This window comes from Anas acuta, chromosome 9 (assembly GCF_963932015.1).
Source record: "Anas acuta chromosome 9, bAnaAcu1.1, whole genome shotgun sequence".
NCBI lineage: Eukaryota > Metazoa > Chordata > Aves > Anseriformes > Anatidae > Anas > Anas acuta.
This window is the reverse complement of record NC_088987.1, coordinates 16,865,075-16,986,970: the sequence shown is the minus strand read 5'-3', so window position 1 is coordinate 16,986,970 and position 121,896 is coordinate 16,865,075. Positions and strand designations below refer to the sequence as shown.

The following is a 121,896-nucleotide window of genomic DNA, read 5'->3' as shown; positions in this document are numbered from 1 at the left end:
AGTGATCTGCTCTCCTGCAGTAACCCAGGGTCACCTGGCCTCTTGGTAGGTGCCTTTTGAGAAGGGCTTTCTGCCACAGCAATGGGCGGAAGGGAAAAGCACTGTCTGCAGAAATGCCTGGGGATAGTGTTTTGTCTCTCCTTTTTGTTGTAGTTCTCACTTCCAAGAGCTGGCCACAAGGCTTCTTTTTCTTATCAAAAGGAGCGTGGTCAGCGAGAGCTCATGGGTGTATCTGGATGTTCGTATGTTAACAACAGTAGTTGAAGGCTTTCCCTCACTGCTCTGAATTAGGAGCAGAGCATTATTCAACAAGGGGTTTTGTGTTCTCCAAAGCATGCGACTCCTATCACAGGATTAAAAATTTAAGAAGGTAGCAGTCAAAGCACCACAGTTTAAATAGCCTATTTTCAGAAGTGTCTGAAATACAAATAATTTCTGCAATTCAGCAACACATCCAAAACACCCAACAATACCTCAACCTTTCAAGGACAGCGGCACTTGTTTAATGTGACGGGACTTCCTTCAGTCTCAAGACAACATTCCTGAGACAGGGCAAAACAAGGTTGTATCTGCTGGATGTCCAGCTTGAAGCTAAGAGCATTATCCTCTTTCCCCCTTTACACCAAATCCCACAATGCGGCTGAACCCAAGCCTATGTTTCATCAGGAAAGCAGCACAGAGACATTTCTGTTCCCACCCTTTGCTCATTCAGAACATCTCACACACAAACACACACACAAATGAATCAGAGCATTGTGGGGTTTTTAAAAGCAGAACACAGGTTTATTTACAATCAAGTTCTTATGGGCAGCTGAATAAATAAAAAGTTTGCCCTGTGTACTCCAATTCCCCTCGACAGAAGGTGCCTAAGCAAAAGGCTAGGTTAGTGAGATGCCTGTTACAGCAGCTGCCCACTCACCCAGCCCCTCCACAGAACACGCTTCCTCAGTAAAACACAATCAGGAGAGAAGAAAATAAAGTGCAAATAAAAAGGCAATAAAACGCTGGTGGCTTGTCTTGAGGCCCAAACGATGTGGATAGATTTGGCTGGATAAAGTCACCAGGTAGCTCGCACCCAGCCACATTGTGGTTTTGGATGCTTTAACAGGGACAGCGCCAGGACGCTGCTCCATAGCGGAGAGAAGACTCCAGCGCAGACGGGAATATTGCACATGTGCTCAAGAAGGGGAAAAGAGGCCTGGAATTGCCAGCACCAAAACAATGGATTTGAGATTTAAACCCGCTGCTCCCCTGTGTTCTACTGACAGCCTCCAGGACAGGACGGATGAACAGAAGAAGGGACCAAACATCTATGTTCTGGTACTGAAGTCACAGTATGACTACATTCCTTCGCACAGCAGCACAGCAGAAGTTCAACTTCTCTCGTCACACCCACTAACCCAACTGCCTGTGGAGTAAAAGGACTTAAAATCTCCTATTTTGTGGTACCCCAGCTGTTGAGGAGCATTTTAACAAAAGGGTGCACAAGTCCTGAAGAACAGACGGTTTCCTTAAAATCAGATAAAACTGATAGGAGTTTGCATGACAGCACTGGAGAACCTGTGTCAGAATCAGAGCAGCTCTGAATTGAGCTGATAACTCCAAGGCAGAGCTGCCAGAGCTACTGGAGACTCTACAAAAGCTTTTCCAACACTTCAGCCTGCCTAGGACCCATCCACATTTCAGGATCTTCTCACCCCACACCTAAACTAGGCCACAAGAATGGAACACAGGAGACAGGACATGTATTAAGCCAGCATACAGAGTAACTTCTTTCCCACATTTCCAACTCAGAAGTGCTGCAGGTACATTTGTGTGATAGAGTATTTGGCACAGCTGTCTGGTGAGGAACCCCACTAGGATCTTCAGCTCCACTTGGTGCATAGCTACTGCACGTAAAGGCATGACTAAGTAGCATTCTCCATCCAGAACAGCTAATCCCTTGCTGAGTCCGAGTGCCACAGCGTGGTTACAGCCATAAGAAGTCTCTGACTCAGGCTCCTTCTCCACTGCTTTGGAACTTTCCTCTGGAAAGTGAAGCCCATGCACTTGTCAATATCCCCGCTCCGGATGGATCTGGGCTCGGGTCTCCATTCTGCTTGGCCACGGACCAGCAGCGCCATACCCAGAGCTGGACGCTCTGCCCTCCACCCTCCGTCCAGTCAAAATTCAGCCCACAGGACAGCCTTGTTTCCTTTGTCCACACTGACCACATGGGCACCTGCTGGCGACCACGCGACTGCATTGATAGAAGAACTGAAAGGGAAGCCAGGTATAAGTTTAAAACAAACAAACCAAAAGTTAATTCCACAACAGCACTTAACAAGGGAATGAAATATTCTAGCACCCTGACTACAGAAGAACAAGCACTTTTATTCTCAGCCCTCAGGATAGTCCTGCCTTTAACAGCCTAGCAGGGATACTGTTTTTTTTTTTCCAGAATATGTTAAATGTACTTTATTAGAATCATATGCCAATTTAAGAAGTTGAACAATAACAAACCTAACCTTTGGTCAATCTAGAGAATACTGACATGAATTCACAAAGAATCTGAATTAAAATTCTTGCACACCAACATGAACAGTAAAGCTGTGTGACTACACCTCTTTCATCACTCATCAAGGTTCACAACCTAGGTCCCTGCTTCAGATTAAATGGCCAGCTTCCCCTCACCTGTGATGCTTTGCAAGAGTCCTCTCCAATTTCCCAGTGAGCACGTTCCAAATGTAGAGGGCCCCATCAGCTGAACCAGCAGCCACGTAGTTACCATCAGGGCTACGAGGTCAGAGGAGTAGAAGGCACAGAACATTTCCTTCAAGTCAGCAACTTATAAGCACAAATCATCATTTCACGTTCAACTACCTAAGCAAGCAACCTGGTATCGCATTCTTTAAAAAGTTGTGTTAACACCTGCTCAGAGCAAAAGCACCTATAAATCTGAAAGCCTCCAAGGAAGTTGATCAACACGTACAGATACACTGCCTTGAATAAGAGGTAGCTCAAGCAAATCACAAGTTCTGTCCAAAGTTTTTCTAGCTGTAAATGAGACAGTACAGCCAAGCATGGTGAATCACTTGCTGGGGATCAGATTTAATCAGAGGATATCTTCTGTATATCTGACCTTACCTGAACACAACTCTCGTCCAGTCAGAGCCGCATTTGAACCCTTGGGCGCTGAAAAATTAGAATCAGATAACTGTAACATCATTTATAAGAAGATGGTTCATAACCTCCAGTACCCCTTTATCACAATTCCTGTTTCTCATACACACACAAATCATATCTGAAGTAGTTCTTTCCTTTACCTTTCCCATTTACCAACTTTATAGGGAAAAATGAAAAGAAACACCATAACAGAGCTTTGCTGTTAAACTGCAGAGAACCTTGCTACCAATGTGGGATTAAAAAGAAGATAGGGGACAAAGCAGTCCATGGAGATGTTGAAAAAATCCAACACTGAGAGCAATCAGCAACCCAAAGGTTTGAAATTCCAAGTGTTCTTGAGGGGAGCACACTCACCTGAATGTTTGCTTGACAGCACCAACCCGCAGATCAATGATCTTTAGTAGATCATCACGGGAACAGGTCAGCAGCTCTGTTCGCTCGGAGTTCAGGTCCAGAGCTGTGATCCTCCCAAGCAGCTCCAGTTCTTTTACTATGCTTTCGGTCCTAAGACAAGATGGGAAGAAAAAAGAAAACAGTAAACCAGAGTCCAGAAGCCAAACCATTGCATCAAAACCTTGACTTATCTTAATGTGAAAGAGGAAGAGAAAGAATTACTGGCTTATTCTCACATTTTGAGTTTTTCCCCAGCAAGATCCCACTTTGTGGGCAACAGTACCAGCCAACAGCCAGACCCTATTTCCCTCTCAACTCCACCCTCTGAAAAACTAAGTAACATCTAGAGGCAAGTATTGACCAATGCACAATATCTGCAATGAAGTAGACGGCCTCTTCAGGAAAAAAAACAAAAGCATCCTAAAAAATCCCAACCCCCCACAAAAAAAAACACACAGTAATAAGAGCAGTAACAAATGTTTTTTTTCACTAGCTTTCTAAAACTTAGAACAGTCTCCCCAGCTTCCACACTGAGAAAGAAGAGTGGCCTAGCAGTTCACACCTGGACAATTCTAGAGCTATTGCTGCAGTGTACGCACTCTCAGGTTTTACCTGATGTCCCAGAAACGAATTTTCTTATCGAAATGTCCACTCATTACACACTGTTCGGTACATACGATGTCATTGCAGCTAGATCCTGCAAACACTGTTTTTATACCTAAAAAGGATAAATCAGATCTGATGAAAACAATCAGAAAATAATCACAATACACACACATAACATAGCACCTACACAGAGCAGTGCCCACAGAGCAGTCAAACTATCTTAGAATAATCCTGACTTAAGTCTTCAGCAACCTCTTTGCCCTTTTCAATCTCCTTTGCTGTATCTAAAATCCCTTTAAATGCTCCCAGGACAGCTGCTTTACTTCCACTTCCTATTTAGCTAGCTATAATTGCTACTGCTAAAGAATGTGAAACTGTCAACATGACCTATGTTTGGGGTATGGATTAGGATAGCCTTGAATCCTGATTCTTCTCTCATTCAAGTAAGTTTAGGAGCCATCAGGAGAAGAGCAAATTAGGAAATAAGGTGTTTCTCATGAAGGTAAGTTCTTTCTCACAAAAAAAAAATCTGAATCTGAGCCTCTCCTTCGTTTGATACACTTTGGCACATTTCCAAGAGATAATTCCATACACCTCAGGGTTAAAAAAATAAACAACTGAGTTGGCTCCAAGCTTTTTAGTGGAAGACCAAAATACCCACTCCACAGATTGACGAACAAAGAAAGCTCACAGAACACAGCTGCTCTTATTGTAATAGCATTAACAGTGCTTCCTGCATACATGATTTCTTATTCTTATTTTAGGTAACAAGCAGAAAGAATCTGATTACTGGAATAACAACAGAATATAGCATGGCTGCTGATTTTTGCTTTTTTAGACTAAGAAGATGAAATTATCTAGTTTATGGCAGACTGCCATTTGCATCCACTAGAAACAGAGAATGTGGTTGAAAAGTTAGGCATCCTTACAAACTTTGCTGCGGAGGTCCCAGAGCTTGAGGGTCCGGTCATGACTTCCCGAAACAATGCGTGCATTGTCCAGCAAGAACTTGGCTGACAGAACTTTACCGCTGTGACCTGTCAGAGTGTGCTGAGAAGAAGAGATTTACACAGTAAAAGCGCACAGTCGCTCATTTTCTCATAGCTTACCGATTCTATACAACAACATCACAACTTTAAGTCATGATTTGCATGTCTACTGCATTGCATGAAAAAAAATATCTATATATGAACAGTGATCAACACTGAGCAGGAATGTTAAGTACTGCAGAGCTCAGCCTGAAGTTTTAAGACACAGGCCACCCGTGGCTGCAATTTCTTTAGCTATCCAGGGAACCTGTGAGTTCTCCTTCACAACACCCCATTACACCCTAATTTCACGGGTAGATGGCAACTGCAACACAGCCTTGCAGGAGAAATGAGGAGAGAGCACTACTGAAAAGGGACATGGTGTTTTCAGGTTTTTATAATGAGATTCTCTCAAGGATGTGGCAGGATATCTAGTCTCAACTGCTGTTACATGCTCGAACCTGGAAGCTGAGACAACCAAAGATTTTAGAAAAAACTCCCTACAGCAGTTTCTGTAACTGCCTTTGTTTTCATCCAGTGCAGGGGAAGGCTCTCTGGGGCTAAGGGGAACATGAACTGCATTCACTTCAAATTGCTGAATATTTACATGCCAAATTGCAAAACAAACAATGAGTGACTGAAGTTAAGAACTTTGGGGAAAAAAAAAAAAAAAAAAAAAAAGAGAAATCTCTGGTATATAATCAAGTTTGTTTGTTTTTTGTTTTTTTTTACTCAAAGGACTATCAAATTACACAAAGCAATCCGGGATGGGAAATACAGAAGAACAACCCAGAGAAGAGAAAGGAATGTGAGCAAAGCTTGATAAAAAACACACAAAAACCAATTAAATCCACAACAAACTCTGAAGCAATGCATCATCCCATAAAGACCACATGGTCTCAAGAAAGGACACATTCCAGAAAGGAAGACCCGCATCTCTTTTCTGCTGTTGATGCACAGTCATTACATATACTTATTTGCATTTAAATACTGAATTTGTGGCAAAGTTTACCATGATTTCAGCTTCACTGCCTCCTGCTCACGTGCAAGGCATGACAAATCCATACCACACACTTGAAACAATGCAGTATTTTCTCTCAGCGCTAGCAAATGAGCAGTGAAAGCACGAGTCACCGAGACTACCAGAAAAACTATGGGACAATATTGTGAAGCCTGATACATGCTTGTGGGGATAACTAACTTCTTTGCAGTAAGAAATTGCTAGCCTGCTAAACTTCTACTCACAATAGTTTACAACCAATAGTAGAATTTGCAGTCAAAGAAAAGCTGCAAAAGAACCTGATGCATTCTTTACTTTCATAAACAAGGCCTGACTTCCTCAGACTGGGAACTACCCAGTGGATTACAATGCAGCTGTAGGTTATAATTCACATGTGACGTACCAGAGGATTCAAATCAAAGTAGCATCTTCCTAAAATAAAAAGTTGAGGAAAAGTGTACATAGGAATGGTAATAAACAAAGTCTTACAGAAAGCTGAAAAGAGACTTTTTTTTTTTTTATGGTCAGTCACAAGTAAACCCTTCTTTAAACATGAACTAAACTGTCAGATAACAATGCGAGTACGAAGGAGGAATCTTTCAAAAAGACATTGAGAATAAACTCAAGCACCTTTAGGCTCGCTGCCTTTAACAGCTAGGCCAAGGACTTAAGAATACTGCCTTGACTTCCACAAAAAAAACCCCTTTGCTGCAAACCCTTCCTCAGTAGTTCTCTCCTTAGACTAAAACTAAAATATTTAAGTAGCTCTTCAAGAACAAAAAGAAGCATTTACGTTTCCACAGAGAGGGATGTAAAGTTTCATATTAAGTAAATGTGTGGCTACACAGAGACCAATACTTTATGTTAGGTCTTGCTGCAAAGACTTTAGTTAAAGAGAAATAAAGATCTGTTTAACAAAAGGAATTGTTGAAAGTGTCTAAGTGTCCAGCTTTCAAAACTATACTGGTTCCCTTAGACACAAAACTAGAAATACAGGACAAAAACAGCCTGAGCTCTTTGACTTCAAGGGACTCACCCGTAATCGATTGTCATCAACCGTCCAGATTCTGCTGGCAAAGTCATTTGAAGCTGCCAGGAGGTAAGAACCCTGCGAACACAAGATTAATTTAAAACTACTACTGCTAGTCAATATGGAAATGAAAAGTATTTCCAATAAGTCATTAGAGCCATATTAGGTGCTATATTGCCACAGGGGAAAAAAAAAAAAAAAAAACGAACAAAAAGCCAGGAAGCACACACCAGCAAGGAAAGCTAGTGTGACAAGTTTCTAGAAGTCTGTAGCTTTTTCTTCTCACCAAAAAGTGACAGTGAATTGTGGAATCATGACTACAGATGAAAGGAGTTAACAGTAACCAGACCAGAAAGTACTTTCTCCTTCTTCTGCCCCCAGCTGCTGCAGTGAGGAACTGAATTCTAGTTCACCCTGATCTATTCTTTTTGCTGTCATGTTGTACAGGGAAGAACCTTCCCAATATCAGTGTTCCTCAGAGGAGAGCTGGCCCAGTTCTTGCCATTTTCATTACAACTTTAACATACTAGAGATTCCAAGAACTACATCCTTTCAAGGACAGACAGGTAGATTTGTGCGTGGCTTTAGGCTTAGGGCTCTTCCAAGTCATCCCAGATGAAAAGTGCTCACTGTGAGATTCACGCTTACACTCCTGAGAAACTCAAAGACTTCTGTGAGGCAAAAAAAAAAAAAAGTCCTTAAAGCCCATCAGCATCTCACCTCGGACAGCTCCTACCTCAATTGTGTTCATCTTAAAAAAAAAAAATAAAAATCAGAACTAATTTATCGTGCAGGTTAACCACCCCAGCAAACCTCTAAAGAGCTAGTTAACACCCAAAGGAGAGATGCTATAGACGTGTGTCAGTAAAGTTCAGCACAGAGAATCACCAAACTGATGAAATTACTTCAGCTTTGGTCTACTCTCTATACATTTTGTTACAGAGCAGCCCTGGCAGAAAAGACAGATCCTACGTCCAGAGTTAACAATCCAAGACCCTAAATTCCTTCAAGTAGGTCTGGTGGATGCTGATCACAATCCTATCTCCAATACTTTAGGTTAACAAGAACTAAGCATACCATGAGCTGTCAGCAAACACTGCCAGTCACACCAGTATTGTGGCATGACTGGTGACAAACTGCTGGGAGAAAAGGTAATGGAAGTGCAAGGCTCGAGACAATGAGACCTTCTGCTATTCATCACAGACCTCAGCAAAGCATCCGTTAAAATAAAAGCTTCACAGAAGTAAAGCCTCAGTGCTGTTTGCTGCTTTTGTGCTGTTATGTCACCTTTAGTGGGAAAAAGACTGATTTCATATGTTACACAACGCCTAATGCATTTTATCAAAGTAGCCCATAAAAGCTGATGTCTGAGCTGCCAAGTTCAGAACGACACAGACTGCAGCTCATCTCTTGTACAATTTTGGAATATTTGCAGTTAACTCTTCTAAGTCTTAACTCGTATCTTAATTAACTCCTCAAAGCATCAGAATGCTGGTAGCAGAACACAACATAAATTTCTTAACTCATACCCAATTACAGTGGATATTGCAGATACTCACAGCACTATCAAATTCTATGCTTGTAATCCCAGCATTACTACCGGAGAGGGAACCTTTGGGCTCACATCTATCTGCACAGAGAAAGATGAACAAAACTTAAGCAGTGGATTAGAACAGCAGCTGACACAAAGTGAACTATAACATGAGTTTATTGAATACCCCCACAATACCCCAAAGAGAAAACGTTTACCTCCCAAGACTTCCCAAAGCTTAACCCTTCGGTCCATGCCTCCTGTTGCTAGTAAACGGGATCCAGGGCTGAACTGCACTGCATTCACCTCCCCGTCGTGTGCATCCTGAGGAGTGGGAGGAACAGAACAACCACCCAAACTGGAGTTAGCATAGACCCAAAGCCCACGGATGCTACAGAACTTAAAGGCTATACAGAACTACAGTGGTAAATCTTCCAGCAGCACGTTGGAAATAAAGCCACAGGCTGAAACTATGGTTGATGGCGTATAAACAGAGCAAAAAGGCTGATTCTTATCTAAAGGAATCAAGAGCCTGTGAAGGAAAATACTAGCAAAGGCTTAATAGTGACAATAAACTACCAGAAACCTTACAATGCTTTGTAATTTCAGTCTTTATAAGTTACAGCTTTTATTTTCATTTTTAAAAGAAAAAAATAAGTAAGGGAGAGAAAACATTAACTGGTGACATGCCATAGAAGGAATTTAACTTTTTATTTCTTCACCTAGAGCCAGCAATGGAATACATTCCAGCCAGTTTATGCAACCACAGGACACTCAAGTCAGGCTTGAGTTTGGAAAGTCTGCTTGAAGACACAATAACAAATTAAGTGCATTCATTCACTGTATTGGAGATGCTGCAGCTTTGTACTGCAATTAAATAACAGCATGGTTGTGACTTGGAACAACATTTCTCTCACAGGGAACTTTGGTTTAAGCTGTGGCTCCTATTAACAGGCACAGCATTAAAAGCACTTTTTAAAGCTTTTGCACAGCTTGATGTTTTGAAGCTTGGGTTGGCCACTTAATAGAGATTCTTGACCTTCAAAAAAACGGTAATTTTAGTATCAAACCCCTTTTTTTACCCGACAATTTTACAGCCTTACAGTACTTACCCATTTTTTCCTTGCAATATTAATACCACGTTCTTCACTCATTTGATGTACTTCTATTTTTTATTTTGCAAAGAATTGTCAGTAAACATTCTTGTGAAATTAGTTTTCTGGAAACTTTTTTCCTCCTGGAACTTGTTGCTTCAACTTGTTCTGTCAGCTCATATTTAGTGGTCATCACAGTTCAATAATCCTGGTCTTTCTAGAAGTGCAGGAGAGCCATTCTGAACAAAATTAGTCAAAATTCTTGCTCAGAAATGACACCCCACAATGCTGGCTAAAGTGACAACCTTCTCCTCCCTTCCAAGCCTTTTCTGCTTCTCTCTCCAAATATGAGCCCTCCACACTCCCTGGAATCCAAGACTCTCAGCACCTGCCACACATCTGACAGACTCCTTCCATTCATTTTCTGGATGCTCTGCACTGCTCTGCTGGACCTAGATATGTCCTCACGTTCCACCTGGGCTCCAAAACCAGGTTCTAAAGTTTAACACAGATCATCTCCAGAAGGAACACATGGGTTGCCATGAAATGAGGAGGCAGTTTTCCCTTTCAATATCGCACTGCTAGCCAAGCATCACCTCCATCCTGCCAGTCTGACAGCCTTACCACTGTGGCAGCTTCTAATCCTGCTGCAACGACGGGGAATTAGTAAAGGGCAGCATTTGCCACGTGGCCGAGATTAAGGGTCAGTAGAGTTTACTGTGGTTTGCCCCCACACACACTGCGCTGCTCTAGAAGTTCCGATGATGTTACAGACGATCCAGAGAGAAGTACAAACAGCCTCTCACATGGTTCTTGAACACCTCATACGCATATGACAAAATTACTTAGTATTTCCATTTATTCATCAGCTCCACTTTCTGTACATAGCCAGAGGAGGAGAGCGGCTTTATCACATACCATAGCCAGGAACACCTCCTGTGAAGCTCCCTACTCAAGCCAGCTCCACGCTGTCACTTAGGTTATGGTTCTATCCTCACCATCAGGTAACACAGCTACTACTCCCTGCACTGCACAACTTCCACTAGAGAAGGTAACAGAGCAGGCCAGGAGCACGCAAGTCTCCATGCTGCTGTGAGCTCTACCTATGTGGCCACTCTGTTTTTCTGAATGAAAATAAAAATCAAGTCCTTTCATATCTATGGTAGCATAGGAAAAAGCTTTTGATGGATTGCCTGCGGAAACTTGAGAGGAATGTCCAAACAATTATTTTACATGACAATTCACCACAATATCTTGCATTTCATTCCAAAAACACTCATCATGGAAATTTAAGTTTGGCCTTGTGAGGCCACAGCAATGCATAACGGAGGTCTCAGCTTGAAAACTTTAGATCACACACAACCAATGAAGACACCCCACTACCACGAGCTCCTCTTAATCACGTCTGTTGGATGACATTCAGTGCCACAACCCCTTCACTGTGGAGAACTGGAACTGAATTAATCCCAAACTGTCAGCACTCCTCTTCCTCAGTCATAGCTCGACTATGGCATGACAGAACAAGGACTGCTGGGAGCCAAGATGGTAATGGGGTGTAACTCCCCTGTGCCATCAGACCTTTTACTAGTCATCATCGACCTCAGCAAAACAGACATCAGGGACACGTGGAACAGAACCACGCCTGGGAATGCAAGGGTTCTGAGAAGCTTTTGGGCTAAAAATTCAATAGGCTGAACTATGCTACAAAATTAAGAATTCCTTCTTGTTTGCCAATGTCACCGGAATCGGTTTCAGGAGGCAAATAGGATTCACTTTCTCCAAAGACAGTAAAAGGGATGGTAGCAATGGGAATTCCTTCTGTACTTACAAAGACACATATTGCAGTAGTGGGCACTCTCACTTCTTTACTGGCACCCGGATGTGGCTCTGCACTATCCTGGGGAGCAGGGAACGAGGACAAGGAACGTCTCCTGAGATGAAACAAAGAAATATTTCACAAACAAACTTAATTAACGTGGTTTCTCCTGAGTTCATCCAGATCTGTACCTGTCACTTAGCTACACTGTACAGTGATTAAAAAGGGGGGTGGAGTTTTTCCTTTCTTTTATCCAGTCTTTCAAAAAGATTTATCATTATAGCACTACATCCACTTGCGGCTTTAGATATTTCACAGTATGCCAGAGAAGTTACCAGAACTGATTGCTGACCTCATCTTGAAGCAGACATCTTTTTTTCTAATAGGAAAGAAACATGGGAGTGATTGCAGCTGAGTTTAGCTGGAGAGACTGCAGCTCTGTCATTGTGTCTAGGGAGACTGAACATGACTGCAGCACTACATTCCAGGCAGCAAAATGCTCCAGTCAAAAGCTCAGGCTGCACCACTTAAGCAAAGACCATCCACCTAATGGAGAGCTTGACTTCGAAGGTCTGGCTCCACTCTAGACACTAAGCACAGAACCCAAAGACTTATTTTTAAAATAACCCTATTAGAGGAGCTAAGTGCAGTGGCAATTAAGAGCAAATCCCACGTATTCTCTCCGCAAAGAGGGGCTCATTGCATCTCTAACTGCAGACAATTTCTAGCCAGGGATATCAATATCTGAAAAATAATCAGGATAATGGGTTGGTTCCATGTCAATTCAACAGAATACATTTACATGCTAGACTAAGAGCGGATAATGTTTTTCACCTGGCAGCATCAGAAGATTGATGTCCCAAAAGGGGAGACTCAGACAGACTGGAGGGAAAGGTCAGAGGTCAGCACACGGCAAGATGGAAGAAACAGGAAGTTGAGGAGAACAAAAAAGAAAAAAAGAAAGGCAGAAGCTAGAAGAAAGGCTGAAATTGTTTGTATTCCCTGCATCACCAAGATTTTGGTGTACATTGAAACCAATACATAAAACAAGGAGGTGAAAGTGTTCTAACCTACCCAAAGATATTAGTGATAGAGTCCAGAAGGCCTCCAGCTGGCTGGGAGAGTCGCTTACTGAAGGAGGGGAGGACAGGTTTAAACCTTGTGAATAGCTTCTCCAAATAAAGATCAAGACAAACACAGTTCATAGCACCAAGTCTCTGGAAAGATTCCCTCCCCCACAGACCCAATCCCAAGTCAGAAAACACCAAAGGCAGGCATCAGTATACAAGTCACCAAACTACGACTCAGAGCACAGCTGTGAGTGGAGTTTCTCCAACTGCCCTCAGCATCCACTCCATGAATTACCGATTTTAGATATAACAATTTGCCAAGTATTAAGTTTCAATCAAATTAATCCAGGCTCTAATTCCCTCTTACTTTCCACTCATGATTTTAGGAAAGAATGAATTTAATCTAGGTGAAGATAGTTTTGGTATTTCAATAGAATCCCAAAGCCCAGCTATTTGCAAAGCCACGTTGATACCTTGCTCGTGAACAGATATAACAGAATAGGCACTGTGGTATCCATTTCATTGCCCATTTTAGTTTTAAACCTTTGTTATTACCATTACAGATTTTCAGACGCTAGTTTTGCTTGGTTAAAACAGCAAAGGGAAAACACAGCAGATCTAGAGCACAGTAACAGAAAACACAGCCTGGAGCGAGTTTCCTACTGGAAAGCAGGAAGTACCTAGGAGGTGGAAATACTGAACTGTGCTCCAGATAAAGGTGAGTAAAAACTAAGTAATATTCCCAACATCGTTCCTTTAATTGTTCTAAATCTCTTGTTCTTCCTCACTGAGTGTACAAAAATCTCTGTGCACAAACCTGGATGCTCGGCTAACAGCTCGCACTGGAGACGTCTCCTCAGCTGTGTCAGAGGTTTCATCTGCAAGCACTTCAATATCATCATCCCTGCTGAAGTAAGAGAAAACACCTCGTTTCCAACCAGCCACGCGGAGCCTCCCGTAGAGGCCGCCTGCTGATGTACAGGAACTGAATGGTTGGTACTGCTTGACCCCAGCCCACATCCAGGTTCACTCAGCGGCGGTGACACGGAGGTAGACAAAGACAAGAGATCAGAGAGATAGATCAGAGTTGTTATCGTGGCCCCAAATATAGTAATGCCCTATTTACATTTCCTTTTTTTTTTTTTTTTTTTCCCCTGTTCCAAGACCAGGCTTTATTAGGTAAGCACAAGGGCTTAAGCTTTCCCCCTTCATCCACAGCAACTAGGTCCTAATACTTTCTGTACTGCTGAACTTCAAGCACTGCTCCGCTAAGCATGAGCACATTTTGGGTCACCACATTATTTACACATCAGCGTATAACTGAACAGAACTGTGAGGTTCCAATTTATGTGCCATAAATTAATCCAGCTAAGCTGTTCAGTGAATGCCAGAAGGTTTTTCTCCCATTAATTATCACGGGCACTGACAGGCTACAACTTTTCCTTCAAGCACTGCTGATTTTGCACGACAAACTATTTTTAAACATACTGTGTCAACCTGATGGCATTTGACTGATCAGGAAGTTTCAATTCGGCATTTAAGTACGAATAAACTAATGCCTGCCATCAGATAAGACTATCTCAGCCACAATTGTGCTGAAGAAGATGAGAATATTTTTAATCTCATATTCAATAAACATAGCTGTGATTCAGTTTTTAAGATTTTGGAGGACAGCAGGTATGAGAAGGCGATGGAAAATACCTACCCTGTCTGATAGTAACAGGCTGATATTTCTGTAGAACACCAGCATGTTTCGGCGATATTTGTTTTTTAAAATCAAAATCTTAAGATATTAACATGGTATATAGCAAAAGAACTTCCCATGTTAACTTCACATTTTTGAAGTGAATTTAAACATCGCAGTGCACTTCTGCAGTTTTCCTTTTCAGTAAGCAGCATATTTATACAGTAAAAACCCTCTAAAATTATGAGATCAAAAAGAAATCAAGAACATCTGTGAGCAGAGTTTGAATAATTTATAGAAGTGTTTTTTTTTTAAATGGGCTTCTTTCCAGCTTCTTAGCATCTCAAATCAAATAATTTATGAAACACTGAGACCATCATCACCACAAGAGGAAATAAAATATTCAGGACATTGTGCCACAGCTACCTCTCAGCTCAGCTCTAGCATAGGAAAGTCTCACTTTGGATAAAGGAGAGGAAGAAGCTTAACAGGGTAAGTGGCCGCAAAGATCACACAAATTTCCTCTCTCTGTACAACCTGGTCTAGCGGGAGGTGTCCTGACTCGTGGCGGGGGGGGGGGTTAATACCCTATAACCTTATCAACCTGGTACAAAGTACATATACCACCAATTTCCCATTTCAGTCAGCTGATTAAAGATTATCCAGGAATAAACATGGCAGGGAAAATCCATATGCAGCTGGCTGCTGCAAAGAACAGTAGACTTGAGATGCTCATTGCTGGATTGCCAGGAAGAGTAACACTGCATCTTTCTATTTTTTTTTTTTCCCTACAGTATAAACCTATTCCATTATGGAAATGATCAGTATCTTTTCACCTCAACTCGCACAGCGCCTGTTCCAACAGGAAATGCAGGTCTCTCCAAAGTGTATTGCTCCATGATTACAGAACTATTTGGAAGACCAAGAGCACTACATAACAAATGTTTTCCTACCGCAATAGGAATACATATTCACTGCGTGAACTGTTCTGAGGACTTTGAGTCCAGACATCTCTTTTTTAGTCAAAACGGAGCTCCTTCTTCTGGAAATTCAACTAGAGAGAGTTACTGTACATTTCTGACTTCACACCAAAGTTTAAACACTCCTCTACATCACCAAATTTAGAAATAACAAAGATGTAATTCATCATGCATCTGCATAAAACTGAAGCAGGAAGCAATGAAGGAGAGGAACTCCATAAATCAGGACTGCTTACGGTTCAACAGGCAGGGGTTCTTTGGCAGCTTCTGCTAGCTCCTTCTGCAGCCTGGCTTGTCGTCTCCTAAGAAGAGAAAAACATGGTTGTTTGAAAAAAATCCTTAATCTCATCTCAAAGATTACTGTGCACAGTTCTGATGGGCTTCCTAAGATTTTCAAAAAAAGTCAGAATATTGCCCTATCCTGCTTTTCCAGATACTCAGAGCAAAAGAGGCAGTTTTCTTGTTGTGAACAGACACAGACAAGACCAATAGTTGAGCTAGACTGTACGGCAAAGTGCACTTACAGCATACCTTCAGCACAGCAGCCCTTTATGACTTATATAATTGCAGGTTTGCTCAGACCAAATAATTGCAAGAACTTTAAAGAAAAAAAGCTTACGTTAGTTGAAGTAATACAGATCTACCACATAGCATGATACTTGTCTTAGAGCCCTTGGTCTCCAAGTATCATTAGCTGTTGAACAAGAGGCAATGTGGAAGAAAAATTATTTGCTTTTACACACAACTTAGTCTCATGGCAACTCCTCCTTTTAGCAGGATGCCAAAAAATTGCTTAGGCTAAAAAAGGCTAAAACTAGGAGTATTATCAAGACTCAAGACAAATAAAAAGTGCAAGCCTAATACTACAAAAAAAAAAAAGCCAGCATGATTTATGATCTTTAGTCCATAGTCCATTGTTGCTCAAGAAACAAAAGAACATGTTTTATTCATTTGAAAGGCAAATATTTTCAAAAAGCATTTAACTGTACTGGCCAGAGGAAGTAACACAAAGTGCTGGACTCTCACTGCATTGTGCATAAATCCGTAGGTCTCGAAATCAAAGCTGGATTTTATTTTATGCACTCTTAACTATTCAAAAGCGTATTAGGAAGTAGTTTATCAAAAAGAGATAAATCTCACCTTGAATCCTTTTCATTTTCTGCATTCAAGCGATTGGCTTCTTGTGCTTTCTCTGCCATCCAACGTGAGACCAGCTCCTGGTTATCTTCAGTAGTTTTCCTCAGTTTCTCCTCCAAGGCATTGAAGGTGATCTGGAGAGCATCATATTCATCTTTCAGTGTCTGATTAGCTCGCTCAAGATCCTGTAGTTTGCTACGCAATTCCTGGCACTCTGTTTCCAGTTCAGAGATTTTTTGCAAATACTCCGCAATCCTGAAGGACAACAAAATGTACAAAACAATGAGGATCTCCTCTGGGACCTACACCATCACCTTTCTGCTATTTGCACAATGCGTAACAAAGGAATTTTTAGCCCATAGGTAAGACTTCTAGAAAATATCTTAACATGAATTACCCAGAGAGAAGTTTGGGTCTCAAACCAACCACACAAAAGTAACTGTTCCTACTCACTTTGCTTCATTCATCTGCATCTCTTTGTCCTTCTGCTGCATTTGGTTATTCAGATCAATTACAGACTGGGCCAACTATGGAGAGAAGAAATTTACATTACAAAAATGCAGTGTTGCCAGCTAGACAATAACTGAGCAGTTCCCACTGACAGCACAGACCAATCTATCACTAAATGCACGAAGCATATTTTTCTTCTTTCTTAGTCTTCTATACCAATTTGTTTATTGCCCCTATCGCACAGGGGATTACAATCTACTTTATAAATGATTTTCCAAAAAGTTATGGTCCTTTGGTATCTCACTCTCTTCCCCCAAGTTTCTTCAATAAAGCCACAAACAATGTATTTACAGAAAAAATAAATAGAAAAAAAATCAGAGTAACTAGAAATTGCTAAATTAGCAAATCAACAAGTAAGTACCAACAACCAAGCATCAGTCTTTCAGGTACTGATGGACAGTCATCACTGCAGGTGTGCAACACACATATGGTAAATACATGTTTCATAAACAGCTTTCCTGCAAATAAAGTTGCCAGGGGAGTCTCTGCAGAGCACAGGAAAACAGAGGGGCAGAGGTCAACACCAAGGAACTGCTGCTACCAGCTCACAGCTTCCCAGGCAGTGAGTAGCAGAAAGCCCTACAGCACACAGAGCCTCGGCTGCCTGGGAAGAAGGAAGACTATTTTGGGAAGGGGGTCTGCCTGGGTAGATGGCTCAGGATACCAGGCTGGAGGGAAAGGAATTTTCAGCGTTTTGACTAATCAGTGCATGCTTCCTGTAGAAAGCTACCTGCTCTTTGAGAAGCTCAGGATTACTGACACTAAAACTTCTCCACAATTCCAGTGAGGTGTGATCAAAGGAGCGTGACTTTGCCTGGGTCACTGCCATCTCCCTATAAAGGTCTGAGTAGCATCCAGTTACTATGTCCTCAATTTATGCTCTCCACTGCTGTGGTTTTTACACACCCAACTCTGTTGGTGGAAACTCAGCATTTTCCCATCCAAAAAATGCAACTCGGTACAATTAAGGCCATGTTTGTAAAGGGCCACGTTTGAAATCAGGGCAACCATACACAACCCCACAGGACTTTCTAACCTCGCCACGTTTCTTATGTAGTTCTGTCAGCTCCTCTTGATGCTTTATCTTCAGCTGTGCCAGTTCCTGCAACTGAGCATCATTCCATGTGCCATCATGTCCAGGACTGCAGTTTGAGAGAGAGAAAGAAGAGATGTCAACTAGAATCCGATTGCTTCCATACCTTTGACAGTTGGTTTCAGGATACTATCTCCCTTGGATTTTCTACACTGCCGAGATACAGTTCATCCATAACAAACTAAAACACAGCTGAAGTTCACAGAATTAAACTCTCACTAACCAAAATGCCTTTATACGGTATTGTAAAATTAAATTTGCTGAGGACTTCATTCACCTTTTTTTGTACATTCCTAAAATAGACTTGAAACTTGAATGAAAGATAACTAGTCTTTGCTTAAATTTGCACCAAGGCAAGTAACTTTTAAAAGTAAACTCTCCAAATGCTGAAAGAAATAAAAGTGTTTTACCAAATCAGATTTGTTTCTGAGGGTGCTGGTGGACCTTGAAGATGCTCAGTATCTGGAGACAGCATGCCATAGTGGACTAAGCCTCCAGCTAGGGAGCCAGTCCCTTGGGGGTTTACAGTACGAGGTGTTGCAAATCACTTCTCTATTGTCACAACTGTGTTCTAGCCCCTTGTGGGATGAAGTTTTTTAAATTATTATTATTGTGTTTGAATACATGCCAATTCCCTCCTCCCCCCCCCCAAGAGCTATGATTGTAAACGTTATCACTCACATCTTTGAGAACAGAGACAGAAGTTAGCTTTTTAAAAGCACATGCACACACCTATCACACATGCACAGAGACTGAGCGGGTGCATTTTAAATCACAGTTTTTCAATAAAATAATTTTATTCTTATCATTGCAAGCAAATGGCAAGCATCTGTTTCCGCAGTCATTCTATGTGACAGCAACCCAGAGGGTAGCAGATGATGATTCAGAAGCTGAAAGATCCCACAGTGGTATCATTAACTTAGTGGCCTTCTCAAAACAAATAAAAAACACCTCACTGAACCCTGAACCAATGCTGCACTAGAAGACACTGCATTTCTAGAAAGTCTTTGTCTGAACAGGTAATAGGATAACTCCTGTGGTGATATCCAACAGGACCCATAGTTCTGACCATGCATAAATCTACAGCCAGAACTAGATATCCCTTCTTTCTGTTATGGTAATTAAAAGCATTTTTTCTTCAACTATTTAGTATTAGGAAACTCATTCCGTTTGAACAAACGGTTGTATTCCAAGGACAGTATCAGAATTCTGATTAATATTTAGTTTGAAGATGCTGTTCATTTCTTCTCATCCTCTTCTACTCTCAGTCTCATCTTTTGGAATAGGAGTTCAATCAGAATCTGATTCTCATGAACTACAGTTGGTTCCAGACAACTACAGTCATCAGAAAGCTCCTGAGAACGGTCACATAGGTATTAACTCCAGCTTGCTGGCCACACACTGAAGTTCTGCCCACAATTCCTGGAGAATCAATTCTTTTTTCCTTACCAGTGGTAGTAGTACACAACAGGCATATTTATTTGCTTTTCATCCCAATGAGACACACATACAGTATTGTGTCATACAGCAACAATAACTTCAGAGGCAGCAATTCTTATGGAAGCAAGTAACTTTGAGCTAACCAATGTTTTTTTCTTCACCAAGAAGAGAACCCAGTAGTCCTTACCTGCTGGAATCTGCATGCTCTCCAGACAACAGAGATGCTGCTAGCATACTGGTTTGCAGTGGATTCAAGTGCCAACAGAATAAGCAGCATGACTGCTGCCTGCAGCACTAGTGTTATTCCCACATTAGAAAGGAAGTTGACCGATAAAACCCTGCTAAAAGCAGGCCGATCCTGTGTTTTCTATTTTTAAGTGTAAGACGCTTGCTTAGGACTGACATTTCACAATCACGCATTTCTCCACTGCCCACTCTACACAGTAACACAGCCTCCAGACTGAAACTAAGACAACAGTCTCTCTCTGCAATGCTTTTAAGATTGGACAGTTTCAAGAGTCAGGTCATATTCATTAGGTATTAACACTAGGCAAACCCAGGAGAAATAAAAGCTCAATCTGGTCCGTTTCCATACTTGGAATTCACGATAAATTACTTCCTGTCTAAAACATGAGCAGATCTTTCTCCACCACATAATGTAAAAGTACTGCAACTTTATCACGTTTAGAGTTTTAGTTTATTTTTTTTTAGTTCAACGTATTTTTCACTTCATTTAACTCCAACTTACTGTAATAGCCTAGAAGTTGCCTGTACAATGCATCAATCAGAGGGTTACAACTCACAGGACAGACAGCTGACTGACACAGAAGAGGTTTTAAATACCTGATCTCATGCCTGCTCTGCATGTCATACTTTTCAGCTTGCAGCTTATCAGCCAGCACGGCGTGAAGGTCTGACTTCTCTAGTAGCTTGTTATCTGAAAGGACAATAAGAAAATAACCAAAGAGCAAAACCAGATTCCCACCCTGCTCTTTTCACCAGCTAAAACTTTGTATCTTTAATTATTTTGACGTGACAAAACATCACGTAAGCCTGTACCACACTAACGAGCAGCCCGCTTTGATGCCAGCAGCCTAAGGCAGTACTCAACAACAGCACCACGAACTCCCCCTTAGTTCAGAGGCTGTGAGGGACTGGATCTACAAAAGCTCGGTAGGGAGCCTGCTGTTACTTAAGCGTCTCGATATCCGATTAAACGCAAGGAGTCCAAAGTTTGAAGTCGCTATTATCACTGATTCCGCCACAAAGCGAACCGAGCAGCGCCCCGCCGCCGCTCCTCGGACAAGGCGACGAGCGGAGGCCCCCTGGCCCCCAGGCCCCTTACACTGCGCGATGATCTCCTCGAAGGCCTGGCGCTGCAGCCGGTCCCGCCGCCGCAGCTCGGCCGCGATGTGCCGCTTCCAGGGGGGGAAGCCGGCGGCGCGCAGCCCCGACGCCATCTCCGCGGAGCGCAGGGGGCGGCAGCACCGGGGAGACGCCGGGGGCTGTGTCCGGCCGGCGGCGGGACGGGAGCTCTCTCACCACCGAGGCTCCCGCGGCCGCCGCCCCACGCCCGCCATGGCGCCGCGGCCGAGCTCCGTCAGAGGCCCTCGCAGCGCCGCGGCGCGCCGCAATGGCGACAGCGGCTGCCCTCGCCGCCGCCTAGCGCCGCCCCCGCGCCGCCAGCCCTCCCCTCTGTGGTGCAGCGCTGCGGCTGCTCGGTAAGCGCGGATCCAGCCCCGCCGCCATCGCCACCGGCATCATCACCGCCGCCGGGCGGGCGGGCGCCCTGCTGAGGAGAGGGGGCCTCGCGCGCCGCCATTTTGTGCGCCCACTCCCCCGGCGGGCCGCGCGCTGCCGCCATCTTGAGAGCGGCGGGCTGCGGCGGCCGCCCCGCGCCGCCATTTGGAGGGGGCGCCCCGCGGGGGAGGCGCATGCGCACGGCCGCGGGGCGGGCCGGGAGGGGAGGGGAGGGGGTGCCCGAGCCCCGCTGAGAGTGGGCGGCTGGAGGCAGCGCCCCGGCAGGAAGGGGGGAGGGAGCTGGCGTGAGGGCGTGGGGCTTGCCTGCCTGCCTGCCCGCCTGCCCTCTGAGGCAGCCGATCTAGGAGTTCTTGTAACCTCGGAGAAGTCGCTAATAATTAATTATCACCAGACCTCTTCCAGCAGTCGGGATGCCAGGAGCGCCATGGCATCACTAGGATCTCCGATAATCCTACAGTTTAAAGGGGGGTGAAAGGACGCGGTTTCAACAAGCATGACTCACAATATACACAAAGAGCTTCCCTGAAAGAATAACCACAGCGTTTGCTATTAAGTCACATAGCAGAGCTGAGAGGAATGCGAGGCTTTGCTGTGGCCTGGTGAGCCCAGCCACCGGTGCCCGTGTGGCAGTGGGCACAAGCTGTCTGACCAGCACGCCTGGCGTTCGTGCCTTGCCTTTTATTTTTAAAGTGAGATATTAATGGCATAGAACATTGAATAGTTATTAAAAGTTATGCAGTTAACAGAAAGGTAATGTATTACATGGCCCAAAATAGAGAGGTCTACAATACAACTCTGTTTTTTCCCCAAATCTCTGCTACAAGCCAAACCTCCAGTTACAGCGGGGCACACAGAGCACCTGGTTTTAGACCTTTACTCATGCAGCTGCCCAAGGAAGGTGGTGATGAAGCGTGGTTTGGGGTTTGTTAGATGGGATTACTTTGAAAAATTATTTCAAACACAACATAAACTACAAAGGGAGCCTTCACTGCAGTGCATCCTGTCCAGTGTCATGAAGACACCACACATTCTCTGGCAAATGTAAAATTGTACAACGTCTTGCTTCATTGCTTTACTTTAAACTGCTTAATCTATTAAGTAATGTGTTAGGTAACCACATTATTGTAACTTAATTTCAAACTGGGCAGAGTTCATAAAGCTTTTTGTCTCAGACTGTGCCAAATTGTTTTGTTTTTCTTTTAAGTAAATGAATGAAGATGCAATTATTAAATTGTAACAAAATAGATGATTCACTAGATTATTACACTAAGGGAGAGAGCAGTGCTGGCTGAGTTAATAATAGTTCATGCACAGCTCTGTCTTATCAAGTACACAATACACAAGGTTATACATGTTCTCTACAAAACTAATTTGGCCAAGTGTAAGCATACAGCCTACGTTTTCCTCTGTTTATAAACCATAAACTCAAATTAGATGTTTAAAAATGTAAAATTACTTGTAATTGCATGCTTAAGTTCTAATTCTATTGATACAGTTACTGGACTGTTGACAGACAGAGCTGAAAGAAATTCATCCTTTCAAATCTTCTCTACATTTTAATCCTCTGCAGAGAAACAGGAAAGCAAACATGAAACATGAGAAGAAGAGAGAAGACTCAGTTGCTCCTTTCCTAAGGCTTTTTCTTGTCCTTAATACGTAATCAGCCCCAAAGTCATTACCTTTTAATTGCTAACCGCCTGTTTTCTTTCAGCCTCCCAACAAAAATCCTTCTGCTCATACCTGACTAGTCTTTTCTCACTAAAAGTGTGAGAGAAAATAATTGTCCACTATTGGTATAAAAAAATTGTCCTCAGGCATTACATAAATTATTGAAAACACTGTATACATTTTACTGTTTAAAATATTGGCTAGACTATTCCAAGGGAAGGATTTCAATAAATTGTCATCTGTAAACGTTTAAATCCTAGAAAAATCATAACATACTAAAAATGCTCACTTTTCATTAATCTATGATTTTCATCATGGGTAGGACATCCTGATTTTTTACAATACCTGCTAACATTGCTTTTTTCCACTTCAGTAGGAAGTTCCTCTTAAATTCAGCTTATGCTTCTGGCAGTCTTTCCAGTAACAACACATGCCTGTGCCGTATCATCATAATCTTGCTGTCCTTTTATATCAAGAAGGGTTACAAGAACACACGATAAAACAGGGTATTCAAGCTGAAAACGGCACCTTTCTCTGTTTGAAAGATCTTTCTGCTACCATAGTTACTAAAATCTGACAGTTTGTCCAAAAAATTGTTTTTTAAAAAAATTACGACATTAACAAATCTCATGATTTTCAGAAAACTCATTCTGCAGTGCAGAAATAAAAACTGTGCCTTCAATGAGGTTATGTTTCATTCTACATACATAGAGGCTGAAACTTTGCTTCCCATGCAAAGCCTACTGTGTGTTTGGTAGGTATATATCCATGCAAAGGTGAAAAAAACACAACACCTCTTCAGCAGATACTGAATAGGGTGAAACACAGGGAGGAAATTTCAGATGTTAACAGCTGTGAAAGAAAAGATATTGGCATTAGACATGTGAGATTGCTTACAGACACAGTAGAGGCTCATATCAAAATAGCTGTCAATCTATGTGTCATGAGGGCCAGTTCTTTACCAGCTGACAGGCCAGGCATGAAGTGCCTCTTGAAAAGGTTCTTAGTGGTGCTAGGCACTGTGTTAGTCCTGGTATCTGATCAAATAATAATAATAATAATAATTACTATTATTACTGGGAAAACTTCCCTCTGCACCCAGGTATCCTATGCATCGGGCCATGCCACATCTCCACCAGCCTTTGCTAATGTAAAAGCTGATGAAGTCTGTTTGTCCTAGCTGTGTTCTGAGGTTATCCCTCCTTGGGACATGGCGCCCTTTTAAAGATATAATCATAGACCAGATTACAACAGTTTCTGTGTTTAATTACTTACAAATGAACAGGAGATGGAGAAGCAGCAATATATAAAGGTAGCCCAACACTGTGTTGTCACCAGAAAGTGTCACCACGAATGAAAGCTCTGTGCTACGGTCTGCATTTAAAAAGGTTTTCACTTGGAGTCTTTGTGCTTGCCCTTTGTGCGACTGCAGCACTCCTAGAAGGTACCGTCCATTTTGTGAGATCTCTGCTGCATTTCTGAACCCGTTCCTGTTGCTGATGGCAAGCCCCTGTTTGGCATGTCGTTGCAGACTGAAGACTTCAAATATGCCAGAGAGTAGGTTTCTTGTTCAAAACTCTCCTGACAAGCAGGATGCTGTAATGCATGGTACTACCTCAGATGGGAATAATTCAGCAGACAAATACAGAAAGGGCCGTAGGGAAGGATCCAAGGTTTGTATCGGTTTACCAGCTTGAGTCAGCCACGGCGTACTATCACAAAAAAGGCAAACCTCATCTCAAAGAGATAAACAGGACTGTCATCAGCAAAATGATCCTTCCCCTTTAGTCAGCAAGAACAGGGTTTCTGGTGGAGACGTATCCAGCTTTAGCCAGCATATTTCAAGAATGATGTGGAAAATCTCGGGTGTTGAAGTAGACTAGCAGGAAAAACTGAAATACGACCCAGAGGAAAGATTTAAGCAGTTGGAATTGTTTACTCTAAAGAGGAGAAGGCTGATGGGAACCATGAGAGCAGTATACACACAAGCTGTGTCAGAAAATGAAGACAGTAACCTGATCTGATTGTTCACAGGGGAAAAACTAGACTGAAAGGGCTTAAAATACAGCAAAAAAGGCACATCAGAGATTAGGAGAGAGTAGTGAAGTTCTACAAACAGACTGCTTGAGGAAGATGAGAAACTCCCATACTGAAAGTATATAAAGGCAGTTAAAAACATTCCTCTGTGAAGAATTTTGTAGTTTACCCTTTATTGATATAGTAACTTGACTACAGGACCTTTCAGGGTCCCTTCCAGACGTAATTTTCAGGGATGATATGCTGAGATGGCTGTGTTCTGATTTCTTACCTACTCCTGACACTCAAGTGATGAAATGGATCCTTGTTAAAAGGTGAGTGGAAGAGTTTCTGATCCAAAGTTTTCCTTTAGACCCATTGCGAGGTCAGGCTAAAGCTTGCTGAGCTGACCAGTTACTTGCTGCTTTCTGACTTAGAACTTAAAATGTTTTTTTTTTTTTTTTTAAAGATGTTGGTCAGCAGTGTTTTTCCCAAGGACTAAGCTAGATTGAAAGCTCCATTTTCAAACTGGGCTTTGTTTTGGGTCTTCAAGTTCACGTTTTAAAAGAGAGACTATTTCCCAAACCCATTTGTTTTCTTCATACTTATGAACTACAATTATGAAGATGCAAATCGCTGTAAAGTATGGATTAGCCATATTTTTCATGCACACTCTTTATCCTTTCTGTTGCAAAGCTCTCATTTCTTTTCCATTTTCTTTGCTGTGTCTTTCCTTGCTCCTCTGGGTCAACTGTTACTACTGGAGACTTTTTACCCTTCTGCTGGATTCTTTTTCATTCTGCAGATTCTCTACTCACTTTTCAGCAATCTTTCTGCTTGTTGCTGGACCCTGTCTCCTACATCCACTCCTATCCATTCATTGTTTCCAGAGCACATTTAATACCTTGTTGCCTGCAATCTTTATCTTAATTACTTCTGATATAACCTAATGTTTTATGATATGCAAGATCAATTTACTCTGTATGTAATGTAGTCCAGACCTTGAAAAAAATGCAATAAAGTTTTAATAATAATCACATTGTGCAGCAGATCACCATCATTGGCACAGAATGGTTTCACTTAAACATAAGCACGGAAGCACAGCATAGCTGAGGATGGACGTTGTCTAGTCCAATGCCCAAAATCCCAGCACATGCTCATGGCTATTGTGCATGATGTCTCCTGCAAGGCAGGATCTTTGAGAATACGGTTTTGATTACAGCTCTCTGAATGCTACTGAAGAATGTCAGTTGTTTTTCACTTAAAAGGCTATGTTGAAGCCCTTCCACGTTTGCAGTCACTGAATCTCTTCATGCAAAACTTTATTTTATTCATTGCTCAAAGCTGAAATCAAATAAAGCAGAATTGTGACAAAAATAAACCACGGACTCATACCTATGACATTGTGAAGCAGGGGATAGTTCTGCAGAGCTGAATTAAACTCTGCATGTCTAATGCACCTTTTGTTTAGTTGCCTTGGGAGCTAATGCAAAGATGATCTGTAAATAAAATTAATAAAGCAGGATAATGGTAATGAACTGAGCACAGAACTTCAGAGAAATTTGGTGATGCATAATGAGACAAAACATTACTCTGATAATGCTTTATCTCATTATGCGTCACAAAAAAACATAACAAATTACAGTAGGTAAAAGGAAATCTCTTCCATCAACCTGCAATTCAACTGGGAAGGAATTTTTTGACAGACTTCAGAAGTCTTAAAACAAATCCAATCCTAGAATACTTTTTATTAAGAGCCACATTGGCAACAACACCATGCGCACTGTGGAATTAGAAAGATCTTTTTCATATTAATGTGAATAATAATCGGATGTTTGCTTATATATAGAAAGAACATCGTGTACCTCTACAGCTAACACCTCTTCTACGCTCGGGAAATTTGGCATGTTGAAATGACTACTTGCATTCTGTAGCACTTGCATAACGAGTCCCCTCCAGAAGCGCTCACAGGCAGGCACAGGTGACTGGAAGGCAGATGCGAGCAGCTATGTGAGACATAGCTCCAGCTGCACCCAGCTCTTGCTTCAGCTGTGCGTAGGAATTAGAGGAAACTACTAAATCCTCCTTTTAATATTTCAGCCTCGACAAAATGAGCATCGTGCAGATGCAGCTGGCATATATTATGGCACCAAACTGTTGTTTTTTACTGCAGCTCAAGAGCTTTCACCTTCACCTCAACTTTCCTAGTGCAGTCGACCAGTCTGCTCCTGCTGCATCTCTACTGTACGTTATAACCAAGGGATACAACAAGTAAGGATAGGGGTGGAGTCCCTTAGTCCTTTTTTTCTTCTCCTATTTTCACTCCTTCTTGAGCCATTTTCAGTATGACTCTACACCTTAAACAGAAAGTAAATAAACACCCCAGTACAGCATTTTAGGAAAAGCCTTAATAGATAGTTTTTTGACAGTTCTTTGATAGTTTTACAGTTGAAAGGACAAATAAACTCGTGTTAGATTCATCAGGTGCAGGCAGGAAGCAGGGTTTTAAACAGTCACTGTGTTCTACAACACTACAGGAACTTAAAACGTTTTTGACAGCTGTGTCACCATGGAAATAAGTACACCAAGACTGCAGCTATTATAAGAACTTAAAATAAAGGACATTGGAAGGTTGCAGATAGGTAACATCTGGGGAAGATCAGTGTGTTTTTGGACAATTCATACCCTTCGCTTCCTGTCTTCTACTTGTACTGCCTGTACATACTTATTAGACTATAACAGAGATTGCAGAAAAATGTTTCTGATTTGGCAAGAGAGAGTCCTGCACCCAGGGATATGTGAGAAAGAAGAAGTTAGTGTTTGGTCTCAACCAGTTTCATCTGGTTCAGGACATGGGTAGTAAAACCAGGAGAGATCGTCTTAAAGGCTTTGACAGAAAGTATTAAAACAAACAAACAAACAAAAACTATAGGCACAAGACTTATTTTTTAAATTCAGTTCTCTAATATTCACATCTGAAAAGCTCTCACAGCTTAGGGAGTCAGTGGAAAAACACTTCCATCACAGACAAGCTGAGTCTGTTTCATTATTGAGGCGTTAAAAGCTTTTCATAGAAAACCTGTCATGTTCCCATCTCCAAACATACATGAGCACACCACAGACTTTGTAGGAGCTGATCTAACTCTTCATAGTGGATAGAAAGCTCACCTGCTCCAGGAAGGTGCTTATTTATTTTGTTTTGTTTTTGTTTGTTTGTTTTTGTTTTCTCCAGTGGCTGTACAAGTTCTTCTGGAATCTGAAATAGAAAAGCTAAGCCCTCCCCAGGGCCAGGGAAATACCAGAGCTATTGAATTGAAGGAATTATGCAGGAAAGATTCTGTTGAATAAAGCAAGAGGAATGTAAGCCGATGGACTGTCTAACTTATGAGGCAGCAAGAGAGTCAGGTGTTTCAGCAATGATGCCTTGAAAACCCAACCTATATGGTACAGAAAACTCTTTCTAAAAGGTTTGTACCTACAAATTATCACCTCCCACCCATTCTCACAAGCCTATGCTTGGCCCCTTCTACCCCAGGTAAGCTTTCAGTATATTTGCTAAACTCATAGAATTGCTAACTGTACCTGCTAGCAGGTGCTAGAATTTCTAAACCAGTTGTATCCACAAAGGGTCTGTGCACAGAGACAAATGCATCCTCAGCTGCAGTATTGAGCAGCAATGTTGCAGCTTCACAGCACACCTGGGTGCCTGTGGTGTTTCTTCTGGGCATGGGCTATGGTCACTGAGTGAGCTGATGTAACACTGAACTACAGCTGGCAGGCAGTTCTGAATTTTCAGCAAAGAATGATCAGAAAGGTGACTATTTTATTATTTTAATCGACATGGAAACAATAGCAATGATTAGGTCACAAACAGGCATAGCCTAATTGTAACCACTGCATTAATACTTAACATGAATATAACAGAAATTACAATTATGTTAACATTATTCATTCTCAGTCAATGAACAAAAGTGTACAGTAAGGTCAGCATTAATCTATTAAGAATGCTACAAAACCAGCCAGCCTGTATCCTTCAAAAGCAGAGTGCTGGCCATAAGAAAGGCTGGAACGACTGCTGCCCCTTCAGGCAGCTGTACTTCTAGGCTGCATACAGCCTGTCTATTCTTTCCCATTTCTGCACATAGTTCTGGCATTTCGCTTTGTTTGTTAGGGGTATACACTACCTGCTAGGGAAAACAAAACAAAAAAAAGAGCTACAGTGTCAAGGGCCAGCCCTCACACTCTGCATGAATGCATGTATGCAGCTTGGGAGCTCACACAAGAGGCCAAGCTGGCTCCATTGACAGTGTGTGACATTCATCAGAATCTGCTATTCAAACTCTTTTCCCACCCTCCCCTAACTCCTTGCTCCACGGATTTGACATACTTTGGAGCTGTACCGCTTTCAGAATGCTTTCTTTTACATATCACTCTTTATTAGGAATTCCCTAACACAAAATAAAAGAAAATTGCTTTTGTAAAAAGGGGGTTCTTTAAACACACCCTTTCCATCTTCTAGTCCTTATGCCGTACCTTCCTCTTTTTCCAAAACATTTACCAATGCATGTACTTAACCACCTGCCTCTTAATAGAAGTACCAAAGTGACACTACAAAAGGCTAAATTGCATTTGTTATTGTGGTCCTGGCTCCTCTTGGTCCGAGCAACATAGGCTAAACTTCTCAGCTAGAACACTTCCAAAATCGCAGAGAGGGATACACTCTCAAAAATAAAAATTCCCAGTCTTTTTAGGACCAGACCAGAGGTTATCAGTGTGAACAGAGCAGTAATCGCCATCTTTCTTCCCACCAGGACTCCTCCGAGGGTGCCACATGCCATGCTTTTTTCACTGTAGAGACAAGAGAAGACATCAGCTTGTCTATTGCCCATTTTTATGAAGAAGAAAAAAAAAAACCAAACACAAACTTACAGCTCACTCACTCTTTTTGTCCCACACCCACTTATTAAGACCTCCCCTACTCTTCATCCAGCTCGTGACCTTCTGAAAACAAAAACAGCCCAGGAAGGTAGATGCATGATTATTCCTGTAGAGGGCTCAACAATGTCTTTGGACAATGCTGCTATGAGTTGATATGTCTTCCCTTAGATGAATACTTTTAATAATTTTTCTGTTAGTTACAGCAAACCAAACCTATCAGCCTGAACTGCATTTTTGTGCTGTCAGGCCAAGTTTGGGCATTCTCAGAAACAATGCAGTACACACCAAACAAGCAATAATGAAGTAGCTGACTATTTGCATTCCTAATCTGGCCATCAAGCTTAAAGGGTTCAGGAGCAGTTAAAACTCTATGCAAAACTTAGACTACGGTTTCACAACATAACAACTGCTGCTGCTTTAAGACGTTCCCTCACATCCCCTGCTCTGCAAGCCCTGGAGGTCAGTGGGACAGTGCTCTGAGCTTGGTCAGGAAATACAGAGGGCATACATTAAACCAGTACACCTCGTAGTTTTCTGCTGTGACACCACAGCCTAATAAAACTCCCACAGCCACAAGAAACACACCGGTGTGGTTGTCCTGCTGACTGGCCCCTCTTCTGTCCGATGCTTCCCGGAGTGTGGCAGCTCTGAGCTGTCCCGATAGTCTCGGCCCTTGGAGTTCTGCATGTCCAGCACTGCCCGGCTCTTGGAGGGAAGGGGCGGCTTGTTGACCTGTCCCTGTGTGGCTGAGCTGACTTCAGACCTTGAAGGTTTGACTAATTTTTTGAGTGGTGCTGAGTTTTCTGATGACACGGCCATCTTTGTTTTGCCTTGAGTCTTTTCACTTACATTCTTTTCTTCAGATTGGCTGGAGCAGGTATAGGAGCGAAATCGATGTGTGGGGACCAGGAATGGGGGGGATGGTTGTTTGCCGGAGGTCTTGCTGCTCTCAGGCTCTTGCGGCCTTGTGAGAAGAAAGCTCTGATCGGGCACTGGCAGCTGCTCTTTTCGTGAGGCCTTGGGGTAGTCCTGTTCTTTCTTTGATGCCACCTTGCCCTTAGAGCCCATACAGCCGTACAGTGGGTTCTCAAACATCTCTGGTTTTTGCTGTCCCTCCTCCGGAAATAAAGGCTCTGCCATGTTCTTTCCTGGTTCAGGTGGCCTACAGTCATCAAAGCAGTGTAAAACAGAGAATTTTAAAGAGCAGGCAAGATAAACTGACTGATTTAAGAGAAAATGAATAGGAAATGAACATGATAAAATTAAACTGACTGCACAAATAAGTAACAGGATAAAAATTAAACTCAGGGGACAGAACAGAATTGTGTATGGCTTCTTTTGTCTAGTTTAATCTCTGAGTGCAGATAGACATGGTGCTATACAAACTCCCTGCTGGACTACAGTCTTGTCAAAGTGATGCTTGGCTTCTCTTTCGAACAGAGATAAGATACTGAGCCAAACTGTACCAAGTGCTTTGATGGCTACATGACATACACAAATCTGAATTGAAATGTTAATAAGAATCTTCAGATCTGGCAGGGAGGATTGAAGTGGCTGTCTGGACAGGTAACAGTTAAGAGCTCACATCATGCTAGATCATTATACAACTAGGTCAATCTCCTCTTGCTACCAATATCATCTGGTATTTCTATGGAATGGATAAAACTGTAGCAGGTACATTAACAGACTGAGGCAGTGTTTGCAGCTGTGACTCCTGCAAGTTCTGTCTTACAGTGTGCTGAGTACATTTACCAGCGAACGCTAGCCCAGACTCAGAAAGCAGCTGTCACTATGAAGAAGAGGCCTGGAATGAGGACACTGAACACATGCAAGCACTGGGGTAGAGTAGTCTCGTCACTTTACTAAGTTTATTTTATTTTATTTTTTAATTTTCAATTGCAGAGTTGGAATTCTGCAACAAGACTTGTGCTAGATGCAGACATCTATAGCAAGTTGGACATTTGTATAGTAGTGCAAGTAGAAACCCTACTGAGTACTGAAGTACTGCACACACGACGTGTGAAGGAGCTCTCCTTCCCATCTCAACTCCTAAAGCTCAACTCCTAATTTTTCTTCTTTGTTACTACAGCTAACTCTGTAGTCTTCTCCTTCTCTCTGGAACCCAGCTGGTAGAAAATTAAACTTGGACACATATTTTTGGCTTTCCTTTCACCAAAGTCTGAGGAACTAGTACACTAGTTTCTTTTGAGTATGTGATGCCTGCACTTGCGACCTTCCCTTACCTACTTCTAATTCTAGAGATAAAAGGCTGAAAGAATATGTTCCATCTGTTCTTACAGATAATGAAATAGCAGCCATGCAGAATAATAGAGGAGAAGGGGAATTAGTCCCAGTGTAAAAGGCAAATACTCACAGATGCTCTTGACTCCTACTGGAGATGCTTCTGTTTACTGTAACTGTAGGCTGGAGGGACGGTTTTGGAGATAGAGGTGACAAGGAGGGTGATGTGGAGGATGGCTCCCTCTGTCCCATTACAGAGGTATTCTCTTTGGGATTCTGCTCATAGTTCCAGAAAGATAGCTGGTCTGATGACGGTATCTGCTTAATCTGGCTTGTTGCAGAAGGTTGCTGAGAGAAAGCAGCCATCCCCAGGTAGTTGGGGTTGCTGATGTCTGTGGGAGTGCAGCTGCTGAAGAGAAAAAATATTGTTAGAAAGATACATGAAAAAATACATTTTTTTCTGTCTCTCTGCCAGCTACAAAGGAGTTAGTGCCCACTGACTGCTTTGATTCAATACCACCTACTGTGCCTTTTTTTTTTTTTTTTTGTCACTGTTGTTTCAGAATCAGAGACTAAGTGGGAGTCCTACTAGCACCTAGCTCCCCTGGGTCACTGGAGAGGAAGCAGCTAGGTCCAGGCCACCTCCCCCAGCCCCACATAGTTTCTCTGGCTGTGGGCAGACACTTCCATTTCCAGGCTGCAGAGCGCACTAGTGCTCAGCTTTTGCAGCCACATGCAGGGGCAAACAACAATTGTACAGGGTTTGGGGCCCAGCAGTTCAGCGGGCAGCTGCAGCAGGATGGCTGAAAGCAAGAAGCAGATCACAGCACTGGACAGCATTGCACAGTGTAGAAATATGGTGCTGGAGCAACAGGAGAGGCATTTGGCCCTCTGAGGTGTACCCGTATAGATTTGCAGGCAGAAGGCAGCACTCTCAGAAAAGAAGACAAGCAGTTTAAGCATAGCTTCCCACCTAAAATGGCAGAGGTAAGGCAGCAAGATTACCGTAACATATCCTCCTTTGCCGGATTGTCTGGAGAAGAGGAAGCACTCCCCCAGTAGCGAGCAATGGCTGCTGCCTCTTTGGCCATCAAATGAGTAGATTTTGGTTTTCTGTTGGAAATGAAAGGACCCTTCTTAAGGAGAGGTGTAAATGGAGTGCAAGTGCCCAGTTTGACTTAAATATTCTCAGCTTTCAAAGCTTTGAACTCAGAAGAATTGACCAGTGCTGACCAGAGGGCCACAAAGGCAGCATCCCAGTGCTCATCGTGCCTATTAAAACCACAGCAAGCCCAGCTTTACATTTATTGAACCAACTAGTTTTCAGTACCTGATTGACCCATTTGCCCTTTACCTGTTAGCCTGATCCCAGTCTTTATTAGTCTCTAAATTGCTGATGTTCTTTGGTTTCTGCCCAGTGATTTCATCACGTTCAACCTTGACAAAATCTGGAAGAAAGAAAAGGCATTAAGGAGTGCTTGGGCAGCTTCAGAGTCCAGTGCCCTAGGTTTTCTGCATTACTGCTTTTATTAAGGCATCTCAACGTGTATTAGAATGACAGGGAGCTGGTTCTAAACAGTTGTTGCTGTTACGTTTTCAACTGCCCACTAATTCATATCATGTTTTGGTGACATAGGAAAGCCAATGTCTATTCTGAAATACAAACAAAGGTTGCAAGCCCCCAATCAGTCATATACAGGTCATTTTAACATCAAGGATAGTAGTAAATATCCTTAGGCTACTTTTGTATTCTGAAAGAGAACAGCAGGCAGCACGGTGAAAATAAAACAGGTTTGTGATCTTTTAGCTGAGAAATTGCTCCATGAGAGCCTCACATACTGTTTGCAGATGCACCCTGGGCTGACTAGTGGAGGGACAGCTTTGGCACTTTACCATATAGCCACTGCAAGTAGAAATAAGGTATCATCATTCAATAAAACCAGTATCAGTGACAGACAGGGGGCTCTCTCAGTCTGTCAAATTTACATGAATGATGAAAAAGAAAAAAACAAATGGAACTGCTGTGAATTTCTCACAGCATGGCTATACTCCTGAGAGCTAACAATAAAAAATATATCTTCATGCAGTTAGCATCAAAAACTCTTACTATTTGGGACTAATAGCACTGCAAGGATAATTTTCAATTCCTTGATTGTTATGAGACATCTTTTAAAATGGAATACTCTACTGTGAGTGTTACAGAGATGATCTAGTTCCTTACCATACAGTTTCTCTCTCTGTTTTCCTTGTGATGTTTGCAACTTGATTTCACCTTGGAAGACCCCTGTTTTCTCACCATGGTGTGTCAGCACAGTATGGATAGGAACTAAGGATTCTGTTGCTTCTATTCGCAGGGCAATGCAGCCTTCCCCTAGAAGATGAAAAGTAATAAGCCTCGGACTAAGAAAAAAAGCACTGAATTCCCTTTGTCATGTCAGTCATCTACATCCGTGCAGACAGGGCCAAGATTACTGGAAAGAATCTGCTCCGGACCATGGTAACGACTGTCGTATTTCTTTTACACTTCCTCACACGTTTGTGAAGGACTTGGACATTCCAGACACCAGCAGGTGACTACAGGGTGCTGAGCTTCCATGACTGATAAGGAAAACGTGAGCAGGTAACTGCCATGTCAGTTAATGTGATTACAGCAGAGAGCCTTCTGCGGACAAGGACTGCAGGCTAGCTGATTAGTACTTGGAAGCAAGCAGCAGTGACAATGACTTTTCTGTAGCCAGGAGAAATGCATCAAGTAATTGCAAGTGAAACAGGATTTGCATGTGCTGAACAAACCCATTTAAACAGACTGACTCCTGGTTTAATTCCAGTAGAGTACTTTCTTTTTAAGCCACTACTCTTATGGCTTGTAAAGTTTATACAGATTGATGACTCTAGTTCATAATTCTCTCAGCATCATTACCTCATAAAATATTACCCACAATGTATTTTTGTATGTATTGAGCTCTAAATCAGAAGTCAGAGCATCATAGATGTTCAGTCTGTAAGAGTTAGTTCTGTTCTCTCCCACTCTTCCAGCGATTTGGGAAAAACTAAGTAGATTTTGACTCATCCAGAACTTTATAGCTAAGCATTTACCGTAAGATTCATCACTGTCTGATGACTTAATGCTGATCAGGATGTGTTGATCCAGTAGGTATTCTGGGTCTGAGATGATTGGAGTCAGCTGAAAGACAAATTAATGTGGTAACAGGTTCGCTACATGAACCAAGTTCTCCCTGTACCTCAATCCCAAATGAACAAAATTCAGCTGGACAGACCTGTGAGGGTATCATGTCATGCCCAGGTTCAGGCTCTTCAGTCATGTTTGGAGGTCTGTGATAGGATGTTACACTTCCTAGAGTCTCCCACTCTCACACCCCGCACAGCAGCTAGGATGCTACAAATCACTTGTGTTGGGCTCAGCTGCATTTTTTTCCTACAATGCAGGACTGAAAACTGCTCTAGGAGGAAGTGATCTGCACTCTCATTACAGGCTGTTCCCCAAAATCTGTTTGGCTCTTATTACAATTGCTTATTGTAGAATCTTTCCCCAGCCTCTGAGTGTAAGGCATCCTTTCCAAAGTCAGCAGTTCCTCTTTTGGGCTATTCAGAAACATACTGACATACGTATTTGTTCAAAATCCAACAGCTCTGATAATTATTCTAGCTCCCACCATGCCTGGAAACAGAGAACGGCTCCAATATCAAGGATAGGACTTGTCGCTGACACTGAGGTACATCTGACCACTGATGTTCTTTTTAACACAGGTAAAAAATACTTAGTTAAATTTTCACAGAAATACTAAGAAAAAACTTTTTCTGACAGGGCAAAGAAACTCTGGGGCAGAGTTACTCTTTATTCTGTTTTATCTTCCATCTAAAACAAACAAAAAAACAGACCTGTTTAAAAGACTTCTCGACACAATTGTGTTCACTGAAAAGGTGAGGAAAAAAGTCATGCTCCTGAGTGACATAATCATGCCAGCAAAATTCCTGATGCAGATGGAAGTATGCTGGCAGGCAAGTCCTTTCCTTCTTATAAACTACTTGGCTTAAGCACATCCTGCATTATTATGAACTCTTTTGGGTGTAAATAAGACCACAACAATATTCCTGAAAACAGTATTATATAAGCAAAAGACTTAATGTTGCTTATGGGATGCAAGTGGAAGGCTTCTCTTCCATATGGATATTTCCAGCTTACCTTTGGAAGAGCATCAATGAACTTTACCACAAGCTCCCCTTCGTTTCCATCCTCATTTTCTCCTTCCTGGCTCTTTACAAAACCTACAAAGTGATGAGAAAGGAGATCACCAGAAGAGAGACAGCAAGAACTTGGCAAGAATTTGGCCTTTTCAGATGCTAGATCTCCAAAAGGCCAACGTTTACTTTCCTCCTTGGACACAAGTTTTAAAAGTATTAAGAAGCTTATGGTTTGAGCTACAGGTAAACGTTTACATGGAAAATTTACAAGTGATCTTAATGGGGCATTGTTAAGTGGTTTTATTTTACAGTTCAGCTTGGCACTGAAAAGCTCAGTGCATACATGGACTGGAGGATAAGAACATGACAGCTCTTCCTACGCCACTCAAGATAGCACACTTTTGAAATTCTAATTTAAGATTCGTAATACACTGTTTCCATAGAAATTTATGCAAATTTTGATACAGCCAAAAAATAATCTTTTATGGAACTGTCTTTGACACAGCTCTCTGACATGCAATAATGTGATGAAGCGTACACCGAAGGCATGCTGTCCCACTTAGAAGAGCAGTCCTGTGATGGAGATTGCTTAAAAAAAGCACAGTAAGGGCATGTAGGCTTGCATTACATAAACAGCTGAGACTCAGCCCTGCAGCACATGGACAGAGAGTAAAATATGTAGCGCTGGTAGGTACACAGTCCCATTTACAGAGTCATCACACCATCTTTCTTTTCACTTTAAGCCGATCCTCTGATTTGTTCTTTTCAAACCAGGGGAACCATGTTATATTTATTAGACCAATGCAGATGCTTTATTTTGAAAGCACCTGATCACTTGTAGCAGGCATGATTAGAAGTTTAATCAATCGTGTGTTAGCTAAATAGATATTTTTTGTGTGTGCAGAAACAAGAACAATACACATTTCTCTTCAAGGAAGAGATGATCAGATTGCCAGACAAGATGGAAGAAATGGCAAAAGGTTACGTGTCTAAGCATGGATTACAGCTAAATGGCTGTAAGTATTGCTGACAGTAAAGGATGACTTGCAGAATGCAACAGATCTCTAGGACATTCCTTTTTCGCACTGAAACAAGTGACCTACACAGCCATTTATTTAGATCAAAGCCAAAGGAAGGGGAATTAATTCAAACAAACAGGGAACTTTAACAGAAAGAATAAAGATGTTTAAACCCATACCTTCTAAGCAGCTAGAGTGAAACTCAATGTAGAACTTGGTCTGGGACTTGGTCTTTAGAGTAGCGTAGCAGTGCAGGAACTCGATCTCCCCTTGGGAGTCTGTGTACTTGGAGTCTAGGAAAGAGGAGGGAAAATGAGAATATTTTCAGTAGGAGAACAAGAGAGGGCATTTTTGAATGGACTATTTGAGAATCAGCTTTTTCTTTCGATATACACAATATGTGGCATCTTATTTCCAAAGATACAAAGACAGATATATCCAAGACAGTACATTTGCACTCAGTCTGACTAACCATTCTTTGAAACAAACTGTGAGGTGACTCCCACTTCAAAGGTGGCAAACACGGGACTGTGGTCACTTGTCATGATGTCAGTGGTGCAGCCTGCCAACGAGAGAGGGACAATAGTTACCACCCTGCATTTCTGCCCTGCTCCAATGAGATCACTGCAATAGGAATATTATTCAGTAATTTTCCAGAAAGCATAACTGTCGCTGTGGTAACTGCTTCTAGTCAAAGGTGTTTCTACATAATCTCATATTAGTATATAGGAACGTAACTCTTCTATCAAAATACAGGAAGATTTATTTAATGGACACAACTTTACCACATCATTTTGCAAGTGACTATCAATGTTACATTTCCCCAATACTGAAAACCCTCGTGGTGGTCTTGGTTATGTCTGCAAGGTGCACAGCTACTTCAAGCTCTAATAGGGCAGGCAATCACATGGGAATACATCGTTGCCACTTCTGCACTACAGACCCACTCATGGCACAAAATTAACAGCGGAGTAAGTAATGGCTTGGCATTATCTAGGCACACAGTGAGTTCCAGATAGCCCAGTCCATTGAACAGAAGGCTGTATAGGCAGATGCCATACTCCTAGAGGTGCTTAATTTAACAACACATTCCATCATCATAGGCTTTGTGATCATGTCAGTCCAGTTTATCCAGCAAGAGACTTCTGCAGCCTTCTTCTCAATCCCATGCACAGAAAAATCATCATCATTATACCTACATGATTGGTTCTACATATAGTCAATGAAATTTCAGGAACTAGTACCTAGGTCTTTTTTAAACAGGTCTTACAGGTTTGCCCTCTTCCCTACATGCCTAGTACCTAGTCCCTAGTACCACACATCCTTCTGGAATATGAATTGGTAGAAGAGAGATATTTGCAGCTCCAGCCTCTGCAGACTGGACCATGTACGACGGGTCCATCCTGCTGGCACCAACAAGGAGCTCCTGGTGGCAACTGCATAGGAAAAGTGCAGTTGCTGTTGCCAAGAAATAACTGGTATAAAAGGCTCCTATAGTGTATCCTAAAGCTGGACAGCTGCAGCTGCCTAAGTGGTATTCTGCATATAAAAGAGTAACAGAATTAATTCCCAACTTTGTAAGGTTACAGGCAGAGAGATTTGGATCCAGTCTGCATGGTTTAACATCAGGTCCCTCTATGCTGAGTGCCTGGCAGTGCAGGGAGATTCCTACAGACTGCTCTGAATCATTTCCGTTTCAGACTGATTGCTTTGCTATCTACAATCTGTTATCTACCCACCATAGGACTGACAGACAACGTGCACCATGGGGTACGATTTCCAGAGCACTCGATCACACCAGGATGGCAAATTGTACTTCATCTGCAAACCAAAGGAGAACTGATGTCAAGAAGAAGGGAAAGGACAAGTTCACAAAAGAACAGGAAATTCGCTTTCCCAAGCACTATATTTGTGTTAAATCTTTTTGTCTGGATTGACTCCTTTCAAAATGCTATGAGCGCAGAACATGGAAAGATTTGTTTTGGTCACTTCCTTCAGTAGGTGTTACCTTCCCTGCTCTGCTATATACTCATGAAGTGAAATGATTTTTCACCTACCCCTGTAGCTTTTTGCTTGGTGTAAGCATACTTCTCCCGGGTACCTCTTTCAAAACGGTAGGTTGGAGCAAAAGTAATCTCTTCTTCCTCTAAAACAGAGAGACAGCTTGGTTACAGTTTGGCCTGCTGAGATCCTGTAGCTGGGCAAGACAGCCACTGCTCTGTGCACCCTGTCCCACATCAGCTCTGGCAGAGAAAGTTGCTGGAACTGGGAGAGGAACCTACCAAAGAACTATAATCTTACCAAACTGCAGAAACACCTTGTGGTCTTTCCTCTCTATGAGAAGCTGGTCGAAAGCCAGCAGCTCCGGATACTGCTGCTGCCTGATCTTCTGGATAATATTCTCCGCTTCCTGCCAACAGGGAAACAGCAGAGCTGCAGATGATGCAGAACCTTCTTATAAATACTCCTTCACGGATGAGGAGGCAAGTGCTTCCGACCTGTTTCACAGAGCCATACCCCTTGTCGCCTGCCCACCTTTCCACTTACTGAAAGGCCCAATCTTTGCTGTCTGGCTGAACATTTCCCTGTTTTTCAACAAAATGTTGACATATCCCCTACATGAGCATGCACACACAAAGCCCACTGAAGCCTATCCAATGTTTATTATGGCTAGCCTGTTATGAAGTCCGGTTCTGAGCCACTTGAAGCCAACCAAACAGAGCAGAAAGACAATCTCTGCATCTAGCTGTTCATAGACAGATGTCTCTTCACAGTGGGAGGGAAGTAGGGTGGTGCAGGTTTGGGGAAGCAAAGCAGGAGCAGCAAAGCATACCAGATGGCATTCCTGGTGTGCCCTGGGTCCATTAAGCCTTAGACAGGGCAAAGAGGATTTCCTTACTCTCCCTCAGCTGATGTCACATTCGTGCCTTGGGAAATCCCTTCTGCCCCCCCTCTTTCTACCACTTTTTATGCCATGTTGCCCTAGATTAGAAAAAGACAGTGCTTCTAAAGCAATACTGTAGTTTGTCTCTCCAGGGATTCATGCAGAGGCCCTAACCGTTGGGGGCTGTTCCACGCGGTAGTTCAAGTCTCCCAGCCAGAAGAGATGAGTAAAGCGATGAGTGATGTTAAATGGACTCAGTTTCTTATCTCCCAGTGTCAGGAAGCGCAGGATGTTCGTGTAGTTCTGGTTGCGTCTGTCAAGACAAGAAACATCTGCCTGACATACTAAATTGCCATGCAATTTCTAACTGCCTGGGCTGGCAGAGAGTGCCACGTTACCAGGCAGAAACCAATCTGGTTCAACACTTAAAGAGCAGAGCTGAAGATGAGAACTTGCCATCCCTCTCTCGCTCTGCACCTCAGGGGACAGGCCCAGGTAATGTGCTCAGTGTCTCCTGGTGATCCAAACTACTTCATACTACCAATAACACAGCACAGATGTAACCTGGGGAAGGAGCAGAAGCTGGTGCAGGTACACATGGGACCACACAGGCTGCTGCTCTCATGATGCAGCTTCTATCACATGTGGCCTAGGAAGCTGGGGGCCAGTGGCCATGAGGAGGGGGCAGTGGCATTTATACCAGCTCCTGAGTGCCCTACTTTGGGTGTCAGGCTGTTTCTACCTGAACTGAATGGGTCAAAACCTGTCCTAAAACCACTTATGTTACCTCCTGCAGCTGTGTTTTTCTGAGCTGCAAGTCGTAGAAACCCAGCATTAGACTGTTGCCTTCAGCTTTCATCAGGAAACACATAACTAGATTTTGGCAGCTATTCCAGGCACTGGGGAACTATTTCATAGAAGTTAACTCCATCAGTGGCAGAGACCCTGTGCAGAAATCCCACACCATCTGTTTTCTGAGTCCTGGACCAGGAAAGATGGCAAGGCAAATGACTTCATTTCAGCTCCTCTTTGCTTTCAAAACAATTACTTCCAACTGCTCCAGCTCCTCCCAGCATGGGCATGGAACTCCCACCAATGTCAGATCTTTGCCTTCCAGTGCTGTGCTGCACCCTACCTACACCTCAGAAATTAATTTCAGGGCTCAGTATAGAAAATTAGCCACCACGGAAATAATTCTTAGTATGCCTCACAGTATGTTCTGCCCAACAGAATCTTTCTCAGGTGTGCCTCAGGGTGCAGCAGAGCTCCGGTGCTCACAGCACTTCCTAGGGTGAGGCACACAGACCCCTTCAGCACAGTATTTTTGGGTGGGAATGGCCTTCCTGCAGCTCTCCATAACACTGTAAATCAGGGAACTGTTTTCCTCATGTACTGGGCTTGCATGACAGGTTACACAGGTGTTGTGCAAGATCTTTATACTTGGTGCTGAAATCATTTTGCTGTTTTCTTCACCTGCACCCATGCGGTGTGACTGTATAGCAGAAATTTCTCATTTAAAAGGTGACACTGTAAGCAAGGTGTTTAGCAGAGGTTGCTCCAAGGAGACATTTAACATGTTTAGGGTCAGGAGAACATGCCTGCAACTGTCTGGTGGGGGTTCCTTCCAAACATGGCCCAGAGAATTTCACCCTGGGTCAACATCCATTTTTGAGAGGGGGGAAGACGAATTTTACCTTTGCTTCTTTTCACTTCCTGAAGTCAAATGGCTGTTAACAAACCCAAAGGAGGTTCCATTAAACATAAATGACACCCCCACAGCTCCTTTATTACCTGGGAAAACATAAGCCAAAAAGGTCAAAAGATCAATCTACCTCCAGGCTGAGTCTAGCAAAGACAAAGAAGCAGCTAGCACATCTTAAGTGAAGTGGAGGTTGGAGAAGAGAATTAAGCTGACTTAATCATCAGAGAAAAAATTAGTACATGCTGCATGCAACGTGGTAACAAATTTTCTAAAGGATGTGAACAAAAAAATGCTGAAGCAAAAGAAGTGCAATTTCTTTGTGAAAGCCAAGAAAGAGCAATCTTTCAAATGCCCAAAGGCATTTGCTGGGAATATATATAAGCTAGAGTATACACACAGATTTCCTTCCTTACAGGGGACGATATGATCAGTGCTAGTGGGTTATAACTTCAGTAACACTAGTGTCACATAAATGTACTCAAAAGAGTCTTGTGGAGAAAACTCTTCCATTTCAAGGACAGTATCGGCACAGAGTGAATAGGTAACAGTCCTTTGGACTCGGTGGGGTCTGTTCCTTACCCAGCGTGTTTGCGATGCCCGTCTTCACGTTGTTTGTGCAGATGTGGCTGATCCGGTTCTCGTGTTCTGGCTTGGCCAGTACAACAATCCTGATGTTCCAGAGGGTATGGATGGCTATCTGCAGGAATGGGAAGGTTAGAGGTTGTAAATCTTCACAGATCTGCAAGCTGTGCTGTAGCTGTAGTCTTCCTGACTCCTTCTCTAGTGCTCTTCCTACACAATTTTTCTTCCTGTGCTCAGAATCTGCTCTCAGTCATTTTAATCAAAGGTGGGAGGAAGGACCTTGCTATTTTCTAGTGCTGTTTTCTAGGTAATTGTTGGATTGCCTTGCTTGCACAAAATACAGTTTTCCAATCACCATGAGAGTCATTAATAAAAGCTCTGCTTTCCTGTGGCCCCCCAGATATGTTTACATTTGTTTCTTGACATTACTTAGAAATGTCCATACCTGGTCTTAGCAAGGCTCAGTTTCTCTTATGATTGTACCTATGTGCAGTTACATCCTGGTTTAGAAGTGCAATAGCCTAGGGTGAGATCTAGGCTACAGCTCAAAGTTTTCATTTTCTTCTTTATGAAGGTCAAAACATCATCACCACTTGACTCAGGTGCTCAGCATCTGCCTTGCTCCCAAGCTGGCAAGCTGGGGAACCTCATGGCAGGGGCCTTGCTGTGGCAGAAGGGCAGAGGGGGCACTGCCCATAGCAATATGCCCTTCAGCCAGCTCCAGGAGAGGACTTCATGGAGTCCGCAGACAGATTAGTTTGCTCTCCCTTAGCCAAATGTGATGAAAATAAAGGGAGGGAAGGAGAGGAGGCGTAGGCAAAATGCTTTTTATTCCTCTGTCTCTTTTATTTGCACAACATGTGCTCTCCTCCTATGCCTGAGTTATGCACAATGATTGGAATAACCCCTCACCACTTTGAAGCTGATGCTGGTGATTTCCTGCAGGGATTGCCTCAGGGTCTCCAGCCATTCCTTCTCTCCTTGGGGATCCTCCTGTGTGCCAATCACATAGATGTCATGAGGAATGTAGTCAGCAGTGTCATCACGGGTCTTCCCCTGCCCCTTGGAGAGAAACCAGGAGGAGATCTTCTTTGGGGGAGGTGCAGCACCTTTTATTAACAAATCAAACACCACAATAAGTCAGTGTATGTTCAAACACAGGACACCAAAAACCCATGTATACACATGCAGGGACAGAAATAATGAGCTTTATATTTGCTTTGTCCTGTATCGGTTTGGTATCAGCCAGGGCAGACTATTTTAAGGTGACAAAAATGCTAACTCCACCTGACTCTTTGATAAGGACTGACTCTGTTTTTACCATCTTCCTTGTTTCATTAGCTTACCAAGGCCAAGGCTAGCTGAGTGTAAAGGCTGGTGGCTGTTCTGCTGGTCTGCCACTGCCTTTACCTTACCTGTGAGCTCAAACAGCAAAGCTCACAGTATTGAAACAGACTTTTCTCCCATAATGTGAAAAATAAATTCCACTGTTCTCAACTACACCCTGTCGCCTTATCTAAATATCACAGATACTCAGCTTGCTTTCCAGACTGGACACAAACAGTTCCTGGGTTCAGAAGTGTCTGACAGGCCGTTATCGGCCATGCTCTTGGCCCTTCTGCAAGACAGGTAACAGTGCAGACTGCTGCACCGTCCTCATGCCAGCCATCATTTCCTACCATCAGAGGAATCTTCCAGTACCCATCTAGGCCAGCTTTATGATCTTTCGACTAGAATCACGGAAGATGTCAAACCACACACAAGAACAATCTTAGAGATCAGCTTCCTTTCTTTCTGTCCCACTGGGATCTCTAACGTATGTATCTGCCCACGAACAAACACGGTATCTGGACTTGGCATTGCAGGTGAGCACAGGCCTTTTTTGCAAGAGTCTGAAGGAATGACCATGTCAGTAGTGAGCCCATACCCATATTCCAGGTCCCAATGAAGATGGTGATCATATCAGGCTCTGGTTGCTCGGAGTGTTTATTCTTCATTTGCTGCAGAAGTTGACAGAACCCTTCTCTCTTCTAGACAAGGAGGAGCAGAGACAATTAATTAGATGCTTAACTCCAGCAACACAACCTCTTGAAAAACTAGCTGAACCAGGAAACTCCCAGCACACTTGAAGGGCAGACTTCTCTACCATTCTGAAACCTTCAAAGAGGCTGTGTTTCCTGTGGTATTTCCTTAGGCGCTTTAGCTTGTGCATTACTTTAACAAGTGCTGAGCTGTTCAGAAAGAAGGCTAGGCTTCCTTCTTCTTTGTCTTTAGGAGCCTTATTGGAGCTATCCTCAGACTCCTCTCTCACTGCTTTCTGACTCTCTGTTCTCCTGCCTCAGTGACAGCACCTACATATGTTTGCTGTCTCCAGTATCTCTCTTTACAGTGTACTTCTGTTCATTTTTTGGGATGTTTTCAGAACAAAGGACAAAATTAATTTTTGCAAAGCCTACTGCCATCTTTCAACAGTTTCTCTTTCTGCTAAAGAATGCCTTTTGTACCTCTCCCACGCAGATACCTGATCCAGGCTGGCGAGTAGGAAATGCTGTGTATTTACCTTGGAATCAGAAAAAACATATTCCTTCCGCTGTGTTTTTTCTTTTTCTGTTTCCAGCACGATGACCAGTTTGTTAGGGACCTTCTGGGACTTGATGAGCTGCAAGACTAAACAGAGACTGAGTGTCATGAGCTACAATCACCAAAACTAGAATCCCACCAAAACTAACAGAACCCTGTTCCCATGCTCAGGACTTACACAGTCCTTTATGTCTGAGCCTTACTTTGTTCTGCCTAACTACACTTTAATGTTGCTTAATCCTGTTCCCTATAGGAATTGATCTTGACCCTGAAGGGAAGAGGACCCCCAAAATCCCTCCTGCTTGGAGTTCTTGTCCATACCAAGCCCTGCAGTCTGATGTGAAGACTTAGCTTCCTGCAGGCAATCTCTCTGTATCCTGAACCAGCTCGCATCTCCTATCAGGTCCTAGCAGCTAAAGTAATTACATACAACAGCTGGAGAAGACTGTATGTGAAAGCTAACATTATCAATCACAGCCAGCAACAGGTTGATTTTCTACAGAGGAGAGAGCCCAGGGGCATAGTTTCTCCTTAACAAATCCTTCTGTGTTTGGCAGTGGGGTTCATGGAAGATTAGTGAAAGAAAAAAATCAATAGAAATATTCCATGAGCTGTCTGTCCAGAAACATCAGAGGGACAGGAAAGTTGTTTAAATTGGGTCTTTACAGACCAACTAGTATTGCTCATCAGTAAAGATATTGATTAACATACAAAAACAAAAATCAGGGGGAAATTCACTGAACAATGCTACTGAAACTGAGTATCTGGCTTCTTACCATCAAAAATCATCACAGAAGTCAATATGTTCATGCAGACTGCTTCTTTCCAGCGACATTGCTTTTCAGCAGAAAATGGGTCTGTTGCAACTAGCTCTAAGTGGAATCTTCCACTTTGTTTAGACCAGGAGGCCAGACAGTTTACCCTTTAAAACAGTCTATGAAAGTTGGTTACCCCAGGATTGATTCCCTACCCTCTGCCAGCTGCTTTGGGGATGGACAGTCTGAACTGATGAGCCAAGCAGACATTCCTGCACTCTGGACCAAACCTTGCCCTGAGTGGGGTCAAAGGGAGACCGCCCCCCATCATCCATGGGACGAAAAATCTAGTCCAACATTTGTGACCTTAAAGTATCTTACTTTTCTTGTGGGTATAGAATTTGTCTTCTGGACCATCCTTAGCTCTCTTGATAATTAGTTTTCCCATTTCCACATCAACCTTGAGATGTATTTTTGAGAAAATTCCTAGAGAATCAGCTTTCACCTACCAGAAAACAGAGAGATTTTTCATAAGCATTCTTCTACACTTCAGTCACATGTATTACAAAATGAAACACTTGCCTGAATTCATAGACACATAGCGTCGTTATGCCAATCCCTCTAGACATCTCTTAAGCATTTGAATGGTGCTAAACAACATCCAGGAATAGCTGTGTTATCTCTGTGGCAGCACAGCAAAGATCCCAGAAACCGAGATACTGACATAAATCTGCATTACTGCCCTTCAACATTATGATTAGAATTGTTAAAGAAGAATGTTTACCTCAAAAGTGACAGGGGGTATAAGGGAGCGCCGGTGTGTTGAATCAGGACCTTCAATCAGCAATGTTTTCACCTGTAAAAGACTCTGTGTGTACTGAATTGCATTTGGTGATTCTACACTACACCGAGAGCAATACAGTCAGAGCAAAGAAATCTTACTGTTGCAGAGGATTGCACTGATGATGAACAACAGGCATAAGAGAAGCATAACTAGAAGCAAAAGATGATAAGAAGGTAACATAAAATAGCTATATATGTGTATATATATGTATATAACTACCTTTTCTTCAATGGAAGACAGCAACGAGATCAGCTGGTTAAGTTTCGATACAATATTGACTGGACTAGCTTCACCAAGCATCTGATAACCATAGCATAGAAACAAAAAGAGAGAGAGATGTGTAATTACCAAACCCACAGAGCATGGCCTGGAAGTGCAGCAGTCTCACCCCAGGAACCCCTCACATATAGGGTGAGCAGCACTGGTGCCTCTGCCACCCTCATCTGCAACAAGCAGCGCAACAGCACAGGCTGTGGCTGAACGTCTGCAAGTGTGGCAGGGTGAAAGGGCAAATTTACAAACCCTGTGTAGTTAGAGGCAGCTGGACATGCAAGTGGAATTTACAGAAGGACAAATGTGTGGTCCCAGCCCACAGCCTGAGGGAGGATAGGAAGACCGAAGCCTCCAGGCAGTTTGCTGCACTTTCCTCTGGGCAGAAAGGGAAAGCAGGCAGAGGAGACCATGGGATAAGTGAAACTGTGGGAACGTAACTCACTGTGTGCCCTCTAACTGAAACCAGAAAGAGGCTGAAGAGACCAGAAGCGGTATCTCATCACCTGAATCCCACCAGTCACTGCCGTGAACCCAGACCCCTTCCCTCCCTGGGTGACAACCACCCGTACTCCTCTGTTCTCCTTTTCCCACCTTCTGGCCGACTTACTTGTGAGCGCTGATGGATCCCGGGGTGCAGCTGCTGCTCAAACACCTTCTGGATGGACTCCAGAGAAGGGAGAGTCCGAGAGGCTTCACTGGGAACAGAGACATGGCAGAGGTCTAAGGCTGAGGGCTGGTCCCTGGGTCGGTCAGCACTTGCTCTTTGGACACGGCTGCACAATAGCCACCACAGGCCTGCATTCACACCAGGCCTGCTCGTGCCACGTGCCATGCCCTCAGCCCCTACTGCTCGCTGCCCTCCGAGCTGTGGGGACAGGAGGCGTGAGCGGTTCTCAGTGCCCCAGTGACACAGCCGTGAGGGCAGGTGAGAGCCAGGCACCCGGCCTGGCCCTGCAGCAGCTGGGTAGGGGCTGTTCTGCTGGTTTCCCTTTGGAGATGGTAACTTCCTACATCTCTCTAGAAAGACGCCCCAGCCTGGGCCAAACCAGATGACATTGTATAAAATGAGCATTAACACAACAGTGGCAACTGATAGATCAAGGCACACTCAGAAACCTCAAACCCAGCAAAGTCTGGAGCCTGTGAATGCCCCAGCAGCAGGAGGAGCTTGGTTTAGCAGAGTCCTTGCACAGCTGCTGACACTGACTCAGGATGCTGGGGACACTGGCGAAGAGGAAACTCATTTTCAGATTTTTCAGCTCACATGACAAAGAGAGGCTCTGGGCGCAGTGAGCTGGTGGAAGAGCCAGCCTTTAATCTCTTGGACGGGAACCTTTTGTGAGTTACAATGAGATTCCTTCAGCATTTCCCAATTATATTCCACAGGATGCTCATTTGTCAAACCACTGTTATATGAATTTGGCACAGAAGCCACGGTCTGATAATGACAAAACTTATCACGGAAAGAGCACGCAGGGAGTGCAGGTCAAAAGGAAGGTGATGGTGGGGAGCAGTGCTAGGATGCTTGCACTGTGCCTAGTCAACAGGGGATATTAATGATTTCCCTCACTTTCCTACGTCTGCATGGACCGGATTTTACTCCCTGTTTGTTGGGGAAAGTGCTCCAAAGTGAAAGTGTGCCTAACAGTCTGAAGATTAGATATTTGTCTAGGTGCTGAACCATGGATGATTAATTACCTAAACTAAGCACTCAAGTTTCAAATTTCAGTCTGAAAGCCTTTGCCACAGAGCACACGGAAGTACAAGGCACATTTAGGAATCTGCTGGATGCACTAAACCTAGTCCTGCAACACCAATATTCAGCTTTGGGTCAACTAGAGCCAATGTCACTGCAGACTGCTCTGGCCCCAAAGCCAAGACTCCCATTGATTTCTGCGGGCACAAAGGCATGCCCCCTGAGGCAGCAGGCAGCTGCAAGAGCACTGGGTTAAATTCGGTGTTGAAAGAACAACAGGATATTTACTGTGACCAGAAGTGTAGGACATATAGCCCATCTCTCGAAAACACAGAGCAGCAGCTGCTTGAACCAGTTCAGAGAAGATTTCTCATGGGAAAACTGCCCTCTGTTTACTTTATGGTGCAATATGTAGTGTGGCTGTCAGGATGGGGGAAGAGCATCTGCAGGCGTACAAACTCAACAAAACCACAAAGTGGTTTGATTGCACTTTTGTTTTCTTCTCTTGATAGTATAAAGGAAATATATGTAGCGATCTTTATTGAAGTGTCAGAAGCCTGTGTGTCCAGATACAATTGCACAAATGCTCATATCACAAGTGCTTGGAAAACTACCTTAAAAGCTCCATGTGGAAATTATCTAGTGAAGAGTTTCACTGGTAGGGCACTCTGAACAAAGTCCACTCACATGGGTTCTCCCCACTCTTTGCTGCACTGGTGCTGAGCTGTCTATGAATCAGCTTTCCAGCCCCTGCAGGATTCTCCCGACTAAGGAAACCCTTGTATGACAATTTATTAGCACCGAATACTTTACAAAAGTACCCATCAGCTTTACAAGTTTCTGCTTTGCTTCCCTTTTCAGTATATGAGCCACCAAAGAGAAAAGCCTCTCCCAGGAGGGTTGCCCTGCTGTCCCCTGGGCTCTGATAAGATGTGCCATGGCTGTCCTGACCCCCTGCCCACAGCTAGCCCTAGAAGCTGGGAGCAACTTCCAGCAGAGTTAAATCCAGCCTTCAGTATCTTTAATGCATACTAGGGTCTGGCCCTTGCTGAATTAATCAGGGATTAGTGGTGAGGGGGGTGAGAGGAAGAGATCACAGACAACACTTGGCCCTTCTGGTCTGCTGTGCTCGAGCTCAGAAATGAGCCCTGCACCTGCCCGTGGATTATACACAAACAGGGAAATGCACATGTAGTTCACAAGCAGTTGGTACAGTTCCTCTCCTAACCCCATGTGCACCATAAGCTGTGCTCCTCTCCTAACTCCTGAGTAGTTCTAATCTGCATCCCCACTACCTTGCTAAGGCCGGCAGTCTCTGCTTGGCCACATCCCGCTAAGAAAACTTGGAGGTGAGTCAGTCAGAGCGCACCGGGATGCTCTTTTCACAGTGATGGCAGCATCCTGGTGCCTGAGAGTAACCCAGAAGGTGGCACAGCTGGGCTCTGGGAGACTGCAAGAAGCCAGAATACAGCACGGCAAAAACCAGCTTCACAGCAAAGCAGCGTGGCTCAGGGTCAGCTCAGGCACCGTGTCTGCTTGCTCACTCTTCATCAGCAGTGCCAGGAAATGCAAAGGTGCTTAAACTCCAGTGAAAGGTCTCAAACTGTGCCATTTTTTTTTTTTTTAATTTTTATTTTTTAACCTAACCCTAAATATATTGAAAATAATGAAATAGAACATTACTGAAGGAAAAGAGGAGACAGCCTAGCAACACAGGAATTAGCTGTACCTTCAGCTGGAATCCCTGTACAGCTGAAGAAAGCTGAGGTAAATAAAAACTAAATTTAGGTAATGCCACTGATTGAATTTGAGTTCAGAAGTCTGATGAGGGAAGGAACATAAAGCCCCAGACAATCTCATAGATTCTGCACAAAACAATTCAATGTCGAAGCATGATAATTAGCTGACTTGAGCTAAACAAGCAGCTTGGCAGGATGGTACAGATTCATGGGACAACTGGAACAGCAGCAGAGAGGTCCCCCAGACAGATCTGAGACTGAAAACAGAACCCGTATTTATTAGATACTCATGAAAAAGTAAATGCTCCATCTGGCTGAAATAAGGGGCAGATAATAAGGAAGAACTGGGGAGGAGGAGAAGAATTCCACGAGTACGTAACATTTTCAGAACTACATGCAGCCACTAAAGGGGCAGAGGGCAGGCTGCTTGTCCCTTGCTGTGTCTGGGGGTGCTGTGCCCCTGTGCTCAGCAGGAAGAACTGCAGAAGAACTGACCCAGATCTGTTCGAGGATGATGCTTTGCAAAGTCCAGTCACGAAAAATCCTACAGAAAATCTGGAAAGGTAAAAGTTGTCCTGGCACTGTAGAGGACTGTGAACCTGTTGCATTTCTTTCTTTCTTGCCATCCCATGCACATTTCCAAGGGTTATGAAACCCAGAGAAGGTGAAGGAAAATAAATTGGAAATGGAGAAAGCCAGCCATCATCAGAACAGCAGTACTGGAAATATTTTAGTAGCATAAAACTTTCGCTTGTGATTTCATTAGATTTTAGTTTCCATTGATCAGATTTATTCTTAGCTGGCCACCTGGGTCTCCCCCATGTGGGCGTAGAGAAGCAAAAACTCTTACGCAGGGTGCAGAAGAAGGGCAGCTCTTTGTACACCCCATTCTCAGTCCTGCTGGGGCTCATCTGTGGGTGGCTGGCTTCTGGCAGGAGTAGCAGGGCTGCGTACGCCTCGCCCTTTGCCTGGTAAAATGTGCACTGCGCCCACCCACATCTTCAGGGGAGTAATTGTGGTCCCAGGCAGCTAAGAACGTCACTGACTCTCTGCCTTCTGTGCATGGGTTAACGCTAAGCAGATCACCAGTATCCTACCCTCAGTTTAGTTCTTTCTTCTGCCTTGGTGAGCTCTAGTAGTGGTGAGATCTAGGACCATGGCAGCAGCACTACCAGCCTCACTTCTAAATACTTTGGAGAGAAGGATATTGCAAGCCACACATAAAAACCTGGAAGTGGGCCCTCTGAAGTAAGGTGCTTTCTTTAACATCTTTGTGCCAGTGTGTGCTAACCTCCTCATTTGCTTACAAAAGCAGCAAAGAGGGGAAATCACATCTTTCCATCAGAGAAAATACAGGGAGCTCTGCAAGGTTTTAGCTCCATGTTGGAGTTTTCCTATTTGGTGCCTGGAAGGGCTACAAATGGGAAAGGCAAGATTTGCAGAGTCTTAGGCTTATTTCTCCTTTCTTTTGAGCCGGAATTTACTGACATCAGTGGAATTGCTCCAGGTTCACAATGCTTTAGTGAGAAAGAAAATCAGTGTTTAGAACATAACTATACACCAATATGTGCTTTTTTCCATAAACAATGTGTGCTTGACAATTCCGTGGGTGTCATTTATGCATTACCAAATTATTCAGTTAATCGGTTATAGTGCATATTTTGCTTTTCTTTCTAAACAAAGAAAAAAAGCCCTCTACTAAAAACGCCACTGACTGAAACCACCTACAGGTAAACTTCACTGCCAGAGCTGTGTTTTTTACTTAGATTTCACATCTTTGGGCCAGAATCACAGGTCATGAGATCCAAATACAATGTTTTTGAGGGTAAGCAGGTTTACTACGCCAGCAATGCAGGTTCTGAATGCATGCACGTGGCACTTACATTAGGCTACAGCATTACCGCATTATACTGTTATCTCTGAAAATCAGCCTGTCATTACCTGAAGAGTCCTTTGCAAAGAAGCGTAAGCAGTTTCTTCAGCTGGGGAAGATTGCTTGAGCCAGTCTGCACCATCTCAAAGTCACTGATGATGTGAACTCGCAGGTAATCCTGGATGAGCTTAAGATGCTCATCAGAAACACTGGGAGAGAAACAAACAAGTCAAAAAAGAGCTCTCTGCTCCCAAATATTAGGCAGCTTTATCATTTTTTTATTTAGTTTTTCTGAAACATCCACTGTCAGCACAGACAGATGGGGGCAGTGTGCCTTGGATTTCAGTGTAAATATGCAATTCTCAGAATTGCACTATGGATCCCTCCCCACACTGCTGATACCTTCTCCTCTCTCCCCTTCACCACCCTAAATTCTCTCCTTCCTGGCTGCTGAGCGCTCATGCCAGGGGAGGTGTTGTGATGCCTAGCTCTGCCAGAGCCACAGGCAGATCACCAGCCCTGGAAGGTGAAACCAGGCTGCTGAGAGGTAGCTAATAGTTGACAATTTGGGGATTCTGGGGAGATGAAGACCCCTTTTCATCTCATCATATCCCACTTAGAAGGTTTTATTCCAAAACAGTCTTGAGGGCTGCAGAGCCTGCAGAGCTGTATGGGAAGCACTGCCTCTGTGGTGCCTGGACTCCAGCATGACAAGAAGGGATGACCCAAGCAGGCTGTATGTGCTGTCCTGTGCTCTGACAAATGTAGAAAGTCCCAGCTGGCTGACAGCAGACGAAGTGGTGCAGGCGGCCAACCAAAACTGGGTTTCTCCCAGTGAGCCGGCTGCTACTGGCTCACCACAACAGGACCTGTGCTGCCATGCACTACCACTGTTTGCTCACCCAGCCTCCCACTGCCCTGCCCACAAGCGTGCCTTCTGATTATTATTATTATTATTTAGTTTTGCAGATCTGACCATTAAATGTCACAAAGCTTCCTCTAAGGCTTCAGTGGATGCCCAGATTTGACAAAGCTGGCATGTGGGACAACATGAGTCAGATCTGTAGCTGCAATAAATCACTTTGAGCACCTGGAAATGCACCCCAGTTTATTCTTTTTGAGGACTTGCTGATGGCTCCTGATTCAATCTGTAGTTTAGGTGCAGGGCTAGCATACCACATTCTCTCAGATATCACCAGAGTACATACAAAAACTATAACTCGGTGGAGAAAGTCTATCGTTGATTTTAATACTTCAAAAAGTATCTTTTCTAGATGACAGCTTGACCATAAGGTGTAGCCAACACACCGTAGATCTCAGTCTGTTCTCTATTCATTAGTGTAAATGAAAAGTAGTTTGGCTGAATCTTTGGGACAGCTGGGGACCTATTTGAGACTCCAGACAGTGCAGAGCTGGACTGAAGGCTAATTCTGCTGCTTGTGACTTGCCAACCTCACCTGCTCGTGTCCTGGTACTGCAGTCGCTGGAGTAGTGTCTCAGAAAGGGACAGTTTGTTGACATCTGCCACCCTGGAGTTTTCAGGGAGAGAAGACGTGTCCTTTGTCTCGCTGCTTGGCAATGCCATGAGGATGTTGCGTGGGGGCAGGATAGGAGGCGTGGGCACCATGTCTAACGAGGAGGAAGGGACAGGCACAGTCATCCCAGCACAGCAACGTGACCACATCCCCCTCTCCCCCAGGCAGGGCAGAGTTTGCACCACAGCAGCAGTCACTGCAGAAACCATCCCTTCTGAAAGGCCTGTGGTTCCACAGCTGGGAAGCTCGGGGCTCAGTCATACCCTCAGCGATGTGAGACCAACGGGCTGAGCCACCAGGCGTGGACCTCATGTGTGCTCGTGCTCTGCCTTGCAGCACGGCCTTACCCAAGCCACCCTGATTGTTCCATCTGTGGAGCAGCTATGAAGGCTAATTAGTTACTATGAACATAATGCTTAGAAAGCAGAGCTGTACCTCATCCATATCATTACTATTATGGAGATGTGCTGCAGGGGCAGAATGGATGGAGGGACATGTTAGGAGGAGCACCAGAAGCTGCTGATGGAAAGAAGTGGACAGCTGAAGTAAGCAGACATGGATGGAGAAAATGTAATGCAATACAGAGGCACTGAATACCCTGCCTTGTCCTGGAGCCATCCAGTTGGAAATGCAAAGTGTTTTCCTGCTCCCTTAAATCCGTGACATCTTGCTGCTCAGCATATTATCCTTCCCTTCTCCCTCTGGGAGAAGAGTGGACCTCTCCATTTATCCCAACCCTTGTTGCCTTTCTTTTCATACCTACTGCTCCAGCACTTTGTTACGCCTGTCCTATGGAGCTGGTTGAGTTAGAATCACAGAATATCCTGAGTTGGAAGGGACCCATAAGGATCATGGAGTCCAACTCCTGGCACCATACACCTCCCAGAAATTCAGACCATAAGTTGACCAAGAGTTGTGAGGTTTTTTTGTTTGTTTTCTTAGTTATTCCTAATGGTCAAATTTTCATTATTAAAAACACCACACCATCAAAGAACTGATCCTTTGCTCTTGGGCAGAAGCTGTGACTCACAGAGCTACCACAACCCTGAGCAACAGCATGGCTGAGCGGTGCATCTGTGGGGTATCTGGGTGCTCATCTGCAGACAGAGGCACCTCTGCGGTTCTGTGCTCTTAAGCAGGCATCTATAGGCCCTACATGGTTCCTGGATGATGGCACCAGAAGCATAACAAAATTAAATTCTGTATATAAATGGCCCCACCCACGTGCTAATATCTCTCCATCTAAAGGCTCTTAGTCTTGGCTAGAACTTCACTCCCTGCTGCTTGCCTCTCTGTGTATTATTTTTGCTGTAGTTCCCTCCCCCGCCCTGAGAGCAGGAGATTTAATGCAGCTGGCCAAAAAAACAGGAACATCTTTCCTGAGCAGCTTTGCAAAATTTTGTTCTGTTTCTTCATGATAATTGCAAAGCAAAATCTTTCAGCTCCTATTAGAGATCCATTGGATTGCACAAACGTACACAGGCATATCAATCTGCTTTAGTGCAGATGCCTGTCTGTCATGGGGAGCAAATCCTTCAAACAATTTTTATTGTAATGCACATCATTTCCGGACAGACATCAGAAAGGCCAGGAAGGATGCCTCTGTGGGCACGACCTTCCCCTGGGATTTAGGAGAACAGTGACAGATCCCAGGGATGATCTAGGAAAAAAAAAAATCCAAGGAACGAACCTAGACCAGTGAGTGTCAGGAACCCACAGTGACATTTCACATATAACATTTGGGATGATGCCAGTCACACCTCTTCAACATACATCTGCCTCTATACAAAGAGCCAGACTGTCTGCCACTGTGGGATGTGTGCCCTCTGGCTATGACGGTTAGAGACTTCCTCTAGATCAGAGCAGAAAAGGGGGGCTGAGTTTCAGAGGGTCCAAGACCCACAGCAACTGCAGGCAGATGCAGTGCAGAGAGATGTGATGGAAGTCTCTAGGGAGCACCTCTGCTGCTGGGACAGCAGTCCTACAGCTGCAGTGCAGGAAGAGCAGTGCAGAGACATGAGAGATGGCTGAACCCAGATGAAGGACAACAGATTAGTCAGCTCTGCACCCAGGACAATGTACTCTGCAGAGAGCCTCAGTGTGTTCCCTCAGGGAGCTGGTGTTGCTCCAGATGCAGTACCTCTCTGGGGCCATGGGGATGCACTGCTTCAAGGTCTTGATAGCTCAGGTCTCTGTGCCCTGCACCAGTTGTGTTGCACAACACCCTCTAATCCTCCTGCCAGCACTACTATCTCCAGTCCAGAGTAAGTGTCAAGGGTCTGCCTCATCGAGTCACGTCATAGGATTCTTACCAGCATCCTCCTCTGGCTCATCCGGAGCTTCTTCCTCTTCTCGTGGCACTGGATATTTGAGGTGCCATACCAGACCCATGTTCTCTTTCTTGTAAAATTCTATCAGTTCCTCCAAGTTCTCAAAATACTTCACGGGAACACCCTCTGATGCCTGAAACAAAACACAGAGGCTGTCATGGCCTGGGATTTCCTACCACAGAAACACTGCTCCTCACAAGGGAAAAACAAAGTCAGAGAGAGAGCAAAACCCACACTCGCTGTCCAGAGAAAGCCAGCCCAGCTCTTCCTGCCTGTCAGACCACTGGCTCTGTGCAGAACAACACTTGCAGTGCAAACAGAAACAGGTACGCACACATGTTCCAGCCACTGTCAGCAAAATGGCAGCCTCAAAGGTTCAGTGAAGCCAAATGGAAGGGCGCTCTCGCTTGATTCAGTGTGCTTGGCATCAAAGCAGAAGAAATCGTTAAAAACAAAGAATTCTCCCGGATCAATTTTTTGCATTCCCTCTTCTGCTGAGCACATATCCTGGACTATCTTGTATTTTGTGGCATCCAGGAAGAATTTTTCTGTCAAATTGCAAGATAAACGCGTCTAAATCTAGATGTTAGCATCCTATTCCTTCCAGGATTCAAAAGCTCAGAGCCACGTTCAAATGAAACAAACTGGCAAGGCACTGTCATGTGAAAAAAAAGGTGCTCAGATGAAGATTTCGGAAGCTGAGGACACAGATAGCACTGTGAATGCATCAGGCAGGCATGACACTGAGCTTGCCAGCTGAATTTTAACTATGACTAAAGCTGTTTCTAGCACAGCCCTGGCCACCAATCTCAAGAAATAGATACTTGTAAATGGCAAATAGAGGGAATAAGGTTTTAGACATTTGCAGAGGCAAAGTTTCAGAGCAATTGTATCTATATATCCGAAGTTGCTGTGAACAGTAAATCTGTTGGGTTTACCAGGCAGGAACAGCAGCCATCCCTGCAGTCCTGCTACTTTGCTCCAACCAAGGGCCCTACCCAGGGCAGAGAAATGCTTTGTCACGGCTCTGCACAGACCTCCCCGCCTACCGACCCGAAAGCGCAGTGTATTATCTCCAAAACTGCACGTAAGGATTAGGTAAACCCTTAAGAGAAGCTCTGATCACCCCTGGCGGGGTGTGCTCTTTCTGGATGAGAGGTTTTCCCAGAGAAGCCCACACAAGCGAGCCCCACCTGCACGTGCAGCAGAACATCAAGGACAGGGGCAGGACCACGTGCGGTAGCTGCTTCCAGAGCTACACCAGGAAGCGTTCACACCTGCGGACACAGCAGTAGCGGGCTACCAAAAGAAATACCAGATGATGCTCGTGGCAGGCTTGACTTGCACTATTTTACACGTATACAGCTAGATTTTGCACAGGAAACATGTTTATGGTTTAGCTGCTTAAAACTGCGCTCTGAAATAACTCGCCCAGCAGCCATACTTGAGACATTCTGGCTCGAGACAGGCAGGACACGTTCATTTCTTTTTGCTTGCAACAATTGGCTGTAAAAATTAACATACAAAAAGTTTTAACGCAAGTTTGAACAGGCTTATTTACCTGCCATTTGTTTGCCCAATCTCTTATTACCTGTGAGCCTTTTTTAAAGGCAAATTCATTAAAAACAAAAGATTAAACAGGAGAAATGCTGACATAAGCCTCCAGTGAGCAGAACAGGAAAATGTCTTCAGTGAGCCCTAGCAACAAGATTTCTTTTCAGCTTTTCCTCAAAGAGTAAAATCTCTGGCCAAAAATGAAGACAAAGCTTTCAGCGCCGAACCACATTTGAAGCCTTCAGTACCCTCAGGCCCGTCTTTCTGTTCTAACTACACCCGCATGCCTCTAAAGGCACAGCAAGAAATTTTCCTAACAAATGCATATGATGCTTGAGAGCTCTGCCTGCACAGCCTCCCATTCTGCCTCCCAGGTGTTCCAGCGTTTAGCAAGATTTATTCTTCTCACATTTTGGAAAACAGCACATTCAGCATTGAGGCAGCACTTGGGCAAACAGTGGATTATGTTTTCATTTTGCCCTGAGCTACCCTGAAGGGCACCTGGAAAAAGGCATCAGGCCCGTAAGAGTGCGCACTGAGACCCTAAAACACTTAGAGGGTAAACAGGGAGGGTCGGGGTTTGCCTTCTGGATCTTTGCAAGAGGAAGGATTTGCTGTCAGAGCTCTCCCCCACCTCTTGGATCACTGCAGCCTGCCCCCACTCCTCTTTCCAAACTTGTCTTCACACTCCTACATCACTTTCCAAAGGCCTGGCTGTTTGCCTGCTTCCCTGACCTCCCCTGAGGTGGGGGTGAGCCATCCCGCTCCTGAACAGCATCCCTCCCACCCCAACGTCCAAATGCTGCCGCATCCAGCCTTGTTTTGCCTCTCAGCTCCTGCAAGACAACAGCATGCCCTGCACAGCTCTCTTCAGGACGAATGGAGCCTTGATATAAGTGGGAGGAAAGGCTGAATTAGCACTTTTTGCTGCCAAGGAGAGTTTGGTCTCCGAAACCATCCTGGTCTCTGTGGTAACCAGAAGCAGCAGCATTTTGTAACAGGCCTCCTTCCTCTAAACTCATGGCCTTGCATTTAAGGAGTGGACCAAAGCCTGTGATCCAGCTCAAATTCCCCAGAGAGGCGATAAACCCTGGCTCATGTGCAGGGACAGACATGCAGAGAGGCCCGGGTGTTACACACCTTATTTCTGGCATCTTGGCTCAGGCATGCGGGCTTCAGCCACCTGCATGAATCCAGCCATCTCCTCTCTCATGGACAACTGGGACTTGTGGCCACCCCATCCTTCACTCACCCTGCTCCAAGCTGCACCCCTGCCATGTGGAGTAGCTGGGAATTGGATGCACCTGGATCCAGCTGCTCCTTCCCAAAGAGAGCCAGTCTCCTCCAAGTGCTCTCCTTCCACAGCACATTCAGGGCAAAAAGGACCCGTTCCCCACTGTGCACAGCCAGCATACAGGACAGCGCTCTCATGGAAGGACAGAATTCAGCAGGGAGCTGAACGCGCATCCCCAGCAGCTGCACAGGGATGGTGAGAGCTGCAGTAAGGAGGCAGGGAAGTGGTGGGGGGCAGGAGCTGCGACCAGCTGCGGCCAAGCAGCGGGAAGGATGGGGTGGCTTCAGACTTGCTCAGCTCCCTCCCGTGGTAAGGGAGCTCCAGTGTCTGCCCTGATTGCTATCCATTATGAGAATCTGAAAGCAAAGATCGCTGCATTATCCTAGCTCATTTTCTTTTGTGCCGTAATTGTTATTATTTGCAAGGGCCTCAATGGAGGAAGCATGTGGGAAGGGCTGTTTCCCTCTGGCATGAGCAGCGCTCAACAACCCTCTGTCCGTTTGCCTGTTCTGTGAAATGAGCTCCTCTTGATCCAAGGCAGCCCCCAAAACTCCTGCTCCCCCTGGGAGGGCAGGGCACGCAGCTTTGTGCTGTCTCCCTCTGCACAGAATCACAGCAACAACTATATATTGTTTGCAAGGGGAGAGAGAGAACTGTAAAAGCAAGACCACACTGCACTTGCCTCTCCTCATGGAGAAAGGATGAGAACGAACCCAGCATGACAAATGCTAGTTGTGGTATTTGGCACGCGGCTGCAAGATGTCCGGGTGCCAGTGAGCAAGGAGAGCAGCACATAGCTGGGACATGTGCTTTCTTCGCATCTGACTTTGCAGAAAAGGTTCATAGGTTAAGGAGGGAGAGCAGTGGTGGGAAGTAAAATACCAGCATTGTGCTGCTCAGCATCTTGTGGAGACCATCAGCAAAAAACAGACTGGTGCTGCACTCTGAACAAACAGCCTCCAGAAAACTGCATTGGATGACAGGAGCAAGGCAAAACAGAGCCTTAACTTCATGCAGACTTGCTCTTGTGCTTGAGACAGCGAGCAGACGTGGAACAGGGCAATGCAAACAAAAACGAGCAGGATGGGGCAGTGCAGAGCAAGCAGGAGCCACCTGAGCAGAGCCCAACAACGAAATCCACTTCCCCGCACCCTCTACATTTAGTAAGTATTTTCTCGGGGTTATCACAGGACAGATCTTGTTTTAATTGTGAAGTGAATTGTTTCAAGTCATTAAAAACGTGGATGGCAAGTGTCATCTCCAGAGCAACACACCACATTCCCAGAAACGTGCTCACACAGCTCACAGGACGGGGGAGCAGCACAGAGGGCAGGCTCTGCTTCCATGGCACCGTGCTCTGCATCGATTCCTCCAGCATCACTGCAGGCACCTCAGCTTTGCACTGGTATACACATACAGAAAGGAAACACTGAGCGAATATATGCAACACAGGGAACAACCTGTAAAACTGCAGAATTACACAAAGGAATCTGGATAACAGTGAATCAGGCTGTGCAACAATTTTACAGTGGGAAACTGCATCAGAAAAAAACTATGTCTTTGTAAGATCTATTAGTGGGACTGTCGTATGAGACCCAGAAGAAGCTGTCTTTCTGTACTCAGTGCTGCAAGGACTTATCTGGACCACTGCATCCATCCTGGCACCGTTTTTTAAGGAACAAATGAGAATACCAGAGAGTCTCCCAAGGAAAAATGACAAGGATGGCAGAACAGTTGGAAAATGTGATTTACAAGCAAAGCTTGAAATAAAAGTCTTGGTACAGTTCAGCAAAGGGGCAGCCTGGAGAGGTCACGATAGCCATCTCATAAGTTCTAAATTCTCACATAAAGATGATAATCAGCTGTGTGGTAAGTCCCCCAAGGACAGCAGATGTGGCTGGCTTGCTTTGCAACAGTGGAGATTGAGATCGGATCTCAAGGGAATTTGCCAAAGACAAATGTGCAGTCAGGCTACACAGCAAGTGTCCCTGTCTCTGGAGGTGTCATCCCCCACAGCTGGCTAGTGAGTACCCAGTCCTGCTCCAACCTGAAAAAAAAAGGGCAAACACTGGATGTGGAGATCTTACAAGGCCTCTTGCCACCCCTAACTCTGCACCTGTAGGAAGCCCCCTTCCAATCTACCCGCTGCCTCTTTGTCCAGACCTCGCTGCATCCTTAAGAAGGCTGGCAGAACTGAGTGTGAGCTTGCTGGTCACCATCACCCAGCTCTCTGAGCTGCATCCCAAACCAAACTCTCAGATCATCCCCATACCCTCCTTACTCCAGCCTGCTCAGCTAGAAACCTTTTCCCACAGGATGTCCTGGGGTCTCCTGTCCTCCAGAAACTGCAATCAGCTCTGCAAGTCCTTCCACTCATTTCTCTTGCACCTCTTTAACCTCGCTGTATGATTATTTGAAACAAGTAGCTATAGCTTGTTCCTGCTCTCACACTGAATAGGTTTCTGGGTTCTCCATTTCAGAAAACATGTGTGGCTAAAGCCCTTAATCACTGTTCTTTGGCTAAATCTTGTGATCCCTTTCCAAATTCATCTATCTGAACTTTTTGACAGGTTTTAATATGGTTGATCGTCTACTCTTCCTTTATACCTGGTGTAAAAAGGCCAGCAGGGCCCAGCCTAAGTCTGTTCTTCTTCATTACCTCCAAGCAGCGTTGCCTGGACGCCAAAACAGCTAGGCAAAATGATGCTCCTGGTGCCGGCGTGCTGAGGAGCAGCTCTGAACATACCTTCAAGAGAAGCTGCAGGTGGACTACAAAGACAAAGCAACAGCAGATTTAAACAAGGTAAAGCCCACGCTGTGGCAGGCGAGGAAGTGGTTAACATGGGGCTCATTACAGCAACGTATAAATAGATGGCACAGGAAGGCTGGGGCCCTCAGGAGGAAGAGGAAGCGTTTTCCTTTCCTGAGCCAAGGCGCAAGGAGGAACTAGGAAACTGGTCATCTGCTTGTATTGCTTAAGGGCAATCTTTTCTAACCAGGGTGCCTTAAGCCAGGTATTTAAATCCTTATATAGACATTTCAGTCAATGCGTTCTCAAAGTTAAAAAAACTCCTGTAATACCCACCGATTTCAGTGGAAGCTGAAAATCAGGTCACATCTACTTTGGTGCTAAATGCTGGAAGGAACATTTTTTCCTTTTAGATTTGAAAAAAAAAAGTCATAGCTTTCCTTCTTCGGGAAACAGTTGTCTTCAAGACTGTCTGCTAGCTAAGAAGTCTAGGTGGCATTTTTAAATTTCCTTTTGGCTCTCATGTAGGCAGGCATATATATTTCACTCAGAAGCTGAACTTAAGAGATAAGAAATTTCTGGTAAACGATTTCTAAAGCAGCCTGTTTGGGCTTCAGTTTTGTTTCACTAGAAAGCATTTCTTATTCATAGATGAAATCTTGTGCTAAGCAATATCAGGAGCATTTCACAGGAATGGGACCATGCACAGGAATCACAGCTGGGAGAAACAGCTACAGCTACTTCCCAAAATACAAGTCACCCCGAAATGTACCGTCGTGAATGCAACACCCACGGCAGGAAGAAAATGGGGCTGAGCACAGAGCACAAAGGGAGAGGAGCAAGCGAGTGGCTGAGGAAAAGAGGGATCCTGTGACAGGGAGAGTCACCAAAGGAATGGACTTTAGTAAGTGGTGGAACAGCAGCGTTCAGACACTTGATAAAGCTCAGTAACAGGGGCCCAAGCACGGGAACTGAGCAGGACAGAAGAGGCAAGGGGAGGAAACTAGAGAGCCCAGGCAAAGGATGCCAGTGGGTGGTTGGAGCTGTGCCTCCTCAACTGCAAAAAAGCGTATAAATTTTTGGGAGAACGGCGCTGCTTAAGTGTGGTTGTGAGATATGTAATCTGAGTTATGGCGGACAGAACCAAAGGTGAATAGTTCCTGTCTCCGCTGAGATGCTTTCTTGTCCCATTTTGCATATGGTTTGATCCTGATGCTCAGGTTTGCTTACTCTTGTCACTTTTGCTACAGTGGCCTTTTACACTGAGCAAAGAACATGGAAATTAGAAAAATCCTGGGACAGATGGCTTCAGAAATTCTGAAAGAGGAGATTATCGATGAAAGAAAACAAGGAATTGCAAATTATTAAGAACTAAGTATGCATTACTTCTGTGTTTTGTTCCTGACTGAAAATCAGACATCACAAACAAACAAAACACTAAAAGGAAGAAAAAAATAAAGAAAATTACTGCTTTGTCAATTCTTTAAACCCCTCTCTGTTCCTAAAATGAAACTGAAAGACACCATCGTTACATGTTGCCTCTACCATGAGCTTCATTTCTTTAAACATCATGCTGACTTAAGAGACGTTGTACATGAATTACTGTCACTGCATCAATTCCTTTCTCATAGTACATATTAAAAAATGGAATGCTAAACAATTTTCACTTCACAGTAGCACGCACAGAATATTTGTTAAAGTTCAGCACCTACTTCTTTGCTGGCTTGAAATACGTGCACAAAATACAGTCCTGTTAATGCTAGATGGAAACAAGTTAACCAGGTGCAAATAAGCATTCTTGCCTCTGTTGCTAACTGGGAAGGAGACAAATGCTGACCCCAGCTGCAGTGAAAATCTAGTTTAAAATATGAACTCTTTCCTGATCCAATTTTGGTCAAAATGACTATCTTATTATTTCCTACCCTCAATTTCACAGGAAAGGCTTGAGGAAGACAATGCATTCTGTTCATGCTGTTCTAAGAGTTTAACATGCTCTGCGTGTTAAAACTGTGGCTCACTTAAACTGTGAACGTGAGCACAGTTTAAGTGAGCCTTAAAAAGATTCTGTCCTATCTGCCAGTGCCGAACTCCTCTGGCCCTGCGAGAGTTTTGGTCTGTGTGATCCTGCTCAGGTGCATTCTGGCAGCCTGACAGTTGGCCATGTTCACAGGTAGCAAATGCTCGCATGGCAGGACTGGGACATTTGCAAATTAAAATACTCTGTTGAAGAGAAGGAAAATTGAAAGGAGTTTTTAGTAGAGTACAGCTGACTGCCAAATTTTTATCTCAATTTTTTAGTAAAAATTCTACATCCTAAAGAAAAACACATCAGAAGTTCTGGAAGGTAAAGAACCCACAGAAGTTGTTCTAACTGGCATTCTTACACACAGAGTGAAGACATAAGTCACAAAATAAATGTACCCAGGTCCTGTTTGAAGATCCCATTCCATTCTGCTCTGGCACTCCACAATTCACACAAAAAGCATGGCAATTGCCAAATATCTAACTAATATAGTTAGGTACAAGCTATTAAGAACACCGAGCAGTTATAGAAAGCACCAACACCACATACTCGAGGAGCTTGTTCGCACTAAATAGAACTTTCAAACTCTAGCCATCAGAAAAGGTTTCCCCAACAGAGCATACTATGATCCAACTCATAGCAAGAGGAACCTCCTGAGCAACCAACCTGTTTATCATTTCTGTTATAACAATAAAGATTTAAATCTACAACAAGCAAACAACAGCATGGTTCCATGACAGAACACGAGGGACTGTTGTTAAATTTAGCTATAAGGTGCAAGTCAGATGAGTTGGTGATGAATGAGGCAGGACTGCAGAGCCACGGGGATCCAAGGCAATTTTTAGCACTTCTGTAGTGCGTGGGTAGAATTTAAGCAAAACTTTTGGAGTACACTACTTCTGTCAACTTTTTTTTCCTTTTTTTATTTAAATTTTATCACAAGCCTTGTGCTTTTCGTTTTCCACTGAAAAGCTTCAGCACTTTGAGTCAAATGAAAATTTCCATTTTCAGTTCTTTGCAAAGTATTTAGGCCCTAGTGATTACCAAGACAAACCTGAAAACATAGGTCCTTGACTCAACAAAGCAACCGAAGGCAGCAAATGCAACAGTCTATTTCTGAAGGCAGTTTGTGGAGGTGACCATTCTGATTTTGGCAAAGCTCACATCTGATGGTAACTGAGATGGGAAAACTATTGCTGGTCACTGATACTTGCTCCTCCTTGGAAACTCTCAAGTCCTCTTCAGCTTTTCCCGCATTATGAGGCAATAAATAACACCCCCAGGCAACAGTGCTGGAAGTCCTACAAGAAAGGACTTTTCCCCAAGGCAGGTGAATGGGTGCCTACAGCAGCTGTGCCTGCACAGACCAGTCCCAAGCTGCATTTCAGTGGGTGGCCTCTCAGCTGTGCAGGCAGACAGGGAAGGATCCATAACCAGCTCTCTGCCTTCCCTGTCATCTTCTGGACTGAATGGACCCCAGTTTCAACTGACACCAAACACTAAAGGGGCCCAACTTAAACTTTCAGTGGAGAACCGAGACAGAAAACCCTGTCAGAAGTTATGAACTGAAGGCAGAAGTCAGACAGCAGGGCAAAGAACTGGGAACAACCAAAGGCTGCGATATGATTTCATTCTCTCAGAGGGACTACGAAATGACCTAATCTGAGCTATCTTTGCTAAAGTCTGTTTCATTTCCCCAAACCATTTTGCCATTTGCAATCAAGTCCTGTGTTCCTTGCACTTATATTTCAACCTTAAAACTAAAGGATTCCCCAAAAACTTTAAATGGAATTTGCCTCAACAACCAAAATGTTGGTTTTAAAGGTATTGGTTAAATAACTTCGTATTGGTAAAGGTAAAAGGTCAAGCAGATCAAGTTTACCTACAACAAGTGCAACTAGGACAATCCACTCAATCAGATGTTATTCAAAGGTGATTGGATCTTTCTACTTTTCACAGGTTGGCCATCAGTAATAAGCAGCAGCACACGCATAGGGTCTACTGGTCCAGTCACCTCAGGCTGCAGAACAGATCAAGTGATCAAGGTCTAACTGGACCCTAAATTTTACACGTGGCCTGCTGGGCGAGTTGCATCTCTGTATTGCAGGCACAGCCAGCAATGATGCATCTCATCAGCAAATCAAGATAAATCGCTGAAGAAAAAGGGGCATCACCCTTCCAGTAAAAGTACAGAGGGGATTATTTACAGACAGTGATATTTGCTGTAAGATTCATTGTAAGCAAAATTCAATAGCAATGTTTTCTAAGACTTGTTCCTACCTTAAATGATCTATTTGTGAAGTACAAAAGCCCCATATATCATCAACAGTATATTAGCTTCTTTCTTGGAGAAAACATCTCAAGACTTGCCTGAAAATGAGTAGTTCTCCCTGTGACCTGTCATGCCTCAAAGCACAGAAGCAATAAAACACTGCTGCATTACCACACAGTCAAAAGGGGAATGATTTGCTGTCTCCATGAATACTTCAAATTCAGTTATGAAACTTCATCAGAAATCTTTGAAAACATGAAACAAAAAAGATAAATGCTTTAAACTCTGACTATATGACTGATAATATGAAAGCTGAGATCCATCAAACTACTGAAAAATGAGAATATTTTCTTGTTGATAACATTGATTATGTAAGCTTTCAATTATTTTTCTACATCTGCCAGGTGAGTTTTAAAAATACAAGAAATCTTCATTTTGTTGATCTTGGAGATGTGGGAGGATGCCCCCCAAGTTGCTCATCTTGATTAGGATTATAACATTTTACCTCTCAAGCACAGACCGTAATAATGTGAAAAAACTGTTTAAAAACAAAACAACAACAACTAAAAACAACACCTAATAGTTCTCACTTAGCAGAGATTACTAGCCTTTCCTTTAAAATGTGCCTACAAAAGCAGCTGATTCGGGATGGAAATATCTGCAGGGGTGGGCAGAACTTCCTACAGAGTATTTGATGCTGGAGAAAGTTCCTGTGCCGTTGGAGGCTGAGGCTCCTACTACCTCCTGGCCACTCGTTCCTATCCTCCAGCCAAAGTGTTTGCCCCATTTCTGTGCCAGGAGCACAATCAAGCACTTGCGTTTGTGCATTCACATGTTCATAGTGGGAAGTGAAATATCTAGCGGGGTAGAAAAGAGCTGTTCGTGTGTGGTTGTGGGTGGTCAAAGCCTTTCAAAAAATAATAAGGTGAAACAATTATTTTTTTAGAACAATCACTGTTGAACTGATTAGTCTTTAACAGATCTAATTTTTACCTTCTGAATCTTAAAAAAATTTTGCAGCTCCTGGAAGTTACTTTTGTACATTCAGCAAGGACTGCTGATTTTCAATTTTCATTTGTTTAAGCATGATGAAGGCTTTCAAGTAACAGATTATTTATATTACTTTCAAAATCTGTTAAGATTTTTTTTTAGGTATAGTTATAAAATTAGAACAATCTGCTTGTGTGTGCAGTTTGTGACATAACACATTTATTGGAGGGCAAGCTGTAACAAAAATTGATGATATTCTTTGCCATTAAATGGAGTTAAATTTTATCTTAGACCACATCCCGATAAAAGGAAAAGAGATTTAATTTCATGGCATGTGACAGCTTCCAAATACTTGATTTCACTTTTTGATGTTTGCAAAAATGAAATAAATAAAAAACTATATATATACACAACTTTAACGTGATTTAAGCCACCTTCTCTGAACTTTTTTTTTTTTTTTTTGATATTTGCAGGAAACTGGAAACATTCAGAAAAGGTTCAAACTAGACAAAAGCTGGATATGGTTTGTTTGTATGAAGAATTTTGTATACTGAGGGATTCAGTAGCCGGAATGTGCATGTTTCAGGAAATACCTAGTGTTCTCTTATTAAATCTGCTTCTTTCAGTTTTCTAAAACCTGTGAAATGCATTATGTTTATGAGGTATGTCCTACCTCAGATTCAACAGCGGAAAGAACATTTTCCTTGTATAAACAGATCTGGATAGACTGCAGAAACAAAGTATGCAGATTCTGCTAAGCCCTGGCTGTAAATTAACTTCAGTCCTACATTTAAAGAGGGTAAAGAGTTTTACAAGTTGATTTAAAACCAACATTATACTAGAATATATTCAAATTGGAACACGTACCATTTTCAGCAATAAAATGAAGCTTAATATAAATTATATATTTGAGCATGCTAGAAATGTGTTTCCCTAACTACGTTTCAAGATATTGTTCCTAATTACCATTTAGTTGTCCTCTTGTCCCTTGTTTCCATGCAAGAAAAGTGATCACCCCAATTATAGCTGAGCCCTTCACAGTCAATGGAGTACCACAAACATGGTAAGTTTTCTGAGTAAACAGTGATTTTGCCCAAGTAATAAATAATTCAGCAAAATCAATTCTATTCTCAGCATTATTTTTTCTGAAATTTACAGTTAGGAAAAGTATAACTTCCCGGCATTCCCCACTCCCTCTGGCGACCTCCTCTCTGCTCCCTACTGAAATACTACGTCCAAGCTCCCAGTACCCCTCCATCCTTGGGGTAACACTGCTTTTCCCTGCCTTGTAGCAGTGCAGGGGCTGTTGCTCCCATCCAGCCCCCAGGAGCACCGTCACACAGCCTGGCAGCACACCAGCCCAAATACACACACCCCTGTCCATCAGGCCCTCCTGCTTGCAGGGGGTGGCTGTCCACCCGCTGTGTCCCACCCCACCTGCAGAGCTGCACATCCCTCGGGGGACACTTGGTCTCCTTCTGCCTTTCAACGCAGAGGGAGGCCAACAGCATCCAATGCCTTCAAGCTGCAAGTGAGCCACGGATGTCTTACAGCCTGAAAGTGTTTTTGGGGGCAGACCTGTGCCGGCCCCATCCTCAAAGGAGCCACAAGGTTTTGACATCAATTTGAGTAAGTACCAAGCAAGGCCTCGTTCCTGTACAGCTGGCTGGCAGAAGCCCTAAGAGGTTGCACTGTTGTGAAGGGGTTAGCATCACCCAGAGGATTATGCTTTGCATTATCTCCCACTGAAAGCATCTCAAGTGCAGTTTCCAAGTAGACAGGTTTTGATCAGATATAGGTAGATGATCAAACTCCAAAGCAAACCACAAAATCTTTACCACAAAAAAACCTTTCTTGGCCTCAGGTGCCAGAGTGGTGCAGCAATTTACAGTACAGTATCAAAGAGAAGAGACAAAAATGCCCCCAGGGTTGCCCCTCCTTGCAAGGGGCTGACAAGGGACTTGGTGTTGCATGTGCTGCACAGCCAGAAACTGCCTCTGATGCTGGTGACAGCAGCAGTGACACCAGGAACTGACCTAAACTCACGCTCTTATCAGATCGTGCTCGCAGGATGGGCAGCCGTACGTACGTCTGCACTCGGGGAGCAGGTTAGCGCGCCGGATGAAGCTTTTACAGTGAGCTCCACCCTGCAGGACTCGCAAACAGAAAGCACAGCAAATTACCCCAGAGGCTGGGACAATCCTGCTGACCCACCAACAAACTGTCAGCCCTCTCTCTGTATGTCCTGCCTGTCTCGGGACAGAAGGTTTTGGTCTTTCTGGCATATTTAGCCACACAAACAGTGCACAAACCTAGACATTTCCCCAGAAATGTGTTTCTAGAGGTGGGCTGGAGAGGGAGGGTTTCAGCAGGAAACCCTATACCGAGCATTTACCAGCTCTCCTACCTTCTGGGAGCCCATGCCGCAAGTACACTAGTAACCTACAGCTTCAATGTCAGTTGATGCAGTGAGTCACAGCTGCTGGCCTGCTTTCTAACTGCTCACATAGCACCATTTGTTTCCTGTTGCACGCAGCCTCCTATCAGGCTAGAAAAAATTACCAGAAAAAAAAAAAAAAGGCAGCTAGATGATCACTCGGTATAAAACAGTACTGTTAGGGCATCTATAATTTTTCCTGAAGTCAGCAAAATCCACAAGCAAATAGGGTCAGTATTTGTTGCAAAGGGAGGGTCCAAGTCTAAATATAAGTAATTTACAAAAAAAAACTTTGCGGCAATGGTGAATTTCAGCACAAATGCTGCAGTGCTCATGCTCACAGGAATGGTGTTCTGCCACTAGAGCTGCACAACAAATGTCTCCATGTTTACCCACAGAGCAGAGTGCAGGAAGATGCAGGCAGACCACTGCTTTCTGCCAGGGAGCTGGGAAGCTACAGCAGTTGGGAAAGTGAAGTGGAAAGAAGGATACAGACGGGAACCTTAAAAACAACGAATGCTTTCCATACTGTAATATAATAGGCTCTTATGCAGCATGAGAAGGCAACAGCTTTCCATGTTTCCTTCTCACAACAAAGTATTCCATGGAAATTGCCAAACCCTGGAGCTGGTCAAAAAGTTTTGCTCAAAGCCAAATAAATTAAAATTAAAAATAAAAATGGGGAGAGAGGGACTGGAGCATGTACTATGCAAGGAATGGTCTTCACTCAGCCTCACTTTCCCCCTACCCCTTAATTAAAAAACATACAAAAAAAAAAAAAACAGAAGTGAAAAGTTCGAAATTGCCTTTCTGGACTCTTTCAAAAAGATGGACCAATTTTCAGTCTGAAATATTTTTCTTCAACAACTGGCAACTTGTGAAAAGCCACAAAACAAAAATGAAACATTTCACCCAAATGTCTTTACATTTTCCAGTTTGCCTGAAAATGTGACATGGTTCCCACTCCTGCTCGAGGCAAGCTCTGTTTCTGCCCTCTCCCCATGCTGCAGGCAGCCACAAGGCACAAAAACAAGGCCGGAGCCTTGGTCTTCGGCAGCCCACAATGTGTGATGCAGGTACTCGACGTGAGGACAGCACTCAGCTCAGAAGCAGGAATGGGTCACATAAGAAAAAAAAAACACGTTGGTGAGGAGGAAAAGGGAGGAGCCCCCCTGCAGAAGGCAGCAGTGGTGGTTAGGAGAGGTCCATGCCCTGAGGTGTGGATGAGCGTGCACGGCTCGAGCTCTGGACTGCGAAGTGGAAATGCTGCGTGGCTGAGCTAAAGCTTGGGTTGTGCCCTTGAGGCAGCACTGCGGACACCAGGCTTTCCTAGGTCTCAGAGATCCGCACGGCACTCCAAGATACAGCACACAACTCTAAAATCTGCCCAAGGCACCGAGTTACCAAAGCCTGCTCAGCAGATGCCCCAGTTTCTTAAGGGGACTCCACCTTTAGCAAGGACCTCAAGCTGTTCCCTTAACTACTGCGTTGGCTCTCCCCCTAACCACGGCATCTTTGGTACCAGCCTATTTTTGTAACGTTGCCATCTGTCTGTCAGGGTGTATTCCCTGCTGCCTTCACACAGTGTTACGAGCTAAGTGCTTGATCCTGCAAACTTGACCTCTGATACGCTGCGAGCATAAACCCAGATGCAATCTAGCTGCCACTGAGAAATGACTGATTGCGCAGCAGCTTGATTGCTGAGCAGCCATCAGATAACGCTAGCTGTGTGCTCCTCCTCGAGATGAACCAGAAATCTAGAGGGACCAAAATCCACAGGTTTTTAGCAATGCTCCCACACTACCCTGCACCAATCCATGCTCACTGACCAGCCAACTCTGGCATCTTCTCCCTTCTCACCACCTCTTTCTGATTTTTATAAGGATCTTTTGAATTTATCCCAGTCTAGCTCTTTCCTCACTCAGGAGGCAGGTTTTACTTGTGACAATAACCTTTTAAAATTACAGTACAGAAAGGCAATACAAGGTAAAGCATTAGGCAAAGGCAGCAACTTTTCAACAGCAGCTTTTGACTTCAGTGCCCTTTCACACTGAACAATCATCTGTAATGGGAATCTCCTCCCTTATTTCGTCTTGCCAAGGGCCTGGCAGTCTAAGGGGGTTCTCCAGACTCTTTAGCCAAGAGAGAGAAAAAGGACTTGCCAAGAACAACTCTGCCCACCCAGGTCAGAAACCTGTATCTTCCTCACTGACCACAGAAGTACAAACTCGGCTTTAACTACATGTGACAGCACAACTAAAAGGAGGGGAGACAAACATTCATAGATCACAGACATCTTCTGATCCTGGGAAAGTTAGCAAGAGACTGCTAATTAAGATTATTTTGGTAGTCCTATCCTCCTTAACAGATTGGGACTCAGTTCCCTGTTTGTAAAATGGGAACAATAGCACTTCCCCTGGTTGAGATGCTAAACTCACAAGGAATTCAGATTGGGCAGCGATAAGGGCTGCAGTGACACCTCAGCTAGATGCACAAATGTGACACTTTAAGTGACGGTACAAAAAAAAATTTACCTGCTGTGAATCTGGATGGCAAGAACTGCCCACAGATACCTGACTTAGAAAGACACAGCTATGCATTTAGTTTGATCTTGTTATTTCCAATGTCTCCTTTGCTCTTCCAACACTCTTTGTATAATTGCAAATATACTCGTCCAGTTTCCAAACTTTCAACAGCTCTGCATTAAATGCACCTCCACATTTGAGCAAGGGAAACACACCTGTCTGACAGAGAAGAGAGCTGTGGCTTGCCAAAGACAGGCAGGTAGCAGCTACGCTAACTCAGGGGCAGCTGATTTCCAGCCTCATGCCTCTCCTTCTGGATCTGCATTACTCTACATCTTTTGCTCTCTTCCTATCTCAGCTTCTCAGTTCTTAGCATTTTACTACAGTGAGAGACTGCAGGCTAACAGACATATTTCGATGACTAATTGTTCTCAGGCTAAGGACAAAGATCTCTACTCACTGTAAGAGATCCTGTGTTTCAAGGGTTTTTTGTTACTCCTCCCCCCTTCCTTAGCTATGCTTTCACTGGCAGGATGCAAGTTTGATTCATTCAAGCCATAGATCCATTCAAGTCATAGATCCATTCGTCTACATTTTGAAGTCTCAGGTAAAGGCAATTCAACAGTCATAGAAAAAAAGAATGGAAAGAGGAAGGAAAAAAAGTCTATGACTGTAACTACTACAGTCTGGTATGTTTGGGGGGATTCCAGTTTGGTTGTAGATACAGCAGGAAAGAGGGGTTCCAGATCCGACCATGCTGACTGCTGTACAGCTACAGCAGATGCAGAATGCCAATGGCAGATCATGTAGCATGCCACAAAACACTGGAGGGACGTATGCAAATATTTTTTTTCTTCAGTTTGAATGCAAAAAAAGTGCACCTGTAATGCAAAAAAAACATGCACCTCCCCTACTGCCACCTGTACTAAAAAGTCAATTTAACCATGCAAACAATAACACTGTCATTCCACCAGTGCCAGGCCAGGCTCTAAGTAAAAAAAGAGAAATGAAATCTATCCACCTCCAACACTCAAAAAATGTGAAGTAACTTGCAGCTTTAAAGCTGAAAAACTCCATAGAGTGGCAGAGGGAGAGCTGTCATGTCACAAGTGCTGCGAGTGGAGCTGTGATATTACATATCTTCTGAACCTGCTGTCATCATGAGAAACGTCTGACAGACAACAGGCCAGATCTGGGCAGGAAGACGACTCTGTTAGCTTCAGGAAGGAGCACTGTGCAAGCAAAAAAGGTCACATTGCACAATTCAGGCTAACCTCAGGACTTAGTACTGCATCTTTCCTATGCCTCTCTCTCTCTCTCTTTTTTTTATTTTTATTTTTTAACCCAGAAATGAGAAGCATCTACGGATTACTGTGTTAATTTAACATCTGGTCTAATTCCACAGGATTAGTAGATTCCTTCCTTTTTAATGGATTTTTTTTTTTCAAAACGTTAAACTCCTATTTAGCAACTTGTACATCCCTGCCCAGTAGAACCATTCTTTTCAAAATGGTTCTTTGATACACATGAAGTAGTTTTTGTTTTATCCAAAATTCAACAGACAAGGAACCAAAAATGTCTGGCCCAGCTGGAGCAATGCACCAAGAAAAGCAGCCAACAACACAAGATTGTTTTGCTCCAAGCCTCAATTACAACTCTCACTGTCTCTCTGTATCTCTTGCAAGAAGCAGCCAGCCCCCTTCTTCTGCCTCTCCCACAGAACTGGAATAGTGCAACACAAAATGAGAGGTGTTGTGTCTTGAGAACTTGAGTTAACAACACACTTTATATAGACTACTCTTGATATTCAACCTACAGCTCCTGGCAACCCATGTACAAAGGTATGCCACCACATATCCTCTGCATCCCCCACAGCAGACACAAGAAATTCCTCACAATCAGACCACAAATCCCAAGAGAACTTTATACATCAGTTTGGGTAGACATCTAGCAGATTGTATTTCCTTAAGAAATCTAGTGGATTTCAAAAGGTTTCATTCAGAAACATCCAATGAAGACCTAATATTGCTGTCTGGATCCAGTGGTAGTCCTATAACCTCTCCCCAGAAATGATGAGGACATAACAAATTGCAAATAATAGCCTACAAAGAGCTGTGGGGTGATGAGGAGGCGTATGTGGTGGGGAAATCCTGAGCTGCCTGACATCAGTTTGCTTTACCTGACTTTAGAAAGGTAAAGCAGAGGAAAGGTACTTTACTTTTAGTTTTCACCGGCAGCAGAACGAAATCCCACCTTCTGCTTGTTCGTAACCTTTGATTCAGTGTTACAAGCGGCCATCGCTACAGCAGAAATACCAGTTTCTCATGGCTGCAGCGCTTTGATTTGTGGACAAAAGGAATAGGTGCACATAAAAACGAGCCCTTTGTCATGGCAGAAAGGATTACAGAGCCAGTACAAAGTGCTCTAATGAAGGGAAACGTGACTTGCATCTTCCTTGGTGGTAATTCACAGAAGTACCTGCCAAATCTGCACCATACCTTAAGCCGGTGGGTCCTGGGAGCAGCCTGTAGCCCAGCACGCTCTGGCAAGCTAACCAAACTCAGGTTTCCAACCCTCTTGTAACACCTGTGTCCTTCTATAAAAGGCTGCAGGCCAGGCTGTGTGTTCCACACCACTCACACGATGCTCCAGTAAGACAACTGGGGAACAAGGGGCCAGGGCTTGCCCAGGGTGCTGAGCCCCATGCAGAGCACGTAAGGGTACGCCTGGAGGCACTGCAGAACACGGAGCACAGCCCACATTTCTCCACCTTGTCCCAGCTGCTCTGCCCCAGAACTGCCTGCTCAGGGCGCTCCCAAGGGCATGCAGGAAGATGGGTTCCGCAGCTACTTCTGCAGACAACCTCCAGCCTTCCCTTCTTCCTCTCCCTCAGGTGAAAAGCCAATATATGATCATTTCTGTGCTTATTTCCAAACGACAAAGCAGCTGCCACCCATTCAGTTGGGGTTCCACAAGTTTGTTTCCTCACCACGGTGCCAGCGCAAAGCACAAGGACTTCATTAGTAGGGTCTGGCTGCCCCCTGGGCTCTGCCCCGGTGCTGCTGTGGGACTCGGGCAGCCGTGCCACTCCCTGGGCCTCAGGTCTCTCCCAGGCTCTTCCTGCCCGAGGTGTTTCACTTGTGAGCTACCTGGCACAGTACGGCTCTGATCTCAACAGCTGCTCTAGGTACTATAAATAATGACAAACACCGTATCACCTTCCAGGCACCTGTCTCAGCACAACAACACATCACCACACCAGCACAACATGCCAAAGCACATTGGTTAGGCCAACCAGGCTGAAATAAACCAGATGATGGAGAAACCAAGTACTACTACAAACAGCCCACAGCATACAGCACGGAGGCGTAGCAGTGTGCCAGGTCCTGCATTCCAGCAGAGTGCTGGCCCCAAGTTAGGAGGCTGCAGAGCCTGTGCACGTTCCTCTGTACAACGTTGCCTGGTGGCCTGGGAGGACGGATGAGCTTCTGTGTCATGCCATGCTGACACGTACAGACCCAGGTGCAATCTGGCATAGCGTCCTGCTGCTGGCTCCTCCTCAGAAAATGGAAGTGCTGCAGCAAGGTAGGCAGAGATGTCTGAACAGCTCTGGGGAAAGCAGCTGAGGCTGGCAAGGCCAGCTGGGACACCGTGGTGGACCGGACCTGGGCACAAAGGCCCCTGCACACAGCACCGAGAGCCTGGAATCGACTTTGGTGTCAGTACAGCTGTGTTTGAGCGGAGCTGCATCTGAAACGCAGCGAGCAATACTAAGTGCATCTTTGCGGGACCGAATGGTTCACAGCGTGGCTTACCTGGACAATTAGCTTATTCTCTTTATCGGGCAGAATTCGGTAGGTATACACACAATTCCGAAACCTGGAACAGATCAGAGGAGATGCTGTTAGACTGTGTGCAGAAGGGAATGAATTACACTGTGGCACCCCTCCTCATGAGAGAAGATATTGGAAGATCACGATAAAGATAGAGGCCTTCATGCACAAGAGTTCTAAACATTTATTTCCATTTCCCTGGAGTCTCCAAGTAACACAAACCTGAAGTGTTCCCGGTCACTGAGACACGTTTGCAGATGTCAGTGCAGAAAGTGATATCAGAATCAGCCTCAGAATGAGTTATTCAACTCTTCTTCTGGCCGGAAAGAAAGAAAACACCAAATGGCTCTGGCTGTCAGTAGAGTGGGCGTCTCAGGAAGGAGTGAAAAAGCAGAAATTCAAAAAACAGTGGGCCAAAATCAGCCCAGTATGAGACTGATTTTGAACTTACAAATGAGTAAATGACTTACAAATGAGTAAATTGAAGGGCTAGTATGTGCTCTGACTTGTATTGGGAAAAAAAAAAAAATATATATATATATATATATATATAAAAAAAACAACACATAAATATAATAGATTTCAGCTAACTCACAATAAGACAGCTGATTACTAGGCACATTGTCATGCACAAAGCCTAAGTGACAGGTCTAAATGAAAACCTACCTCACTACTGTGGTACAGATGCACACTGTATGTGTGCATCTGCTGATCAGCCATAAGTAACATTTTGTCCCAGTTCAATTCAATTAGATTTTTATTGAAGAAAGGATGGAAAAGGTTTTTGCCCAGTGGAGGGCCACATTAATGTGCAAGAGCTCAAGGGCAAGGAAGGAAAGCCTCAGCAGCGCTGTAATGTGGTAAGCATGACCTTCCTCAGCAGCTGCTGAGTTCTGTGGAGCTTGCCCAAGAAAAGTTGGCTGAAAAGTATATTTTTACTTTTTCCCAGTGAACAACAGATTGATCCAACCTTTCAAGTCACCTGTAAAGCATTCTGTAAAAACATACACTATGGCTTTAAGCCAATGAACGATGCTGGTTTCAACCCCTTCCTCTCAAAGGAAAAACTGGAATCCATTCTCAGAGCCTCCTTGCCTGTAACAGAACCACTGCATTACCCTCAGGATCATCATGAAACGTGGGCTGAGGTCAGCCCTCCAGATGGGGAGATCACTAAAACATCCTCATCTCTTTTACAATTACATTGTGAGCCTATTCATCACGTGCCTTTCAGAATCATTCCATGCAAGAGAGAGACTGCCAGGATTTTAGGTAGCCTTATACAGGGAGTCACAAAGAGCAATTGGAAATGAAATAAAATTACTCATAAATCATAGAAGAATTTTTCCAGGGTGTTTAGAGGATTTTGTCATGCATCTGTATGAACCTGTCTCTTTCTGATGGCATTAATGCCAAGGATACAGAAGAATTACAACTGCTCGCAGAGCTCAGTACCACTTCAGTAAGTGATGTGAGACCATTTCATAGGCATCTATTCATTCACACGGTGGAAGAGTTGCTACTACCAGAAAGTTGGAGTCACAGACATGATCCTGAACTAGTTTGGACCACTACAACTCTCTAATTTCACTGAGCCCATGGCAATCAATGCTAGATGAGGATATGCCCCCAGGAAGGGTATGGGTTTTGTTTTTATCTGTCAATGCAGTTCTCTTACACCATTTCCTCCTCTGATATGCAAACAGGGCTAAGCAGAACTGCTCATGCAGCTGATGAGAGAAAATTTGTGTGTGTGGAGATTATGAAACTGATAAACAACCAGCTCAATGGCTCTTGCGTCACAAGAGGACCCTCCATGAACGTACCCCATCACATGAGCCTTATAAGGCAGCTGTCATAATACTTGTAAAGAGATTTAGGCTGAGGAAAGGTAAAATTGGTGTAGAAGCCAGCAAAGAGCTGTTGCGTGAAATAGGAACAGGGAGGAGTGCTTCCTCGGATCAAAAGTAGGGGTCCTCTTTTGCAATCCCCTAGGTGCACATGGCTAGAGAAGACCGCAACTCTTACTTTGTTTCTACCCTTAGGCTTTCTCTCCTCAGCATCCTGACTGTCAGGTTACGTGGTCCATTTACTGTCACGTTCCAGGTCCTCCCTAAAAACTGGGTATGACTTCAGAACTGCCCAACCACTGCTGAGCCCAGCTACGTGGGGGGTAAATACAATAGCTGCCTGAGATTAAACATGCCTCCAAGCACTTTCACATGTCCCTGTTCTCTCTGCCAGCTGGAGGAAGAAAGGGGACAAGGCTTGTGTTTTCTTTCCTCTCCTGCTGTACATACGCTTAAGCATGGGTGACAATGTGCATATTGGGAGGGTCTGGAAATCCTAATCACAAACAGGTCTGCCATGCTGGGCCTCACCTCAGTGCACCTCCAGAGAGGTCGTTCCTCCAGGGGGCTGGAAACAGCCCCTCACAGGAACAGTCCTCTGAGAGGGACCCCAAAACCAGAGCTAGGCTTTGAGGGTCGTCTCCAGAAGCACTGTTATTCCTGCAGCCACTCGCAAAGGAGCCTCCAGCAGAAGGTCCCCTGGAGGAATGGTCCTGATTCGCCGTGTTGTGAGCGCAAAGAGGCTCTTTTTGATTTCGGGATCCAGGCATTCCCCTCCCTCCAGGTGAGTTAGCCCATTTCTTGTGAACAAACTGTGAAACCAAACAATCCAGGCTCAGAGAAAGGAGGAGGAAAATGACTTTGCTTCTTGCCTTTTATGGGGCAATGTGGCCAGCAGAGGACAGCGGTGCTGGGGGAGGAGTGTTCCCTCAGTACGCTGACTGCTTCAGCTCTCGGCCCAGCTCAGCGCTGCTGCTCCAAGTTTTAGAAAGGGAGGGGAGGCACTCTTAAAATGCCCTGCAAACACACCTCCCTTACTTGTCTGTATTTACAGAATCCTTATTTCTAAAGCAGTTGTTCAAGAAAATCACTATCTTGATCTATAATATTATAATAATAATCATCACTTTTGCTGGATTTTGACTGATCTGCCTAATAAATATTAGAACATTGTAGAATATGACACTTCTTTTTCAGAGCAAATTTTTTTGTTTGTTTGTTTTCCCTATCTATACACAGTTGACGCTTTCTCGCTTTCAACATAATTTTCTTTTTTTTTTTTTTTTTTGAAAACCTTTTGCAGTCAGGATTTCAATTCCCCTCTCTCGTGCTCTCATTTTTTGTCTCCAGCCTCTCCATTTTTTAAACAGGGGAGAAGGGGAGACTGAAGAGCTCACACTTCGAACACCTTCCAGTCAATAACACAGCTGAAACTGATGCATCTCTGAGGAAGTTTTCAGCTTCAGCAAAGTTACGCATTTTGTCAAGACAACATTGAGAGAAAGGCTTATTCACCACCTTTAACCTTTTTTCTTCACAAACTATTTGGAAACCAGCATAAGCTGAAAGCACTTTACATACTTTGACAGAAGCTTGTGGGACATTTCTCAGGCTCTAACACCAGGCTGTTGCACCACGGATCTGCCTGCTCCTGGCTGACAAAGCTGGGTGCTCCCCATTTCTTTAATGAATCCATTCATGTCGGCCACCTCAGAATGGATTTAAGAACACAACCTTTGGCTCCCGGTTCAGAAAATCCTGGTCATTATATTGTTTCTATTTCCTGATCCCATGTCTCTCAAGTCACAAAAGGCTTTCAAAGCTGGCTGCATAAACATTTACAATGGAAAAACTTATGCAAATGCATGTTAGTTGACTTTTTTTTTTTTTTACAGCACCTTCCCTTTCTACAATTCCCATCACCACTCTGTAAAATAATTGTCTTTGTGTGTGTTTGTACATACTGGCTACTAATCCAAGCAGTTGTGCCGAAGAAACTCAATGGAAGCAGCAATCTATTCCAGTAAAATGGCCCCTGAGTGGCACCTTGGGTCCTCCCGTGCTAGCATTGCCCCTCCTTCCCACTGCTTTCCCCGGCTGTTTATCTGCAGTCACCCTTCTTTCTTCGCTCCCTCCAGAAAGAACAAACTCTTCTCTTCCCCACGTCATTACAACCACCTTAACAAACAGGTACAGAGGCTCTCTGCACTCTGTGAACACCCCCATTGCCCAGCCACTGATCTCACAACCCAACACCTACGCTGTGGGGCGGCTGCCCAGCCCCACGCTTCTCTGCAGCAGATGAATCTTCCGCAGCAGCCTGTGCTGTCACCAGAAGCCTGACCTCAGAGACAAGCAGTTAGACCAGAGTTATAAAAAGCAGCACCACCTTCACAACTGCAAGAAGCACACTTTCAGAAAGAAACTACACTGAGAAACCTGCTTGCAATTTCATGGGGAGTAGGGGAGAAATTATTTTTTATTAATCGGTTGCATGATGGCAGCAACAAGGATCTGACAGGCAGAACAGGGTCCCACTGAGGCTTTCTTGGTCTCTCCTAAGCAGAGAGAGAGAGTCTTATCTCTATGTAATGCAAAGCAAAGTGCCTCAGACTTGACCTGCTGACTCAGTCTCCTCTTGCCCCTGCTCTCCTGCCCCTAGGAATAATCCTTGCCCTCACAAACCCAGGGCAGGAGATCCTGCTCTCCGGTCCAGAGCCCCAACCCAGAATGCAGGGGTCAGGGCTGCCAGCACTTCCCTCCTCTCCCTTATTTTCCACAAGATAATATTTACTCCATGAGCCACATTAGTGGGGCAGGTGGACTGCCACTGTGCCGGGGGTATCACGAACAGTTCCAGGAACTATTTCAAGCCTTCTGCTGAATTGGACACAGCACCGTACAGGTTGGTGAGTCAAACACACCAGAGCAAGAACGTGCCTCGGAGGGTACCAAGCTCGGTATTCAAGTTGTTACACATACAGAAAAACCTGACCCAAGCTACTAAGGGGCTCTGAGAGGTCAAGAGCACAGCGTGCAGCAACTCAGAGCACAGCAATTGTATCTGATTATTCTCCCCTATCGAATCGGGGGGAAGAGTAGCATGAACAGTACAACAGTAAAAGAACACGGGTTTGTTCAGCCTCATCTTGCTCCCTGTCCATCCTATCCTGTCCTATCCTATGGCCCAGAACAGGGAAACCAGCCATGCTCTGATGTGGGCTGCACCTTCCTAGTGGGTACAGAGGCTGTTTGCTTCTGCCAGAGGGGCTGAAGGGGATAACACCCTGCACGAGCAGGGACAAAAGTGTCCGCGTGAAGCGCGAGGTCGAAAGCCGTACTTACAGCACGCAGAGTGCATACGCCGAAGCAATTGACTCACTGGCCCGCACAAGGAAGCTGCCATCCTTGCCTACTTTGGAGAGCAGGTCTTCAGCTCTGGAGCGAGTGATATTGCCGTGGTACCAGCACTGATCCATTGCTGCAGCTGGAGGAAACCTGAATGCCAATACAGGAGCTACCAGAGCTGCCTCTGTGTGTGCGTTACGATCAGGCAGCTTCAGCTCACCAGCTTCCTGTTTCAATAGTACAGAGAGGGAAAGGAAACTCAGCCGCGGACAACTTCCTCAACTTAAACAGCTCAGAGAGTGAGCGTGACATGTTCCTGCAGCCCCTGCTCTCTCCTCATGCTGCAGCTGAAGTGACGAGCAAACCCACGTTCCCCGACTTTCCCTTCCCCTTCACGTCCTAATATTCTGTATCAAAAAGTCCCAGCTGGGGATCCCTTCTGCCCTCCCACTGACTCAGTCCTGCAGGCTTTGGTGGCCTGCCTTCCCATTTCTGATCTCTTGCCAGATCCTCTGGGTTTCCATCTTTTTCCTGTCTGTCAGTCCTACCCACTACAGGTCTCCATGGGGAACAAATAAATCCTAGACTGACTGAAAACAAACTGCATTTGGATCCCTTCGCACTGACTGCCCCATTCCTGCATTGTCTAGTCCTCACATCTAGGTTGGTGTCAGGAGGGGACTTGAAATAACCACAAAACATATATATATATATTTTTTTAATAATTATCCCTGTATGTTTCCATGCACAGAAGCAGGCTTAAAGGCTGATTTGTTCTGGGAATTAGTGACCAAAGCTCCCTGTCAGCTACTGTGAGATGGATTCAAAGGTCTTTCCTACTCTAAATCCCCAAAGATGGGATGGAGCAAAGTAATTTTTGGCAACCCGCGTCAGACAGGGGGAACTGGGGCTTTCACTTCCCTTTTCTTTGGCTGTACATCTGCCCCTTGTCTGGGCTCTGTGTGGCATGCTCAGCACTGCATCTCCAAGGCAGAGCAACAAGGGCACAATTGCAGCAGGAGCAGTGCTTGCACGGCAACTTCGGTTGCCTCTCCTGTACCTCCAGCTACTCTGCCTTTGCAGTCAGTGCTTCTGCACATTCACATCTGAGCTGTAATCAGAAGCAGCTCTGCTGGAACTCCACGTGGAGAGGGAGTCCCCAGGCAAGGCAGAGGCACTGCTAACCCTATGTGACCCTCGACTCCCAGAGCCAGGAGTGCTGTGGCTCCGGATCACGCAGGACGTACCAGAGTGCTGCCCCCTTCCACAGCACGGACGGCAAGGCAGGAGACAGCCGCCTAGACCAAACGGGGAGAGACCAGAACTGGTGGGTATGGGAAGGGAGACTGAGCCAGTACAGGCCAGCATCCATCCCTGTCTGCCTTCCTGGCACTGTCAGTTATCCACACATTTACTCTGCAGTGTCCAGCTTAATCTCAGTTTTTGGGATTAAACTGTGGACAACAGCAATTCAGAACTGTGCAACCCTGCTAAATGGGCAGAACTGCAACGTGCAGGGCTTCCTGTCCACGCTGAGCAAGCACTGCCTACAGACCAAAATTAGCTTAGCTGGACCTGCCCTTCGTCTTCACCCAGACCCAGCTGGAGCTTTTGGAGCCAGTCTACCATGGATTCAGGTACCTAAACAGAGTCAGATGCTGAATAGTAAGAAGTGGCTCTGCATGGACAATAACTGTGAGCTCCTGTAAGCTACAGAGTGGCTGAAAACACTGCTCTCCCTACTGAGAATAGTATCTGCATATTGCAAAGGGACTCTGCACCTCCTCTGACAGTCCTGCCTGGCCACTAGTGTGCTGCTGGCCTCACCCATACCAGCTCTTTGGGATGCCTGAGACAGCAGCCTCTCTGGAGCACGGCTGCAGCAGGAAGTAGAACGGTTCTGAATGTCAAACCACTGCTGGGCCTCACAGTGCTCTCCACGCCATGGACCTGTATGATGACACACAGCGGACAGAGCTTCTGCACTGGATGAGTATTCCTGGAATGAAACTGCATTTGCAGAGGTTCTGACCTACTGCAAGTTAACAAAGAAGTACAAGCCCTGGTCAGACAGCCGAAAGACTGGTTGGTTGGACAGTTAACACCTCATTTCTATCCATCCTTCCACTGACTTCAGCTTGTTAGGGAGCTGCTGCTGCTTCCTTCAAATGTGTACACTCCTGTCCAGCCACATACAACTTCTCAGTTTGGAGACATGAATAAGGGGATGGGATCCAAATGCATGCGATGACTGTGGCCATAAAAAGTGCAGGTTGGTTTCTGCATGTGTTTCTTGGTCCTAAAGAAAAGCACAGGACAGCTCCAGACGCTCAAAAGGTGAATCGTAAACCCCTAGCATAAACCTCTCTCTGTTCCCTAAAGGCTCATCTGCAGCATTGCCTGAAGAGGAAATGGCGTCTGACGTACTTCTCACGGCACTTACATCTGATCTCTGCAGCGCTGGAGAAAGACTGATCCTTGTGTGGTCAGTGCACGTGTGTGCACATTGCGAGCTACCTGCAGCCTGACTCCCAAAGGACAGCAATAACTTCTTGTCCCCCGCAGTCAAGAGGCTGTTCTGCAGCAGATACTTACACCATTCATTTTCTTTCCATGTGTGCCGGTGTTGGAGAAGGCTTGTGAGCAGATCTGAGGAAGAAGAGATTAGAGAAGAGGAGAGGAGCTACAGAGTTTGCCATGGAGTGGGACTGCCGGGATCAGACTGCAGCAGTTGCATGTCAGGAGATACAGGGCCCATAGTGATACTACAGGGGTAATCAGCACAGCACTAGGTTTCCACAAGAAATGGGATGTGCTTCAGATAGTCTATGCTGTCATCCCAAGTTGGGACAAAGTATCATGGAAGAGCTCCCCTTGTAAAACAAAAGAATAACGGGTACCAGGCAGACAAATGCAAGCCAGACTCAATAGGAGCTATCAGATAACCACAGCAGCAGCATCTCACTTAAACTTACTTGAGAGAGCGAGGCCACAGACAAAGAATTTGGACACATTTTGATGTTGGATAATCAGAAACTACAGTCTACGGACAAAGCAAATGCTATGTCTCCCATGTTAGGGTGTTATTCCAAGCTCTGTCTCTCAGAAAGTACAATAAATGCTTTATCTGAACTGGGTTTGCTACTGATCCACTTATTGGATCAGCTGGCTGCAAACTCAGCACCCTGCCCATGGCCAGTGGGTAAATACTGCCTGTAGCATCATTCAAATTGCACAGTGGGCACCCAAAACAGGCTATTTGGCCACAGAAGTGCATTTACACTCTGGCCTACATCTAAAGGCCACATGAGCAATACCTACAAAATACGGGTTTGCTCAGTCACTGTGCCCTTTGAGGCTGTGACCCAGCACGTCACTGACCTGCTGCTTGAGGAAGGCTCAGCAAATTACAGGTGTATTTGTGAAGGCCATGAGATCTTCGCTCCCTTTGAGCCTGCAGCCTCCAGGTACCCTGAAACAAACCTAGATGAGTGAGAAAAATCAGAAGCCCTTCTTGCAATTTCCCTGAAAGTTATAAGCAATAAAAAGCAAGGGTGTGTGTATGGGGGTAGGGAGGTGAACACTGAGCAAGCAGAGACTCAAAGACCTGAGCAGTGACAGTGCAAAGGATCCTACATGACCTGCTAGAGCTCCCCAAAGGGGGTGCATGCTGAGAACACTCTGAAAAGCAGGTATTTTTCTTCAACAATAGAGCAAACAAACATATTCTCCTTGGAGCCGTTCCACACACAGAGAATACAGCATGCAGAAAACAAGCACAGACTCGTATGTAAAGAATTTTTCCAGAGGCATGGGTAAAGCTTTTCTGACTCCTTGTGCCCTTATGTGTTGTCCTTTGTGCCTGCTCATTCCTGCTCACTCCTCTTGTCTACTCCAAGTCTAAACTTCACACGACAGCCTCAGAAAAGCCCGTCTCTCACCAAAACTCGGGGCTGTTTCTTTCCAAAACCTGCTGAAAAATGTTTACTCTGAAAAGACTTCCAGCTTGAGCACTCTCAGGCTGCTCTGGGCTTGGTCAGGTCCTCCTCCTCTGGCATTTAGGCCTATGCAATTTTCTGGAAGTGAGGCAATGTTATTTGTTTGACACACTGCCCCATATGCCAGTAATACTCCGCAATAATAACAGCCATGCTTGTGAGGCATTGGGTTGTCAGAGATAAGAGCAGTTGGATCAGAGCTAAGCACATGCGTTAGACAGACCAGCAAGTATTTCCCCTCGTGACTATAAATTGGAGCTCCCTCTGCAGACATGTCCTGATCCTGCAGTTGCAGTATGGGCAAAATGCAATTTCTGCCACTTACCCTGTCCCCAGACATGGGGCTGGGGGCTCCTGCCCGGGTCCCACTCTCCCTGCCCATGGAAAAGGAACAGCTGGAGCACACGAGGCTGTGGTTTTCTTGCACATGAGAAACTGCAACTACTTAGTGCAGTATCAGCAAAAGGGCAAATAAAGCAAGAACATGGGAAGTAAGGAGAAGGTGAACTTAGACAGAAGTCCCTGAGTAGCCTGGGAACTCAACACAGCAACCCCAAATCCAGTGCAGAAGTGGGAAATAATAAGGGCTGGGAATATTTCAAGACAATGGCATCCCATGGCCTTTCTGAACTTGTAAGACAGCAAGCCCTGAAAGGTAGAGCTGCTAGCAAGTACGACACTGACTGCAAGAAGTACACCTAATCAGGGCCCAAACAGCTTTCTGAAAATAACAGCGGATACAGGCAGAAAGGCAGTGTCCTTTCCAGTACTTCCCCCACAATTTACTAAATACAGCTCAGCACAACACTGCTACCCCCTAATCTCAGGCAGTCCCTGAGCCATCAGCAGGCATATCCCTAGGCAAGGCTGTTGGAGGCCTTAAGGCGAGAGACCCCATGCAAAAGTCATGCTTGCTTTGAGCATGTGATGTTTAAAATAGCAGCCAAAGGGAAAAGTGAGGTGGGAGAACAGGCAAGGGAAAAAAAAAAAAAAAAAAAAAAACGTTTAGTTTTAGTATGTTTAATAGACTTCGTAATCTACAAATGGTACAAGCCAATGGCAAACCAATGGTGCACAAAATACAAAAACCTTTTTGCTGAAAGATGAGAAGTGACAGTGAAAAGAAGCACCAGCAAAGGTGGTTTTCAGATGGATCCCGCTGAAAAGGCTCAAGACTCAGCACTCAGATGGGAAGGCTTGCTTCAGAGTGAACATTACAAATATTATCTCTTCACATTGCTGTTGAGTCCCATATTCAAAAAGGCAGGAGAACAAGGGTGAGCCATCTGGCCCAACCCCCATGTACTGCAGATCTGAATAAGCACATAAACCCTTGAAGAGGATGCTTGGTTTTGTCCACTGTTCTGGGTTTAAAGGGGTTTTATTGAGGTAAATTCCTAAATCTCTTCGACCCTTTGGGTCTGTAGGATGAGTGTAGAGCAACCAACTATCTTGGCACCTGGCATCACGGGGAGGTGGGAAGGCAGTAACACTTCCATGACATCCAAAGGGAGGCTCTACAAGCATTTCAACCCGTTGGCCTCCCTCAAAATCCACCCCGTGGTTGTAGCTGACGGCCTGGATTCTCGCTCCCTTGCTGCTCCTTGCGTTGCAGTAGAGCACCCTCCTGCCACAGGTGTGTACCTCAGCTACCTGGCACTCCACCGCACTCTCCTTCCCCACAAAGTTCCCCATCTCCCATGTCGTCCCATGGTCAGAGCTGATGAAGCAGAAGGCGTGAGGGGTGGGGTGCTGCTTAGGGTCAAGGATACGATAGGCATAGGCAGGAATCACAAGGCTCCGGGCCTCATTGAGCAGCTGTAATCCGTGGCCTGGCCCCACTGCGAAGGTGGCCCAGTTCTTGTACTCGGAGCTAATGGTACCCTCGGTGATATCCTGGACAGTGCTCCAGGTGCGTCCTTGGTCCATGCTAGTGATGTAGCAGAGACGCACCAGGTTGGTCTTCGTCCTGAGCTGGTGCTGCTCAGAGATCTTTCCTGGGACGGCTATGAAGAACAGGATCAGTTTCCCTGAGACCTCGTCATAAACAGGACAGGGATTCATAGAGCGGTGATCTTTCAGCTGCGCACTGACAATGGTCTCCATGCTACTCCACTGCCAGGGCCACGTGAAGGGAGACAAGAATGAAACACACTGTTACAGGTAAATCCAGGTTGCAGTGCAAGTATGCCCAGATAAAAGTTACAGAAGAGTTTGAGAACAGCACAGAATGAGCAAGTTTGAAGACAGAGCAAGAAACAGGCAGCCAACATACCAGCACCACCAAATGTAAATTAAAATAAATTAAGTTTATTTGGATGATGCAGTGCTCATGCGCTTCATCAAACAGGTGGGTTACGTCCTGTTTAAATTACAGCTCACTGAGGAGCTGATAACTCCACATCTCCATGCAGCTGGTGTCTGACTACACTGTTAAAAAAAACTACGCTAACTGAATTTTAAGGAATTCTCACAAGCATTTATATATACATATGACACAGACATATAAAATGTGGTTAAAATGTGCTTGTAGACCCTGCACTCTGTCAGTGCTTCTCAGGAAGTCATGTAAATAACTGAATCCTTTTGAAGTATACTGGATGCTGACAAACCCATTTGCATTAAGACTTCTGCTTCTCCATTTTGATCCGTGGCAGCCTGCAGTGAGACACCTTGCTGGAGCTGATCATGTGGCATTACACACCCTGGGGTGGAAATTTGGACCGAGTTGTCCAACATCACACAGAAAATAGGTTGCAGAACAAGCATGCCAACCCTCCAAGCCCCACCTTTCTTTACATGAATAGCATATAATACAACCACATTTCAAACACCAACATGGCAATTAGAAAATTATTCCTACATAGAGTTATTGGTTTGGTAAAAGAAGCAGTGTTTTCCAATAAGATTATACTAATTAGCTTTTCTACCCTGACTTGCTGATTACACTTTTTGCTTATGTCTTATCTTTGTCTATTCAACCAGTATTAACTTTTTGGGGGGAATATTTAATATTTCCATTTTAAGAAACCCTAGCATGTGAACACAAATTACTGAGCTTATGACCAACTGAGCCCTACTTAACTGAATTACAGGGGTTACACAAGGTGTTACCTGAATGGTACAACACTGCAGGTGTGCTCAGAGGCTGCTTCTGCTAGGCAGACTCCAGCTCTTAAGAGTCTATAGTCTAAGACAGTCACTGGTGAAGGATTGGAATAGAAAAATTACTTTCCCCCTCCCCCCCCCCCAAAGACATTAATGCATTTGCAAATGCAAGAAATGATTATAAATAGAGTATCCACCACCCCCAGTCACCCAGCAAGATAACTGTTAGTAATAACTGGTAGATTAATAAGGTAGCCAATTCACTGGCACAGACAAACCAGACGACACTCTTTTGCGTGGGGAGACTAGCTGTTCTCAATTGTTTTTTAAACCAGGAATTAGTTCTAAAAAGATGAATTAAAAAAATAGTCACTAATCGCTAATTCACTGCTCCCCATCCCTGTGATACTCCTCATTTCTGCCTCTTTTCCACATCTTTACTATTGCAACAGGACTTTTGCCCTTGCCCCTCTCTGCTTCTGCAGAGATGGGTCAGAGTCATCCCCAGAAAACCTACTGTACCTGCTCCACTTCAGTCCCTCAACAACTGCCCAGTCTTGGGGTTGAATCCCAGCAGTCATAAAGACACATGCATTACCAAAAGGTCGGCTTGTCTCTTACATCTGGGAGAAGTAAAACGGTTTAGCTACAGTGGAGAAAGCAGACCCATTCAACTCATTTGGGACAGGGCAGCAATATGGCTGGACAGTCTCCCCATTTCCTCCCCAGTCTGGTACCTGAACATGGTGCGTGGTTGGGTCATACATGCCTCTGCGCATCGCTATCAGCTTGGCATGTTCATCTACCACATCCTCTCGTTCTTCAGCAAATGCCAGTATGATGCTGAAACGTGGCAGGTAGAGCAGGGCTGGAATTCGGTAGCTCCATGTACTGTTCCGGAACAACGTCTCTTGCTTCAGCACAGGAATTGAAGCCATCACGCTAGGGAAAGAAGACAAAACACACTGCATTTTAACCCACACTTAGCCTATCAAAGCTTGACAGGAGCAGATTCCACTGCTTTCTGCCCTCCCTGCTCAGCGGGACCCGACATGCAGTTAAATGCAACTTCTGCTGCTTTCACTTTCGTCTTTTTCTTGTGCTCCTCTAAACAGAATCCACATGTTGCATTGTAGCTGGCCACACAGACCAGACCTACCCCAGAAACAGACTGGTTAATCTTCCTGGGGTTAAGTAGACTAATTACAGTTAATTAAAAATCTGTCTGTAGTTTGTTTTTTCTTTTTAATGAAATTCAGAAGCTGGGATTTTTGGGGGGTTGCTTTGAAATTCAGAAGATTGTTGATAATCAAACATTTTAGTATTTTGCCTCAGAAGAACATTACTATTTTTGTTGATGGTGTTTCCAATATCCAAATATGAACTTTGCCAAATATGAACTTCGAACCCCATAATGACAACATAGCAAGGCAATCCACGGCCACAGCCATGCCCCTATTTGACGATGGTAAGCACTGAGCATGAAGAAAAGAAAAAGAGAACATCCTCCCTCATAAGATGAAAGAACAGTCTGAAAGGTGTCTAAATGGTGAAACTGGAAGGTGTCAACCAACTGGATGTAAGACATCTGAGCGTACCATGAGAGGCGCAAGGCAGGAGAATTAGACTTACGTACTGGGTTCTGCAGGTTTCTCATTAGAAGGGGAAAGGCCACTGCTTGCCTGAAGCAGACATGAGGTCTTACAGGGCCATGAACATGTTCCTAAGGGCCTCAAAGAACTTGGAAATAAAGTCATCAGCAATATGGAGCTGGTAACACATCAGGTGGGACACTTGTCATCTGTACAGTGACTTAAAAGCAACATTAGGGAAGAAAGCAATCATGAGGGGACACTAGGGAAGCTGCCTCTATGGACCTGGTCTGTGCCATGTCTGCATATTGTCTCTCTTCCTCCCCTTGGATCCACTCATCTGTCTGTCCTGTTGCACCAAGCCTCTCCTGATAACTGATTTACCCTGGCAAAAACCCACTGGCTCAGGGGAATTACATCTGAGCAGAGTGGAGGGGAAAGAGGGAAGAAAAAGGACCTCTGACACAATGCAGAAGAAACTGAAGGCCTGAATATCCTCAGCTCAGCGGAGATGCTGGGGGGATGGGGAATAAAATAAAAACAAAATTCAGAAAAAAAAAAAAAAAACAGGCCTTAGATCTCTGACGCATTGAGTGGGTAGGATGGCAAGGATAAGATGACAATACACTATGAGTAAGAAATTCAAATGCCTCCTACCTCAGCTGAGGCAAGACTTGCAATGCTGTCTTGAGCGTTGAGGATTCTCCACGATTTAGATAAATAGGAAAGTGCTATAGTGGCTATTGGCTGTGTATCAGATCCTCATGTTTTTGAAGTCTGTCTTGATAATTCAGGACCAGATGGAGACAAACTGAAGGTTGCTTAAGCAGCTGCAGAAAGCACATATCTACCTGGAGATCAATTTTTGCTCTTCCATCTTAGAAGAAAAAAGAATTAGCTAGCCTAGCACAGACTTGATTAACAAATTTCTTTTACAGTGCAGATTACTGAGTTCAGACAATGCAGATAAGCAGTTTGTTCTCAGCCAGGACCATCACGTTATGCTCTATCCAGATCCACAGCTAGGCAGCGAGCATTCAATTACTCCTTGCTTTCACCTTTCAGATGCTATGAACACACATGAATTTCTTAAACTTACAGCACCGATCAGAGGGTCCTAACTGCACTCTTTTAGCTAAAGCCAGCTGTACAGACCCTAGCCAGCCCCAGCACCGTTGCTGCTCAGATGCAAAGCCACAGGGGAGAGAAGTCCATCTCCAAGGGGTAGCTGCTCCCTCCTCACTGCCACTTCCAGTGCAGCAGCCTCTGTACAGAAACATTACCACAGATTTGATCTCAGCTCTCCATGCAACGCCATGAAGAAAATAGGAAGACTGTCCTAGAACAAATAACTGTGTTGTTCGCTACAGAGCAGCATGGATCTGGCTATTTATACAGACTGCAGCCGTGGCTGTTCTCATGGTTCCTGAAACAGAAGCTCACCAGAGTACTTCCAGACTATTTAAAGGGAGATTATTTAAAGGGATATTAGTCAGCCTGTCTACTGCAGCACAGGTTCCCTAAGATTCCTGCTCATGGTGCCATCCCGATACTGAAATCCTTCTTGAGGGCAGGGCAAGGGACAATGGGGGAGAAAAGAAAAAAAAAAAAAAAGAAAATAAAAAAAAGAGAGAGATGTGGGCCACCCCCATGAACCCCTGAGGCAGAGCTGAAAGACCAGTGCCACAGAGGCTGTGCTGCAGCGTGGCAGTGGGAGCAGAACAGCCCACTGCAGCCTAGCCCCTCCTGTATGATCCTGTCCCCTACAGGCATCTCTCCCCATGCTCTTGGCCCCTCTGCAGGATGCTCAGTGTGCACGCCACAATGCTCTTCTGTTCCTCTTAGTGCTAATTGGGGAGTGAGGGAAGGTGGGATGTTCGAGGGCTGGGAACAGCTGTTGGACACAGCACCCACTGCAGCTGAGGAAAATTCTGGGACCGAGTGGCATCTGTTCAGACTAGACAGGGACGTGTGTACCCCACACACAGTGTGCATGTTATGCCTGTATGCATACACACACTGTATCCACCTGCAGAGAAACTCTTCCATCCTTTTTCAGACGCACTTAAAAGTCAGTATTCAACTTCTTCTATCTTCTTTTGCAGTGGATCCTCAAGCAGAGACTGAGTCACAGCAGCTTGAGTTTCACACAAAATAAAAAATGCAGAATCTTTAAATAGCTTAAAGCTCTTAATATTTATTTAATAATAATAATAAAAATAAAAAGGCTGCTTTAGTTATTCTCCAGCCAGTTGAAAAGAACTGATTTTTCTCTTGACCTCTACCCATTTTCAAAGGTAAAAACACTGGCTACACTATCCTAAATAAGAGAGAAGTAAAATTAGCAAATCATCAACAGAACAGCAAATCTTGAACAGAACAGCCACATGAGGAGTGTTCAAAAGCTCACACTCCAGCGCCGCAAGAATTCAAATCTGACACGCCAGCCTCTCCAGGATTAGATTGTCAAGGAACGCATGTGTCCCTGATGCTATCCTATTCCTACTGAAATAACACTGGCTGGCCTGCGAGGAAGAAGAAAGTGGTTGCACTGCAGCCAGCATTGATATAAGAACACCGTCAAGACAAAGTTTGCAGACCACAGCAGTGTCTTTTGACAGACCAAGAGCTATATCTGGAGGGGGAAAAGAAAACCACACCAGCCTTCTAGGAACAGAGGCCTGAACTACAAGCAGGAGATTGGAGAGCTGCACACAACTTGCAAGTAATTGCTCCGACTTGTATCAATTTGATTACCTTGGGAGAAAAGTTAGCTGTACTTTTGTGAGGTAAATGGGCACAGAAGGAGAAGTGGAGTTGACACAGTAATTTATTTCCTGAGAGGTCACTGATAACCTCTTTGTGGATGACAGAGAAACTAACGGGGAGAAGGCAAATTTGTCATGCAGCCATTAAACCAGTATTGCCTCCTGTTTTTTGGTATCTACTGGAGTTCTGAATTTACTTCCCAGGCTTACCCTTGAGAAACATTCTGTTCAGGGATTATTGACATTTACTTGCAATTCCTCTCCAATGCACTGGGGAAGTTGCTGCCCTGAGATCCAGTACCCTGCTTCCAAGCAGAACTGTGCAGAAAGAAAAGCATGGTGGAAGAAGGAGGAAGCTGGAAGAAGGAGCCCAAGCTGCAGTAAGGGATAGGTTCTGGCAAGCACCAAGATCAGGTATTTGTTCCTTCCACTTCTCTCCTTCAAGGCAGCTTACATGGTTTGCTGTTTAGTTTGTTTTGCTTGGTTTTTGTTGTTTTGATCTTTTTAAATACAGAAGAGGGTAATTCCTTCCATGATTATTTTAACCCTCTCCAAGAAGAGTGACTAAAAAGGATAACATTTCCACTGACCTCAGCTACTACAAAAAACTGTCGTTAACAAGTTCAAATCCACAACAAAAAGGCAGTAGGTCTTTAAAAACAAAGCAGCAGAAATAAGGTAATAAACTGAACTCCATCTCCTGATCCCCATCAGGGTGCCCTGCTGCTCTGTGCAGGAGTCAGTTTGTTCCTGGAGGAATGTAGATAGATCCCAGCCAACCAACCAAACCTAGCCAGGGAGGTTTGGGGAAGAGGGGGCAAGGAACACAAACAAAAGAACCTGAGAAAGTCAAGTTCAAAAGCCAACTAAAATTCTGCTTTTCAGTACAAGCACAGGAATCTGTCCTTCTCTGCTCAACATCAGACCTGGGCTTGCAGCATGTTCCAAGCTTATAGAAGCCAGCTGAGCACTATCCTGAAATATATATATATATATATACACACACACACACAGTGTTTCATTTAAAAAAAGATGACACTTCCATTAGAATACTGCATGGAAATGGGCCAGGAGAAGCCATGTTCCAGTTGTACAGGGCTAAGAAATAGGAGATCCAGTTTGCTTCTAAAATGCTTGCTACACAGCGTATTTCAACGTGCAAGCCTTCCCTCCTAGCTAAACAGAGTGCCTGTACCTATTTCCGCTGAAAGCCAGCGCCAGAGAGCTATTCCAGCCTTCTCAAGCCCCTAGAGCACATCCTACACTAAATCTAGATCATGGGATTCCTTAACAAGCCGGGCAGCACCAATAAATAAACCAGCCTCAGTGCAAGGTCAGAAAGTAGAGCTATCAGTGACACCTGTCAAGCAATAAACTTTAAGCACATGACTGTTTAAAACATTCAAAATTCAAAACTGAAAAGGCACAGAGCTGGAATTACTTTAATCCAGCTGCCAGCTGGATTAAACTTTTTAACTACACTAGAAGCAAAGTTTTTCTTGTGGTAAAGACTTCATACCACACCTACAAGGGGATTTTCAGCCTCCTCAGTCATTGCTTTCCTAAACAATGGGTCAAGTTCTGCTTTCAAAACCTTGTGGTTCAGCCTGGCAGAAGCTCCTGTGCTTTAAGACACAGGTTTTCTGAGCAGTACAGAGGAATTACATGAAACAGCATTATTTTTCATAGCATATGATTGGTGGAGGACTACACAGACTGTACTCCAACCTGAACCGAAAAAAAACCGTAGTATTTAGCTTTTTAGAACCGAAAAAAAGTGTAGTATTTAGCTTTTTAGCTCCCAGTAATACCCACTGATATGGAGAGGAAAAAAAAAAAAATGAAATACCTCTTTCACTCTGTGCCTCCTGGAAGTCACGTCAAAAGTAAAGGAAAAAAGCACTCTTATTGGATACGATAAAAGGGAGGTTCACCACACTCCTACCAACTAGTCTCCAACCTGCAAAATTATTTATATTGGCAGCGATGTCAGCTGTCTCGGATCCCCCAGGAAGAGCTAGCAGCTGGCATGTATACACAAGCCGATATTTAAATGGCAAACCTGTTTTGCATACAAGGGGAGGTTCCATCTGAGCTGGACAAATGCGAGGGAAAGATTTTTAAATGACTGTAGTAATTAAACGACTTATTTCTATCTGCATGGATTGACAGGACTACAAAATAGCTGTTGTTGGTAATGGTTACGCAGTTCACTCCTGCCTGTCCTTTCCTGCTCTTCTTGTCCCCTTGTGCTGAGGAGGGGTAAGTTCCTCCAGTCCCAGCACGTTGCCTCTCAGAGTGCTCTGGAGCTCCATGAAAGCTTGCCACAAGACCCCAGAAAATGGTTATAACCAGGGAGCAAGGGTGCTGTGACAAGCTGACATATCCCTCTGCTGGCTCTACCCACCTGGCATCCATCAGCGTGCTGTTTCTGGATGAAGGGATGGACTGACACAGGGGCACCCAGGCAGCAGTAGAGGAGCATGCTACTGCATACGGATGCAGCTCCCAGCAGCCAAACTTCACACCAGCAGCTGCAGTCAATGAATCAATAGGCACAGTCAAGCAGAAAAAAGGAGGGGCGAGTATGAGCATAGGGTCCCAACACGTGGTGGGAGGCTGAGGGAGAAGAGGACAGCACCAGCCCTTCTCCCAGGTGTGAGCTTAGGGGCAGCACCTGCAGCTGCTACTGCTGGGAGTAGCCAAGCAAATTGACTTCATGACTACCTTGTACTACTGATGTAATGTGGTGCTGCTGCTGTCAGGGACAGCCTTGCCTCACCTTTCCCATTCCTGGCTGTTTCTCTTCCTTTATGTTTTCTCTGCTGTGTTTCCATTGCTGCCATTAACACTTCTTGGCTCTGAGATTATTGGGAAAATAATAATAATAATCCTGCAAATAGATCTTGCTAGTAAAGAAAAAGGAGGAAGCAAAGTCTACCCACTTGACAGCAGTTGTGGTTTTGATCTGTGCAAGCCAAATAGAGAGTTGCTAAGGTGTTGATTTACGACCAAGCAATTTAATTAAATGCTTCTGTATTACCATCTTCCCTCTCTCTTAAGCAACCCTGCATCCCTTCTCGTGCCAGTACTGATGCTCATCTTACCTTGGCAAGCCATCAGAGGATGACAGTCTGACAGAAAACTAATCCAGAAAAAAAAAAAAAAAAAAAGTGAACAGCTTTCTGCTGGGTCACTGTCCTGGACTACGTCAGCAGGAGTCAGACAAGCAGCAGGGGAGGGAGGAGGAGTATGAAGCTGTTGACAGGAGACATAGATTCACCTCTCTGGCAGCTGGCCATTAGATCAAATTAGCTGTATTGTAAAACCACACCCTGTATTTATGAACCTTGCCTTAACTGGGCAAGTAAAGTATTGCCTTAACAGAGACACAAAAGAAGCCTGAGGGCATTTGTATCTTGCTGTTATATCTGGAATCACACAATAGTCAATGCAAGGAAAAACCCCTCCAGACAATGGCATTGATATCCACGAGATGTTAACTTCTACCAGTGAGTCCTGGAGAAAATCCAGAGTCAAGCTAAGCAGAAACAATTAAGAAAGGAAGAAAGACACCAAAGACGCTGCTAAGACACTGCCTGCCAGAGTGAGACATGAATGATTGCTTTGTGGATTTCTTCACCTTTTCTCTGCTCCCTGGCTAACAGCAGTGTTGCTCAGGTGGTGCTCTGAGTCACGCACAGCTTCTGCAGCCAGCCAGACCATGAATGCTTGTTTGTTTCACAGAACTCACTTTGCCTGGCCGCAGCTTAAAACTGGCTGTCCACCTCTCCTCAGGGTGGGAAGTCCAGAGCATGGCTCATAGTGAGTGTTGTGGTGCCAGTGGTTCCCTGCTCTACACTGGCAGCACGTGCATGGTAGGGTGGCTGTGCCCTTGCCACCTCCTGTCACCCAGCTCCCTGTCCCCACATGTCTTTACCCTCCCTCCCAAAGCAAGAGCCCCATCTCCCCTGGCAGAAACAGCCAGTCAGTAGCAGACATGGCTGTTCAGAGAGTAACAGCCTGGAAAGGCTAAAAACCACTCCCCAGGCAAAAAATGCAAGCTTAGTCCTGTTGTGAGATGAACCCCAGTGCCCGTGCAGGGCAACCACACAGCCAGCAGGTGGGCGCCCCGTGGTGCTTCCCTGGCACAGCCATCACCGAGTGCTTGCAGACAGCATCCAGGCCCCCAGCGCTGCTCTCAGACCCCAGCCCGCACTGCAGTCCTCTGCAAAAAGGCCACCTTCCTTCCTGACAGTGGTGCTTTCACCAAACAGCATGTTGTGTGCTGTAACTATTTTATAAAACCATTCCTTGCTGGCTACAAAACATGGATTTCTCTGTGTAGATGTGCTGGGTTTGATCCCCCTGCTTCCTGCTGGGGTAAATCAAAACCGGTGGCACAATGAAGTTTAAAATGAGTATAGGTCTAGGGAGAATCAAACTCGTCACTTCTATTATTCCCAACTTACTTCATTGCCATTACATCTGATTGTTGTAATGAAAATGTTTTAAAAAAGGTTAAAAAATGCAAATGGGGTGTGTGGGTGCATTAATAAGAGGATATAAAAATAATGCAGAAGATAATGTAATGAGAGAATACTGAACAATGGAGCATTTGCATTTGGACAACCAAGCTCAATTTCAGGTGCCACCTCGCAGGAAAGATATAGCAATAGCTGCAAAGGAAGGCTAAGAATTCATATTTCATATGCTCGTACTGGTGAGCATATGTGAAAGCAAATAAATAAGAAAACAAGAGATGCTACATTTAATGAGAGTGACACCTAGTCCATCAAAAACTATCAGTGTGTATTTCCCTTGCAAAATATTTAAACCTGAATCTATTGGTTTGTTAAACTACTAGAAAGGCAAGCCTGGCACAGGTAATTCAGTATTTATGGCTAAGCTACAGAGTGTAGCAGCTGTCATCAGTCAGCTAAAGTTAAAATCAAGATGTCTTATATGGAGCTAGGCCATATGAGAGAGCAATTACACAGCTTTGCAAATTTTTAGTTGAAATCCTATGGGCTGCCCCCCAGACATTAGGGAATATGGTATCGTTTGTGCAGAACGTAAGTCCTATGGACCTGATGGCTGAATGAATGTCTGTGCTGTCAGGAAAAACAAATCAAAATAAAACAATAAAAGGTCAAATTAATAATAACGAATGTAACTCACACAAGTGCTAATAGCAGAGAATTTTGGAAAAGAGGATTCTTTGGACAAGGGAACATCTTCCTGTTTTGTTCTGTGCTTTTTTTTCAATTCCACCTCATTACAGAAATGAGCAGTTGCGCACATTCAAAGCCACTGCCTCGCTATCCTTATCAGTTGTGAGAGCAACAGGTATGAGGAGCAGGTACTCTTTGGGTTTGCATCATTTTACTCTCCAGTGACTCCTGTTATGTTACCTTTGATTTCTATCAAGAGTAAGCAAAGGATTGTGCTCTCAGTGTTTACTTTCCCAGTAAATAATAGCCTAGCTCTTAAAAATGATTTCTGCTCCTCATGGAGAGACCTGGGTGAAAAAAAACCCTACTCTCTCTACCCAAAGGGCAACACCATCACTCTAAAATGGGCTGGGATGCCTTCTGGCACTAAACGGTGAATTCTGCATTTGTCACAGTGCAGCCTTTGTCCCCTGTGGAAGACACTGCCCCATGAACAGCCTAGCGTACATGTGATACACATTACATCACTTTTTCACCCCACCCATTCTATTCGGAATGGAAAAAATAGATATATTACTTTTGTAATAAGATGAAGATACATGGAAAGCAAAAAGAGAGGTGCTAAGATTCACATACAGAAAGGAGGCTGTAGAAACATGATTTATTTAGTCCTCAAAATAGCAAAGTTGATAAGGAGTTGCTCCAGGAGAACTGGAGGAACTTAATGACTGAAAAATGCAATAAAACTGGAATCCCTTGCCTCATGTACCCTGCCAGCTCTGGGGACACTCAGATAAACAAGTCTGAAGCACAAGGCTAGCAAGTTTCACCCTGAAGCGACTCTTGTGATAGGGGAACCCAAATTCCAGAACATCCCTCATGCCCGTGGCCCACTAGCTCACAGAGCAGGAGTGCGCAGGTCTGACAGTGACCTTGATTAATCATTACAGGATTCATTGCTGACAGCTCTCTATGCCCAGGTCAGGCCTTCAGCTGGTATAAAGGGATAGTGACACTGGTGACCATGAGGCTATGATGACTGACCACAGATGGAGCAGAGCTTTACTGAATACACGTTTGGATTTCTACAGAGTAGATTGGGCGTGGGAAAAATACAACCTATTTTAAAAGGAATGGGGTAATTCTATGACCAATTAAAACATTTGGAGATGAGGCAGTTGGTAAGTTTAGTGAACTTCAAAAAGAAAAAATCATGGGAAAGACTAGCATCAACTTCAGCAGGCACTATGGTGCTGAGTGTCATTCATTCTACAGGCTTAGTTATCCAAGGAAAATGTTTTACCCAAGTATAACACTGCATAGGTGTGCAGGTTTATCTGTATTCCTTCGAGGCATCGGGCCCTAAGCTGTTCACAGAAGGATATTCAGACAGTAGAAAGCAAGCCCACCTGAAAGAGCAGCAAATGTAAGCACAACCTGAACACAAAATCAAAATATTTCATGGGAGAAAATTATAATGCTTTTGGATGAACGGATACAAAAAGCCTTAAAATTAAACCAGGCTGGCTCTGCTATATCCATCCCAATGCCCAGGTATGTGAACATGCATGAAAATAAAAAAAAAAGGCAACCTAAAAATAGTCATAAACATTGAGGCCTTTGCATCTCATATGCCTGTAAATAATGTAAAGCAAGAGCAGTAGCTCAGCCAGTGGGCCTGAAAAGTGTAAGCAAATACCATTTACTGTTTCCACTTATTTGAGTTTGCAGATTTAGACCAAGGTTTCACCCAGCTGTTAAAGATTTATATGGGAGGTTTAACAAAGCCCTGTCATTAAACCTTTGGCACAAGTGGTGCAAAGGACATTCAGAGGGTGTTTGTACTAACTTACCTAGATAAAGGGAAAGCTGTTCCTTTAAATTGTGTTTGCTGTGACTCTGGAAACTGAGCAAACAAAGTCTGAGGGAAACTTTACTTTCAAGCAGAACTGACAGAAGGTACAAGGACTGAAGGACAGCGATCTTCAGTAGGACACACCTGATCAGGATTCAGAACTGAATTGGAACTTTCTAACAGTTTGTGGGAGTTTAGTCCGGATTTGTTGGACAGACCTAATCCTGATGGCAAATGAGGCACCGGTTCAGCCCCTGACAGTCAGGTGAGTAAAATCCTATTCTGGGGGATGCTGGAAGAGGAACAGTCCGAGGAAGAAACCTCAGACAAACCTCAAAGGCAGGAATACAGTGCCTGAGAAAGAACCAGCTTTGCTCTACCAGCAAAGTCACCCTGAAGGAGTCCTGGGCAACCCAGACAGGGCACAGCCAGGACACAGTTGAAATACTGGCTGGTGGAAAGGACAGACACCACTGGCACAGCTTGAGAGGCATAAAAACCACCACAGGGAGGAAGCCTAGCCAGGGGAGACTGAGGCTGCACAAAACAGGCATTAATGTGACAAACTAAGCGGCAAACATCCCCCAAACCAATCAACCAAACTGTGTGTCTTTTTCCAGGGGCAGGACAAGTTGTGATTTTTCCTGGCATATTTTTACGTGTGATCTTGCTTTAAAAAATAAATAAAATAAAGACAGGAAATATGAAAAACAGCCTGTTTTCCTCCTAATGCCAGGCTGATCTTTTCCCTTAGCTGATCTTTCCTTTCACTCTCAGGAGACCAATTACTGTGAGTCCACTAGAGCTGTGAACTCTATCCCAGCATTTATGTATATTTTTAAATGCACAAAGTAAACAAGGACTCAAATCTCTTAAGAACAAGCTAGCTCTTGAGATATTAACCTATTGACAGATTCAGCCGTTATAGTAGGTCTGCCAGTTCCAGACTTAGCTGAAAGTAGGAAATTGCACCAAAACAAATGAAAAAAAAAAATCTTAAAAGGTTTCACTGAACTTGCAAAAAGGACTAATTGGCTGACATTCACTTTATGAGATGGACAGAACTTTTATTCGGGTCTCACTGTACCCAAACTCCAACATGGACTGATAAATCCAATCCACTTTAAGACCAACTGTAAATATAAGAGCATGCGTGAAACAGCATAGTAATTGACAGAAAAGAAGAGCCTAGAGACAAAGAACACGTTGTCCCAGGCTTCTGTAATTTGGAGAGGATATTTGCAAGACAATGTAAAATGCTTTAACTATATAATTACCATTATCTGTGGCCAATGCCTGGGGTTTTTACTAAAACTCTACTTTTGGAAGTAGCTTGTCATATGATTTCTATAGGCAATTATATCACCATCTTTACCACAATAGTGCCTGGAGGCAACATTTTTTGTTTCCAAGTAGCACCCCATGGAAGCACCCCCATTAGATCTAAAATAAGAAAAATGGACTAGCTTCAGTGAAACCTAAAGCAATCTAGAAACCTTGGCACCTCTCTGCCTTCTCTTTCCCAGCCAAAATCATCAGATGTCTATGAAAAAACAGGTCTAGCTTACTCTGCAAAAATTGGACTTTGCTATTCCAGAAGGGGGCAATTCCTGAAACAATGACCCCTTCCTAGAATAAACTGCAGCCAGCACAACTAAAATTTAGGGAGAATCACAGTAACACTGAGGAAGTAGGAATCTAGACAAAATGTCTGCTTTTCACTTGGGGTTAAAAATATAGGAAATAGCAAATGAATAAAACAAAACAAAAAGAGAGAATACCCAAACAGGTCATCAGGTCATACCTATTATTATTATTATTATTATTATTATTATTATTATTATTATTATTATTATTATTATTATTATTATTGTTGTTGTTGTTGTTGTTGTTGTTGTTGTTGTTGTTGTTGTTATTATTATTATTATTATTACAGTATTGTCCAGAGCTCTTTTGAACCCATAAGGCTCTCTTTATTTCATTCTCTTGTACTAAACTCCTGCTCAAGTAGCTCCCAAGAAAAAAGATCATGGGAAAAATATAGGAGTACTTACATACCACAGCATACCACTCCTACTCTAGAGAAGGGGATCTAAGACCAAGGAAAATCCCTGACTTGTTCAAGATTGCTCAGGGAACTGCAGCAGAGCTGAGAAATGAAGTCTGCTCTCACAGGAGCCAATTCAGTGCCACAGGCATGAGACTTCTATCCTCATCCCAGCCTTGCTCTTTCTGTGCTTAAAAACTGGGGAGAAAGAGAAATGAAACAACTGCTGTTAGTGGGAAAGATCTGAAAGGAAAAGCTTTGCGGATCTTATACAGCACTTCCACTACCTAAACTGAGCTACATAATCATGATTGAAGAGAGTGTCACTTTGACAAAAACTGAAGAGTTCCTGCAGCCAAACAGCACTGCATGGGTGCCTGTTTTTCTGGAGTGCAATACTGTCTAGTGCTGTAGCAGGCAAAATGGAGGCAAGCATGGGGGTTTCTGGATGTGACTGCCAAAGCCCCAAACTGGTACCCCAGTCCTGGAACAGAAAGAGACTGCTCTGCAGTGGGAGCAGCAGTCCTGCAAACCTCCTTTCCCACCAGAGTTTATCCTTTGAGGCTAAAAAGAACAATTCTGGAGAAGTTTGCATTACAGATGCTGTTTGCTGCACAATTTCCAGAGTTGCCTATCAAATATTTTTCCTGAGTGCTAAAAGTTTGTAGAATCAGTGTAGCAGGCTGTAAGAATAGTATCAGTTTACATCAGGTTTGCATTTAGCTTGATGCAGTTGACAAGGATAGCCTAGGAGAGCAGCACTCCAAACTTGCCTGGCATTTCAAACCAGTAGAAACCAGGCTAACAAGATTCTGATGTCTTTACTGACTTCTGGCTTCCCTGCAGCTACGAATTTGCAAGCAGACTCACCAAACAGGCACTCCTTGGGCCCTCCACCCAATAACCACTGGGGGAGGAAAAACTGAGAGCTCTACTATTCCTTGATGAACAAACTCAGCCCTCTTCTTTCCTCGCTCTGTGGATGTTTTTGTATAAAAAAACTCCTTTGAGTTCTGACCCCTGCAGTTCAAATAACCACCCATGCTCATTTCTTCCTTAACAAGTGTCTCATACACAACCAGCAAATCTAGAAATAGAAGTGGATGTCACTATTTTTTTCCCCAAGAGCAGCACAGGTGTTCTCCGCCCCAGGGACACTGAGCTTGTCTGCTTACTAACCAGTCTGTCTTGAAAAACTTCAACCAAGGCATCTGCTAACCTCTCTTTGTGTATCCTGGTATTACTAAACCCCTCTGCTTTCAGCAAGGCATTATGCCCAGGACATTATTTCCTATACCATGTACTTGACTAAGTCATTTCATCATAGACCGAACTTCCTAAACCCGTCTTTTAATTTTTAGAGGCTGTGACATTTCTGGACAAAGTTTAAACTTTATGTTTTATATTCTTTCCATGACTAGAAGGTTTCGCATGGTCCAAACAGAAGAGAACAAACAAAAAGAAACACAGACCCACAATTCCCATGTGCAACTCTGTAAAATAGGAGAGAGCACTGGTCAGGCTGCTAAGGGTCTTCTCATGTACTTACACAGTACACTGCTATCTTCTGTTGAGGCTACGTCCTGTGATTTGCACCTAGTCCTGTGTGGGTAGTCATATACTCCCCCTCTCCTAGGAAAAGCAGTGTTTTGGTTTTAATTATTCACCTACCTTCCAAGAATAAACCTGGAAAACCACAGCTACTTAGTGACAATTTCACTTAAAACTTCTAACCAGAAATAGGGAATGGCATGGCATCAGAGGCAGCAACAGCAGGATTATTATTATAACCAGCAGGAAATAGGAAAGGGAGCTTCTCTTAGAGATAGGAGTTCTTTTTAGCATACAGAAATATGTCAATGACGTCAGAAGAGCAAAATGAGTTTTATACCTGTTACTTCTCAAGATGTTCTCAAAATCTTCAAGCAGGGATGTACTTTCACCATTGCATGTGCACTAATTTAAGGAAAAGAATAAAAATAAGGTCAGCTTTTGGTTTAATCAGTTTTAAGCACTTATAATGAAAACCAGAAGGGCTTGTAGATTTCCACTTCTATGTGCTTTAAAAATTAGGTTAACTCTCCCTATACAGATGAGAGTGTTTGTATGTGTTTATAGATCTAAATATATATGTATGTACATGTACATATATGCAGAATAGCTTCAGACAAGGAACAGTTTAACATCTTAACATCTTATAGCTCATAGCTGTATCTACTACATGAGACCTAGGGGCTGAAGCATGGAATGCAATGGGATAGGGCTGGACTACTCTGAGATACACGGACCAAACAAATATATCCATGAGCAGAGATGGAGTTATTAATGACATACAAGAAAGCACATTATTTTAATTAATTATTTTTGACTCATAAAGAATCAGTAAACAACAGAAAAGATAAATCATGCTGGCAGCAGAAAAATATGTAGCTATTTAGTGTTACTCATTAAGTGTATATTGATATATACCAGTTAATTAAGACAGAGTAGCTGCTATAAACACTCAATTTTTCATGCAGAGGGAATTGTGTGAAGACATATCTGTCTCTGTCATATGTAAGTAGCCATTTATAGGATATACTCGTTTTGTATCTGTGTTTACACACGTATACTTACTTCTACCCATAGAAGGTCCCACAATGCCAGACTTAATTCTGGAAACATTTTTATATCTCACAAAGCCATTTGAGTCATTTTTAGCTGTTTTAAATATACAGGTTTCTCTCTCCAAGCCCCGGTTGGTTGGTCTTATGGTATCTAGTGCACATGGCTCTGGAAGCTATATTAAACAAATCCAATGTAATTTATTTTTAGCCTCGAAGTGTTTCTAAAACAGGTTCTCTGTAACATATGTGCAAGACATAAAGGTTTTATTGTCACAAGCGTGTAATGAACTGCATAATTCTCTCTTGGTTTGCTTGCTATAAATAAGGTACCAGCACTAAATCATGGCAACAAAACCATTCTGTTTCACTTTTCACCTGAAAGACTACCTCAAAATCTGGGTGTTTGTAGTTTGATTCTGTTAGGACTGGTGGTAGAATTCAGTCTTATTTACAAAATAAGTATTTGTTTTCTGGAAACATATAGGGTCAAATAATTCAATATTCCTTCAGCTAACATTCCCAAACTTATTGTCTAGTTTTCTCTGGCTTCTGCTATCCTCTTTGGTCTGTCTCTCACTTTCTGGTCAGTCTGTTCCTGTGCTCCTCCTGGTTTCTCCACCCCCATGCTTTAATCAAATAATACTTTGGCCTTGCACCTAAATAGTTCAAATTCTTTTGTGAAATGTCATGTACCTTTGCTTTGGACGGGGACATGTGCTTAACTATCTCTGGCAGCCATCTGAAAGAAAGAGTTGGGATTGTTAACAGTTCCAAGGAGGGTTATCCCAACCATTGACTATGAAAACATAAATACATGCATAGCCATGCAGCTCGGGACCCTGATGGCTTTAGCTGTGGCTGGTTAGGGTATTACCATGCCCAGCTGCCTATGCGTCCTTCTGCTGGAAGTTTGTTCCCTTGAAGCAGGGGTGGCTCAGCAGGCCACGTGAGAGTGCCTCACTCGCACCAGTTTAAAGTCTGTGCATTAGCTTCAGCCACTGATGAGGCTAAATGAATTCATAGCTACATCTGCTGAGAGCTAAATCTGCCAGAGCCTAGGGCTGAGTCTGTGGGTGTTACTATTCCCCTGACTCAGACAGAAATATCTCCCAATGCAAACGCAGGCCTGAGCCTGTGTGGAGCCCCAGTGCCTTCGGTGGGGCCCACCCGCATGTGGCACTCCTTAAGGGATCGGCACCCACGTGAGCGAGAACGGCAGCGCATGAGTAAGGCTTGCTGCTGGATTTTGGACTGTGCCCCATCCCCGTTTTAGCCTCATTATGATGCACAGCGAAATAGTCTAGAGATGACATTCCACTCCTCTTAAAGTAGAGGAAGAGGAAAAAAAATCAATGTCTAATACAAGAGCAAGGATTTAATGGGGGACTGATGGCGGTGGGAAGCAGAGGGTTGTTTTCAGTTTGCAGAAGTCTTTCAGAATAATTAAAACATTTCAGAAAGACACCGATATGACGTGGCAAAATAAACATCTGCATGTATACTTAGACTGTATTTAAAGAACAAATATTAATGAAGCCATGTGCACTCTGAGGGGTGGAAGACTGTCCTAAAAGAGCTCCATCTGATTCATCAAATGGACATGAAAGCTGCATCTGTACATTCAATGTGCAAAACCTTCCAGATGAGGTCATTAATAGGGCTTAAACTTCAGACAGTGTGAACATGTAAAAAAGAAGAAAAGATGATACGGCCTTCTGATCTTCTACAGCATAAAACCCCTACAGCCAAGAAAATAAATTCTGCAGTGAGCCCAAACTTTGAGCTATATGTAATTGAAAAGGGCATCCAGTCTTCATGTCAGGATTTAAGGTCATGGCAAAACTAACACACCACCAGGTAATTCATTGCAGGGGTTCATTGCCCTCTGGGCTAAAAGCACCTGCCTTCCTTCTGGTCTGACACAATCCTGGCGTTTTTTGTGTGGTCACTCAGACACATGAATACTCTCATCTTGTATTCCTGCACTGGCGGTAGGAATACGTTAGACAATCAGATAAAGGCAATTCATCCTCTGTGACTGTACGTCCCTATATATATAACCATACAGTCAAGTTGTACTCATGCTTGCTAGTTCCTGTTTCAAAACATCCCTGCATTGCGTAGCTGGAGACTTCAGCCTCTAGTACTAATGAAGCAATCTTCATTACCTTTCCAGTCTAGGCAGCAGCACTGTAGAGCACTGGCAGATGAAGCATTTTTCATTTCAGAATCATTAGGCATAAACTAAGCATATACTACGCACAGTACTTACAACTTTTCAGCCAGACAACAGACTTCACCTTATTTTAAAAACAGATGATTACCCGGGGCGGCAAATTACCAGGGGCAGCAAAAGGGCTGCGATCCAGCCGCTGTGCTGATCAGAAAACCACTGCTGACGAGGGGTCGGGGCGCGTGGAGCAGGTGGCTGTGCTTAGCAGCAGGGATGCCTCTGGCTGCCCTCCTGCTTCAGCAGCAGCCCAGGCAGCCAACCCCAGCAGCTCCCCTGTTGCTGGTGGCACCCCAGCTGGCGCCAGCATCCAGCCACATGGCCTGGCCCTGCTGCGGCTCGTGCGGCTGTGCCTGCCTGGCACGTCGTGGGCTGAGCAAACAGGGAGAGGAGATCGGCCACCGCTCTCGCTCCGGGCACACTCGGACCAAATCTTGAAGACTAAACACGTTCGAAATACACACAGGCCTCCAGAGCCGCAATATCAGCTTCCAGGGTGCAGCTCCTGCTACTAAAACCATTGTTATCGTTCATTAGATATAACCGATTAAAAGGAGTTGCTCTTTTGACACACCCAATACCCTTTGAATTCCTGTCAGCCCATTCTCTTGGTGCAGCCTGGACCAGCAGCTAGTGGCTGGCATCCCCAGCCAGACCATGCCTTGAAGTAGATTTGGTCCCACCCTCTCAGGAGCAGCAGTGGAGCCCTGTTTCCCCCCCACACCCATGCATCCAGGCCTACACTAACATCCCCAAGTTCTCGTACAACAACAATTTTTTGTTATTTACTGGTAAATTCCATTATTTTTTTTTATTATTATTTTTTTTACATTGGAAAATAACATCCCTGTACAGTCAAATTCCTGGAGGCTGAGTTATGTGTGAGTCAAAAGGCATATCTCTAATGTTGCTACATGTGCATTACTTGCTGCTTTTTTACTGTTGTCATCTGTCTTTGCTCTGCATCCTTTTTCTCTACAGACTGCTACTTTGGTCTTCTTGAACTATGGGCAGAAAGTTTGCTTGCAAAGAAAAGCCAGGTAGGTGGTGACACTGCGGCTAGACGTGCTCTCATGTACTTGGGATGGGTTATTCCTGTTGCAAGACCTGACACTCAGCTACCTGTGACTATCAGAGGCAAATACCTTCTTCAAAAATTAACTACAAGCATTCAGACAGGGATGGTTGTAGTCCACACCTGCTTGAATCATTCATTCTCTGCCACTGAATAGCTTGACAGATACCAGAATAATATAATACTACGTTTGATTATATCCTTGAAACTCATGCCTCACTCCTAAAGCAATTGCAAGCCAGGACTTTTTGACTGACATATCAGTAAATGGCTTCTAAATAATTTCTTAGAGTATCAATTTTGTAATTGTAAGGATTGCCTTCATAAATACATCCTCTTCTTGAACTCTTAATTAAAGAAAGTAAAACTATACACAGTCTGTACAGCCACGGCAATAAACATATCTCCCCTCGCCTCTGCCCCTCCTAGAAATCAAGGAAGTCTTTCCCTCCTCCACTGCCGCGTTCACTTCTGTTCACATCTTGTTCATGAGGGACTGTTTGGAAGCCTGACAGTAAGCCAGCTGTTCAGGACAGGCCCTCTTCATTCCTCTGATAGCCAAAAAAAAAAAAAAAAAAGTATTCTGACAGAGATAACTATGCTGGTTGGATGGTGCTACTAATGTCTTTGGGCACCCACCTGAGGGAGTTTCACTGAGTACCACAGAAAGGTCCTTCTCTGGCAGAAGCGCTCTCTCCATGACCTTTGATCATATGGGAACTTTGATAACTTTGATATAGAGGAGGTTGTTACAGATCCATGTCCTTGGGCAGGTGATGGAAGAAAAGTGAATGAAAAATACGTGGTTGTTACCATTTAGGGTTAGGAGAGATTCCGTGTGCAGTATTAGTTGTGGTCCAGTTAACTGAAATGTTTCCATTACAGTTGCAAGGATCAGGCCTTTGAGGCGCCAGTTTTGGGACAGGAAGAAGCACAGTCAGAAAGGCAAGGGAAAAGAAATAGCCTCTTCTTTCTTTTCAAGCTGTCCCCAACAGCAGCTGTTTTTATTTCGCTGTTCTACTGAGCCACAGCAACAGAAACAGACTTAGTGAATCTCTGTACCTCAGAGTAATTTACAAACCAAACTTAACACCACAACCAACAAACAGGCCCTTCATACGCTTCCAGTAACACTGGAAACAGTCCCAGAGCAACCACCAGCTCCAAACCGTTCCAAAGTCTTTGAAACTGGGGCTTTGAATCGAAATGACGACCCAAATTTAGCAGCTAAGAGCTGCATGCTGTGGTTCAGGTTGTGAAAGGAAAAAGCAGACTTTCTCATCTGTGGAGCCAGGAAACAGAACAGCTCAGGCCCAGTGCATGAGTTCAGATTGTGGCCTGTCCTTTGTAAGGTTAAAACATGGGGCACTCCATAATTATGGAAAGCAGAGGATTTGCAGATTATATCCCAATTTACCACTTGGAGCGGCCCAGGGGGCAAGAAAGAAAAAAGAGTGTGGCATACATGGGTTCACGGAGATTGCAGAAGAGCAAAAAGCTGAGATGGTATACAAGATACCTTCTGGAGTGCCTTGTATGTTGGCTATTTTGTGATGTTATAAACCTTTGATATATAGAACTTATTGAAACAAAAATTGCTAATCTATAACACAAGTTTATGCCCTTCTCTCAGTGAACTGCAAATCTTATATTCACATTTCCTATACAGCATCTCTTTCTACTACTTATGTTAGCCCCAGCCCTCACAAAATCATGTATGTACTTAGAAAGGCTTCAGTAACTGTAAGAAGTCAACGAGACACAGCCAGCAACGAATGCTTAATTAATCAGCTCCTATTTTACCCACTCTTGGGAAGGTCCACCTGCAGTGTTGCTGCTGGAGAGGTCTGTCTCCTAGAAATGCCTGAGAGTGCTGGCAGAGGCCATGCACCGACAGTGTGCAGCAGGACCCCCGTGTGGACATCCACGTGTCACTGAGGGGCAACGCTGGCATATGAGGGCAGCTTTGGGAAATAAAATAACATCTGCACGCTCTCCGTTGCTGCCTTATCTTTTCTCTTCTGCCTTCACGGTGGTTAAGGATGTTTCTTCACTTAACCATACTGCAGGAGTGAGTATTAATAAGCGTGAGGAAGCCACCTAGCCCTGTAAAAGGCATTCCTGCTTCTGTTACAGTGAAGTGGTACACACAGAGCACACAGTTTAACAGAACTATCTCTTCAGGTTTTACTTTGTATTCCAAAACATTTTCACCCTCAGAACCAAGAACATGGCCATTACCAGAACCCACTCTAAACGGACTAGTGATCTGCTGCTCCCAAGAGGCCAAAAGGTGTGGTCATCAGTGGAACAAATACAGTCATTTTTCCACTGACTTCTGAATGTGTCATGACAGGATGAACATGTAAAAGCAAAGTTCAGGACTTTAGAATAAGGCTTGTAAGGTGTGGGATGGTCTCCTTCCTCACAATGATCTCAGAAAAAAATATCCAGGGAAGTCCCTGTTACCCTAAATAGATGCAGCACTGCAACCTCTGGCCTAACTAGAACTTTTTCCTCTCTTTTCCTGATTTGTCCTGTTTTTTGGTCTCCAGCTCTAACTGAGGTAAAGCTGATGGAGCTATGGACGTTACCTGTCTTCGGCTGCTCTGCTGCTGATCCATCCTCTCGGTTGCTATAGAGACGAGCTCTGGGAGCCATGGATGGGCTCGGGGGAGAAGCCTCCAGCAGGCTGTCTGCTGGTGGGCACCAGCCGGCTGCTTCCCAGCAGGTGCTGACAGAGCTGGCTTCGGTCTCTGACGGTGAGGAAGAGTCAGAAGGTGCTAACCCAGCCACCCACGAGGGGAACTCGCACACACATTACATTGCCATTCAAAGAAATTCCAGGTACTATCGGTCCATGAGGCTGCCGAACAGATCGAAGAGAAAGACTACGAGAGAGGCAATGCATAGGGGGCATGCTGCAGGTGAGTACCCCAAACAACATCACACTTCCTTCTGCAGAGAGATCAGAGCTGTAGGAACCAGGGAGGTTAGGAAAGGGACAGGGAAAATAGAGAACAGACCCAGTGGTCAGCACACTATAGAGCATCCCTGACTGGCATGTTAGCATCCCTCTGTGCCAACCTGCTTTGCTCAGCCTGGAAATGCAAAACACTTGGGTGGTTAAACAAGCTTCATGGTGGAGAATCTAAACAAATCTGCAACTCTGCTCTGCCATTCCCCCGCTCTCTCAGGGAGCAATAATTCAAACAGGGAAAGAAGCTGTCAAAAGAGTAGGAACTCTGTCAGAATACAGAAAGGATATATTCAAAAAGTGGGATCTGTGCAAGTAAGTGTATGGCATGCTGAGTGGCATATGGAGGAAATAGCCAGCAAAGGCAAAGCACTACACGTAGGGGCCAAGCCTGCAGAAATTGCAAAGAGGGGAGCAAGACTTCTGTGAAAACTGATGCTACCGCACACTGAAGACAGCTCTAAGCAACACTTGAGCTCCCTTTGAGCCAGGAGGCTGAAATAACAGAAATACTACCCAGAGCATGCATGCACTGAGGCACAGCTTGAGTAGAAGTTGAAGAAGTTGGCTAAAAGGCTTTCTCTGAGTACGAAGAGTACAGAGCATGACTGCAAGGCTAGACTTTCACTGAGCTGGCACACTGTCTGAGCAGCTGTCTGTGAAAGAAACAAGAGAAAGACAGGAGAAGCTGCAGAGAGAGCCAGGAAAGGAGCTATCTCAACACACTCCAAAGCGTTGGAAACCAGGCTGCAAGAAAAAACTGGGAGTGGTTTTAATTCAAATGTTAGATGAGCAAGACCTGGAGCTGTGAACACAGAAAATGCACCCTGCTTGATCTCCTAGGTGTTCAGAGAAACTGAATTTTATAACACTCCATGTAAATAAAAGGGGGTGCAGTGAAGATACCTATTCTATCTTCAGATTATAATCCAATAAACAACCCACTGGACTCTGAACTTTGGCTAGCTGCATGAGTCAAAATGACATAACAATATTCCTGATGTCTGAGAGCTATGCAAGCCACCAAAGGCTATTACTTTGTTATGCAGTAGTAATAAAGCACACCACGTCAGCTCCTGAAAGCAAACCCGGTTCTCTAAGAAAACAACAGACATCCTCCACCCCAAAATAAAAGAGGCCTGGGAAATGTCCCCAAGAAAATAGGTGTCTCCTGCCTGCCTCGCCAAGGGAGCCATGCTATTTCAGCAGTATAAAGGCCCATTCAGCCTTGTGGCATGGACAGAAGGAAAGTTCCCTCCCTTCTCCAAGTTTCCAAGCAGACAGCAGCAAAGCAAAGAGCTCCTGTTTAATATTCTGCTACTGTTGTCGATGAGGTTTGTGGATAAACGGCGCGTTGCTGATGCCAGAGCAGACCTGCCCTCCGCCCTGCCAGTGCAGCAGCAGGACCAGAGCAGAGCCGTCCTCTCCCTGCTTTCCCAGAGCGCTGCTGCAAGGGCAGCAGAGAGGAGACCTGCCCTCCCTCCTGACCGCCGGGCATCACGGCACCCAGCGGCTGCTGAGGAGGCCCTCTTCCCTCCTAGCAGCAGGTGCCCCTGCAGCAGGACCAGCACAGAAGGACGCAGCTTCTTTGTGCATCTGCAGCGTCCCGGCATTGGGACAACAGCCAGAAGGACATCCCTTCTGTCTAGCCAGTGTCATTGAGGAAGGACAAGCTAGAAGAAAGGCTTTTCTCTTAGCAGCTCACTAGAGCATCCACAGCAGCTGACCTGCGCTTCTCTCCCGCACACTCCCTCTCGGTGTGAAAACGGATCTGTTCCAAACAGGGCTTTTTCTTCCATATCTGCAGCTGTTCAGCAGGACACACTGGGAACGGTTCTTTTCTCCAGTCCACACGACAGGACCTGGGCTCTGAGCAATAGCTCTTTCTCCACTATGCCTGTAGCAAGTCCAGCTTTTGAATTCAGCTAGTATTGTGTAAGCAGCCTTCTCCCTCTGCTCCACTGACTCCATCCCCTCTCCCAGAAACTGGACAGCGGGGGCTTTTACACCAGCCTCATTTGTAGCAGGAACTTCTTCTGACAGCATTTGCTGACGTGCATGGAAACAAAGGATGGGTGAGCTCTTTTATCTTGACTTCAAACCCATTTGAACAGCAGCTATCCAAGAGTTTGACTCAATCTCAGATGTTAACCTGTTCTCTTTTTGCCTAGGATTTGAGTGGAGGGGAGGAGAGGGGAAGGAAAGAAGAAAGGAAGACAGGGAAAGGTGCAGGGGAAAATACAGGGTAGGATCCCAAAGGGGAGAAATAAAGACTCGAGAAATGAGAACACACAAAAAAAAATATATATGTAATAATTTTAAAGCATATAAATCCAGCAGAGAGAAAGGCTTTTATATAGGCTCCCTTTGCACCAGCCTAGCTTTGGCTTATAGCCTAGGAGCTGTGAAGTATAATAGATGCTTTCCTTTAATTAGAAAAAGAGTCTGTGTTTTTTTAAGCAATCTCCTCTGACAGGAGGCTCGAATGCTTAAACTATTCAAAAGGCAAAGAGAATAACTCAAGCTAGCATTTCGTAAGCCCTTGGCACTTTTTTAGGGAGTTTAAAAGGTCTGGATTTCACCCCTTCAATCTGAAAATCCATAGCACTGATTCAAAGGGTGTGTCAGAAACCAGCTTCATTTAGTGTTGACCTGACTGTGCTGTCACCAGTTTGAAATGCAAACAGAATTATGACTTAGACCAAAATATTTCTAATAAAAACCAACAAGGCCATTTATCAGCAGGCCTCAAACAACAGGAGGTTTCATTTGAAAAGTGAGACGCATCCCCTCCTGCCAAGTACTGCAGTAGTAAGCCATGGACTTAACACAACATTGGCTCCCTGTGAAAGGACTGGAGGTTCATCTGAGGGAAAGTGGAGAAGCAATTAAAAGTAAAGCTCCTGTCTCACCCAAATCTAGCCTTGATTTATCCAGTAAACTAAACTTCTACTGTGTGCCTGAAAGCAGAGCAGTAAGGAAGACCTGACTCGGGAAACAAATATTAGCATGTACTGGCACACGCAGCTAAACCTTTCCTCCTTAAATTGCACCGAAAACCACTGCTGTGGGGGCCCGAGTTCAAGAGCAACTTGCAGACAGGAGAACTGGTAGAGTACCTCTACCTTCCCCTCCTCTTGCTTGTGTTTGCAGCTGTGGCAGTGCCGTGCAATCATGCAGTATGCGAGCTAATGATACTTAAATCTTGCTTGAAAATCCACACTAAAATGTAGCTTTGTGTCGGTGGTCTTCCCATTGCCTTTGGTGGAACCAAACCTCCACAGTCAGTACCAGTGAAGATGGCCCTCATGAATGCATTGATTTTAACACCCTCTTGGCTTTCTCTCATGTCACAGGGTCACTCCGAAACAATGAGCCTGTCAAAGAGCCCCTGAATCTGGATGTTTTGTCTCATAAGGGATCACCATCTCCAGCAGCCCCTGATAAGACATCTTTAGAAGAACTGTTGATCCAGAGGTAAGGAGCGCACACGTAGGGTATTTGCTGTGCTTCCGCAGAAGAACACAGAGTGGTGTCAGAGCAAAAGTGCTTGGTTTTGAAGAACAGCTGGACTAAGCTGTAGCTACTAATCCGTGCCTGCTCACCCTGACTTGTAGCACAGTTCTCAGTCTTGGTGATCTATATCATACAGTGCTGGGTTTGTGGTAAAACGGATCTTAGCAGCACGCACTTGGAGAAAAAGATGGAGAAGTGAGGGAGAACAAGTAGACAGCAGGGAAGGTTGCAAAAAGGGGAACGTGATGTAGGATAACCCAGAGCAAAGAGGACAGGCTACCTTAAGAAGCTTGTTGAGAAAATAACAAGAGCCTGCAAGCATTCCCTTACAGAACATCCCAATGTAAGGATGACCCCATTTGCAGCATTCCCAGAGGGCTCTCCTGAAGCTTGTTACACAACCCCATGCAGAAAACAGGTTTTTGTATCTGCAGAAGTAGCTACAAAGATGTTTTCTAAAGCATTTTGATATTGTGTTTGCTGTTTACTTTCAAGAACTGGTGGCCAAAGGAGGTCTTCAGTGAGGCCTACACCCGTCAGTGACTGAGGTTCAGCAAAAGGCCCCGATCCCATCACCAACATAGTGCAGGGCCAGGGGAGCCTGATGGACTCCTCGCTGAAAACAAACGACAGGCAGGTCCAAACACAACCAACAGATAGGTGCAGGATTTGCATCCGAAGTGAAAATCTCATCTGCCCTGTCTTAGAAGTGCTGTGTCTTGCAGGGCAGGCTGCCCTGCACACAGACAAGAAGTTTACCCACACTCCTGCTCTCTTGCCCACTGCAGCAAGGCAGAAAGATAAGCAGCTACCTAGCCTTACATTTTCTAATACCTCAGTCATGTATTCTCCCCAAATCCCTCTCCAGTTCCTTATCTCTTGTGTGTATAACTGTGAGGTGGTCCCTACCCGTACAACAGAAAACCAAACTGAAAGCACTGAACACTTGCCCTCTAAGGGTGTGGGCATTACACCGCACCGCATGGTCCTAGGGGCTGACCCCAGCTGTGTTGGTGTAACACACAAAGAGGACTCCAGTGAAGGAATTAGCCAACCTGACAAGTTGGATTTAAATAAATTAATTGCCCTGGCTGAAATTGATTGCCCTTTGGCATTAAACTGAGCATATGAAACTAGACAGTTACAGTCTGCTGAGATGTCACAGCCATCTGTCTTCCTCTCCTCGCGGCATAATCATCGCTGTCAGTCTCTGACATCCTGACACTGTGACTTAGGCGGCTCTGAAACATACACATCCTGGTTCTCCCTGGAGCTGGAAACAATGAGCCTGCGCTGGGAGTCAGTCTTTATCAAAGAGGCTGCTGTGCGCAGAGCTTGACAGGTCAGTACGAGTTCTAAGTCGTGTCTGCTAAAAGCAGGCAGCACTGCTGAGTGGCATCGCCTCGTGCAGCTGAGCAGAGAAATTTGACAGAGAATGAAACCAGAGTTCCAGCTCAAACTGAGCCCCTGTCCTTCTTCTCCTTTCTCTGAAAGATCAGCTGTAATTTGTAAGAGAGCCACTAGAAATTTGCATTGTGAAAAGCCTGCAGGATCCTAAGGATCTTGCCATTATTTGCAATAACTGTTGTCCTCCCCCTTCTACAGGGGAAAGCTGTCCATTGTGCAGGTAAGACACCCAAAATATTATCATTGATCTCAAGAAATGCATTTAATCTCTCCCAGAACAACAACAACAGGTACCTCTCAGCAGAGAGTTCTTCTGAAAGCAGAAGAGAGTTTGCAGAAAGGAGAGTATGGGCACCTCTGAGCAGAACCTGGGGTTCTCAGCAGCAAATCACTGCAGGGACGAGGGCAGGTGGGGCATCGCTGCCAAATCTCTTCACATTCAGCAGCGTCTCTACAGCAACTGGATGAATGGAGGGCTGGGCAGGCACAATCCCTTCTCCTAGCGTGAAGGCAGCCAGCAGGTCTGGCACAAATGTGTTCACAGACAGGGACGTCACTTCACATGCACCCTTGCTACATAATTTAGGACAGGAAGTGAACACAACTGGAGAACATAGTCAATGGCACAGGAAAGGGAATATTTCTCAGAACTGAACTCAGATGGGATATGGACTTTAACACTGAATAAGGAGGAGCACTACAGACTCCTTCAAACCCACCAGTGACTTGAGTCTAGGTGTCATTCCAAGCTGTGAGAATAGCAGAACAGCTCGTTGATCTTAGACACTGAAAAACAAAGCTCGCAGTTTTTCAAGCTGGCCTCAGACATTGCTGGTGCTCCAAAATCTGCCATGCACCCTCCACAAGACACTTCTTAAAAGCACTTTTATGCCTACTTGTTCTCAGATGACTTTTTTCCCATGACCTTTCTCCTGTGCAGCCCCCAGCTCCCCCTAAACTCTCTAGAGTTCTCCACAAGATCCTGTGGCTCCCTCCACATAGCACAAACACCCAAACCTTGAGCACAATGAGCCACTTACCAACTACTCGGCTGACTTGCTCTGCACATTTCAGTGCTGAACTTCTAGCACAACTTCCGTTCTTCAGCACAACCAAAGCCAAAGGCCTGGAAGGAACTAAATTCAACAAAAGCTGCTCGTTCCCACTGTGATCAGGCCTTCCAGCTTTGTAGCAGCAACGATTGTGCAGATTGAGATCACAGAAAAACGTCCACCCAGGGTGTCCATCCACAACTGTCAGCCTCAGCTGAAAGCAGCTCCCACAGAGACCAGCCAATCATTCATTTCAAACCCGAGAACGGAGATCCACCAGTCGCGATCTGCCCTATATTATCAGCTATCAGGATGCTGACTTCACTTCATTTCTAATACAACACAGACATTTTAGCAGCAGGGTTATATTATTCACCTACCATTTCCCAGTGTCAGATGGAGGGTCAGATGCTAGACATGATACATATTCATTATGGGCCAGTAGATACACTAGAGAAGAAACTCAATGTGAAATTTCATGTTGCAAAGCTCACTGCAAGGTCACTGATTTAACAGTGCAGAGCAATCTGCTTCTTTAGGCTGGTTATGAAACCTCCAATGCAGAGAAATCAGGATCATCTAAAATCAGTGGATTATGTTTGATCTGAGCTAATAGAAGAGAAGCACTACGATGGTGAATACAAGCAGTCACCTTCAGCAGAGAGAGGGAGTCTATTGTGATTGAATTCACGCAAACACATATATCAGAAAGAAACACTGTCTATGTAAAATAGAGTAGCACTGAAAGACACTTGTGTAAATTTGGGTTAGCTTCCCACAGCACAGCACTATTTGTCCTGGGCAGCAGAGGGCACTGCTTATATAGACTGATTTAACCAGAAAGCCTCTAGAGAGGCTGAGACCTGTGTTGCAAGAGGTCTTATACCATACTCGAGGAGTTACCTTCTGCTTATGAAATATATTTCTGACAGTCACCTCTTCCCTTTGCTGCCAATGGGGCTCCTCACACAGTCGTAGTCTCTCATCCCTCCTCCTGAAGCACCCAGCTGTGGGCAATTCCTCTCTTCATAGCACTCTCCTGGTGCAGAAGAAGGCTCGTCTCTCTACATGCTTGGGTCCTCCTCCCTCTGCCTTTCCGTCAACTGGTTTCCTCATTGTGCTACCTGGACCCAGCGTGAGGATCACTGAGGATACAGCAGAAATGGCCTTTATTCACAATGCTTAGCACTGTACCAGGTCATTTCTACATCTGAAGTATTAGAAATGCGTTTCTCAGGCTGGACAGAGCATATGTTTTCCCCATGGACAGTAGCTCAGGGGATTTTAGATGCTAAAATCTAAGTCTCCGTTTTTTTTGTGTATTGCACAGAGTGCAAAATGGCCTACAATTTCCATGGATTTTCACTGGTCAGGCAAAGATGAAGCCTGGCAAACCCCAAATTTCAACCCATATTTCAACAGAAACCAAAGCTTCTCCAAGGATAAAACAACAGGTTTCTGGTTTTCTTTTCATAGGCATCCAACAACATTTTCCTAAGCCTAAGAAATTGATGAGCCTTTTTTAAAAAATAAATTATAAGCAGTCTATGACAGACAGTCAACAAGTAAGGAGTCCTAATGATAATGAGCATCAAAACATTAGGAGCACCTAAATGTAAAGATCCCATAATAGGAAGTTCTGAACATTTTTAGTTATCAGTAAGACTGCCAGTTCCAATGGATTTAATTAAGGTATTTTGGTGAAAACACTTTTTTTTGGTGAAAAGGAGGTTCGGGAGAACAGATGTGCCTTTGGCCTTTATGATCTAAAAATACTAAGGATGAGGAGTTCCACTTATCTCCCAGTAAAATGTCAAAAAACAGGAATTAAAATTACATTGAGACACCCGTTGTCAAAAACGCTACTAAAAAAACCACACGTGAGCAGAAAGAACCTGAATGAACCTGAAATATGAAAATATACTTGACTAGGTATAACATTATTCAAATGTATTACTAACTTCACACTTCCCTGTAAATTTGGTTAGCTCAGATTAAAACAGGGCTTCTTACCTCATCTTGTGGCCTTTTTTGGTGTGAAACTCCCACTGACTAGAAGGGTTTGGGGAATTTTTCATGAATAAGATCCGCTGGCCTGCATCTTCTCTTTTTAGTTTCTGAAAGAGGAGGTCTAATTTCTGAAAACAGCATTAATAGAACATTAAAAATATGCATTTCAACATAGTTTGAAAACAAGCTCTTTGCATACCTATATCCTAAGGATTGCTATTGAATTTAGATGGACATAAGAAAATTTAATTGAAATGGTTAATCATTTTTCAGAATAACTGGAACATGAATGTACAGGCCAAGATTGGAAATTCATCCCCCAAGCATAAGTTAAGTGAGGTAATTATATAAATAAACTAATTATAAACTCATACCAATTTTCACATTTTTAATGCAGCCATGGACGAGGTCAGCCAGTATTTAAAATCTTTTCCAGCAGCACTACAGCAAAGCTGGAAATGGTCTGCAACCCCACAATCCCTCCTCTTCCCTTGCAGAATGTATGCAAGTTCAAAGCCACTCTCTTTCACCCACTGGGAACTGAACTGTGGTCATTCTCCACGTCACCAGAGCATGACCATCGTTAAGAGGCCATGAGGATAATTTCCAGTGCCTGCGTGCTTTGGGAACTTAAGAATTCCTGAGAGAAAACTGGGCTGTAGTTTGTCATGGTGTTGCAATACTTCTGTCACCAACAAGAGCACAGCGCACGCAGCACCAGTTGTGTGGTGCTGGGGTAGGGTTTTTAGCTATTTGCTTTAATGTCTGTTGTTCAAACGGTCAGATTCTTTCTCTTCCCCTACAACTATCCAGGACATTTTAGTATGAAATACAAGGATTTTGGTCAGAAAGCCAAAATAATCATGAGATTTTACTGATTTTGATGATACAGGGGAAAGTTTTTTAGGTTACAGAACAAATTCATTGTTGATACAATGAGAAAGACAAGAAAACCTCTTCCTAACACCTACCTGGATGTTTAAGATCAGGTGGAGAAGGGACTTCTGCCTAAGCCGGCAGTTTCACAAGCAGCTTAAGATGATCCAAGGTGGCACAGCCACAGTCCTGACGTGCATCTGCACACCTGCCACCTCCGCTGTGTTGGCACTTGCCTTGAGCTGACCCTGTAGTGAGACAATTCAGTGGTCACACACAAAGCTAGTTCTAAGAAAAAAAAATAATAACCTTCCACCGGTTTAGGTGACCAAACCAGCTCACAAAGAATGAGAGGAGCACGAGCTATGGCTTAAAAGTGGAGGCAGAAATCTGCCTCAGGGAGTCAGGTGAAGTGTGGCATTGAGCAGGTAGATCAGCCTAAATTGCACTGGCAATTGTGGAAGAAGAGAGGGAGAAGGAGGCAGCTAAGATGGAGCTATTCTACTTAGCAGTAATAGTCCATTATTAACTGACTTAAAGTGGTATCTGGCAACTAGGGGATTCCCCTGGAAGGGACAGTCAGGTTCAAGCACCTGTCCCAGGGAGCAGAGAGAGCAGAGCAGCTCCAGGAGCAGAGACTGATCCGCCCTGGAAAGGCAGTAGCAAGTGGCATGTGAAGGAGCGACAGCAGTGACTCCAGCTTGGATCTCCCACCCCTAGGATGAACATACCAGCCTCCAGACCTCTGTGAGGGAATCACTTGTTTGCTTTCCTTCATTTTTCATGACAAATTTGGAAAGCTTGCTGTTTTGTCCCCAAACAGAAAAGCAAGCTTTAGAAAATCTCAGTAATGTTTGCAGGACAAAAATATCTCCTTCTTGCTAAGTAATTTTTTTTTTTTTTTCACTCCAGTCCCAGAGCTCTGGGAGCACTCTATCACCTCACTTGGGAGAAAAAGTATTTCTCAGGCACTTGTTCACTTTATGGATGGTCTCTGTACATCAACATGAAGTATGAGGCTGTGCTATGAGCCTGGAGAGAAAGAAATAGCAAGATTTTTGAAAGAACACATTACAATTAAGAAATAAAAGTTCTAAAGGAAGGAAAAGTAGTCTATTAGTCATTGCTACACAGCAGAACAGATTTCCGAGATACAAAAATACAAGCTGTGTCTTCCCATGGCCACAGGGGGCATTTCACTCTCAGCTGGTATTCTCACCTCCCCATAGCTTCCAACATTTTTATTATCATTATTACTTTTAGCGACATTTTCCAGGTTTTCATCTAGACCAAAGGTGAAATTGTTTTGGAAAATTTGAAGAAAAAAGAAAGACGGGCAGGATCAAGTTACTTAACAGTTATGGGATCCTGAGAAGATGCTTTCTATTTTTGAATGTTTTTCAAACCATGACCCAGATGCTTTTTCTAAAAAGAATTCCAATTTGTAATAGACTTAACTGTTGAGAGTGAAGCTGTGTGAGGGGTTAGAAGTTGTTAGCCTCTTAATGCATATTTCTGAAACTTTTTTTTTTTTTTTTTTCGTAGATACACCATAAAGTTATATTTAGATATGTATTCATTCCAGCAGTGTCAGTAAGAGCTTATGCACTGAATTCTCTTTGCATATTCGGGAGAACTCAATGCTCTTGGTCCTCTTTAGCAAACAGCATCTCTACATTTCCAACATGCAAAATAACAAAGGTGCTCAGTACCATTAATGCCCTTCCTCCCCTCTTCAAAGAAAGAAGCTTTTTAGCATCCCACCCACTTACTAAAACCCCTGACAACATTCCCTGTCAGCAAGCCACCAAAACGTCAATCATTACCCAGAGTTTCAGACAGTCTCTGCTCACTTATCCTTTCAACAAGGTTTTGGCTGCCTCCTCAGTCATCTGCCTCTCCATGCTGCCCAGCCCTGGTATTTACTGGCTGATAACCCATTTTTGTGCCATACTGACCATCTACCTGCTGACAATCAGCACACACCTCCCCCTGTCTGTCCTCCTCCTCTGTAAGTGGCAAAGCAGGCTCCAGCGCCCATCCTCACGCTGACAAGACCCCACATTTTCCCATCAGTGATCTGGTCCTTCCGACCTCCCAGTCCAGGGCTGGACTAAGAGCCTAATCTCAACCCTCAGTTCCCTCACAGACATTTCTTTTTCTCTCCCCTTCTGCCTCTAAACAACTTAGGGACTGAGCTCTTCTAGTGTGCTAGGTCGAGATCTAGTTCACGTAAGCCGAGGGAGTTTTTCTGAATGTATAGTCATGTGCTGGCTAGAAGCTATCCTGATATATCATTTAGCAAATGCAATATCAAAACGATAAAAGCAAAGCCATTTTACATATACAGACTGACGCAGGGATTTTATGTCGTTGCATAAATTACATTAGTACGTACAGAATAAAGCGTGTTTATTTATGCAACGGGGAGAAAGTGAATGTGAGGAATAGCCGAGCATTTTCTGACTGTTAACTCCTCGATCGCAGTGTGGTGCAGATGACGTTTTTTTGCTG

At 44.3% G+C, this 121,896-nt stretch overlaps 4 protein-coding genes, 1 long non-coding RNA gene and 1 other non-coding gene across 22 annotated transcripts in view; 2 read left to right on the top strand and 4 right to left on the bottom strand.

The window, feature by feature from the left end:
• Window positions 1-753: 753 nt before the first annotated feature.
• On the bottom strand, window positions 754-21,452 carry ATG16L1 (autophagy related 16 like 1). 6 transcript variants are annotated; one of them, XM_068691678.1, is made up of 19 exons: window positions 20,923-21,452; window positions 20,421-20,514; window positions 18,081-18,186; window positions 16,988-17,061; window positions 16,538-16,789; window positions 15,634-15,699; window positions 13,551-13,637; window positions 12,738-12,794; window positions 12,498-12,545; window positions 11,676-11,778; window positions 8,972-9,077; window positions 8,782-8,852; window positions 7,229-7,300; window positions 5,094-5,214; window positions 4,171-4,276; window positions 3,520-3,669; window positions 3,127-3,174; window positions 2,674-2,775; window positions 754-2,256 (listed from the first exon to the last, which is right to left on the bottom strand). In XM_068691678.1, exons 1-19 carry the CDS (start codon window positions 21,035-21,037, stop codon window positions 2,163-2,165), a joined length of 1,872 nt encoding a protein of 623 aa, XP_068547779.1. In that variant the 5' UTR covers window positions 21,038-21,452; the 3' UTR covers window positions 754-2,162. The 6 variants fall into 6 exon arrangements, with proteins under 6 accessions (XP_068547779.1, XP_068547778.1, XP_068547781.1 ...); XM_068691677.1 differs by having other exon boundaries at window positions 13,551-13,640; window positions 20,923-21,451; XM_068691680.1 differs by lacking the exon at window positions 12,498-12,545 and having other exon boundaries at window positions 20,923-21,446.
• On the bottom strand, window positions 11,177-11,447 carry LOC137861599 (small Cajal body-specific RNA 6). The gene has a single exon (XR_011099726.1). It is a non-coding gene; the product is annotated as a small Cajal body-specific RNA 6 (non-coding RNA).
• Window positions 21,453-23,784: 2,332 nt separating the features above from the next.
• On the top strand, window positions 23,785-30,038 carry LOC137861183 (uncharacterized). Of its 2 annotated transcripts, none has more exons than XR_011099449.1 (3): window positions 23,785-25,357; window positions 28,255-28,557; window positions 29,834-30,038. It is a non-coding gene; the product is annotated as an uncharacterized lncRNA (long non-coding RNA). The 2 variants fall into 2 exon arrangements; XR_011099450.1 differs by having other exon boundaries at window positions 23,796-25,357; window positions 28,255-28,489.
• Window positions 28,826-81,457, bottom strand: INPP5D (inositol polyphosphate-5-phosphatase D). 2 transcript variants are annotated; one of them, XM_068692311.1, is made up of 28 exons: window positions 81,089-81,457; window positions 75,876-75,939; window positions 56,199-56,349; window positions 53,809-53,980; window positions 52,420-52,560; window positions 47,651-47,738; window positions 46,990-47,070; window positions 46,711-46,782; window positions 46,308-46,431; window positions 45,152-45,258; window positions 44,519-44,621; window positions 43,504-43,700; window positions 42,589-42,706; window positions 42,002-42,098; window positions 40,482-40,620; window positions 39,725-39,833; window positions 39,481-39,569; window positions 39,163-39,244; window positions 37,896-37,985; window positions 37,603-37,716; window positions 36,406-36,488; window positions 35,298-35,385; window positions 34,423-34,572; window positions 33,556-33,649; window positions 33,207-33,314; window positions 32,335-32,610; window positions 30,546-31,122; window positions 28,826-29,870 (listed from the first exon to the last, which is right to left on the bottom strand). In XM_068692311.1, the coding sequence occupies exons 1-28, from the start codon at window positions 81,220-81,222 to the stop codon at window positions 29,868-29,870; spliced, it is 3,651 nt and encodes a 1,216-aa protein (XP_068548412.1). In that variant the 5' UTR covers window positions 81,223-81,457; the 3' UTR covers window positions 28,826-29,867. The 2 variants fall into 2 exon arrangements, with proteins under 2 accessions (XP_068548412.1, XP_068548411.1); XM_068692310.1 differs by having other exon boundaries at window positions 32,335-32,607; window positions 81,089-81,318.
• A 4,636-nt stretch (window positions 81,458-86,093) lies between these two features.
• Window positions 86,094-121,896, bottom strand: part of NEU2 (neuraminidase 2) — a 36,106-nt gene continuing 303 nt past the window's right edge. The window contains exons 2-6 of one of the 7 annotated variants that reach the window (XM_068692323.1): window positions 119,478-119,630; window positions 118,510-118,634; window positions 103,525-103,589; window positions 88,935-89,139; window positions 86,094-87,204 (exon numbers count right to left, since the gene is read on the bottom strand). In XM_068692323.1, the coding sequence (XP_068548424.1) occupies window positions 86,266-87,204; window positions 88,935-89,135 (1,140 nt within the window). In that variant the 5' untranslated portion in view covers window positions 89,136-89,139; window positions 103,525-103,589; window positions 118,510-118,634; window positions 119,478-119,630 and the 3' untranslated portion in view covers window positions 86,094-86,265. Of the gene's footprint in view, window positions 87,205-88,934; window positions 89,140-90,446; window positions 90,667-94,406; window positions 94,584-94,619; window positions 94,882-94,964; window positions 95,279-103,524; window positions 103,590-118,509; window positions 118,635-119,477; window positions 119,631-121,896 lie in introns of those variants that run through there. The other 6 variants (XM_068692324.1, XM_068692321.1, XM_068692322.1 and 3 more) reach the window with 6 other exon arrangements.
• The window catches only part of NGEF (neuronal guanine nucleotide exchange factor), a 57,293-nt gene continuing 27,796 nt past the window's right edge, over window positions 92,400-121,896 (top strand). The window contains exons 1-5 of one of the 4 annotated variants that reach the window (XM_068692312.1): window positions 92,400-92,971; window positions 99,679-99,851; window positions 107,451-107,509; window positions 110,100-110,471; window positions 113,878-113,998. In XM_068692312.1, coding sequence (XP_068548413.1) covers window positions 110,204-110,471; window positions 113,878-113,998 — 389 coding nt within the window. In that variant the 5' untranslated portion in view covers window positions 92,400-92,971; window positions 99,679-99,851; window positions 107,451-107,509; window positions 110,100-110,203. Of the gene's footprint in view, window positions 92,972-99,560; window positions 99,852-107,450; window positions 107,510-110,099; window positions 110,472-112,457; window positions 112,597-113,877; window positions 113,999-120,989 lie in introns of those variants that run through there. The other 3 variants (XM_068692313.1, XM_068692314.1, XM_068692315.1) reach the window with 3 other exon arrangements.

Excerpts from the sequence above, each read along its gene's own strand:
- ATG16L1 (XM_068691677.1), bottom strand. The coding sequence starts at position 21,037 with ATGGCGTCGGGGCTGCGCGCCGCCGGCTTCCCCCCCTGGAAGCGGCAC. Across the intron at positions 9,078-11,675 it reads CTACTGCAATATGTGTCTTT|GATGCACACGACGGGGAGGT; the intron begins GTAAGTACAGAA and ends CCCACTCCTCAG. Across the intron at positions 2,257-2,673 it reads ACTCTTGCAAAGCATCACAG|TTCTTCTATCAATGCAGTCG; the intron begins GTGAGGGGAAGC and ends CTTCCCTTTCAG.
- INPP5D (XM_068692311.1), bottom strand. The coding sequence starts at position 81,222 with ATGGATCAGTGCTGGTACCACGGCAATATCACTCGCTCCAGAGCTGAA. Across the intron at positions 42,099-42,588 it reads GGGCATCGCAAACACGCTGG|GTAATAAAGGAGCTGTGGGG; the intron begins GTAAGGAACAGA and ends ATGTTTTCCCAG. Across the intron at positions 39,570-39,724 it reads CAAGGTGTTTCTGCAGTTTG|AGGAAGAAGAGATTACTTTT; the intron begins GTAAGATTATAG and ends TCTCTGTTTTAG.